Source organism: Myotis yumanensis, unplaced genomic scaffold (genome assembly GCF_028538775.1).
Source record: "Myotis yumanensis isolate MYYU_CA2020_CCGP unplaced genomic scaffold, mMyoYum1.0.hap1 SCAF_2, whole genome shotgun sequence".
Classification (NCBI taxonomy): domain Eukaryota; kingdom Metazoa; phylum Chordata; class Mammalia; order Chiroptera; family Vespertilionidae; genus Myotis; species Myotis yumanensis.
Window position 1 is genome coordinate 209,118,230 of NW_027223753.1, and position 109,718 is coordinate 209,227,947.

A 109,718-nucleotide genomic window follows, 5' to 3' on the forward strand; every position below is an offset into this window, starting at 1 on the left:
GAGCAGGATGCATGGATTCTACATTACTCCTCGCTTCTCCTAAGTCTCAACTTTCTCATCGAAGAGCAGGGCTCATGACAGAGTTTTTCCCTCCAAAACATGCATCCTATGTAATTGATCCCCACAGAATCCCCAGGAGGAGGAATTCCCATCTCCATTTCACAGATGGGGAAGTGGAGGCACTGACCCCTGGGGCTCGGCCACGGAACACTGTGCGCCTTGCTCATTTCAGCTGGAAGCCAGGGCACCCAAAAGCAGGGCTGCCATCATCATCCCACTTTCTACAGGAGGAGCCTGAGGCACGGGCGTTAGAGGGCAGACGGCCCGGGCCCCAGGCCTGTCCTCCTAGCACACGGCTACCTGCGGGTGTCTTTGTGCATCGTTCTCAGAAGGAACCTGCTCTCCACACTTACACGTGCAGCATTGAACAGGTTGAACTCTAGGCGTTAGCAGTGTCCTCCTCCCAGGTTTCATTCTGCATTATGTGACTTAAATAATTAGCGACGGTGAAATCAAACCTGGCACTGTAGATGGCATTTCTGGACATTCTGTTCAAGCCTCCTATTTTTAGCTAAGGTGCCTTTTTTCTTGGCTTTCTGGCAGCCTGGGTTCTTGCTCTCCCCTTTCAAATGGAGGCTATCCTCCCAGCAGCCTGTCCATTCCCAAACCTCCATCCCTCACGAGTGTCCCTATTCAGTGGGGTGGGAGGCAGGGAGCAGGAGTGACCACCTGCTAGAAACCTCATCTGTCCTCCACCCACCTTATCAGACCCTCAAGCCCAGGAGCCACTCCCTGCCCTGGTCGGGGAAGCCGGCTGTGGCCTGGCTTAGCCTTTGGGAGCAGGGCCAGCGCCTCTAATGCCAGCCTCTGGCACATCTAAGATTGGGGTAACAGGAACAGAAGAGGAAGGAGGGGTGAGGGAAAGGCCAACTTAAGGGCTGGCTGCCCAAAATGCCAACCTCCAAGGGCACCAAACCTCACTGGAGTAGGCGGGAAGGATGGAGTCAGCTAACCCAGATTTCCATGCGTCTCTTCCTACCTAAGCAGCACCATGTAAATTGTCCTGTCACAGTGGCCTGCGTGCTGCACACAGACCCGGCAGCCATGCTGGGTGCCCAGGCCACAGGCCCTCAGTTCTGATTTCACTGCAGTGGGGCGGCCCAGGCACTGTAAGGTGCCCACTCCAGGACCTTCAGGGCCCCACTTTCCTGCCTCAGGCCCAGAGCAGGCTGAGCAGAAAGTACTGGGCACTGGCACCACCAGGTCCTTCCGCACCGAGTGGGTGGATAAGTGTGCCAACATCCCCTTGCTCAGAGCGCATCACAGAGGCTTCTGAGAGGGGTTAAGCCCCCAGAGGTAACCAGCAATGACAGGCACTGTCGTAGCTCCGTGCCCCTCCCTCCTCACCCTCCCCACCTCACTCCCCCCTCTGGGTCCACCGGCAAACAGACCACCTGCACCTGAGTCCTTGCTCAGAGACCGCTGTGGTCCCGCTGCCCATGCACGCTGCCCAGCCCCCACCCAAGAGGGGCACCCATGGTTGCCCAACAGCCTAGAACAGATGCATCCATGGCCTGGTGTCTGAAAATCAATGATTCATTTATTATTTCGATGTTCAATGTTTAATACGCTGCCTCGGGACTTGGCTGGCTCAGGACACACGTAATAAATACTTCCTTTTGAGCGTTCAGAGTACTTAATGGTTATTAATAGAAAGCCCTTTCAGGGAAGGTGGGAGCCATGTGTGAGGGCCGCGGCTCTGAGGGGGCTGGGGCTGCCCTGGCCAAGCTGCCCGCAGGCTTCAGCCCAGCTCTGGTGGGACCCAAAGGCTCCCTCAAAGGGTCAGCCAGCCTAAGGGGTCCTGGCAGGACGGGCCAGGCGCTCAGACCAAAGGCGACCGACAGCTGTAGAGCTGGGCTGGCATGGTTCTGGTGGGACTAACGCAACCCTCAGCCCAGGGAGCCTCACCCTCCTGGTACCCGGGAACTTCCTGAAACCCGTGCTATTGGGGTTCCGTGGAGGCTCCCTCCATAGGCATGGTGGAGCATCACCTCCATCTCCACCCAGCTCCTTCCCCTTGTCTGAGGAATGGGGAGGGGCTGAGAGTTCCAAGCTTATATCTAGTCACAGTTTGGTCTTTCTGGTGACCAGTCCTCCTCCAGGAGCCACCCAGGAGCCACCCACAGTCACCTCATCAGAACAAAAGAGGCTCCTCGTGCTCTTACGGCTTAGAAATTTCCCAGGGTTTCTGGAGCTCTGTGTCCTGGAGAAACAGACTAGGGGGGGCTGGGGAGGTACGTTCTGGACACGGAACCTCACACACCCTAAGGCAGGGCACCCTCCCAACCCAGAGTCACGTGTGGCCCGAGAGGTGGACACATCTCCTTCCACACCAAACCTGCCCCTGCTCAAGGGGGCGCTGCCGCTGGGCCGCCGCCACTATTTCATGGTTGGAAGCAGCAGGAGAGGGTGTGAGCAGGGAATGGTCAGTAATGCATACCTGCTCCGCCGTCTTCCTGAGATGCAGCTCCTGAGTCATGTCCGGGCGGCTGGGTCCCTGGAGGCAGCGGCCCCCTCCCCACTGTGTGTAAGTGTGGAGGGTCATCCAACGGCCCTGGGCTGGCCCCGGGGGTCAGGCTTCTTGCAAAGTCCTGGGCAGGGACCTGACCGCATAGAGACATTGTCAGATCTTTACCAGGAAGCGAGCCGGTGGAACAGGCTGTGGGGATGTTCTGGAGGCGCACTGGTCAGGAATAGTGCCTGAGGACCTGGGAGAAGCTGCATGCAGGTGTGTGGCACTGGCACAGACAGTGGGGCAAAGGGGCACCCAGCTCTGCATCTGCTGGGACAGACAGCACCGAGTCCTTTGAAGTCTGGCTCCTGGGCCTCTGGCCCTCCGTGGTGGGGGCTTAAAGTATACAGTGGTTTTGCAAACAGGCTGGACACATCTAGCGAGAGCCAGCTGTCCTCTCCAGCATTCCAGCTCCTGTTTCAGGTCTCTAAGGACACCCCCAGACTCCTGCACACACCTCCTGGTTCAGAGTGCTCTGGGGTCCCCGGAATCCCCACCTGTGACTCCCAAGGCTCACCTCACACTCTGGGCCTGCAAAGATGGGGACAGACCTGGGACAGCACTGGGTCCCCCTTCTCCTGGACGGAGCCATCATCTCTGGCCAGGCTTACACACCGTTCTGCCAGACACACCCTTCCAGAAGGCAGTTTGAGGGCCTCACCGGACTCCGCATTCTCATTTTAGGGGGTCAGGCTCCACTCCACCCCGCTGGGGTACCCTCCGGCTATAGGCAGGGCTCTCCCTGGGAGGGGGGACTGAAAATACCACCCAAAGCCCCCACAGGTCACACTTTTTGCCCACTGTCCACACCACCTGTCCCCTGGAATAAAGTGCCTATGGGTGTAATGTTCGCCCCGCTCCCTGATGGAGCTAGAGCCCAGATCAAGTGACATCACTAACTCCTCTGAGATGTCACAGGACAAGCTGATTTATTTAGCATTTGGGGAGCACTTTCTTTAAGAGGAGCTTTTCTTTCCACAAATCCCACCGCCTACGGGTCACCTGGACCCCGGTGTTCTCAGGCTTTATACCGGGAGGGACGGAAATTATTCCAGAGCATAGTCTTGTGATTTCACCCCTTTTCCTAATAGGCTGGTGCTTAAATGACCACTAAGCTTTGCCCCTACTCTTTGGGGTGTGCCTGTACATATGTGTGCACACCCATGTGTGTTTGTGCGCACGTGTTGGTGCACGTGTATATGTGTATATATATGCACAGGGTGCATGTGTATGTATAAGTGTGTGTGTGCACTGTGTGCCTACATGGGTTTGTGTGCATGGGTATGCACATGTATGCATATGCCTTTGTGAAGGTATGTGTGTGTTCAGGTATGTATATGCACGGGCACATGTGTGTGCATTCTGGCACACACTTCTCATCACGTCAAGTGGCCAGGGGCTGACTCCTACACACCAAGTCCACCCGGCAGTCAAAGCAGAGGTGGGATCTGGGCCAGAGAAGCAGGTGGGCTTGGCCCATCGCCTGGGTGTCCCAGATATCTGTGGGGGTTCAGGGGTGATGTCCACAGCCAGTCATTTCTACCCATGGACACTTGTGTTCACACAGGATCAGGCACACAGCGAGGCAGAACTGACCAAGCCCCCACCCCCATACTTAATACCAAGTGGCAGCAGGGCCCTTTGGTTTCATCTCCTGCATCGCACCTCCACAAATTCCACTCCTATGCATGCTGTTCATGTGCACGTGTGGGCACACAGGTGCATGTGCATGTGTATACATGCCTGCATGTGCACAGATGTGCCTTGCTGCTATACATAGGCTCTGAATTCAGGATGTATTTTAAAATAAATCATGGCTAGATCTGATGGCCCGTTGGCTCCCGGCCTCTCCAGTTCTCAAGGGGCTGGGCTGAGAGTGAATGTGGCCCAGCCCAGCTTCCACCACCACCGGGACCCACACGTCGTCACGGCGGTTCCCGTGACGCCACGGCTCTTTTAGCTCAATTTATTTTCCTCAGACAAATGTGACCCTGGACTAGCTCTTGGTTCTAACAAGAGTTCTTTATAAAGGAGAAAAAGGGGCCCTTGGTTTTCTCCATAGAATAAATTTTTATAGAAAATAGCTTTGGGTGTATACAGGCCCACTTCAGAAACTCTTTCATCCTTGACGGCTCTGAAGATCCATTTTTAGGCAGAGTCACGTCGGAGACTTCATGCACCAACTAGCTTCCTCCCCGGCCTTGGCCAGATGATGGTGCTCTTTCTCCAATTTTCCCCCAAAGGCAACTGACACGCAAAGGAGAGGCTTGCAAAGTGCACTGAGCAGGAAGTGGAGGATGGAGGACAGGTGAGCAGCCTGTGCAGGCAGCAACTCCACAGGCCGGGTCCTTTACTTCCCCGGGGGGGGGTCTATGCAGACTAGAAACAAAGGAACAGAAGGAGGCAGACAGTCACTTTCTCTTAGATTGTGGATATTTATCCCTCTCTTTCACAGCAGCAACTTTAATAAACAAGTATGACGCCTGCAGCATCTAATCTAGAAAATACCACAACGCAGGCAGGCTCACGCACGCCCATTACAAAGTGATCTTCACGGAGCATGGCAAACACAGTCAGTTTTTGGGACACAGGCTTTTAAAGTCTAAGTTAGCTGCTCTCCCTCCCCCAGCTCCTATAGACCAAAAATACCTCTATCCTCAACTACATAAACGTTGTGAGTAGCAAACTTGTAAAAATGAAGAGTACAAAAAGGAACGTCCATAGAACATATTTGCACCCTGTATACAATGTGTCACCCTTTAAACTGGCCGATGGTCAGCTATGGCCGATTGTCAACAAGAGAAAAAGACCCCAACATCTGTCACGTGCACTTGAGTCGGTGGTTTGTGAGGTTCTCCAGAGAGGTTTTCATCTCCAGGGAGTGCTTGCCGACGGTCTCCGTGTTAACGGTTAGTTTGTGGTACATTACTTGCGGATGGTCTTTATGATTAAGAAGCCAGTTGAATTTCCTGGCATTTAGAAAACAAGTAACATTTGATTGTCACAACATACAGCTCCGAGACAATAAATACAAGCAGATCCGATGCGTTACTTCATTGTTATCAAGTAACTCCAGTTTAATTTAATACAATTTAGTGCATTTCAGTATCTCATTCACAGTTTTGACTTCTGTCCAAGTGCTTATGCAACAAAAAGGTTAAGAAAGGAAAGTTTACGAGAAAAGGAAATTCCAGGTGAACTTGCCATTACAAAGCTTAAAAATTTAAAGCGATCCAATTGTCTCTGAAAAAGAATGCCTGGCTGCCACTGAGGCCGACTGGTGTCAGCATCTCTGGGAATTTCCCGGACTCCCTGAAAGTGGTCTTGTCCTTTAATTCCCCGAGTGGTGTGTGAGAAGGCCACCGTTTTCACTGAATCAGCTAGCGGGCAAATGCTTGTGCTGCCACGTAACTCACGTGTGTCCACCCCTCGATCACACAGAACACAATGTGACATCTACCCAAGAGCTGTCCCTGTGTTTTTGTGTCCTGGCCCTGATAGGCAAGAATGTGAGACCCGAATGTCTGCATGCACCTGGCCTGGCCCAGTGCAAGTGGGTGGTATGGCCAGGAGTGGGGAGGGGGAAGGGAGGCGCACCCAGCACCTAGGCCTGGGCGTTCGGAGAGGCTGGCCCTTGCTTTGGGAGCTAACTCACTATACAAAGGGGCAGGCACGTGGGCCAGGGACGTGCTGCCTCCAGAGAGAAGGCAGGCGGGCACGGCAGGCCCACTGTTTCAACCCTCAGCCTCGGTAGACGGCAGGAGGGCTGGAAGCCACGTCACACCATTGGACGCTGAGTGTTGCATGCTGGGGGAAGCATGCACTACTGGTGAGAAGTTTGCAGCAGGAGCTCACGCTCAGGGTTGAACAATTCAGCTGAATATCAGCCGGGCTGAAGAGATTCTATTTGGCTTATCCTATAGGTGTCTCGGGCAGAGACAAAGCGACATGCAGAGTGACTCCTCCTCCACCCAAACCTGACACAACCGTAGTCACGTGGGTGTGGGAGGGCCTCCCGACAGCCCTGCACTGCACGTGACTGCAGCCACCGCTTCCCTTCAGACCAAATCACGCTCCATAATTTAGTGTAAGGAGGTCCTCCTGCCTCCGCACACCAGGCGGGACCGGGACGGACAAGGAGAGTCAGACTTGATCAGTGACCGCACCTGCACTGTTTCTGTACAAAAAAGTGCAGTGTCCGCTGTTGCTTCGTGATGGCTTAGTGGTTTCTACATTCAGAGCTCATCACACGGATCCTGTGCTTCTTGAGGACGGGGCCCCTCCAATGGGCTGTCACCAAGCAGGGGACGGCCGGTCCCTCTGCTTTCTCTGGCGGAAATGCTTGTCAATGGGTAGCTATGTCAAACCCTCCACCAGGTTTGGAGAAAAGGGGGGGCATACAGAAAACGAGCATTCAAAATCGATGCCCTGCTCTCCCTCTGACCAGCCGCGCTGCTCCCCACTGTCACTGCTCACGGTGCTGTCACAAGGACCCCAGAGATGGAAGCCAGAGAGCCCCCCGGCAGCTGCTACAAAGTCACCATGGAAATATCACAGTCACCCAGAGGGGCCCAAAGAACTGCGACCTCCCCCAGCTAGACACATGGGGAAGGCCCACAGGCCAAACTCCATGGACTGGGCAGGGGCAGGAGACGGGGGGGAAGATGACACTGGACTTGGAGACTTGCACCTGAGAGTGGGGCCTTAGCCTGAGCTGAGAAACATGCAGCCAGCGACCCCCCAGAAGGAGCAGGGGGCTGGTTCCCAGGCACAGAACAAGTGGCAGAGCCAACCCCAGAGAGAGTCAGCAAACACCTCACCCAGCAGGGAGAGGCAGCAAACACCTCCGGGCCTTGACTGGCCCAGGACCCGCCCTTTACGCCTAGAGAACACAACCGCGACTGCAACCAGCCTGGCCTGTCCCACGCTCAGCCTGAATGTGATGGTAGCATCAGCAACAGATGGAACTCAGTAGTGGGTGTAAAGGCAAAGAATAAAGAAAAGCACAATTCCGCAATTTATTAATTTAAGGTAAAAATTTAAAAGAGCTCCCCTCCCCCTTTCCTTACGAAGTGAATGAAAAGCAAAATCCACTCTCTCTCTCTCTCTCTCTCTCTCAAAAAAAAAAAGTCTGCACATTCCTGGTGTAGTTTTTATTGCTCCCAAAGGGCTCAGTGTTCAATGCAAGAGCTGATCCATGTTAAATCGGAAGGAATCACTGAGACTGGAAAACCACACCCCGGTCTCAGGCTCCATTCACAGGAGTCTGCATGGCTCATTCATTGACTAGATGTAGAATTCGCAGCACATGATGAATTGATTTCAGGGGGAGGGGACTTATCTGGGAAACCAGGACTATTAACTAAGTGGTAGAAGATCTAAATCTGCATCTTTCCTCTGGTTTCCTTTATGCCGATTTAGGCATTCGTGACTCAGCAAATGACACAGGTGAACACGCATGAGGACAGATGAGCAGCATGGTATGAAGACTCGACGGTGGCCACTCACCCTGAGGGAGTGGGGGTGGGGGGGTGGGGAGAGGTGTGCTTCAGGACAGAGGCAAGGAGGCTTAGTTCTGAACAAAAGCATTTTGAACTGTTTTGTTTTAACCCTTCAGCCCCACAAGGAGTTGCATCCACACGCCCTGGGACACGAGCAGCACAGAACTGGGGCGCAGTCCTCGGCACCTGCTATCACGGCCACCAACCTAAACCTCAGGAGCATCGCTGTTACGAGCCTTCGCGCCAGCCTGACAAATCTTTCCCAAACACACTTAGGGCCAGTACATTATTGTTTTTTCAACTTAGTTTCTAATTTCTTTTATGTCTCTTTCCTCCATTTTTCTAGAAAATCCAACCTGCCTCTATTCGGAATGCTGGTTACAGTGTGTCAGAGATAATACCCATTAGTTTTCTTTCCCTTGCTAAAAAAAAGAGGCGGGAAATGTGACTTTAAAAAAAACCAACTTGAAGGTTTAAGAAGAAAGTCCAGTGCAGCCGTGTGCGGTGGGATAGCGGAGCGGAGCCACGGGAGGTGGGAGGAGCCCTGGTTCCCACTCTGTCTGCCCGGCAGCCTCCAGCCGGCCAGGCTCCATCTGCGGGACCAATCTCCCTCCAGGCCAAGCCTGCAAAGGATGCTGAGAGGACATGAGTCAAGCACAGGCTGCCGGGACCTGGGGAGACACTCCACCGGGCACCCGTGGGCGTGGGCACCACCAGGCCAGGAGGCCACCCACCTGGTCAGAAGCAGGCCTCACCGGACACGTGTGCCTGATCAGGGCAGGGAGGGTGGCAGGATGGGGGAAGGCTTGCCACAGCTCATTTTCATCAGGGAGTTGAGAGCCACCAACAGATCAACTGTGAAAACAGCATCTCTAGAGGCCAACAGCCCTGTGTTAACAGTCTCCAACCATCTCAGAAGACAGGCTGGGTGGTGACACTGCTTCTTAAGCAGCATTACAGGTTCTGGGGCTGCGGGGAGAGGCACTGGCCCAGTGAGGCCCCTCCCAGCACCCAATGGAGGGACTGCAGTCAGGGCCACAGGGAGGAGGGGCTGAGGAGCTACATTCACCGCACCCTCGAGCACTCACACCCAGGCTTAGGGAGGACACGGCACAGCCTCTGCCTGCTGCCAGCTGCCAGCCCTGCACGGGCTCCATCCATCCGACACCCAGGGTGTGCTTCTCACCCACAGCATTCTCTCCACAGTGCCCCGCCCCCACCCGCTCCCCACCCTACTGTCCGGAAGCCAAGATGCTGGTTGCCTTGGGGACCAGAGATGCAGTGACATCTGCACCCAGGAGGCCTGGGGAAGAGTCCTGAAGAGAGTTTGCTGGGGGTGCAGGGGAGCGGCGAGGGGCCAGGGTGAGTTCCCGAAATCACAGGTAAAAACAAAAAAGGGACCCAAGTTTAAGAAGAGAAAGCATCAGAGGCTCTCTCTGGCCAGCAGAGTCCTTGAGCGATGGCGCTGGGTGAATCCCGGACCCCAGGGGCCACCGCCCAGAGCAGACGCCGCCCTCCGCGCCCCGGTCTCCCACAGCGACAGGCGGCCCTGCGGTGCGCTGCGAAGTCTCCATCCGGCAGGCTTTCTGATTTCTTTACTCTTGGCTCAAGTTTATTGGTTAATATTAGTCACCAGTTAATAAGAAAATAGTTTCTAAGTGTCTTTTTTTCCTCTGTGTGTGTGGTTCTGTTTTTAATTGAGTTAATCGGACACCACCATCAAATTAAGTGTGTTCAATCACAGCCATTAATTATTCCTTTTTCTTAAATTCTTGGTTCCCGTAGCTGGAGCCTTTTTCTATTTCAGTTACTCCTATTAGTCGGCGGACTCCAAAGGAAGCTTTAAAACAGGAGAAAGGTGGGTTAGATGGATCAACTGGGAAAATCATTATTGGGAGGCCCGTGGGGTGGCAGGCAGGCACTCCCATCCTCCCTCTGCCCCGCCCATGCCCAGTTCCCACGGAGCAGATGACTCCCGCAGCGGAGTGGCTGGAGCCCGCGCTGAGGCCCCAGGCCTTGCTTGGATCCCATCTCCTTGATGCCTCCCAGGCACTGCGATGGCCTGCAGGCCTGGGCGCCTCCACGGGGGGCTTGACAGGCCTGGGCCTGAGCGGTGGGAGCCTTCACATTCCTTACCTGCCCCGACAAAGCCCAGGAACATGAGGATCAGGAGGGGAGAGCCGCTTGCAAAGACGCCCAAGACAAAGCGGAACAGAGGAGACAGGAGAACCGTGGCCCAGAAGAGGAAATTCAGGAGCGTCCACGGCCGGCGGGCAGGTCTGAAGGGCTCCCCCGGAAACACGCCCTTCTGGTTATACGTCTCCTGCAGAGCATCCTGCCAGAGTCCACAGGAAAAGCGGTGTCATCACATGCTGTGCTCTTACCCCAGAGAACGTGGTGACTGAAACATGGCTCCACCTGTAATGTGCCCCTGGGACTAGAGACCAATCGTGTGCTGTGGGCGGGAGACGAAGGGGCATGACCTTCACACAGAACTTGGCTGCCTGCACCAAAATCTTGTAAAAACACAAACCTGGAGCGGCTCAGTGGCTGAGCATCGATTTATGAAACCAGGAGGTCATGGTTTGATTCCCAGGCAGGGCGCATGCCCAGGTTGCAGCTCAGTACCCAGTAAGGGGCATGCAGGAGGCAGCCAATCAGTGAGTCTTTCTCATCATTGATGTTTCTCTCTCTCTCCCTCACCCTTCCTCTCTGAAATCAATAAAATTTTATTAAAAAACAAAACCAAACCACAAACCCTGTGACCTGACACATTTCCTAGGAAAAGAATGAGCCTGTGCCTGGCCCAGGACAGACACTGTGACCCCAGGACTGGCAGTGTGAGCCGGGACCCTCATCATCTGCTGTCTCAGGGGCCTGGGGGGCAGTGGGCAGAGCACAAGTCCTAGCATCACCCCTGCCCGCTCTCACCCCTGGAAAGTTACTTCACCTCTCCTACTCCACTTCCTATAGGCTAATGACAGGAGCGAGCAGCCCGTGAAGACACGGGAGGTGACACTCGGCGGGATCGTCAGCAGCGGCACGGTGGGGAACGTGTTGTGAACACTGAGCAGGGCTGGCCGGCATAGGGGCAACAATGGAGCAGACTTCTCCGCAGCCACCACTCAGACGTGTTAACAAGGGGTGCACTGTGACATTTAAAGTACCAGGTTATTCCATTTAAACGAAAAGGATGCAGGACTGGCTATGTGGGTAGGACCACGCTTAGAAGGATGCACCCCACGTGATCGTGGAGGAGTGCAATTGTCGTCTGTTTTTATTTTTTCCATTTTATTTCCCACATTCCATTTTCTACAGTTATTAAGAAAAAAAAGAAAAGAAAAATATTTTCTACAGTTACGTTGTGTGTTATATAAAAATGGGGAGAGGAGCTTAACAAACACCTCATCTCACGGCCTCGTCTAACCTGTGGACAGGGGACAGTCACCCCACTGCTCGAGGCCGAGAGTGGCCCGGAGCACCCATGACCTTCATGCCCCACATACACCTCGGGGTGACCGGAAGGCCCAGCCCTTCACAGCCCTCAGCACGTTTCTGCCATTTTCAAGCTCATTTGGCCGCCCCCACTCTGCTACCCAACCCTAAGCGGACGGGACCTGCCTCCCTTTCTCGCCCAGCGCTGCCCGGGGTCCCACAGAGGGTTTACAGTAGGTGGTGTTAACGATGAACCAAGGCCGAGGCCACACTGCAAAACAGGAAGGCAGGACCTGTCCACACCTCCCTTTCTGAATTAGGACCACGTTTTATATTGCGATCCAGTGTCCACGTACGCAACCCGTCTCAGGGGGAAACAAAGCTCACCCAGGCCACAGGGAGCATCTGTTCATGTTTCCACTCTAGTCTGTTTCACGTGCACCTGCCCGACTCGGGACAGCAAAGTGGGAACAAACTAATGTTCACAGATAGGGACAGGGTATCAGCAGATGGCGGAACACCATGCAGCATCTAAAAGGGGTGAATTTGACCCATTTATGTCACTGTCAACAGATAGAAAAAAACATTGATGGCTAAAAAAAAAAAAAGAGAAAAATACAGAAGAACACCACAGTATATAAAAGTATATTATTAGGAATTAGATACATTGCATTTGTGTATTCATTTGCTCAGGTCACTTCTCATTTCCTGCTGAACAAATACTGTTGCTTGCACCTGTCACTTTGTTTACACAGAGTTTCAACATTTTAAAACCTGATGGAGATTCAGAGACACACTCTCCTTCGCCGCCTGATGCATCCAAGGTCCACCTGCCTATCTGCCTGTGTTTCTGTTTCTTTTTCTTCTGGAAAGAGTTACATTGTTCTTCAAAATTATGTTTCATCTAAGTTTTCAAATGTGTGAGCATAAAGCTGGTCACAGTGCTCTCATAGTATTTTCACTCTCTGCTCTTTGGCTGGGTCATCTTTTTTATTCCTATTACTGTCATCACTCTTTTAATTGGTCAGTCTTGCCCAAGGCCTTCTGTTTTATAATAGTTTTAAAGGAAAAGCTTTTGGTGCCGTTGATTCACTCTTTTGTAGCTTTGCTTCCTGTTTAAATAATTTATGCTATCTTTATTTGTTCTCCTCTGGGTTTACTGTTTTTTGTATACATGTGTGTGCATGTATACTGTGTGTGTATGGTTATTAAGAGGATAAAACGTGTAGTACTTTAAAAGATTCTGATACGCAGTAAGAGATATGTCTCCTGCTAACCTCATGGTCATTCCTTTGTGGGCAGTATGTCTTTTCTCTCTCTCTCTCTCTCCCCCTTTTTTTTATACTGTACAGCCCCCTTCAGTGCTCACAGCCCCAGGGTAAGGAGGCTGGGCAATGGTTTGAGGCTGCAACTTCCTCTGGCATGGGTCCACTATTGTCTTTTCTCTCTGGTGATTCTAAGATCTCTTTTTGTCTTTAGTGTTTTGGAATTTCATTGCCAAGCAGGGATGAATTTCTTTTTATTTTTATCGTATCCCAGACTGTACTTCTTGAACATGATGAAATCTATGTCCAACAATTCTAGGAGTTTTATGGTTATTAGCTGTGATAACTGCTCTTCACCATCCCCTCTACTTTCTCTCTCTGGACCTTCTGATAGTTGCCTACTGGACCTCTCAGTCTATTCTCCATATCTTTTAGCCTTTTCATAAGTTACACTTCCTCTGGGCTGCATTCTGAGTAATTTCTTCTAAATCCTTCTTACTCATTTTCTCTTGAGCTGTATCTCATCTGATATTTAATCTGTTAAGGTTTTACTACCAATGACGAGATTGCTCATGCCTGTAAATTCTACTTGGTTTTTCCCAAATCTGACTCATTTTTCCCATAGGTCTTGCTCTTTTCTTTTCAGTTCCTTCTTTTGTGCTTAATCATTTCAAAAATACTGATTTTAGTCTCTGATAGTTCCATTAGCTGAGGTTTTTGGAGGGTTTTGTTTTTCTGTCTGTCTTGCCCATGATGGATTTTGGCTCTGAGCTCATCTCCAGCAGAATTTTACCTGAGAAAATCGTGGACAGCTTAGGATTGGAGTCATGTTCTTCCAGTTTTGCACATGCTTCTCTAGGAGCTCCAGAGAGATTTGCCTGGAACCACTTTTTTATGTTGATATTTTCTCTTTGTTCTTGAACTATGTTGTTAGTGTAAACTCAAACCCCAAACCTGGTTGCAGGCAGGCTTATGATTGTGACTTACCAGGGGGACTTTTTGAGACCAAGAAAGGAAAACTCAGTCATTTCCCTGTGCTGGGAGGTAAATGTTTTTGTTTAACTTTTCTGAGGGTAAAGCTCTCAGAGGGCTCCAGCTTTGGGTTCCCAGTTCCAACTTCTGCCTTGAATCAGGTCACACCCTTACCTTCTGTTTCCAGGTAGGCAAACTTTAGGTTAAGGAGACCAGCAAACTCCACCAGGAGAATGTGGCTGTGTCAGCCCCAGGCTCACTACAGGTCTTCAGTTCCATCTTTTTTTGTTATTAATCCTCACCTGAGGATATTTTTCCACTGGTTTTTAGAGTGGAAGGGAACGGGAAAGACACAGAGAGAGAGACATATCAATTGGTTGCCTCCCGCAGGTGCCCCAACCAGGGCTGGGGATTGAGCCTGCAACTGAGGTATGTGCCCTTGGCCATAATCAGACCCGGGACCCTTCAGTCCAAGGCCATATGCTCTAACCACTGAACCAAACTGGTTAGGGCATCCATCTCCTTTTTTTTTATTATTCCTAGAGATTTCCCTTATTTTCTTGCAAGCTCATCAATGATTTAACAAAATATTTGTTATATACTGAAAGGATTTTCTGATTATCTAAGCCTCCCTCACTGCTGAAAACAAAAATCTAGTGTCCTGTATGTTTGTATATATAAAATAAAACAGAATTAAGAGTCAGGGATGAGGCATGCCATGGGGAAATGGAGGTGGGGCTGGGTATGATCATAAGAATCTTGTCATGTCATCTATAGTGTGTTTCTTCTTGCAAACCATATACATACACATATATACATCTGTTATATATCTATAATTTCTTTTACATGAAAAATGAAACAAACGTGATCAATTATCCGCCATAGTTACATAAGCACTGTTATCCTTATATTTTCCTCTAGTTCTCTAATTTCTCATCAATTAAGAAAAATGAAAGAAAAGAGTGAGAAAGAAGCATCTGGGAACTCCTGACCCACAGGGAGTCGGCCTGCAGCTGCCCCCTGAGCCCGGCAGTTCGCCTTTACCTTCTCCTGGTACAGCTTATGGAGCCACTGGGCTGCTTCCTTCTCATCCTGCGGGATCTCTTCCAGAGGGAACCTCCTGTTCATGAAGAAGATCGAGAGCAAGTTGAATTCCTAGGGGACAGCAAACTGAAAGTGGGGGACACCTGTGCACTGGGGTGACCTGCTGGCCTGCTTTTGCTCATCAACCTCACTCTCACTTTCCAAAAACACACAAACATCCAAGTAACTTCTCCAGAGGTGGCCTGGGCTCTGCGGGCCTGCAGGGCGCCACGGAGGGGGCCAAGCCGCATCTACGTCCATGGGCTAGTGGGAGGATGTCACAAGGGGTCCCCAGGAGCCATGCAATGAGCAGGTCGTGCCTCCAGCTCCTCTGCGAAGGGTGACCCTTTATTAACTTCAGCAGGAGTTTTGGTCTCTTATCAGTTCACGCTTTGGAAATAATTATGACTTGGAGTCTTTCATTAGGCAAAGAAGATTGTGTCTTTCACAGATGAAATCTACTTGCTTCAAATATGAAAAACAACAGAGGTTTAGAACTTTCATCTCAATGAACAAACAGCTGACTTCAGTTAGGACACTAACTTATTTATAAACCTAATCACCAGCTAGATCGCCAGCCCGTGAGAGGAGGTGTCCGCCTGGGAAGCTTAGCAGGACCAGAACCACTTGCTTTTTTTTGTTAATCCTCACTGGGGGATATTTTCCATTGGTTTTTAGGGAGAGTGGAAGAGAGAGGGAAAACAGAGAGAAACATCAATGTGAGAGAAACATCATTGATTAGTTGCCTCCTGCACACACCTCAACCAGGGGCCCTGACCAGCCTGCAACCGAGGTACATGCCCTTGACCGGAATTGAACTCGACAGCCTTCAGTCCGCAGGCTGACGTTCTATCCACTGAGCCAAACCGGCTGGGGCGAAGAACCACTTTCACAGCAACTGTTGTACAGTGGGGCCTTGACTTACGAGTGTCCCGACTAATGAGTTTTTCGAGATACGAGCCGTCTCTCGGCCGATTTTTTGCTTTGAGTTGCGAGCTAAAATTCGGGTTACGAGACAGCTTCAGATACCCCACCGCTAGTTGGCGCAGCGAATGTCACAGTGAACGCCACAACATCAGCCCAGCATCACGTGCCTCACTCGTTCACTTTAAGATTTGACATAGGAGTAATTTGAGTTACGAGCTCCGTCACAGAATGAATTAAAACTCGTAAGTCAAGGCCCCACTGTACTTCAAGATCACCAGCACACACCTGAGCTAGAATAACTAACTGGGGACGCAGGTGAGACGCAGTTCATCACAGGGGCCCGGCTGCCCACTCCAGAGGGGCCCACAGTGAAAGGACAGCCAGGCGAAGTGTCCATGGCCAGACATGCATGTCCCGTTTTAAGGTATCTCAAACTTTTTGCTCTAAAAATTGAGAACTTTGATGTATGTGGGTTATGCCTGCAACCCAGGTATGTGCCCTTGACTAGGAATCAAACCTGCACCCTTTGCCGTACAGGCCAATGCTCTGACAACTGACCACCGGCCACTACTGGGTGGTATTGTTTTTAAAAGCTGTGCTGGCTCAAGCTCTCCAGACTGCAATGGCGAGGCCTGTCTGAGCCTTCGGCAATCACAGTGGCCAGGATGGTGACTGAGTCGCTGGTGGTCGGATGGCAGGCAAGGACGCTAACACAGAGCCCGTCTGCGTGGTCTCTACACCAGGGAAGGGCCTGCCTCCGGGGCATGTCTGAATGACACGGGGGACTGGCCGTTCAACCAGGGAGACCCAGACAGGAGACAGCCTGAGCTGGAATCGAAATCACAACACCATTTTATGAACAGAGTAATCCCCAGGCTGTTCTAAGTTTAAAAGATACTTTGGGGATCAATTATCTTCTCTTCATGAGCCAGAGACACGTGGAGAGTCAAAGCGTGACCATGAGACACGCAGCCGCCATCCGGGGACCACTCTCCTGGTCAGGGACCTCGATCTTGTGCGACAGGAATGAAGGTCGCTCCCCGTGCGAGGCCCTGCCTGCCTCTCAGAACAAAGCCCGGCTCAGCGTGGACACCTGGGCAGCTCACTCTGTCGCGTCTCACTGGCTCCAGGAGCCGCTCGGGTGAAACCCAAGATGGACCCTCCTCCTCTGGACTCTGACAGACTCAGATCCCTTAAATTGTGGGGCTGAAACCGCCGGTGTCAACAAAGGTCACAGAAATACAGCATCAAGCGCGAGGTGAGGGGGGCCATGTGTTGGGGCTGGGAAGGCACGGGAGGGGGCACCGGGCAGGATGGGGTGCCCGCTGGGCACGGAGCTCACCTCAAACACATATCCGCCTCGTACTTCTTCCCGTAGAGGATCCCCAGCAAAGACGGGTTCTTGTTTCCCCGGAAATTCAGAGTGACATCATAGATGGCTGCGACTGTGGGGGTGGGGTGCAGGGTGAGCCAGGCCGCCGCTCACTCCTCACCCTCGCAGAGCCCAGCGGGCTTTCACGCGGGCCGTTTTTTCTTTGCCGACTCTCAGCTTTTAGTTGGGCATTTAATGATCACATCTCCTGTGCTCACTGACTGTACTCACTGACGTGTGTGCATCTAAATCCACCCTCTGCCCGCTTCTAACTGTTCTCTGCCCCTTTCTTTTATCTTGTCTCTTCTGGGGTTAGATTTTTTTTTTCCTTTATAAGGTTTTCAGTTATGAACTTTTTGATTATTTTAGTTATTTTTCCATTAACTAGCATTTTATCACCTCAGAAATGACACCAGGATTTTACAATATGTTAACTCCGCTTTCATGGTCCTCCCTTTTCTGTCCTGTAGTTGACATGTAATTCACTCACGGAGTGTTGACTGCTTTTGTCTCTCACTTTGCGTGGAGCCCGGAGGACCAGGGTCCCCGGCTCTGGGGGCGCGGGCTCTTACCTGTCCCGCGCAGGCACTGGACCGCGGTGGTGAAGCCCTTGGTGCGAGGCAGCAGGTGGTGCTTGAGTGGGGGCAGCCCCTTGGAGGCGGCCACCTCCATGCTGACGCGGTGTTTCTTCTCTGTGAAGCGCGTGCCCTCACAGTACAGGAGAAACTAGGGCAGAAACACAGGGACGGGGCTCAGACGACGCCACGCACGGGGAACCGGACTGGCAGCAAACACTTGCTGTCCGATTTGTAGAAATGACAGTACTCCTCCAGGGACAAGCACTTTGAAATGTTCTTTCATTTTAGGGCCACGACCTGCCCTAAAATACTCCCCACACGCCAATTCCCTCACCGGCAGCTAACAGCACTGCGCTTATTCTCAAAGCATGCAACAGAAAGAAGGGAGCGTGCAGGTCCCCGGGCAGCCTTCTGGTGGGAGCGGAACACACATGAGGTAGAAACGCTCGGTAACGAGGCAGCTCTCAGAGGCCAGAAGAAGGCGAGACAGAGAAATGGATCTGAGCCGCCTGACACCACTGACTCCAGGCGGGTGTCATCAAACGCATCTCAGGGGCTTGGAAACCCCCTGATCCCCAGGCCCTGGCTGCTGCTACAGGTCGTGTCCCATGTCCTGTGTCCTGTGTCCCGTGCCCTGTGACTCTTCTACGCCCTGAAGGATGAACTCACCCAGACCTGCAGGTCACTAGGGGTCGCTCTGGAACCACCTCCAAAGAAGACCCTCCCTGCAGTGGCGGCTCCTCAGCCTGGGCACCGGCTGGGCACCCACTCCTCCCCGGGGACCCCACTCTGCTGTGCAGGGAGGTGCCCCCCTCCCTCCCGGCTCTGGCTTCCAATGGGGGCAGTGGGAGCAGGTGGCCCCCAGGCCCTGCTGTGAATCGGCCTGGCCTTTCCACTCGTGATGCAGGTCATAGTCATACATGGAAGGTGGCACCAGCCAGTGCAGCCTCCCGTGCCAGGCCCCCGTGGGTGCACGGACTCACCCACATGTACTCAGGGTAGTCGGCCAGGCACCTCAGCCCTGCGATGACGGTGTCCCGGTCCTCCTCCCATTTCCTCTTGCAGAACACGATCTCCAGGAAGTACCACGTCCAGCCGATGAGGGGCACGCACAGCAGCTCCCTCTTGGCCAGGACCTTGGAGCTCTGCAGGGAGGAGGGGCAGGTAGTGCGCTCTCGGCTGGAGGCGCCCCGGGTGCCCCAGGCCTGGTGTGGTGGTCGTGCCTACCCTGCCCACAGGGGCACCTGACCCTGAGTGTGGGCCACTGGGACCAGCCTGACCCGAGAGCGAAGGTGTGCCTCCTACAGAGGAGGAAACCAAGGCGCAGGCCTGACAGAGGGAGGGGCCCAGGACGCAGCCACGGGAACTGGCGGCAAGGCCAGGCCTTCCTGGGGAGGGCAGGGACGCCACCCACGGCGCTCACTGTGGTGGGACCCCGTGGCCTGGCTCAGGGTGTTCACACTGCATCAGGCACCGGCTCACTGAGGCTCTGGGGACTCATGGGGTAGTAAGTAAGGCTCAGGAGAGGAAAGGCGGGACAGCCGACCTCAGGAGAGCCTGGGCAGCCTGCCATCGAGGCACCTTAGGCCAGCCATGCGCCCGACCTCCAGCTCAGGGGACCGGGAGCTAAAACAGGTGGAGAGGAAGCCCAGGCCCCAGAGAGCCAGGCCAGCACCTCCCTGGGCCCCCCACATCACTCACCCCCAGGACCCCGAACCGCTCACACATGGTCCACCCGCACAGGAAGTCGATCTCGAAGTTGTGGTTGAGGATGATGATGGCGTGCTCCTTCCCTAAGCGGTCTATGGTGGCCTGGTCGGAGAAGAGCGTGCACTGCGTGCAGGACCACCACTCCAGCAGCATGACCAGCTCTGTGGGCACACGGGGAGGGCAGGGCGTTGGCACGTGCAGCCGCACCCGGCCGGCCTCCCTCGGGGCAGCAGCACAGGCCAGGCCCAGCTGTGCCGCGGGCGGGGCTTTCCCAGTATTTCATCAGACCGGGCTTTTGAGCTAGAAATGGGTTTGGGTGGTTTACATTTAATAAAATAAGTTTTCCTAACTTATAATTACCTTCTCCAAGCAAACACTGGGGAGAAGACAAATGAAACTTCCAGAAAGCAGCAGAAAAATAATTAGGAAAACTCGCATCATAGATGGTTACCTGATGTCCAGTTAAGATTTCCACCTGTGCTGGGGGTTTATGGAATATCGCACACTTCATCCACAGAATGGGGGGAGGGTGGGCGTGGCACAGCCAGCCGGGCCCTGTGGTCGGCAGCGTGGCTGAGGGGGCGGCCAGGTGTCCTGAGCAGGGCGACCTCATGGTGAGGCTCCAGGCACAGGGCTGAGGTGGGGTCACACAGCACAGCCCCGTTCCTTTTGTGCTGAACCAGCCCCTCCGTTTTCCGAGGGCACCAACCCTTGGGGTGGAGGCCAGGGAATGCTTCCAAGACAGCCCAGTGCTAGAGCCTGGGCTCTGAGTCTCATTTACAGAAAGGAGGTAAGAGTGGCTTCCTCACGGGCCACTGGGAGAACAGCACGTGACATTGACTCCATTTAACAGCTTTTAGTCTGTCCATCTGACAGCCCAAGGTTGATTGATTCCGTATGTATAAACACACGGACACAAGTGCACAGGTAGCAGACATGCACGTCTACACACAGGTACTTGATTCGAGAGGTGACACAGACAAGTGGGATGACAGGCCCCCTGAGAGAGGGGTGCTTCCCACCCTGGGAGGGTGCCCGGGGATCAGTGAGACGGACTGGCCGTGTCCTGGCAGCTGCTAGGGCTGCTACTGGTGGATGAGTTTCTGACTGTTTCCAAGTCCCAAAGCACTGGGCTAACCCTCCCCAAGCTGCCACCGCTGTGGGTCCAGGCCGGGTGTCGCCACGCCACTTGCTCGCCCTAATGATGAGTGTGGGTTGAGCATCTCTGCACACACTCCCTGTGAGGAGTAACCCACCGCCCTCCTGAGCACCCCCATCACAGCAGCACGCTCAGCGGTGCACGGTGGTACTCACGGCTCCAGAGCGAGTAGGCGAGGCGGCAGTTCAGCCGGCGGTACAGCTGCTTGTTCAGGGGCCAGAGGACGAGGGTGCAGAGCTGGATGAAGTTGATGACCAGCCCGCTCACCACAAAGACGAACCCGATGAGGAGGTGCAGGACGAACTGGGTCTTCAGGTAGGCGAGCAGGCCCATGGTCACTCCTCAGTAGCGAGAGCAAGGTCCTTCACTGAGAATGGCCGTCCTGGAGGGACAGGGACAGCAGTCAGGATGCGTGCCAGGGCCCAGAGGCCAGAGCTGCAGGCGGAAGGGAAGCCCACCGTCCCTACCTCAGAGCCCAGATCTGCAGCCTGAGGGTGAGGGGCTCACTAATGGCAAACTCAGGAGCTTCTGCAGGTCGGCAAACAGGGACCTGGCACACTTCATTTAGCCATGTGTCACACATACACCACACCTCACACACATATACACATCACATACCACACCACACCACACCACACACACACATGAACCACACACACACACCCAGGCATATAAGAAAGGAAGAAGACTAGAAGAAATGCACCCAAATATTAATAGTGATGATCTCTAGGTAAAGGCATTATGGGTAATTTCAACTTTTTTTTTTTAGCATCTTATTTAAAAAATTTAAATTGCACATGAAATAAAACACATTAACTGCCTTTTAATTCCCAGGCTGTTGTGCACTTTTTTAAGCTAAGAGGCTTTTGTTTTGGTTTCTAACACAAAAGCGGCAACTCCTCCAAGAACTTAACTGGTTTTTCTCCCCTTCTCTTCAATGTGCACCTCTTAGTTCCTAAGGTGAAGCCAGAGCTCACATTTTGGGGTTGTACCTGCTCTGGGCGCTGCCCGACAACTCCCCTTGTGAGGAGAGAAACAGGGAAGCTGTGATTCAGCCCCTGGCGAGTCCCAAGCTGGCACGTGATGGTGCTGTGTGCACCCTGCTGAGCGCCCCGCAGACCTGCCCCTGCCGCACTTGGTGAGCTGAGCGCACCAGGGACCAGCCGCCCCACCCCCTGGTATCCCTGTGCCTGGAGAACAACTGACTGCCAGAAACGGTGCCATGGGGTTTCCCAGGCCGAGTCATAGAAGGATCCTTGCCTGGCTGGCTCAGGGGAAGCAGCTGCCAGGGGAGGGCACTGGAGCAGGGGGTGCTGGATGTGGAGGGAGCCAAGACCTGTGCCAGGAGAGAGGCCACATGGACACTGACCCTCCAGGCCCAGGCAAGCCTTCAGATGCCTGCAGCCTGTGAGCACCCGCCCCGCCCAGCCAGGCTGCCTGCAGCAGTGACCCTGAGCAACCGAGGGCAAGGAAGGCCTCGTGTTGTCTTACACCACTGTGCCGGGGACACTTGTTACGCAGCATCAGAAAACAATTCATTACTCTAACAATTACAGTAACTAATGCACTCGGCCAACACCCACTTCCACCAACAGCAGACGAGACTCCACAGATCAGATGACTATAACGTCATAATTTCAATATTGCAGGTTCTTGGGCTCTCACCTCCCTGTTACATCTGAGGAAATTGAGGACCAGAGGGGCCCGAGAGGCATTAGGGCCTGCGGCTCAGGACGGGTGAGGCCACAGCAAGCCCTTGGCCACAAGTTGCTCCTGATTTCTGGTTCTGATGCGTGAAGACAGGGTTCCCTTGAGAAAAGGCCTGGACCCCAGCTCTTCTCCTCCCCATCACCGTGATTCTAGAGGACCACTTGGGAAGCCCCGCCCCGCGGGGAAGCCCCTGCTGCTGCTTTACCTGAGAGAAGAGCCAGGCCAGGCCAGGCCCTGGGAGGCGGGACAGCCGGCCCACCCCGTCCACATGGCCTTCTCATTAATGCTCAGACGCTGTCCTCTGAGAGGGCGAGGAAACCTGAGCCGTTTCTAAGTCCCGTCAGCAGATAACAGGTTTAGATTGTTCCAGGAGCCTGGCACCTGCACAACCTGGGCCCCAGCTGAGGTGGCTGCCTCCTGGGTTCTGTGGCCCCTGTACAAGCCGCTAGGACCCCACCTTCTCAGCTGCATGATCACCCTCCCCAAAGGGACATACAGGGTGGTGTCACCACCCCCTACACGCCCCCACCCCCTGGGGACAGGCTGCTGGTCACTCAGAGAGGGGGAGTGAGCCAGGTGGCTCAGCAAGGCCGAGCTAAAAATAGTTCCACAGCAGGTAAGCCTCACAAGGCCCCGAGGCACGGCTCCAGGAAGCCAGCGAGAGTTCCAGTCCGCAGGAAGGACTGGGCACCAGACCCAGACCTCCCAGCTGCAGCGCCCCTGAGCACCCAGTGCTCCTTCTCAAGGCCGGTAGTGAAGGGGAGAGCTGGGAGCCAGGAGCCCTGGCCATTCTCAGACCTGACCCTGGCACCTCATTATGGGTGAACTGTGTCCCCCAAAAAGAAACATCGGTGCCCTACCTCCAGCACCTCAGAATGTGGCGGTAGGTGGAAATATGGTCTTTACAAAGATAACCAAGTTAAATGAGGCCAGTGGTGTGGGCCCTAATCCCATTGGACAGATCTACACTAATAAAAGAGAAACATGGTAATTGGCGTACGACCGCTACCCTTCCCATTGGCTAATCAGCGTATCCTTATGCAAATTAACTGTCAGCCAAGATGGCGGCCGGCAGCCAGGCAGCTGGAAGCGAACATGAGGCTTGCTTGCTGCGGGGACTGCAGACTCCAACTCTCAGCCGACAGTTTGAAACTTTGTAACAAATATAGCCAGCCGGGATCTCAGAGCTGAAGTTATACATTGTTTCGATTATAGAACGGCAAACAAACCAGCAGTGGAGGCCTCAGAGCTAGAGCCAGAGCTAAAGCTGGCCCAGAATAAAAAAAAAGAAAAAAAGGAGCGGTTGGGAGATTCGGTCAATCACCAGCCTGAAGGCAGCCCTCAGCCCCTCACCCAGACTGGCCAGGCACCCCAGTGGGGACCCCCACCCTGATCCAGGACACCCTTCAGGGCACACCAGCTGGCCCCCAGGCCTCTATCCTATATAGTAAAAGGGTAATATGCCTCCCAGCACCGGGATCAGCGGAGCCGGGAGGCCTCCTGGCACCGGATCAGCGTGACAGGGGGCAGTGCCCAAACCCCCTGATTGCCCTGTGGCTCTGTGTGTGACAGGGGGCGGTGCCCCAACCCCCTGATCTGCCCTGCTCTGTGTGTGACAGGGGGCAGTGCCCTAACTCCCCTATCGGCCCTACTCTGTGCGTGACAGGGGGAGCTCCCCAACCTCCTAATGGGCCCTGCTCTGTGCATGACAGGGGCAGAGCCCCAACCCCCTGATTGGCCCTGCTCTGTGCGTGACAGTGGGTGGCACCGCAACCTCCCCATCAACCCTGCCTTGAGTGTGACAGGGGGCGGTGCCCCAACTCCCAATCGGCCCTACCCTGAGCGTGACCAGGGACTGCACCTAGGGATTGGGCCTGCCCTCTGCCACCTGGGAGCAGGCCTAAGCCAGCAGGTCGTTATCTCCTGAGGGGTCCCAGACTGTGAGAGGGCACAGGCCGGGCTGAGGGACACCCCCTTCCCCCCCGAGTGCACAAATTTTTGTGCACCAGGCCTCTAGTGTCTTTATAAGAGGAGATGAGGACAGACGCACAGAGGGACGATCATGTGAGGACACGGGGAGAGGACAGCGTCTGTAAGCCGAGGAGGGAGGCCTCGGGAAGAACCAGACCTGTGATGACCATGATCTCAGCCTCCAGACTCCGGCCTCCAGACTGTGAGCAATAGTTTCTGTTGCTTCTGTCCCCGGCCTGTGGTACTGTCACAGCGGCCCCAGCAAAGGAATACACTTCTTATAAGTATTTAGGCCTTTTCCTAGAAGTGCACAGGCCCCTCCCATGTCCTGCTGTAAACTTGGCCCTGCTGCTCAGGTGGCCCAGAGCCTGGCATGAACCCTGACCAGGCCTCGCCCTGCTCAAGGGCGAGCCCATCCCCTTGCCCAGGAGTCCATCACCAGACACCCACGGGACCCTCTCCCCAGCCCTGGCCCCTTTGTCCCTCTCAACCTCAAGAACTAGCTAGTCAGGCAGTCTGACCTTCAGATAGCCTCCTGAGGATCTTTGTGGAAAGCACGTCTTTTCCACAGAAATGGAGATGGAAGTCACGTGCCCACCACCTCCGCACTAGCCAGAGTGTGGCCGGCGTCCGTGGCTTCGCTCTCTGCAGAGAAGGTAATGGCTTTCTCCGCATGTGGAGGACGGCTCTTTCATTTACACATGAGGTCAATGTCAGTCCTTGAGCATCTGGGTGCCGTTCATGCCTCTGCCGTCGGCGCGTCAATCATACAGCGGGAGAGCAGAGAGGACCTGATGCTGCACCATCCCCTACAACATCCAGGCTGCCCCACAGCCACGCGGCTCCCGTGCTGGAGCAGGAGCTGGCCCGTGCCGGGGCCGCCTCGTCAGGTGACCTGAGGCCCTGGTTCCTGAACTCCAGGGAGACAACCTCTTGGGGACCAATTCCCCTTCCGAGCCATGCGCACAGCACCTCACCTTGTCCTGTCTGTGTGGTCCTTCCAACAGTCAGTCTAACCTTGAGGAGGCGGTGGTTGGTGAAGGGAGAGGACGCTGAAATATTAGTCTCCATCACTCTCGCTTTAAACACAGCTTGGACGAGCATGACTGGGTGGTCTCCTGGCCCACAGCCAATGGGAAGCACCAGGTTACACAATGGGGCAGGGGGGTGCTGGAGGCAGACATCCTGCTGACAGCAGCACAAAGGGGCATAGACAAGCTGGTGACTCCATCAGCACCACCTCCGAGGGTGTCAGTGTTGGGGAGCAGGTTTGCAGACCCAGCGGCACCTCAATGACATCATGAATGAGAACATAATACAACAATTGTGGTCCACCCTGACCTCACTAAAATGCTGAGAAAGGGCTGTACCACACTCACCGTGTTATTTAAGAAGGCTGGAAGCAGGGAAGGTATTATTTACAACTCTGACTAAAGTTTTAGAATAGATGAATCCTATTTTTGAGGTTTAAAGGGTCTAGCTTTAGTTCTTGGGTAAACTCATCACGGAGACCATCTTATCTTTCAAAAAGGCTGAAAAAGATGACATATTTCTTTGCTAATAATAATCTGTTGCCAGTCCAGCCTATCAACATTTGGAATCACCAAGAAGTCTAAACATCAGGAAGAAGTAACAACATCATTATGTGCAGAGAGCAGGTTTGGATCCTTAGATCCAAGAGAACCCACTTCAACCAAAATGCTACTTTAAACAATAGGTAACGACAGTAATACTGAAAGGAATAAAATACAATATGCAGAACCCTGGCCAGATAGCTCAGTTGGTTAGCGCATCATCCTGATACACCAAGGTTGTGGGTTCAATCCCCAGTCAGGGCACAGACAAGAATCAACCAATAAATACATGCATAAATAAGTAGAACAACAAATCGATGTCTCTCTCTCTCTCCTCCCCCTTCCTCTCTCTCTAAAATCAATAAATCAATACCAACACGTAGAAATCAACATCCTCATAATGTTCAATAACTACTTCTAACTGAAGTAACTAGAAGGGACGACGACAATAGAGCTTATTTCTTTTTGACTTGACAGTTCCAGGTCACTGGACCTAGATGGTCATTTGGGACAACGGAGCAGCCTAGGAAGCCACGCACTGAAGATGGGAGCTTCAGGCAGCCGGAAGCTCTGCCACACGGGGTCACGTGGGGCCCAGGCTGCCGGGACTCCTCCGTCTTCAGTGCACGGCTTCCTGGGGGCTCTGTTGTCCCTCTCCAGGAGGCAGAAAGGGGGAACACTGGAAGTGGGGACTAGGGATTTCCTCTCATGCAAGTGAAACGCAAGCTCAGAGTTTGAGCACTTGGTGGCCAGGAGGATGAGGACATGTGGCCCTGTCATGTGTGCAGGCAGCCACAGAGCCACACAAACACTCACACAGAGAAGGCACGGTGGAGGAGACAGTGTGTACATCTGCAATAAAAAATTTCAAACTACCTACTCCCAAACTTCAGAAGAATTAAACAAAGCCTATGCGATGAAACCTTACAACATCTTGCAAGATACAAAAGCAGAACTAAGCAAATCAAAACATACTGGGCAACAGGTGGCAACAACTAACTGCCCGCCCGGCTCTCCTAGTGCCTTTGGCAGCCTGGGTCACTGCAGCCCCCGGGCCCTGGCTGGCTTCAGTGCTCATGGATGGGATGTGGTGGGAGTAACGTCCTGGACTCCAGAGCTTGGCCCTTCAGAGGCCTCGCAGCTTCCCCGGCCGCCCTGGGCCACGGAGGGAGGAGGCTGGGGCTAGTCTGCCGCAATGGGACCACATGGAGCAGAAATGGACCCACAGCCCCAGGCTGGCTGCCAGCGCATTACAACCACATGAAGGACTGCAAGTGAGACCAGCAAAAGAACCAGCCTGCTGAGCCCAGGGCGGTGAGCCAATAAAACAATGGTTGCTTTAAGTTGCTACATATTGAGGTGGTTTGTTAGACAGTAATATGTAAATGACACACAAACCATACTTTCTAAGTTAGTTTGTAAATGTAATTGAACCATCATTTAAAAACCAATAGTCTCCCACCCTCTACCCCCAGAACTAGACATATAGGTCCTACAGTTCATATGGAAAAACAAACAGGAAAGACCAGCCAAGGAAACCCTGAAAAAGAACCAAGGAATAGCCCTATAAAAGGCCACCACATACCACGAAGCCTCAAAAATCAAGAGTGTGGTCCTGGCCTATGCACGGACATGTGAACCAGTGAGTGGAGAGGCCGTGAGGAGTCCCTGGGCACCTGCACAGGTATGGCCCTCCGTGTGGTGGGAGGCTGTGCGTGGGCTGCACAGTGCTACAGGCTAAGGAACAACACACACACCCCCATATATGTATTCACATTTATTTATTTCAACTTGGGCAAATTGGTATTTCTATTGTATTTAGAGACTATTACAATAAATAGAATACAAAATTAACTTAAAAGCATTACTGGACTAAGTGAACCTTTTAGCATTAGACATTTGCTCCACCAGTGAGTAATGAAGGTACAACTAAATGACACACCAGCCTGGCCGGTGTGGCCCAGTGGTTGAGCTTTGACCCATGAACCAAGAGGTTTGATTCCCAGTCAGGGCACCTGCCTATGCTGTGGGCTCAATCCCCAGTAGGGGACGTGCAAGAGGCAGCCAATCAATGTCTCTCACATCGATGTTTCTCTCTCTCCCTCTCTCTAAAATCCGTGCTTAAATCTTTTTAAGCACTCGCCGGTTTGGTTTAATGGATAGAGTGCTGGCATGCAGACTGGGTCCCAGGTTCGATTCCAGTCAAGGACATATGCCTGGATTACAGGATCAATCCCCAGTAGGGGGCATGCAGGAGGCAGCTAATCAATGATTCTCTCTCATCATTGATGTTTCTATCTCTCTCCCTCTCCCTTCCTCTCTGAAATCAACAAAAATATATTTTTTAAAAATACTTTTTAAAAAAACTGCAGAACCCTGGTAGGAGGGTGTAAGCCTGCTCCAATCTGTGGACAGCGGGGATGTGGGGACCCTGGGGACACAGAAGCCACGGTGCCACCAGGTGAGGAGGCAGCTGGTGAAGCACCTCCAGGGACCCCTCACACCCTACCTACCCCAACTCTCCGAGTTCCAGAATCTTTTGCCTTTTCAAGGCTGTTCTGATGGGTGTACTGGCTTGAGTAGCGGCGCTGTTTGTGGTGGGAAGGGGAGGAGGCAGGGGGAGAGATGTGAAAAGCTCCGGGACCTGATGACTGCACAATAGACCTGTGACAGGTCTCTGGCCTGCAGGACACTGCGGGCGCTGCTCACCCCGAGGGCCTGGTGGGGCCACAGCACAGGAGTGCTCTCCTACAGGCAGGTGTGGGGACCGAGTTCCAGAACACACACCATGCACACACACATGCACACACACATGCACTCACACGCGCACGCACACACACAACAGTGACAGCTAAGTTGACTTAGACCTAATTTTGTGACAATGAACCGCCTGCTATAATAACAACGTTTTACTCGCCAAGAAATGGATGGAGGTTTGCTCTGTGATTATCAACCAGCTGGTGGCTGACATACTTTTCTGCATGTACAATGTATTTCACAAATTCACAAATTACATGGGAGTCCTGGCTTCCTCTTGGGAATGCAGAGAGCCTGTCGCTCCCGCCCTTACAAGAATAGAGCCAAGCAAACTACAAGTTCATGACTTTCCTTAGCCCCATTGGAGACCTGAGGTCACAGGCAGCCAGCTAACAAGAAATTGGGGGCAAGATGGGGGCCTGCAGAGAGCGGGACTGGGCCCTCTGTTTCCTGGGCAGATCCGGGATGCTGCTAAGAAGATTTCGGCTGGAACAGCAGAGACCAGGTGAGTCTGCATGGCTGGGAGAGGGAGTGTGAAGTAGCAGAGCTGGGGGGGGGGGGGGGGGGGGGGGGCGTCCCTCACCCTCCTGCCGGCTTTTCCTCTGTGACCCCCCCCCCCCCCACACACACAGTGAGAATCCTGGGAAAGCTCCCCCTGCACAAACTCTAGAACTTGTCAGTGAACAGGGTGGATTTAATCATGAGAAACAAGCCTTAATGTATGGCCAAGGTGTTGACAAAGATTAAAAAGTGTCACATTTGTCATTAAAGAGGCATTATGAGTCACACACTTAATAAATAGACTTTTTTAAAGTTAGGGATTCAAAACAAAACAAAACAAAACAAAACAAAACAAACAAACAAACAAAAAAAAAAGCTAGGGATTCAAAATGGAACAAACAAACTGGGTTTCAAATACCACCCTTGGTCTCTGCTCACGGCCGTGGGAGAGCCCCCACACGTCCCTCCGGTCCCACCGCAGCCCTGACCCAGGTGCGGTTGGAAAAGGTCCATCTGACCCCGAGTCATGGAAGGAGGGTCACCGGTTACTCAGCACCTGTCTCTTATCTGAGCTTCCTTCTGAATGTAAACTCAGAACATCTCAGATACACACGTTTTAACGTAAAGGATAGTCTCCAAAAGCATTACTCAGATCCAGGAAATGTAATATCCAATAGAGAGTGGAATAAAGATCGCCATCAGTGAACGCAGTGTACCCACCAAGTTTGCCAGCAATTAGCAAATATGTGCGATGCCATCTGCCCAGCAACTGGCACATGGCATGACCCTGGGACCCAGGAGCAAGGTCCTGTCCGCTTCCTCACTTGCTACTGGTCGATACCCTCCTCTGACTAGAACGTGGAAAGGTGCTGGACATGGGCAGTTCAAGATCATGGCGTACACCTCACCCGACCCACCCCCAGGGCCGGTCCTGCTCTGTCCTGTGGGCTGCTCTGTCCCCACTGTGTCATTGGGGTTATGATTTCAAGGACACACAACAACCTATCACGTATACTCTGAACTGTGGTCATGAGGATGAGACAGAGGCAATGAGGAGCCCCGTCCTCCTGGGGCACTGGGGAGGGGTCTGGACAGTGAGGACACGCTGGCCTGCGGGGAAGCAGCCGCCGAGGCCAGACGTGATCTCTGCTCCCCCGCCGGCTGGGTCCCAGGATGGCAGCTAGGGTACGATCGAGTCCGGGGAGATGGGGCCGCCCCACCTCTGCTTCAGGAGGGCGCTGCTCAGTTCATCCCTAACAAGGCTGCTCTGGTCCAGGGCACAGGCGCCCGTGCCCAGCTGACTGCGTGGCGACCTCGGGACATTGGAAGAGAAGAAATCAGAGGTGCCCTGGCCCCTGAGAGAACCTTCTTCCTGTGACCCCTCCGGGGAACCTGCTTAGGGAGACAGCTCCTTCCCACAGGCATCTGTGCCCACGACTTCCTTCCCAAAAGTCAGAGAAAACCTACAGTAGCCAGACTGGCCGCGGCCCTGCCCCTCCCCCACACCATGACCCTGCAGGACAGCCAAAGGGACAGCCTAGAGCACAATCCCTTACCTCTGTCCCTCCCAGAACTCAGCCAGCAGGACGCAGGGACAGCCCAGGCCCACTCAGCATGGATCTCCAGAGCGTAAAACCGTCTGTGGGCCGCAGGGCTGCGAGGGGCCTCCTGTGCCTGCATTTCTGAGCAGGGCTCTGGGCATCTGTCACAGGAGCCAAAGGGGCACAGCGTGCTGCCAAGTAGGTAAAATGTTAGGGCCTAGGGCATCGCTGTGTTGCAAGCTTACTTTCAGACTTGGCGCTGAGGTCAACAGAAGAATGGGGTGAGAGTGGAAGGCCGACAGAGCTTGGGGAGGCAGGAAACATCAAGGTTTAGCTCCGCGGGGTCCCTGCTTTGAGCAGGGAGCCAGGCCCTCCAGGCCCCGGCCCAGCTGTTAACGCCGGCCGCGCGTTCACAGGGGACAAGAAAGCGGTCACACAGCGTGATCGCAGCACAGAAACCGTCGCCTGCTGCCCTCCATGCTTGGCCCTAAACAGAACTGCTTTCTGGCCTCGCCTTTACTAATGGTGGTGAATGAGCTGCTGCTGCTCGCCAACACCAGCACCCCCTAACCAGCAGGACCACGGCTCGGCCCGTTTCACTCTCCACACGCTCCTCTGCGAGCCACCCTGACCCATGATGGCGGGGGCTCCCAGAGAAGGATGTAAAGTCCAGGCTCGGGGGGGCTGGGCTGGCTCAGGGACAGGAGGCTGCTCCAGAACAGGAGGGCCGAGCCCTGCAGGCATGGCCCCAGGACGGGGGAGGTCCCTAGCCATCAGCTGGGCATCCACCCTCCTGGCCTGGACTTCCTCCTCATTCTGAGCCATTGACAGCAGTTCCCCAGGATTGATTCTATTTCCTGTCTCCTCCCTGGAAAGTGAGCACAGGGAACGCTTGGTCTAGACCCCAGTACTTGGAGAGAGTCGCACTGGAACCCACAGCCACCCCAGGGAAGGAGGGGGGTGTCCCCAGGAAGAACTGCGAAGTGTGACCCAGCCCTTCAGAGACAACTTTCACAGCCTCCCTGTCCTGTCAGCCTCCCTGCCCTGTCACCCAGGACGGTGCCTGGCACCTTGAGAAATTGGGGTGAATGAACAGTGAACAATTCAGTCCATCAATATCCATTAAACACCAGCAAACTCACAAGGTGAGACCCCCGTGGCCTCCACAGTGACCATGCACGTCAGCTGGCTTGGCCGAGGGCACGCAGCACCTGGCACCCCCTCACCACAGCGTTCCTTCCTGTTTCCGTGAAGGAACTGACCGAGGGCACCTGGAGGCACGTGTCCAGGTCGCTTCGTAACAGCCCTGGTGCTGCCCAGCACAGACGCTGCTCGCCGAGGGCCAAGCAACAGCCTGAGCCTCTGCACCTCTGTCCCCAAAACCACCCACCACAGGGCCCTCCAGGTCAAACAGGGCTACAGAGACTGCAGAGCCCGTGGGTCTGGAAGTGTCTGGAGTGGCACCTGGCATCTGCCTTTGTAACCCAAGACATCTCATGAGTCCTCAAATTCCGTAACTCCCTTCCCTAAGATCTAGATCCACAACAAAAAGGCGAATTCACTTTTGCCACCAGCTGAGAAAGAGCAAGTGAAATGACAGCCCTTGGAGATGACGCATGGCCATTGGGCACAACGCGCTCCAGCCAACCCCAAAGGCCACGCCCTTCAGCCTCGAGTTCAGTGGTAAGGAACCGATCCTACGGGGACCAGGAGACAAGTGGGAAGGTGAATGCCGGACAGGCGGCTAGTGGTGGATGATACCAAACACCGGAGACACAGGGGCAACCTCGGTGAACCGGCGCACCACCTCCAGGTGCATTTGTCCCTCAGGACCTGGCTGCATGGAGGTCTCGGTGACGTGAACATCGCTTACATGGCTGGCGGACAGAGGTACACGCCGTGACAAACACACACCTGAGAGAGACTGAACCTAACCGCCCTGGGGAAATCTCTGGTAATGAAATAATGTGGACTTTTAAAAAAATGCTCTTCTGATTTTCACTTAAGTTTTTGGCATGGAACAATGATAACTTTTATAATCATAAAAATGTTACTAAAATCAAAACAGTATCCTTGAAGTGAACAGCTCTGAGGAGTCATGTACAGCAGTGAAGATGAGAAGGCCCTAGCACCAACACCCGGGCGTTCACCGTGCCTGAGCCCAGGCTGAGGGCTGCCCACAGGCCCACGGCTGACAGCGGGGCCTATCCAAGCCAGCGACCCTGGCATGTGCCTCATGCAGGACGGCAGCTGATGCCAACTGCTGTCACTCTATAGGTTTCTCTTCTGATAAAATGGCTCTTTCTACTAGGCAAGCATTCTGCCACCAAGCCACGGGACAAGTTCATGGAACTGGGACTCCTCTTGGGAAAGCGTTCAAGGCCTGCCTGCAGGGGTGGCGGGGGTGGCGGGAGGAGGCAGGAGCGGGACATTTAAAGGCACCGGAACACTACCAAGAGGTGGGTTATCTGTTGCACTAAGTTTAGGGATTTCTAAGATTAAATGAAACTAAGAATGCAGAACTCGCTGGCACCAGAAGTGTCTTTAATTAAATGGTCAACAGAGGCACCTCCAGGGCCCATCGATGCTTGGGAGACCGGCACACAAGCTCTACATCAAAGGCACAAGGCAGCTTGTCTCTAAAAAATGCCACCGACTTAGGAATAGTTTTGCAACATTAAAAATTTTAATCGCTTTTAATTTTTAATTCCTTCTAATTGGCATAGAAACCCCGAGTTCTCCCTCTTACATCTGGCACTGCTGTTGGAAAGTTGTAACCAAGGAGGACTGCTTGCGGCCACCTCGCACGAAGAGCCCTGCACTCCGCCCCGTGGGAAACGCACCCGAAATGACTTGTCTCTCTAGCTGGGCCTTCCTCCTTCCACATAACCGCCTCCTCCCTTTGCCTGGTTTTTCTAAACTGTGGGGTATACGCCAATAACCAGCCTACTGACTGGGCCAAGATAACAAAAATGCGTTCCCACTCGGTGTCCTCTGCACCTCGCCACCTCTTGGCAGTGGACGGGGCAGCCACGGGGGTGTGACCGGGCTCTGGGGTCATGCCAGGCAGCATGTGGTGGGCAGGTTACGCTAACCTTGCTGTTACTCCACGATGTAAAGAATAGCACTTTGATGTGATAGCGCGGGTGCATTTCATAACGCGTCCTGTGACAGTGCCACATCTGGAAGTGGTGGCTGGCGATGTTGCTGAGTAAAAAGGAAAGTGACCTGCAAGCGATGCTGGATGTGTAGCTGGTATTTGAACCCACATTTTCTTACACGTCTTACACCAGATCTGAAGCAAGGCCCACTGGGAACAGCAGGGCTCGTCCCTGGCCAGCGTGCCCTGAGGTGGCGGCTGCAGAGACCTGCAGGTGGTGGTCAGAGGCTCCGTGTGGCCCCTTGCCGCTGGGTCAGGCTTCCCCTTGGAGCGCCTCTCTCCACCCCAGCCCCCTGCTGTGGCCGGTTCATTCGAGGCACAAGGAGGACCTGCCGAGAGTCCTTGCCGCAGAGACGCAGACAGGACCAGCTGCGGGGTGCGGTGCTGTCAGCAGTGGCAGAGGCACCGCTGCGACATCGGGAACCCCTGGGAAGCTGCCTCCCGAGGACTCTCATTGACCCCATTGGTGGGAACTCCCCGTGGAGTCCTCGAGCCTTTCCGTGTAGTGCTTTCGAGCTGACAAAGTGTTGGCAGCCCCTTCAACAGAGGAACTCTTCCTGGCGCCTCCAACGCAGAACTGAGCTGAGCGGGTTGCTGGTCACAGCCGGGGAGGAGAAGAGGGTGGCAGGGTGAGCCCACCCTGTGGTTCGCCACAGCAGCTCTGGTCTCATCCCGTCAACGGGGAGTGTGGCAGCTGAAAAGGCATCTCATGAGTCAGTCCTAACTGGGGAGGGGACAGCTTGGCAACCTCAGGGAACCAAGACCTGGCATTTTCTCCCAGTTCCCAGCACGGGAGTGAGGATGGAGACTCAGCGTCGGGGGGGGGGGGGGGGGGGGGGGGCGGGGGGAGATGTGCCTGAGTCCTCCGCCAGATCACAACGAGCTTCTAGTATGTTCTTCCAACCGGGTCTCTTCCCGTTTGTGGAACAAGGACTATTTAGTGGCAGGACTAGCGCTGCAAGAGGAAACATCCACAGACAGACGAGAAAGCCAGCATGCTCCTCCCACCCCCGACCCACGCGAGATGGGCGGCCCGCTGCGCGGTGATGCAGACCCGCCCCTTTTGGAGTCCAGCTGACTGACCAGTGCCACCAGGCCCCTGAGAGGCAAATAAATGACTAGAGTGTTCAGGAAGAAGGGGGCTCTGAGGCAGGAAAGGGCTGCCGAAGCCTGGGGTACACCTGGGGACCACAGAGGCCGGGAGCCAGCGGGGAGCCCAGCCCTGGCTGAGGCCTTGCCGCCTGCAGCACCCCTGCATCGCCAGACACAAAAGAAGCATTAATCGGACCTACGGAAGAGAAAGCCTCCAGCTCAGAGGGTAGAACTCCCACCCAACCAAGGGCGGAGGAGGAACAAGAATACGCCAGGCAGAACCTCCGGGAAGCCTGCCTCTTTGCAGACACTGCCAGTTCTCCAGCACTAGCCAATCAAGTGACCCCAGACCTGGGCTGGGGTTTCCCCATGGCCACCCCAACAACAGCCCATCAGGAGGGAGCCGGCCCTGTGTGCCATTGGTACCTGCCCGTGTGCAAAGGTTGTCACCTGCAGAGATACGGTCAACATCCCATTTTACAGACAGAACTGGAGCCCAGCGCACACATGCCCCGTTGGCTGTCACAGCCTTGTGAGGGGATAGAGGAGCTGAGCCTCCGGACCCCCAGGCCAGGTGGCCCACGGCACCCCACAGACTCCCCACACATGTTCACAGCAAGCGCTGGGTGCACTCTGGCCACCACTGCTGCAAAGGGTCACTGGTGACTCCCCATAAACCACCTTATCACCTATGGGCACAACAGGGTAACATTCCTTTGATGGAAGCTACCATTTTCTGTTCAACTGAAGACCCTGTGTCGGTCAGCTGCCCCCGCTCTGGGCTGAGAGGCGGGGAGCGATAGCGAGGGCTCGGGGCAGGGGCTTCCCTCCCAGTCACCCAGCACCCAGCACCCACTGTGCGTCAGGGCGCCAAGCCCCTGACCCTCCCTCGGGAATGTTCTAACAAAAGAGCATTCATGGAAGGGCAGGACAATCCCCAGCACGTACTGTGCTCGGGCAGTAACCGCTTCCGTCCCCGCCCGCCATGCAGTCCCCACGGCGGGTGGAGTGAGTTTGTGGACCTACAGGGACAGCAGGGGCGGACCACAGCACTGGGAGCCCCTCCCCCCGGACAGCCCAGACCCCGGCACCAGCCATGCTCACCAGTACAAGTAATAGGTCAAAGCCACGGCCACCAGGGCGGCACAAACCCCCGAGAAGAGGCAAGTCGAGTAGCTGGCCAGCATCTTCACAGCCTGTCCCCTGTCTTCTGAGAGCTGGTGAGGAGACTGGCGGTGGCAGCGAGTGTCACCTTGGGCCAGAGGGTAAGGAGAGGGATTATGACCAGGCCCACACTTGCCACACGGGACGGGCCTGGGCCACGAAGAGCATCTGCTCGGCAGAACAAGGGGGACATGCACTTCTGGGGTGCTGCCTCCCAACCCAGAGGCAACCTGCGAGTCTCGAAGGCCAGCTCGAATGAAAACAGGGCCCTGAAGCAGCACAGAGGGCGCGGCCTCCCCTCGGCCCACTTCGGGGCTGCCAGGCTCCCGCTAATCCAGTAAGCGGCTTTCAGCAGGAGCCGCTGTAAACAGGTGCATCGTGGCCTCAGACAGGGCCAGGTCAGCGGGCCCCGCCCAGCAGCTGACCCGGGACCTCAGACCCAGACGCCGACAGAAACCCCAAGAGCACAACAACTCAGCACACGGGGGGCGAGCTAGTGAGGTGGGCCCCAGCTCTGCTCGGGCTGGAAAAACCCCTGGAAGGCCTCCCAGTGCTGGACAGACATCCTCTCTTTGGGGCAATGCCCAGCCATCGGTGCCCCCCGCCCAGAGCAGGCTGCTGCGCTCCCACCAGAGGCCCAGTTCCAACTCCAGACCCTGGGGAATGCCTTTCCGGGCACTGCCCCGGGGAAGAGTCACTCCTCTTATTCCCGGGAAACAGCGGCAAGTCCACCAGACGTGCGAAGGTCTGTTGTCTCCCACGTGACCCCGCCTGGACTCTGAATGTGCACGGAGCTGAGATGAGAGAGAGATGCAGGCGGAAGTGTCACCCTTGCAAGCTGCTCGCTGTGCAAAGGCCCCGACAGACACGCAGAAGCAGGAAGAGAGATGTTATTGGGAGAGCACCTCGAGGGGCCTCTGGCCAACGCACCTCCCTTCAGGGCCGGGGTGGGGAACGCCCAGCCCGAAGACAGTGTAAGGCCCACGAAATCCTGTGGCCTGGCCCTGCCAAGGCACTAGGGGTGAGTTAATTACATGTTTGACCAAATACTGCAGGCTGATTTTTAAGTGGGTACCTCTGTATGGCCCTGGAATGATGTTATAAATACCCCCATGGCCCATGGCAGAGAAAAGGTTCCCCTCCCCTGCTTCAGGGTCATCACACTGCACTGGGTGGCCAGAAAGTTACTGCTTTGTGCATCTTCCCTGCACATGACACGAAGGGCCCACTTTCAGACCAGGAAGGCCCCGCTGCCCTGCCTGCCTGGCCGAGGCCCCCTACAGCACCTGTGCTCCTGCGTCCTGCCAGGGGGCGGGCCCCACAGCTGGCAAAGCCTGCCCTTGCCCCTGCACCTGCCCTGCCCTGCCCCTTCTCCTTCCCCTCCCCTGCCCCTGCCCTGCCCCTGCCCCTTCCCCTGCCCTGCCCCTGCCCCTTCCCCTCCCCTGCCCCTGGAGCCTCCAGACTGATTGCAAGGCCCTTTAGAGGCATCCCTCTGTGACTTACACTCAGGCCTGTGGCCTGAGAAGCCATCGGAGGGAAGGCAGGTCGCCACTCCTCCGCTTAGCTCCGCTTAGCCCGCCGGGAAGGGGCTTTGCCCTGAGCAGTGTCTGGCTGCCTAAGGCTTCCCAACTCCGTAATCCCCAAAGCAGCCAGAGGAACTGCTGACCCGGGAGGACCTGCCCCTGAAGGGCGGTGTGTGCTCCCCCTGGGATGTGAGGACAGTCCTCATCTGAGGCCTGAGGAACAGGCCCTCTCCCTGCCAGGTACCCGGACCTCGGCCTTTCTAATAAATAGTGAAAAGAAACCCCTCTCTCAGAGAGCTGCATGGTGGTCCACGTCTGCCCAGCCACCACCCCTCGTCTGCGATGCAGCTAAAGGCCCGGGCCCTCCTGCATCTGAGCCTCGAGGACGCTGGCCCCTGCGGCCGTGAAGCCCATCACTGAGCACGGGTCTCGCTCCACAAAGGGCAGCAGGTGCCCTTGACTTGAGTGGCAGCTCCTGGACCCGACCTTTGCCCTGAGGTCAGCGCTCGTTCAGAAAGGTATTTGTGAGGACTCTCTGGGACCCGGGGTGGCCCTGCCCTCCGGAAAGGCTTTCTGCTTGCCAGTACCCCAGTAATTCAGGATGCCAGCCCCCTCCTCCACGGTGCCGCTGAGAGACTCTTCTAGAATAGAAACCGGGTCATGGCCCACCCCCAGCTGCCACTGCCAGAGCCCAGCAGCCACCTTCCCAACTGCAGGCTTTCGAGATACTTGCCACATCCTGTCCTCGTCCCCGGCCTCCTGCCAAGTTTGCAGGGCAGGAGCCAGGCTGGCGCCTCGGCGGGCGAGACAGTGGACAGGCCGCGGGTTTCCCGCACACCCTGGACTGCACAGACCCCTCTGAGTGCTCAGCCTCCAGACGGCTCCCCCGGGGCCCTCCGGGCCTGTGGTCAGCACCCAGCCTCGAAGGGGGTTCTCTGGCGAAAGGTGCCCTGGCTCTCGCTCTCTCTTTGCCCTTTGGACCTCAGTGTGTCACAGGAGTCTCCTCTCCCAGCCACATCGCAGGAGGCCTCTGTGACCACCCTGGAGAGAGGGTGCACAGCACAGCCCTGGGCACAGACTGCACCCCAATCCTACCACTAACCCCCCCCCCCCCCGCCCGCTTCAAGCTAAGCCTCAGTTTACTGTAAAGTGGGAATAATCACTCTATCCTCGTCAATGGGTGGTGGTGATGTTTAGGGGGTTGGTACAGGGAAAGCACCTGGCATAGTAAATGTCAAAATGGTTAGCGCTCGTGATGACGTCATCATGGCTCCTGAACCAGGCCCGCAGAGGGGACCGGCCCGCAGAGGTGGGGAGAACTGCCAGGTACTTCTCTCCAGGCTGGAGCAGAACAGAAACTAAACCTCAGGCCTGGTTTGGGTTCTATGAACAGTAAGGCATGTTTTTTGTTGTTGTTTTTTAAAATATTTTTTTATTGATTTCAGAGAGGAAGGAAGAGGGAGAGAGAGATAGAAACATCAATGATGAGAATCATTGATTGGCTGCCTCCTGCACGCCCCCTACTGGGGATCAAGCCCACAACCCAGGTACGTACCCTTGACTGGAATTGAACCTGGGACCCTTCAGTCTGCTGGCCAGCGCTGTATCCACTGAGCCAAACCAGCTAGGGCAGGAATGTTGAGATAGTTCTCACTTTTTACTATGCCCTTGCCATTATTTGTGTGAAAACACAGCAAACCTAGAATGCTTAGAATCTTGGCTTTATTGATTTTGAAATAAAGGTTGGCATAGGAATTTGGCCAAAATCCTCCTCCAATAGTTTTCTGTGGACAGAAAACTCCCCGTGGGGTCCTGAGTGCACCTGTCCGCTGGCTGTGCTCAGGACCCGTGGCCATGGCCCTCCTGGTCCTCGAGACCACGTGTGCAAGCGAGGTCACTCCTGCCTCCTCATCCTGAGACCACGTGTGCAAGCGAGGTCACTCCTGCCTCCTCATCCTGAGACCACGTGTGCGAGTGAGGTCACTCCTTCCCCTGGATTACTATTCGCCTTCATTCTGAGTCTCTTATTGAAGGTTAAAGAGAATAAAGCTAATTTGAAGGTATTACACAAGAACATGTCTAGATACTTCCCTGGACCTAAAAATGACTGATTTATGCTAAATATGAAAGAGAACAGCAGGAGTGTGCTGACAGAACCTCCTGGTGTCCTCATAGCAGCAACATTAAAGGCAGGTTCTAAAAACTTAATTTTTCTTTAGACTCAGCAAGTTTCTCATGGAATGCCCACATTCTCTTTCGTACACAACCGAGAGCACTGCAGGTGTAATAACCGTTCCTGCTCAAGGAGGCAAGTACTGCGACCATCAGACATGAGGACAGATGAACGCACGTATGCAGCTGCGGTTTATGTAGTTTCTCAAAGCAGCTCTTTATTAACCCGCTGACGGCCCTCATCCAGGGGAGAACCCCACTTGTCAGCCATTGGGGTCTGGGGGGCGGCAGGTGCTGCTTCCCCATATCTGCCTAGTGCCACAGGCCCTGCCCCGGAACAAGGAGCTGCCAGCATGTCAGGGAATGGCTCTGGAGCCACAAGGGTCGGGCAGGAGGGGGTGCTGAGCTGGGGAAGGAAAGCTTGCCCTCTGGGCCACCCATGGGGCCCGCAGGGGCCACCTGGTCACAGGCTCTATGGTGGCACCTGCAGGAGCTGTGTGTCTCTCCAGCTTCCAGAACAAACATACGATCTCATCTACCTGCCTCCAGGGGAGGGGCAGGTACAGACACAGGACAACCCGGTCCATGCCTGTTGCCGCTCTGAGCGCCTGGGTCCTGCTCCTTCTGGGGCTACCTCCCTTCCCTGACCTGTTCTTTTCACTCACCTTCAGGCCAGGTGTGACCGGTCAGAGCTCTCGCCGTTCCCCCGCCTTACCCTAGCCCTCCAGAAACTGTGACCCCCCTTTCTGCCAACCTCACCTCCAGGTCCCAGCCCTCCAGCGTGGACCCCATCTGGAAACAACCCAGAACCAGGTGCGGACGGCCTCTGAGTTAACGGCGAGGGCTTGTGACGCTGAGGTCTGAAGGGCAGCATCAACAGGGAAAGGAAGGCAGGCCCACGGGCCACGCTGGGACGCCCTGGTGACAGGTGGGGAGTCCACACCCAGGCAAGCCAGTGAGCGACCAGGGAGACCACGCAAGGTCGTGCTGAGAGACAGGCACTAAACACGAATTATTCATTTAATGATCACAACTGCTCTCTTGGTACCACGACCAACTGCATGGCTCACAAATAACTGGCCCACCCAGGATGAGAACCAGGTTTGGCCGACGCTGGCCTCGGAGTATTTCACTGGCCCCGGTGCAGCTGGTTCAACCCAGACTCCCCACCCCCGGAATGACTCGTGGCTTATTCAGTCTCCAGCAGTCCCCAGGGGCCAGGGTGTCTCCAAGCCTCAGACTCTTGTTAACTCACAGTTAATCACCCTCTTTCCCACAGTGTCCCCAAAGGCACTGTGTCAATTCCTGGCATCCGGCCTCAAGAAATCGGGTCCTGCCTGAACCACAGAACGGCAGCGGCAAGACGCTGAGTTTCCAGCAGGAGACACGCTGAGCAAGTAACTTTGCTGCTTTTTGCCCTGCCTTTCTGCTCAGCCCCACTGCGTTTATTAGGTTAATGAGATGCTGCCCGCCCACTGGGAACACACCATCGCGCCAGCCTGTTTATCCTGATTGAGCTCAGCATTAGACCGGAGAGAACCCTCAGGATGTCAGCCACATGTTGCAGGATCATCAATAAGAAGTTGCCAAATGCACTCACTTAACCACTCCCCACCCCCCCACCCCCCGCCCCTGAAGCCTCACTGGGCTCCTGGCTGTTGACAGGGCCCCACCTCACCCCTCATTCTTATGCCCAGTGCGTCCTTCCCACTGACCGGAGCTCCTGGTGCTTCCCAGCGGCTCTGGAAAGGTTACGAATGCCTGGAGCTTTCTCCTCTGGTCCCAGGAAGAAGCAGGCGAGACAGTCTGCAGCCGAGTGTGGCCTCGACAAGCAGTCTCCAGGCCCGCTCCCGTCACACTGCGCTGGGGGCACAGCCGAGGGCGTGTCCGTTCGGCAGGGCCTCTCCTGACACACGATGGTGGCACCTGCAGGAGGCCACTTCCCGCACCTGAGGCTGCTGGTTTGGGTTCCACGCCTCACCCAACCCGCCCTTCCACAGCGTGAAGTGCACAAACAAATAAGTAAATAACAAAGCAAAGCTCCCTGCTGTGACTCCCTCCGGGCAAACGAGACTCCAGGAGCGAGGGGGGTGCTCGCAGGGACCAGCTGATACCATGTCCTTCCAATCCACACGGGGACGCGCACTAGAACGTGGGTTACTATGCAAACCAAACACAAGTAAACAACCGAGGTGTGAGCCCAGGAAGGCCAGCGGCCAACTCTCCAGTGCTCCGAAGTGCAGTCAGGACGCTATGCCAGACGCTGTCTGCGTGGCTTACAGCTACTCGGTGGCATTTACACAGCCGAGGGGATGAACAGGCACAGGTGTGACCGCAGCAGGTGTCCTGGGGTGGCGCTGCCATGTGGGGGCGGGGCCTCACCTGTTCAGGGTGGACTGAGAGATACCTGCTCGACTCTCAGACAGAAAGGTCAGCCTGCAAAGCGTCCTCAGGACACGTGGCTGGGTTCTCGAGCCCTCGGCAAGTCCAGAGATGTGAACACATGGGTTTTTTCACGACTGCACGTCAGGACAGGTGGCAGCCTTCAGAAGGCAGTCACAGCCCAGGGGTAGGGAAAGCAGGTGCACACGGCCCTGAAGCACCTGTGAGAACCACCTGGTGGGCCCTGGTACACCAAAAAGGTGCGGATTCGATCCGGGTCAGGGCACATACCTAGGTTGCAGGTTCCATCCCCGTCGGGATGTGTGCGGGGCCCCTAGCTCGTCCGCCGCGTGTGCTGCCTGACACTGTTTCCATTTGCTCCCATTTGCATCTTCAGAACAGTGTGTTCGTGAGGCCACGCTTCCTTCCACCGAATAGGCACTACGACAGGGATACACTAGAAGCCAGCGAGGAGCAACCACCAGCTCTGGGTGCTGGGCCGGGCCTACACCTGCACCCCAGCCTCCCTTCCCCGCCTGCAGAGGGCTTGTTCTCCCTCGTCGGCCGCGTGGCTGTTCAGTGCTCCTGCTGCATTTCGAGTGCAGGCAGTGCCCGGTGGCTCAGCTGCCCAGTGCATAGGGAGCACCTCGAACTGCGAACACACAACCAGCCCCTGACATGGGCCCGCCAGTCCCAGCTCCCTGGAGAGGAAGACCAGGGTCTAGAATTTCAGGCAGGACGTCCTAACAATGCTGCACAGGGTGACACGTCGGTAGACACGTCTGTAGCATGTCCCAGCATGCACGCTGGTCACTGTCCCTGAGCATCAATGGCCGGCCCTATGTGTCAGCTCATCCACTCTCACCACCCCTCAGAGGAGGGGGCACACTTATGAGCTTCATGTTACAGATGTGAAACAGGCACAGAGAGGTGAAGCACTAGCCCAGAGTCACAGAGCAAGCCAGTGGCGGGATCAGGACTCAGGCTTCCATGAACAGGAACTAGGTCCTAAACAGCCGCAGAGCAAAATCCAATCAAATGCCCTGCAAACAGCCACTCATCTCTCCGCTCAGAGGCAGAGAAGGTCCGAGCCTCGCAGCTGGAGAGGGGCCTGCTGGGTTGTGAAGGGAGGAGGAGCGACCTGGGGAGGAGGGAGGAAGGATAAGAGCAGCAGCTTTCGTTCGCTGCCTTCTAACCAGGTCTGAATGGATGGGGCGGTGAGTGAGGAACTCCAAAGACCCCCTGTTCACCGGGGAGACGGAGACGCTGCGGCCACCCACTGGTGTAGATTGGCTGCCCGTTCTGTGACGGGATGAAACATTTCTAGCAAAAACACCCCAACTCTTGAACTCTGTGTTTTTAAAAAGACTTTGTAAAGCCCTGGCCAGTGTAGCTCAGTTGGTTAGAGCATCGTCTCATTCCCAGTTAGGGCACATACCCACCCAGGTTGTGGGTTCGATCCCCAGTTGGGGTACATGCAGGAGGCAACCAATTGACGTTTCTCCCTCTCTAAGATCAATTTTTTAAAAAAGAACGATTTTGTAAATAATGAGATTTTGTGCATTAGCAGAAAGTAATAGATTCTTGTTGCAAAACTTTCAAACCATGCAGAAGTACACGGTCAAAAGAGGAACCTTCACCACCACCCCCACAGACTGCCTGGGGTCTGTTCCTGATGCAGGTGGCAATGTTGTGTGACTATAACTTGATTTCCTCCCACAATGCTTGCTCTCTGCTATGGACGAATATTTGTGCCCGCTCCCAAATTCATATGTTGAAACCAAATGCCCCATGTGGAGGTATTGGAGGAGGGGCCTCTGGGAGGTGACTTAGGTCATGAGGGTGGAGCCCCCATGAACGGATTAGTGTCCTTATAAGAGAAACCCCAGAGAGCGCCGTCACCCTCCCACCCGTGAGGACCCAGCAAGAAGGCACTGTCTATGAGCCAGGACGCAGGCCTCTCCAGGCACCTGTGCCTTGATCTGGGACTTCCAGCCTCAGGAACTATGAGAAATCAATGTCTGTTTCTTTAAAGTCGCCGATGTATGGCATTGTGTTATAACAGTCTGCACAGACTCGGGCCTCCGCCAGGAAAGCCTGCTGGGTCGGTGCAAGCCTCATCTTTCTGGGAGAGGGAGGAGTGAATAGGAGCACATGACCGGGTTCAAATCCTGGCCTCCCCAACACCAGGCTGTGTGACCTGCAGAAAGGATTGAGCCTCTCTGAGCCTCCACGTCCTCCTCTGTAGGGTGGGGGTACTTCCTACACCACCAGGTTACGAGAGTTAAATGAGTGAGTTGTGAAATGCACTAGACCAGGGACTAGTTATCATCAGCATCACTGCCTTCTGTCATTCTTGTTAAACTGGCTGCGGAGCATTTCAATGTAGGAACGTATTAAAAGGCAGGTACCCATTCTCCTGCCCAGGACATGCAGACCATCGAGGGCCCAGCCTGTGAGGTGACAATGTGACCGCGCCATCGCCTCGGGGCTCCTGGGCGAGGACCGAGGGGCCTGCGGTGGCCCCGCTCTTTGGGCACTTGCCTGTGTCCGGCTGGAATCCACTTCTGCTCTAGCCTCAGTAGCCTCTCGCTCAGGTGGAGTTTGCTCCCCCGTCCCCACATTGGGAGTCCTGCGGGGTGACTGCGTAACCGTGGAGAAGCCTCGGGGCTCCCCCCACGCCATCCTGCCTGCCGGCCTGCTCTGTGGGATGCAGTCACCACCCTTCTCCCGGGACATGAGCACGTGCATAGTGCCATGGGAGTTACTGCCCAGGCTGGCGAGTTCCTTCTCCACAGGAGAAGCTCCTGCCGGTTCCCACAGGTGGACCGTCTCCTGGTCACCTGGTCCTTTTAAGCCTCAAGGATTTGGATGGTGTGTGAGGTCCTGAGGGATCAGCCTGTGATGCCTGGGCCGCCCACACCTGGCCTTTGTTGCTGGGCATGGCACGGGGGGTGGCCAGTATTATGATCCTGACCTGTACCTTGCTAATGACACTTGGACCTTTTCCTGAGAGGAGGCAAGCTATTTTTTTTAACCTTACAGAAAAAGGCAGAGACAGAAAAAGTAAAGAGAAACATAAACTACAGCCAATAACCAAAACCACACCTTTGCAGGCTCCACAGTGGCATTACCTGGAGGGCCGAGGCCAGCTGCCACCCTGCGCTCCCAGGTCCTGTCCAGCTCCTTGCCCTTCCTCCGGCTCCTCTCCTCTCTGCACAGCCACCTCCACCCCAGGGCGGGCTCCCCACCTGCTCAGCCCGGCTCCTCCAATCTTAAAGAACTGAAAGCTGAGCCAGTCGTCAGACCAGACCGGCTGCTGGGGTTGGGCACAGCCCAGATCTTTCCTGCCTCCCCCACGGCTCCCAGCGGGCGCGCCAGCATGAGCTGCGCCTGGCTTTGAAGGGACAAGGGTGTAAGACCAGGGCTCTGAAGTGTGGCCTGAAGAACAAGGTCTCTCCACCTCCCCTCTGTGTGCAGCAACGTCTCTAAAAAGAGACGGTCGCTACCATGCAGATTTACAAAATGTAATTCACCGAAAGGCCTCAACCACAGGAGACGTTTCAGATGCTGGCTTCCAACCTGGCTCTCTGCTGTGTCAGCCTGAACACCTGGGATTAGCCTGCGCCTGGTTTTCCTGATAGAAATTTCTTTAGATTTCAAAATAAAAAGTTTCAAAAGGAAATATAAGTTAAATTTTTTTCCTCAAATTTCCTCCTAAGCAATAAAGCATACCTAGCAAGAAAAAATACAGAAGAGAAGCCAAGCCTCCCCCTGAATCATGGGTATGACATCCAGCCTCTGCTGCTGCTTTAGTTACAGGTTAGTGCAGACCCAAGTTGTGCCCACAGACCCCGAAAGGTGTGTTTGGCCAGTCGTCGTTTTCATGGCGCCTGCCAACAAGGCTATGCTGAGTCGCTGGCAGGCAATCAGATGCCCCAACAACCAAAGGGCATCCCCCAGGCTGCCGACCACCATGAGCGACTCAGTCCCATGCTCAGAGCCCCCGGTTATGAAAGCCTCATAGATTTTATCTTGGAAAATGGGAATGCATTATTTCTATGATCTTCAAAAAAGAGTGCGATCAGCCCTAACAGGTTTGGCTCAGTGGATAGAGCGTCGGTCTGGGGACTGAAGGGTTCCAGGTTCGATTCCGGTCAAGGGCATGTACCTTGGTTTCGGGCACATCCCCAGTAGGGGGGGTGCAGGAGGCAGCTGATAGATGTTTCTCTCTCATCAATGTTTCTAACTCTCTCTCTCTCTCCCTTCCTCTCTATAAAAAATCAATAAAATATATATTTTTTTAAAAAGTGCGATCAGAAAAGCCCCTCAGGCCTCCAGTGGTGGACACCAGCCCCGAGCTTCCTGGTCTGACCAGCTGCGCTAGTTTCTGGCCCCTCCCCTGTGGAGGCGGGCAGAGACAGTGCTGTGAGAGCTGAGAGGGGACTGACTGACCCCAGGGCCCAGGGGTCCTGCCGTTTGCCAGGCACCCGTCTCCCTGCGAGTGGTGAGTGCCTCTCGGGCCCTTCTCACTCCTGCAGCCCTGGCTCAGGACTCAAGATGCAGACAAAATGCTGCCGCACAGGGGAGGTGCCCATCACCAGGGGGCATGGCCATGTGCACCTCCCATTTGGGGGGAAGAGGAGAAAGTGCAGCCCAAGCTAGTGGTGCAGCTGGGAGCAGAATGCAGACCTATTCTTGGCATGAAATCCCTCTGCTTTCACCTCAGCTTCCAGGATATAAAATGCCGTGGGGAGCAGCACATGAACGAGGTGGGAGAGGGCAATGAGAAGGGCCAGCCAGTGTGCTCTCCTGTGTGGAGAAGGCTACTTTAGGAAGAAGACACTGGGCCATTCTCAAGGCACAGCAAGTCCCAGCTGCAGCCGCTGGGCCTTCTGGGGGCAGGCCACCTGGGCACTGCACCCACGGCACCCCTCACAGTCTTGCCTGCAGGGGTCAGGCAGCCCTGGAGTCTGCCGAGCCCGGCAACATCCACAGCCTAGTCCTTACACATGCCATGTGCCTGGATCAACAAAAAATGTCCCCACAAATCCTGTCAACCTGCACAAACCAGCTGTGAACAGGGGGGCTTGAGAGACGCACATCAGCGACACTGGCAGCCTCACCCTCCCAACACTCAACCACGGCCACCTCCTCCTGTGCCACCCGTGGGCTCTTGGGAGGAACACCCCGTGGAGCTGACTCCACCTTCCCAGGGCACCTGGCGGCCAGGAACCCTCGCTCCGGGACCTGCCCACCCATCTGTGCTCAGAAGGTGTCTTCACCAACGAGTGTGCACCCACCGTAAGCGGCCCACATCCAGCTACCTCGGGCTGGAATCTAGCCCTCCAGCTCCTGCTCAGGCCCCTTGACCATGGTGTCTGCTGGTCTGCGGATGAGTCGTGACCGCCTGGGTTGAACTTGCTTTTCTGACCACTGGGAGGTCGCACCTGCCCCTCCAGCCATCTCTGGGTAGCTGCTGCTCACCCGCTGCCCACTGAGCACTGGGTGGTCTGTCAGCCCCTCCTTGCCAGGCCCCCGGGCCCCCATCCTGTGACCCTCCTGCCGGAGGACCCCAGGGCAACCCCACGCTGCAGGGCAGGTACAGTCACTGTGCCTGGCGGGAACGCCCTCTAACCCTGGGGCTTAGATCAGGAATCCACGTGGATGCACATGTAAGACGTGTTCTTCTACAGATCAGTGAATAGCTGACATTTTTACCTCCCCTGGTTCCAAACCAGACAGGACATGGGCTGGTTTAGTAGCCCGACTCACAGCCACTTTTGCCCCGAAGTGACCTGTCTCATCCCTGGCCCTCTGAGCACCTTAAACAACATGTTTTCCAGCACCTTCCCAAAGGGCAGCACAAATTGAGTCTCACCTGGAGAGATCCCATTCTGACACAGACTTCGTGTGGTCTTCGTGTGGGACTTTGAGAGCGACCCTAACCCTGACTGAGAGCTCTGTGTAGTTTTCCTGAATCCTCTCTCCCGTCGTGGGCAGCTGGCTCCACCTGGCCAGCTGAGGCCTGCAGTTCAGACCCAGGACAAGACCGCGCCTGGGAAGACGCATGCTGACCACAGCAGAGGTGGCCCCAGGCCCCCACCCCCGCGCCCAGCTCTGCTGCCCGAGACCAGTGGACACAGGTTCTAAGATCCCTCCCTGCACCAGCTTCTCCGGTGCCCTGGCAGGACAGTGCCCATCGGTGCGCTCTCGTGGGAGCTCACCTTGACAGACAAGGGCAGACACACCGTTTATGGTTTTCTGTACCCATTCCCACCACAGGCCCTGGCAGTAACAGTAACCAAACATCTATCTGTGAAACGAACAGATGGATGGGTGTCTAGTCAAATGGCGAGTCTTTGCCCCTGATCCCAATCCTCGCCGTCCTCAAACCGGGCAGGATGCAGCAATACCGCCAGCTCCACCACAGGTGAGCATCCCCTCTCTCACCAGCAGGTCCGTCAGGTGGGAGCCGGGTATACAACTTAATTCACCAGGAAACCTTTCCACCTCCTGCCACTTGTGCTGAGGTGGGGCCTGTGCCAAGCCCTCTGGACCCCTGGCCTGGCCACCTGCACGTCCACTCCGGCATCACATGGGGCTGCTGGGCAGGGCCTGGGTCTCACCCTGCACAACACTCCCCGCACCTAATCGACAGGAACTAAACCACTAGCAAGACCACAGAGAACTCCTCGCTCTCAAATGCCTGGGTGCTGATTTCGTAGCATAAAACCCGTCACACATAAGAAGCTGCTGGTTCAAGTTCATTGTCGCGCAGGTGTGGTCCCTGTGCATGGCCTGTTCTCAGAGCCGCATGCCCGAGCCTACCTCAGGCACCGATCCTGCCACACGCCCTGAACGTGTGCTCACCTGTGGAACTGCCTCCTCCTGCCCCTTGCGTGTTAACCTGATGATAATCCCAAAAGAAACCGCTACTCAACCCAACACAGCCCCAATGCCATCAGGTCCACATGCAGCCAACAGTGAGAAGGAGTCAAGGCCATGTTCTGCGTCACCTGTCATCTGGGCTTTTCAGTCCATCAGTTCCCATGTGTGTTTAACTCTCGGCGCCCCTCGGCTTGGCCCTCTGCTCTCAAGGGCTCACCAGCCACTCTGGGCAGTGGCATTGACACGGGACGGTTGGCTCTGTCATTCCAGTTAGTCACATGACATCAGCGGCAGACAAAAGCTTTGGCTCACCCTGGCTGGGAGATACTATGGACTCAGAAATCATCTGTCGAAATCCTGACAGAAAGCAATGTTGAGGTGGAGGCCCTAGAAATGACTGTAAGGCAGACGCCAACAAGATGTCTTATTCACTCAGTCCTGCCTTTGCTTTGTGGGTGAAAAGGGGGTTCTATGTGAAGTATGCTCACCAGGTGATCTGATCATAAATTCCTAGGTGGGCAGCTCATGGGGGGCAGCCCTGCCCAGGCCCATAACTTCTTTAGTGGAAGGTTTTAAGCCAGCCCTGTCCATTGTTCTCCAGCATCTAGGTTAACACCAAAAGCAATACCCCTGGAAGGGAGTGTTAACCCTCAGGGAGTACAAGCTTGCCCTAGCCGACTTCGCTCAATGATTAACGCGTCAGCCTGTGGGCTAAAGGGTTGCAGGCTCGATCCCTGGCCCTGGTTGTGGTGCATGTGAGAAGCAACCAATTGATGTGTCTCTCTTATGTCGATGTTTCTCTCCCTGTCTCTCCCCCTCCCTTTCACTCTCTCTAAAGAAATCAATGGAAAAGAAACCCTCAGGTGAGGATTAACAACGAGAGAGAGAGAGAGAGAGAGAGAACAATCTTGTTAACTGTACTGTAACCCAATCCCTGCCCCGCTTTCCCCCACCTTCATGTAATCTCTCTTGATTTCAAATGTATGTAAGAAGCTGCAAATCGCAGAGCTTTTGAGATCTTGTTCCCTGGCATATGTCATCAGTTTGGCTCAAATAAACTCTTACAAAAAGTTCTCTACAGGTTTGGATGTTTGTTACATTGACAGTTTAGCTCAGGCTGGAGGACAGACGCCAGCCACCGGGCCCTCCCACATGTTAGAGGGACAGATGCTGTTCCGGGCAAGCAAGGTGGAGGGTCCGGCATAAATAACTCACCCACCCACTCTTCTGTGGCCAGAGCTTAGGGAGAGTCGGACCCACAGAGAGTGCAGATTCAGACGGAGACAGTGGGGTCTGAGATGGTCGGCCCTCAACTCCTACTCTCTCCCACCCTCCACTCGGTGCCTCGCTCCATCGGGGGAGGTCGGGGGTTCTGCTGAAGAGCAGCCCTGCCCTTACCTGTGAGCGTCCCGGCCAGACCTGCAGGGCAGCTCCCTTGCTGGAGGTGGCCCAGCTCTTATTCTGCCATCAGCCCCTCCCCGTCGGGGAGGCAGGATCTGTAAGGGGCAGGAGGGGGGAGGGGGGAGGCAGGAGCTCACCAGTTTTCCTTTTCTTTTTTTCGAATTAAAGAGTCACATCTATTGCAAATCTGGGACTATGAGGGGGCATCTCCCAAATCTCATAGTGATAAGATAGCCACAACACCAGATTTATAGGTAAAGATCACAAAGGTATTGATTACATTCCAAGGTTTGGAATGAGGAACCTGGTTTGCAAAAAAGCAGTTTACAGACGCAGAAGCAGTTTTACTTAAGCATGTTATCTAAATTATAGTTTTGGGTCTCTGGATCACTGGGTCAACAGGAACACGTTAACTGGAGCCCTCTGACCTTGGGATAACTGTGCTGTCCTTCCCAGGTAAAGGAAAATGTGCTTTCTAAGACCGGTATGACCACAACCACATGGGATAATTTATATAATTCAGAAAATCAAAATAACTTTTCTATTGTTAAACAAAGCAAATAAGTACAGAAACCAAATAGCAGGGTTAAAGTTAAACCATAGTTTCTACCTGAGATGATTGCTACCATACTTCATTCCCCACTGGTTTTATGCACATGAGTCAAATCTTGGACTCATCCTTATTAGTTACGGGATTGTACTGCCCCCTAACTACAAGTAGTTTGACCGAATTAATTTTTTCTAAACTGCCAGCTTGGCACATTCAGTTTTCTACCAGTTTTCCTTTTCACCCCGAGTTAAAATCTCTGCTCACCAGGACGGTGAGAGCAGCCAGGAGCGTGGGTGGCCTGGGGCAACCGCTGCGGGGTCCAGGGGAGAGTGCCCAGCTGCCCACGTCCAGCGGGTGGGCCCCGCTCCAGGCAGGGGAGCACTTAGGGAGAGGTCCTGCTCAAGGCGGTGGCTGTTGACTTTTTTTATTTTCACAGAGACTGAAAGCCAGGACCCGACCAGCCCCCACACCAAAAACCAGAAATGCAGGGCAACGGTTGCAAAACAGCCAATGTGTGCCAAGTGCAGCGAAGAGGGAAACACGGAGAAATGGAGAAGATGCCTTCTTTTTATCACATCCAGGTCAAAGGTCAAGGATACACCTGATTTCTAGAATACTGACTACCCTGAGAAGTGATAGGAAGGAGATGGCTACTACAGGGGTTCAGAATGAGCACCCCAAGATATGCTTCTGTGGTTTGTAGATTGTTTTGAGCCAAAGACAACCAAGATCCTATGGGCTCAAGAGAAACTTCTGTCCCTACCTCGACCAGCCTAGAAGAATTGAATTAGGGGCCTTGTACTTAATAAGAGATGATCAGAGATCACCTTTTTTGGCCTCTCTATAGGGCAGCACAAACTAATTACTGAACATCTGCTCTTCTCGTCATCCTGCAATGGCCCGCTGCGGCCCCCAGGAACCTTACCTCACCCCTAACTCAGAATGTCTTACATCCCTCACTGTCCCTGTCTGCCTTGGAACCTCTCATGCATGTGGGGTTCCATGTGGACATATGTATTCAATTTGGCCATTTTCCAGGGCTAATCTGTCTCATGTGGATTTGATTATTAGACCAGCCAGCAGGATGAGGGGAGAGGAAAGTGTTCCCCCCACACACTGCCAGTGCAAAACTCACTGTCCCCCACTTCATACCAACAGGATGGACACACTGTCAGGCAGACGCAGGCTCAGCGAAGGGTAAGGTCCCAGCACCCTGCAGCTGGGACAGCCACGCCGGCCAGGGAGATGGCGGTAAAAGCCTCTGGGTGGAGCTCTTCCAAAGGAAACAGCCCAGCTGGGCCCTTCTCCCCCTCCAGCCTGGAATGCAGGTAAAATGGCAAGGCTGGAGCAGCCTTTCTGAAGCCACAAGTCATAACCAAGAGGACAGAGCTGCGGGCTGACAGGGACATCAGAGGGAGCCTGGGTGCCTGTGTGGAGCTGTTGGCGGCCCTGGGCTGTCTCGGTGTTGGCGGGAGAGGGGGAGACTGGCCTGCACTGATTTGCTGCCCACGTGGGCTGAACCTACTCCTAACACATGTAGAACTCTCCGGCAAAGGACTATTTAATAGTAGATCCTGGAGTCAATGAGAACTACCTGAGCTGTTCCTGACTTCCGCTGCACCCCCGTTCCACCCCAGTGTCTCCCACTGAGCTTCCGACCACAGAGAGCGAGGAGGCTGCACCCAGCAGGCCCCAGTCCCAGTGATCCCCACCCGCCTTCTGCAATGGATCCTGCTCTCCTGGCCTCTCCTCTTACACCAGTTGTTTTTCCCGGGAGCACACCCTCCTGTAAGCATCGGGAAGAGAAGCAGAGGCCCAAGGGGAACAGACGTTCTCACCATCCAGGGCCTGGCCTCGCCGTGCGCAGAGCACCCCGGGGCCCAAGTCATGCTGACCACAGACAGGCTCCTCCGTACACACCCGAGCGCTGGGCTCTGCCCCCAGCACCCTGCCCACTGGCCACATGAGATCCCCCCTCACCCAAGGTTTGTGGGCAGCGGGGTTCAGCTGACCACTGTCCTCACCTGATTCATGGCTGACACTTGTCCTCTCACTTGATTGAGGGCAGCCTCCCTGCAGGAGCACTCTGTCCCGGGAGGAGCCCTTTCCTATGTCCCTCTCATAGCACTTGCCTATGTTTTTAATTTTTTTTAAATTTCTTTATTGGTTAAGGTATTACAAATGTGTCCTCATTGCCCATGTTTTTAATTTTAAAGAGGCAAACAGAGCAATGTCTCAAACGCCCAGCACCCGTCACTGAGATGGAACATTTGCCATAACTGCTTCAGATCTGTGTCTTTAAAGAAACAAAACCCTGTGTGCGTGGTGTGTGGTGTGAATATGGTGTGCGTGTGAAGTGTGCGCCTGTGCTGTGGGTATAAATAGCGTCTTGGACACATGACTGGGTGTGGGAACCCTGCTCTAGCTGCCTCCTGGACCTGCCCCGGAGCTGGGACATTTCCTCAGCCCCCCGGGCCCCTGAAGCCGGGGCCACCCTTCACATCCATCTATCCCTAGAGCAGGAGCTTCCTGCCCAGCTTCCAGCCTTTGGTCGAGGGTCACATGACCGGGGCCCTGCAGGCTCGGAGCCTCTCGCCATGTGCCTTCCGCTGTGAGGCCGTCCTGCCATCCTGGTGGGAAGTAGGACGAGGCACACGTTCCTCACCTCTTCCTAGTCAGACCTGGCTCTGCCTCCCCTGTTCCTGCAGGCATGGGGGCAGGTCCGCAAACCCCGAGGAGGTGCAGCCCCTCCGCCCAGCATCCTGAGGGCGGTGCGGCCAGCCAGGGGCCTTGGCCAAAGGCCAGGCAGAGAGACATCTCGAAAGTCCGGCTACACTGAGGCTAAGAGCCCACAGCTGGCCAGCGCCTGGGCGCTGTCAAGCCATTTGTCCCCGAGGTGACTGTCATGTTGCATAAGGTCTAAGACAGACACAAACTCCAAAGGACAACTCTGCGTGAAGAGCCTCGCTCGGGATCAATCGGGAACGAGTGTGCGCCTCCCAGTGCTGCCTCTGTCAGCCACACACATGTGTGCACACATGCAGGCACATACACAGACGCACATGTACACACATATCCCAGACTCCCATACGCACACTCAACCTGCCAGCAAGCCTGTCTGCTCTCCGCCACTGTGTCACCAGCCCCATCACCTCTCCCACTTCCACTCTTGTCCCATGGGGAAGCCAGAGTTCTCTCCACCCAGTGGGGATCATGCCAAGGCCGGCCCACGCCCCAGTGACCCCATGTGCCTTCCACTGAACAGAACCAAGGACAGAAGCCACCCCCTCATGTCTGCTAAGCCAGGTGCCGTGGCCTCCTGGGCCTGCCCTCTGCACTCCCCAGCCCTCCCCAGCCTCACTGCGCCTGCCTGCCACGCTGGCTGGTGCTGGGTGTTTGCTCCCTGCCATACCCTGTGAGGGTCGTCTGCTCCCCATCAGCACCCCCACTGCCCATCACGCAGCACAGCCCCACGCAGATCCCTCAGCACAGTTCATCTGGCATCTCCAGTGTATTTGTTCATTACTGTCACCTTGCCTCCCCGGCTGACCACTAAAATGTAGCCCTCAGGGCTCTATATATCCATGAAGAACAAATGACTTCACACACGCTTCCTGTTAGTCTGTGTGAGATCTAACGGTGGTCACCTCTGCCCCCAACACCAAGTAGGGCGCTGGCACGGCGGGGGCGGGGGGGGGGGGCGCTCGACTAAGTGAGTAATTATTGAACAAGGTCTACGCTACCTGACCTCCTGGGGGCCCCGCAGAGGGGCCTGGGAAGCCCACGTAATAGCAACCCAGGTCCTCTCCTCACCAAAAAACCACAACTGGACCCCAAGGCTCCCAACCCAAGGACCCAACCTCGCAGCAACCATGGAAACATGTTCACTTCTGTCTTTAGTCACAGCTATTTGGGTTCCAAAGCATTGAATGCCATGGTTCTTCATAAGCAACTTGACGTCTGAAGAACGTGTTGCTAGTTATGATGCTTTCCCGGCGGCACGTACGACCTAAGTACCCACACCAGAGAACACACAGCCAAGCCCATACATAAGCGTCTCCCCCCTATACACCCTCATGGTCCGACAATACCCCCCTCCCCCTCCCCACAGGTTCCTGCTCCCCACCTAGACCATGGGATTAAGAATTTTAACTTCCAACAGGAAATCTTCGTTAGACAGCATTTACTCCAAATGAAGAAGCCTAGATCCTACAATAACCTATCCAGTACTTAAGCCTTCACAAAAACAGCATCAAAATACAGAGAAATTGGTAAAAAGACGTCCTGACACTGTACCTGCCGCTGGTCTCATGGGGTATCCTCTATGGCTCGTCCACACTGAGGCCGGGAGGGCACGCCCACCTCGCCAGCCCCGACCAGGTCCCCAGACTCCAGAGCTCAGGGTCTCCTCAAGAAATGAGCCCTCACCTGGCCGGTTTGGCTCGGTGGATAGAGCGTCGGCCCACAGACTGAAGGATCCCGGGTTTGAATCCCGTCAAGGGCACACTGCCCAGGTTTCAGGCTTGATCCCCAGTGGGGGGGTGGCAGGAGGCAGCTGATCAAAGATTTTCTCTCATCATCAATGTTTCTATCTCTTTCTCCCTCTCCCTTTCTCTCTGAAATCAATAAAAATATATTAAAGAAAAGAAACGAGCCCTCGCCCTGGACATTCAACTCAGAGAGTCGGCAGCGTGGAGCTAATTACTCATTAACGAAGGAAAGCCATCAACCCCTAGTTTTATTACTAACTGAAAACTTGTCAAAGGCACCGATCACTGACTGCTGCAAAGCCCTCCCTGACTTTGATAAAGTCCAATGTCTATCAAGTTCTTAGTGTCACCTGAGCTGGGACAAAACCAGCAGCTCATTGCCCTCTCAGCCCGAGTCTTACCCTCAGGCAGGGAGGCGCGCAACACACACACACACACACACACACACACACACACGGACGTGAGTCCACAGCACACCTGCCAGCCAGTCCAGGAAGTTGCCTCAGGAAGGGTCCCCACGCTCAAGGGTGTGGGCGGGTGATGATGGTTATCAGCGTGGACTTGACAAGCGCCAGGGGCCTGCCACATCAGAGCAGTGTGCCACTGGGAACGGAGTGGCTGTGTAAGGAGGCGTGGTCATGCGCTCTGGGAGGGCAGAGGCGGAAAGTGCTGAGCAGCCATGCGGAGCGGCACAGCCCGGTCCCCACGTGTCCTGTGGTTTGCTCCACAGTCACTTCCTCAGGGTCCAGGGTCCCCATGAGGGCCACGGCGGGGACTCCATCAGAGCACAGAGGTGCAAACACCCGCACGGGGCTGTGTGTGCCCAGGAAATGTGGGTGTGAAAAACTGTGGAACCAAAGTCCTGGTTCTCAGGCCTTGGGAAGGAAGTAGAGACAGCGGTGAGCTTCAGCTAAGGCAACCATGCACCCCAATGTATAAAGGCACCACCCCAAGGGTGGAAACAGACGGACGGATTTAACAGGTTAAATTCAAGAGAAGACGGGAACACAAAGGAAAGGGGTAGTAAATGGTGATGATGAAGTAGAAAGTCCAAATATATTCATAACCACAGTGAGTATAAGCAGAGTGAAAACCCAGCATCTGCTGGGCTGACAGGGACGAGGCTAAAGCAGTGTGTCTCAGAAAGGAGGAGACTAAATCAAAGGCTGGGCAGCCAAACAGGATTGTGAACCTGGCCCGGAGGCAAGAGGCCCTGGGGAGAGGAACAGCTGGGACACAGCAACAAGCGGCTCCATTTGCTAACAGTCCACACCTCTGCCCACACGGAGCGAGGGACACACCTGAGGCACCAAGAAGGCCCAGGGATGAGCTGTGATGTGTGCACCTGGAGAAAGAAGCCTAAGCAGAGAGGGGCAGGCGGGGAGGGAGGTGGGACAGGAGCCATGTCGCTTCAGAGGCAGTAGTGGGAACTGACAGCAGAGTAACTGACAGGTGAGCAAGAAAGGCTCAGGTGTGTGGAGGTGCCAGAACAGGTGCTGGGGAGGCAGTGCCTTGGGTGCTTTACTGTCACGCTTAGTGCAGAAACAATAGACATTATCAAATAGAGGAAAGGAAGGAACTAGTAACCGTTAAGACGAACCACACACCTCCCAGCTCTCAGGTCAACCACACCAAAACACAACACAACCACCCAACCACCGGGAAGGCGAAGAGCAGAGGCCACGTGCACTGTGAGTGTGTCTGTGAATGGGAACACGTTTTATCTGTAACCCCCAACACACAAACACCAGCAGCACAAATCAACACAGGGGCCATGTCAATCACTTCAAACCGGCGGAGATCACCAACCAGCAAAGGGAGCTACTTCACAGAGAAATACCTTGACCAAAGCAAGCCAGCAAGGTCGAAAAGAATGACTAGATGTACATCTGGGAAATGTAAGTAAAAAGAGGTCCAAATGCTTGATATCAGAGAATAAAATATCCAGCCAAGTGACATTAAATGACAAAGCAGGAATATTTATAATGCTAGAACTAAAATTCTTAAAGATCTGATGGCTTAATACCTATGTACCAAATAACACAGCAGCCAGCGTGTCATGAAGCAGAAACAAATCCCCGCAGCTGACCATGACAGACGCTCCACGTCTCCATCAAGAAGAACAAGGGGTCGGGAAGGAAGAAGGGCTGTCCAGAGACGCAGAGCAAGGTCGGTGCCGAGGCCTGAGGCACAGCCGATCTGCACTTGCTAAGAGGGAACACCCTTCACCCCGTCGCTCACAGAAACATCCACAAACAGTGTCCAGATATATGAAGCAACAACGAAGTTTTCAACACATTCCAAACAGTAACTATAATACAAACAATATGCTCTAGAAATTCATAACAGAATCAGAAAACCGAAAAGGCCTTCCTCCCTGAAATGTAAACATTCTCCTCTCAGATGTTCCTCTCCAGGGCAGTAGAAAATGACTAGAAAACATAATGAAAGTGACAGCAGGGCTCTGAGGAAAATGAACTGCATTAAATACTTTAAATTTTTAGAGATGAAAGCATGGAAATAAGAGAATGCATGGAAACAAAAAGTTGGAAGAAAATGACAAAGTAGCTGAAGGAATTAATAAAGGTAAAAGTAAAATATAGTGAGTTGGAAAAAAGCATTCTAATTAATTATAAATTTTTAAAAGAAGGTTTCTTTTTAAAAATCAATAAAACAGACCAGTCACCTATAGCAATAAAAAAACTAATCAAAAAAGAGAGAATAAAATGAATAAATTAAGAAAAGAGGGAATAAGCATCAAAAGAAAATATTACTTTAAATCGTGGAAGTGACTGCACATCTCTATGCAAATAAATTTGAAAACCTTGATCAAGTGTATACTTTTCTAGAGAAAAGAAATTTACAAAAAAAGGGACGTAGGAAGGATGAAGAGCCTGGGCAGACCTACTTTTGTAGCATTGAAAGAGCTATCTGTCATATGTGATGAAAGAGACCAAACCCAGATGACTTCACAAGAGGATCCCACCAATCCTGCACCAACAGGTCATCTTAACACTATTTAACCTTCTCCAAGTCCTAGACTAAGAAGGCAAACTCCCAAGTGCCTTGTACAAAGCAAGTGTGACATTACGTTCGCAATGCGGCGGAGACTCGGCTAATTCATGTTCTCAGTGGGATGGGAGGGCCACCAGGGGGTCTGGGAGTCCCCCGCCCCAAGGCTGTGCTGAGTGAGACAGGAGTTTCTTTGGGAACCTCAGCCACTGCTGACATGGATCCCTGCACCGTCCCCCATTAGGTCAGACATGAAAGAGGTTGATTACGTTGCAAAAATATAAACCAATGCCACTCTCCTCACTACATTGTTTTTCAGTTTTGAAAAAATATAGTTTTCTTTATTAAAAATGTGACTGATGTTGATGTGCAGTGGGTTACTGCCTTTCTCTATGGTGGCAGCTTGGCTTATTCAGCTGTGCCGGAGTCCAGGCGCCGGGCTTGCCGTGGGCTCCTGGTGTACGAAGCCCGCACGTTCTGCCACTTCTTTCTGAGCCGCGACACCAGGAAGGTGACAGCTAAGTGGATGCTGCACACAAGCTTCACCCTGTCATCTTCACGTGGCCAACAGCCACTGCCAGACACGCATCCTCTTCATCTGCATGTCACCTCATCGTTTTGGCCACCACGTTCTCCTCGTGGGTCAGCTAGGACAGGAACTGGTCCAGGCCTGGGTCCGGGACTCATGGGATCTTCTTGACCAGAGACTGAGGGCAAAAGACAGCACACTTCTTGGCCAGCTTCGTATTCTTTTTGAGTTTTTTCTTCAGCGCCTCATGTCCCTGTGGGGGGTGTACTAGTAAACGGCCTTGGCCTCAGCACAGGGCTGCTGGTCCCCCAGATCACATGTGGAGAAAGTGGGGCAGGAGTGGACTTCTGCCTGGCCGTGCCCAAGGAGCGTCTGTCCTTCTGAGGGTCACAGTTCTTCAAGCCCATCTGCAGCCTGACTGTCTGCAAAGACCTCCTGCGCTGGCGCTGCTTCCTGTGCGGGACCTCCCGCACTGCCTCATGCAGGGTATCCCGGGAGACTCTGCTGCTCAGGGTCCCTCGCACGGCCAAAACCAGAAAGAGCTACTGCTGCTATTTTAAATAAATTATTAATGACTTTTAAATGTTCTTGGTGTTAGTTTCTAAAATAGTATATACATCAACACCGGGGTTTCTCCACATGGCACTACTGACATTTGGACCAGATACTTTGTGGTGGGGCTGCCCTGCTGCGCACTGTCGGATATTAGCAGCGTTCCTGGCTTCTACCCTAGAGGCAAACAGAAACACCACCACCACCAGTTTACCAACCAAAAACATGTCCTGGCACTGCCAAGTGTAAAGGGATCAAAGGTTTTTGTTTTTTTTAAATATTTTATTGATTTTTTACAGAGAGGAAGGGAGAGGGATAGAGTTAGAAACATCGATGGGAGAGAAACATCGATCAGCTGCCTCCTGCACATCTCCCACTGGGGTCGTGCCCGCAACCCAGGTACATGCCCTTGACCGGAATCGAACCTGGGACCCTTCAGTCCGCAGGCCGACGCTCCATCCACTGAGCCAAACCGGTTCTGGCGAGATCAAAGGTTTGAGAACCACTGCTCTTCACTTATGAATATAAATGTAAAAATTCCTTTAAAAATTAGCAAACAGCCGAAACCGGTTTGGCTCAGTGGATGGAGCGTCGGCCTGCGGACTGAAAGGTCCCGGGTTCGATTCTGGTCAAGGGCATGTACCTGGGTTGCGGGCACGACCCCAGTGGGAGATGTGCAGGAGGCAGCTGATCGATGTTTCTCTCCCATCGATGTTTCTAACTATCTATCTCTCTCCCTTCCTCTCTGTAAAAAAATCAATTAAATATATTTAAAAATAAAAAATAAAAAAAATTAGCAAACAGAACCTAATAGCATATTAAAAAAAATAACACATGAAGACCAAGAAGGGTTTGTTCCATGAATGCAACCATGATTTTATGGTAGGAAATCTATTAATAAAATTCATTCTATTTCTTTAAGAAAAATGCTGGTCAGGTAATTTAGCAAAATCCAACCTCACTTCCTGATAAAAACACCCCATAAAGTGGAGGCAATTTAAAAGATTATAGACACTCATTATATGCTTTCCCTGAAGGCGACACACCCACTACGGACTCCCCTGTAAGGTAATAACCTCTTCACCCCAAAGTCAGCATTTCCTGAATGAGAAACAATCAAGGCATTCCAGGAAACAGCAGGAGCCACACAAAATGCCCATTACTGAACTCATTGCAGGCAAGAATATAGATGGAATACTCACAATAAATATATATTAGCAGACTGATTCTAGCCATACAGTTTCAAAAAAAAAATCATGACAGCTCTAGCTGGTTTGGCTCAGTGGATAGAGTGTCAGCCTGTGGACTGAAGGGTCCTGGGTTCGATTCAGGTCAAGAGCACATGCCTGGGTTGCAGGCTCGATCCCCAGTAGGGGGCATGCAGGAGGTAGTAGCCGATCAATGATTTTGTCATCATTGATGTTTCTCTCTCTCTCTCCCTCTCCCTTCCTCTCTGAAATCAATGAAAATATATTTTTACAAAAATACTCCAAAATTTAAAAAAATAAAATAAAATCATGACCAAATTTTGTTTATATCAGGACACAGAAACAGTTTACTATAGAAAATCAATTAATCTAAGTGGCAATAAGAGAAAAAGGAAGAAAACAAGCCCATTTCACTGGATTCAGGAAAGGCAGACGGGAAGTGCAATGCCACTCATACTTAAGGAATGACCATCGAGACTCCATCCCAACATCGAGAACTTACTGCGGCCACAGTGAAAGACAAGTAAAGAATAAGAGAAATAGAGACTGCACAGCTTTTGTCATTGGTACATGAGATGATCGTCTACACAGGAGATCCAAGGAGTTCTTGAGGCAATTTTGGAAAATGGAGAGCTACAGGAGATGGTGGCCAGAACACGGACACCGCTCCGCCCGCGGCAGCGCCTTCGCCTTCCGCCAGGGCTGCCAGCTGCCTGCACGCCTCCCTAACTGACGCCCACTTTGGAAGACAGTGAAGAGAGCAAAGTGGCACTAAAACTGAGAAGGGGCCATTCCCTCCTGTGCCAGGCCTGCGTGGTGCCCTCCCTTCAACGTCTGGGGCTGCACCATCCCTCCCGGCTCAGCCCTGTGTTTCTATGGACTCACCTCTTCACTTCAATTCACGTGGAAGCGAGTAGAACAGCTCAGGCAATGCCAGGCGCCGAGTCAAGAAGGCGGCCAAGACAACTCAGGTTGCACGTGACGCGGCCACTAGATAGATACATGTGATGTGGCCCCCGGATGCCCTTCCCCACAGTCCTCTGTTCCAGCCAGAACCCCCGATACAGAGCCAAACCGACAGCACACCAGGTCCTGGTGCGCCCAGGCACGGCCACTCCAGAGGAACGCTTCAATTTTTAGTTCTAGTCCCCAAGAGATAAGGAGCTGCCAGGCAGGCGGTGTCTGTGAGACAAGACGGCGCCCGCCACGGTGGCCTCTGCCTGGTGTTAGACGCCTGGAGGCAGGCAGCCCTGCCCAGGAGCACTGGTGACCTGGACAGCGAAGGCATGTGAACCTGTGTGCACACAGCCCTTTACACGTTCCAGCAGGAGAATGCAGGGTGGGAAGTACCAGAAAACAGACGCCCCTTCCTGGGAAAGGAACCTGGTCCAGGAAGCTGATTTCCATCTCCAATCTCCCCAAACTCCATCCTTCTGGGAGAAGTCCGGCTGCTGATCAGTGAGTGACCCTGGGCCCCTCTAGCCCAGGAACAACCCGTGGCGGGGGACACACGCCTGCTGTGCACAGTGCAATGCGCCTCCCGGGTCGCAAGGCTCCGGGCATCACCCACAGCCCCTGCAGCTCTGCACGCCCTGGGCCCCAGGACCCCTGGCAGTTGTGAGGGAGAGAATCCCCTCAGCCCCAAGCATCCTCCAGTCACTGCAGGTGATAATCGACAGGAAAAGAAAGTAGTGCATTGAGAGCTCCACCCTAGGATACAACATAACTGTGATTTTCTTCTGTACACAATAGCAGCTCGCAACAACTTAACAAGTGAAACCCTACGCTGAGTATTAAATCAATGATGAGCAAAGAAAGCACATACACTTTTGATTCAGAATGTCAGAGTCTACAGCCACACCACGCCCACGATATGGCCAGGCTTGTGTCATATTTATGGTAACAGTTACTGAACAGGCACTCATAAGAAAAGACTTAATTCTAAAGTGACACTAAACAAAGTAATTTTAACTTGAAAGGAAGGCAGTACTGCAGTGCTCAGTTCATATATTTAAGCAACATTATTTTAAACAAGCCAAGACTACAAACACAAAAAGTATGAGATTGGCATGGGGTTGTATCAACTTACTCATATCCCAAAAACTGTTTTTACCAAATAGTAGCTATCAGCACACGGTTCGTTGTAATCATTACACAGGAGCTTAAACATCCTGCCTGAGAACTGGGAACTATTAATTAAATGTGCAAACTTCTAGACATGGTGGCTGGGACCCACTCTTCGCAGACAACACTGTAAAAGACAGGTGACTTCAGGCCCAGAGAAGAAATGGCAGGAGGCCATCTGGTGGAGGCGTGATTAACAGGAAGGAACCTGTCGCTCACTGACCTAACACTAGTAGATCTCAAGACTGCGTGTGGGTGCAGGAGGGCAGAGGTCAGCTTGGAGCCTAATAGAAGGGTCCCGGACTGCCTGGAGCCAGGACACAGAGGACAGAAGAGGGGGTGCGGGTAACTGGAGGCCACTCTGTGGGATGGGCCTGAGGACTCTGATGACTGGGTACCCCTATGCCCACCCTGATTCAGTGCTCTCCGCCAGAGCTGCCGATTATCACTGGGCTCCCAGGGGAGTGCCCCATGGAGAACTGGGCCTCCTCCTGGCAAACATGCCCACAGGCCTCGGGGTCACGTCACCCCTGGACATCTAAATGGACAGCCATGTCTGTCTCAAACAGTCTCTCAATCTTCAGGGTCTGCTAACAAAAGCCAGGCCCAGCTCTGCAGGGTGATGCCCACTGCTGCTCCCCCGTGGACACACTGGGACCCAGTGGCATCTTTAGTCTGGCCCCCCAGGAAAGAACAGAAGGGGAGACCCCATACCTGAACTTTCTCATTTCGCTTTTGGATAAATGGGAACGGATTAACAAATACCTAAGAAAACTTCAAAGCACATACCCCTTTAAGAAATCAATCAACATGCACTAAGCCCCAACCGTGCTCCACAAGGTCCCTTCAATGTCACTGAAGCTAACTCAATGAGCTCGGCTCTCCAGGCAGATGGACTTCTGGGTCTGCCAGCAAGAGCTGTGCCCAGATCACGAGGGCGGGACCCACTCCAGGGCCGTTCCGGGGAACAGACACACACACGCGCGCGCTCGCGCGCACACACACACACAAGCTCGGGTGCCTCCTCTCCTAACTTACCGAGGCTCGGGGTCAGCACAGCCAGGGAAGCAATCGTCCTGAGAGGTTCTCACCTTGAGGGCCTAAAAGCGAAAGGCACAAACACACGTCCTTACGCAGGAAAAACCCACAGTGACCAAACCCCTGCACATCAGGGGAGCTGACCACGGGGAATGAACTTTATTTCCCCGTGAACTGAATACTCCACCACCTTCAGCAAATACCGAGGCCATGGCCCATTCGGGGCCTTTCCGAGCCGTGACTTCCCACTGCCTGATCGGGAGGCCCCACAGATGGCTCACAAATGAACACACCCCAGGAAGGACCACAAAGCAACTTCCACCTCCCCGCAGGCTCTCAGGAGCAGCTGAAGATGGGCTCCTCCCGCCATGCGCCACGCGGATCCAAACAGCCCCCAGGCCTCTGCCCTCTGGATGCCAGGATCTGTCCTTCCCGGCACAGCAGTGCTGCCCGACCTCGTTCGCACTCTTGCTCCCTCCCAAACCCGACAAAACCCTGCACACCGGGCTCCCCTCCAGAACAGCCAGCCTCCTCTCCCTCCAGCAAGACCTTAGGCTGTGACCAACGAAGCGAAACCCCAGGGCCACTGGCCAATCTTAATCCTTGTTTTTGTTTGCTTTAAGTTGTGGTAAAATATACATAAAATTCACATTTTAACCACTTTTTAATATATGTTTTTATTGATTTCAGAGAAAGAGAGGGAGAGGAAGAAACATCAATGATGAGACAGAATCATTGATCGGCTGCCTCCTGCAAGCCCCCAACTGGGGATCCGGTCTGCAACCTGAGCATGTGCCCTGACTAGGAATTGAACCCTGACCTCCTGGTTCATAGGTCAACGCTCAACCACTGAGCCATCCCAGCCAGGCCATTTTAACCATGTTTAAGTGCACAGCTCAGTGGCATTAAGCACATTCACACTGTTGTACAACCATCCACGTCATCCATCTCCAGAACTTTTCACCTTCCCCAGCTGCAACCCTCTCCTCATTAAACACTAACTCCCCCCGTCCCCAGGCCCTGGCACCCAGCATTTGACTGCTCTAAGCATCTCATATACGTGGAATCATAGCCTTCGACCTTTTGTGACTGGCTTATTTCACTCAGTATGATGTCCTCCAGGTTCATCCATGTCATAAGCATGTTTGTTTTTAAGGTTGAATAATATTCCATTTAAGTATACACCACATTTTTCTTCTATCAATCGTGTCCTTTTAGCTTCCACATTTAGGCTTATGACCCATTTCGAGTTGATTTTTTACCATGGGAGGAAGTAGGACAAAGGTTCATTGTTTCTGCATATGGTGTCCAATAATCCTGGCATCACTTGTTGAAAACGCTACCACTTCCTCATTGAATTACGCTGGTACTTTTGTTGGAAACTGATTGACTCTAAATGTGCGGGTTTGTTTCTGGAATCATTCCATCCCACCGATCTCCATGCATACCTTTTCCACAATTAGTGAAGCAAGAGAGTCTTAAAACCAGGTCAGCTTTTGTTTGTCTCTTCAAAATTATTCTGGCTATTCTAGGTCTTTGAATTTCCATTAACTTTTAAAATGAGCTTGTAAATTTCTAAAAAAAAACAAAATAAACAAACAAACAAAAACCTTGCCAGGATTATGATTTTGATTGCACTGCATCTCCATGTCAGTTTTGGTAGAGCTGACATATTAGTGTCATTGGGTGTCCTAGTTCATTGACATAGTATATCTCCCCATTTATATAGGTCTTCTTTAATTTCTCTGGGTACATTTTTTGGTTACATTTATCCCTACGAATTTCATATTTTCCCTGCTGTTGTATGGTGTTTTATTACAAATTTTAATTGTCCAGTGCTAGTATACTGTCCAGTGTTATACTGACCTGTATCTTGTAAACTCACTGAACTCACCTATTAGTTCTAGTAGCTTATTGTAGATTCCGTAGGGTTTGCCACACCTGTGAATAAAGATTTCCCTTCTCTTTCCCATCATGTATGTCTTTTATTCCCTTTTCTTCTCTTACTTTTCTAGTTTAAGGTTGGTTAAAAGCGGTGAGAAGGTGGGGGACATGCCAAGGTCACAGGGCCCTCCCTCAGAGGCCACTCGGAACCTCGACAGCCCTGTCCAGTGGGAGCTTGACGCGAGCCACAAAGGGAAGTGCTCCTCCAACCGTACGTTTTCTAGCGCCACACGAAAAAGTGAAAAGAAACAGGCAAACATGATTTAATAGTACATTTTATTTGACCCAATATATCCAACATCCAGTCCGTGTAAAAGCCTCTTAGAGAGGTGTCTTACACTCCCTCTCATGCTCTTGAGAATCGTGTGCATGTCACACTGACAGCACCTCCGAACCCTGGGCAGCCGCCACACCTCTGGCTCCGCACAGTGTGGACAGAACACGCCTCTGAGGTCCTTGTCCTCCCATCTCCCTTTTCCACTTACAAGTTAAGAATTTTAGTTTCATGAACTCTTTGACTTCAAGTGATTTTACAGTGGTTAATTCTTCCACTGGATGGTAGGCATGGGGATTCAATATTCTGTTTTCATATTTATTAATTAAAAAAATAAGCTAACCCATTCCTGGAAGTATAATATAATCACAAGTTATAAAATAAAAATGACAAAATTATCAAATACCCCCAATTTTCTATTTCTTCTGTAAACTTTGAAAGGAGAAGAAGAAACTGAACCCTTTCTGGAAATAAGTACTAATGACCAAGCATAAACAACTCGTAATTATCATCACTTTCTTTTAAACTTTCTCTTTTTTTCTAGAAAAAAGTTCTTATTTATAAGAAGCCCCTCTCTTATTTATATTCTCTGTCTCTCTATCAGACCGTCTCTCACCCCCAGCGCCCCTAGCCCCACTCCCAACAACAGGAAGGACCACCTCTGTCATCAAACCACCACCTGGTACAAATCTTTCTTGTTCTGTACAGTTGATGTGCTACATGTCACACAATTCAAGTTACACGCCATGTCAAATAAAGCGCATCTGGAATGCTCCGGCCGCTGCTGCTGACTTCATGCTGCGCTCGGGGATGGGCCAGGAGCCTCTCCCCACTTAGGTGCTTATGTCATTATCTGGCAGATGTATGTGAGTGGGAAAAGACCAATTGGTAAAATCATTGTTAAGTAAACCTGTCCTACCCTAAATGTGATGGCAAATGTTAAACCTTATTTTCAAAACCTCCCTTTCCCCACACACAAATGGCAGTAAACACAATCGCTGGGAAGAGGGGCAATACCCCAGCTGAGCCCATTACCCCCTCAACCTGAAGTCGCCCTACAAAGTCCCTCATGCAGCTTTCTTCCAGGGGTTCCCAACGCAGCCTTCACTCCCAGAGGAGCCTAAGGACACAAGACCAGAAGGACAGGTGGCCTCACCTGCCAATCAGCCACCCCAGTGCCACAAAGTGGCCACAACAGCTAGCAGCCCCTGCTGCTCTCAGACTAGTGGCTTTCAGGGAAGGAGAGATGCTACTCTCAGATTTGCTGAGCCATGAAATGATTCAGCAACAAGGAAAACCCAAAGCTGGCACAGAAACACGGTGCTGAATGGTGAGACAGGCAGACACCCAGTTTGGGCGCGGGTGGGTGGCACAGCTAATGGCAATGCACCCGCCTCTACCATGCTCAGAACCTGCAATGCCGCCAGGCCTCTTCCAGACAGAGTAACAGGGATGGACAGAGCCCACGGTCTCCTTCGTCGGCACCCACGGGAGGCAGGAGAGCCAACACCGGCAGGAGAGGCACGCGGGAGGGACCCTTGCCAGGTGTCCAAAGGCTCGCGGCCAGTTCCGGGACGAATCCGTGCAAAGCTCAGTCCTTGTTTCTGTTCTTGCTCCCTTCTCCCTGTGGCGCTTGCCAATCACAGCCCCTTCTTCCTAAGTGCCGGCGTCCCGGGGGCAGGCCGGCCGGGACTCACACACCACCACGTGGGACGGCACTTCTCCACCAGGCATGAGGTGTGTGGTGTGTGCACACCTCTTCACAAAGCGCTTTCGCACATGGCCTTTCCCATCCTCACAGGCTCCCGGGGAAGAGGAGCAGAGGCCATGCAGAGCCGCTATCACCCATGCTCTCTGCCTGGAGCCTACGGTGCGCCCTACACCGCCACAGAGGACAGACCAGTCACCTGCCACCCACTCTCACTGCGTGACCTCAGCAGAATTGCCTAGGGTGCTGTCGCAGTTTACAGTGGGATCCCAGCATGTGGGATTTCAAAATGAGAAAATAATGGAAAATGAAAAAAGTTAGGCGCCGGGAAGGGTGTCATTCTTTCCAATACGATGGGGTGAGTGGACACAGCGTGAGCCTTTCAGAGGGTAAGGATGGCATCATCCCATACACCGAAAGGTTGTGGGTTCAATTCCCAGTCAGGTACACAGAGGAGGCAACTGATCAATGTTTCTCTCACATTGATGTTCCTCTCTCTCCCTTCTCTCTCGAAAATCAATAAACATATCCTCAGGCGAGGATAAAAAATTAATTAACCTAAAATCCCCACACATTTAGAAAATAAAAAATGTCTTTTAGATCACTCATGAGTCACAGAAGAATAACACCAGAAATTGTTAAATGCTGAGACCTGAACAATAAAAATGCTACATACCAAAATATACAGGCTACCATAAAGCAGTTACAGCCTTAAATGCTTACAATAGGAAAAAAGTCTGAAAGTTAAGAAATGAAGCTTAGAAAAAAATAAAGAATCATAATAAAGAAAAAAGAAGTAAAAAATACAGGATAAAAAATATTAAACAAAATAAAAGCTTTCAATTCAATAACCTAGCAAAAGAACACCAGAATAAACGGAAGGAGCGTGGAAAGCACTAATGACAATGAAAGCAGAAATTAATGACACAGAACAGAGACCATGGAGATGGCCCACAAACTAAAAGCTGGCTCTGCAGTCAGTAACAAAACAGATAAACCTCTGCTGAGATGACTCGAGAAAAAAGAAAGGCGGGAGCAATTTTAGGAATGCAAAGGGAACTTAATGTCAGACATAGCAGAGATTTTAAAATTAAGAAAATATAATGGCCTCTGTACCAAGGAAATGGCCAGTTTCATGAAATGGATAGTACGGTAGGCAGCCCTGAGATGACCCCCCGGGTTCACACCCTCGTGCAATCCCCTCCTCTTGAGGGTGGGTTAGACCTGGTGACGGGCTTCTAACAAGAAGAGTACAGCATCCCAGGTCAGTGTGGCTCAGTGGCTGGGCACTGACCTATGAACCAGGAGGTCACAGTTCAATTCCCAGTTAGGGCACATGTCCAGGATTACAGACACAATCCCCAGTGTGGGGTGTGTAGGAGGCAACCAATCAATGATTCTCTCATCACTGATGTTTCTATCTCCTTCTCCCTTCCTCTCTGAAAATAAAAACATTTTTTTTTTTTTAAAAAAAAGAGTACAGCACAAGTAATGGAAGGTCACTTCTGAGATGAGCTTTTGAAAGACTGCAACTCTCTCTCTCCCCCTCCCTCACCTCCCTCCCTCTTCCTTCCTCTCTATCTTTTCATGTTTGCGTGCTCTTATGAGCAAATTGCCACGTTGGGGAGGCCCTCAGAATCCTGAGGACAACCCCCATGAGTGACCTTGAGAAGGGACCCTTCCCCATAGAGCCTTCAGGTAAGACCACAGCCTGGGTGACACTTTGATGGCAGCCCATGAAAGCTAAGCTGTGCCCAGATTCTTGGACCGCAGAAACTATGAGATGATAGTGCTGTTTTTAAAGCCAATAAACATTGGTGTCATTTGTCACACAGCACAGGTAACTAATGCAGATCCCTCCCTAGAAAAATAACTTACCAAATCATATTCAAACAGGATTGGAAAATCTGAACAGATCTGCAGCTACTAAACACACCCAAGTAACCAACTCCTGGATCAAGACAGAAAGCATTCCCAGTGCCCCTAGGAGGCCCTGCATGTTCCCTTCCCGTCCCCAGTGGTCCCTCAGTGGCCACACCCCGACTCCAGGCAGCACGGCCTGGTCTTGCCTGCTTTTGTGCTTCCTACCCGTGGATCAGACAGCACGCACCTCTGTGCCTCACGCCCTTTGCTCCCACCGCTGTAAGAGCCACACATATCTGCCTGTGGTTGCAGCTACTTCATCTCTTTCCCATCGTGTGCATTTTATTTGAAGCAATATTCCGTTGTACATACACACCACATTTTTGTTCTCCAGGGTCTGCCCACTAAGTGGCTGTGGCCATCCTGTCCTGCCCGGGGTCCTGACACGCACACTGGGTCACATGCAACGGCCTTGCCTGCAGATCTGGCCACGAGGTCTCTGAAGCGCTGCGCCGTACATTTTAGCCACCCCGGTGGCCAGGCCGGCACCTCCCAGTGGCCGTATTTTTGCATGTCCCTGATGACCAATGGAGGTAAGTCTTTAATCTCTTATTGGCCTCTAATCCCGGGAGGCGCAATGGGACGATTCAGAACCAAACAGCCTGTGTCTGTACCAGCACGACAAGGGGAAACAATAGCATCCTTGACTTGAAATCGGGAACAAGACAAGAACACCCTGTCACGCTGCCATCCAACACCGGCCTTCAGATTGTTGCCTGGCCTGCGTGGCTCAGTGGTTGAGTGAGGCCCTCAGAATCCTGACGACAACCACCCATGAGTGACCTTGAGAAGGGACCCTTCCCCATAGAGCCTTCAGGTAAGACCACAGCCTGGGTGACACTTTGATGGCAGCCCATGAAAGCTAAGCTGTGCCCAGATTCTTGGACCACAGAAACTATGAGATGATAGTGCTGTTTTTAAAGCCAATAAACATTGGTGTCACACCCTGTCACGCTGCCATCCAACACCGCCCTGAAGGCCCAGGCAGTAAAATGGGAAGGAAAGACAGTAAAGGCACAAGGATGAGACAAAGCCACCACCATTCCCCAATAATGGGGATGTCTGTGCAGAAAATCCCCAAGTCCACAAATCTAGAAATAGAGACCGGCAAGGTGACTGGCTATAAAATTGATACCCAAAATCAACTGCCTTTCTGAACAACATCCACAAGAAGTTAGAAACCAATTTAATTAAAAATAAATTTTGAAAACACCACTTACAAAAGCAACAAAAATTATAAGTGTCTGGGAATAAATTTAACTGCAGAGTCTAAGACAGTATGTGGAATATTACAGAATCTAACTGCAAGTCATTTAAAAAGATCTTCATTAATGGAGACACATACCATGTTTACATCAGGAAGACTTAATATTATAAAGATGAAAAATCCCCCCAAGTGGATCTACAGAATTAATACAATTTCAATCAAAATCCTGACAAAGTTTTCATGAAACTTGACAAGCTGATTTTTTAAAAAATATATATTTTTATTGATTTCAGAGAGGAAAGGAGAGGGAAAGAGAGATAGAAATATCAATGATGAGAGAGAATCATTGATCGGCTGCCTCCTGCATGCCCCTCACTGGGGATGGAGCCCACAATTCAGGCATGTGCCCTGACTGGGAACCGAACCATGACCTCCTGGTTCATAGGTCAACACTCAACCACTGAGCCACGTAGGCCAGGCAACAAGCTGATTTGAACATTTACACAGGAAAGCAAAGAACAAGAACAGCCAGGTGCCTCACAGACCCAGGGGGAGGACGTCCAGACAGCAGGACGGGTAGAGAGCCGAGCGGCACGACGAAGCCCATGCAGACACACCGACCAGTGGGACAGACAACCAGACGGAGGGGACCTGGACATGGCAGGCCAGCAGGGAAAAGGGACTCACTGAGGACCAGGGTCGGGCCACTGGCTCTCCGCGTGGGGAGAGGAGAGAACCGAGCCCTACTTCCACCACCCAACTCCAGGGCATAAGGACTTCAGTGTGGAGAGCAAACTTTAAAACTTCTACAAGAAGATGCAGGAGACCCCAGGGTGGGAAGGACTTCTTATCAACACTCAAAAGGCATTACCCATGAAAGGAAAGATGGGTAAAGTCCACATTAAATTAGGAATTTCTATTCATCAAAATAAAGTAAAAAGACAAGACTCAACTGGTATTGGGGTCCAGCCCCAGCAGGTCCAGGGGTTCCCAAAGGTGCGGACAGAGTCAGCAAAGAAGGAAGGACACGGAGACAGCGTTCAGTTGATCAGCATAGCCAGGTTCTCCCTTTATTGTCCTGTTACATCTGTATTTATACCATTTGATCCTATAAGCATGCCTCTATAATCACATCATGGTATGTTTTGGGTAACCTTCTACAGTTCCTTGTTTTATTTCCATAGTTTCTTATCTGACCTTTGCCAAAAATCCTGTCTCTATCTAGTTCTGTTGATTTTAATCTTGTCTAGGTTAATCTCTGTGTTCCATTATAAGGGCTATTCCAAGGTCACTGCTCTACTGATAAGCTACAAGGAAGTGACTGAAGGAGATTATCCTACCCAGTAAAGGTTATGTCCTCCCAGCCCCGCTGCTTGCCTTCCCTGGGACTGCCCTGTGTCAGTGTATCTCCAGGGGTATAGGTTTTGGTGCTTTCCCTGGTGGGCAGACCCCTGGGGATGTGGGCCCAACAAGTCCCAAATTTATTGCCAACAGTCTTAGTCCAAGTTCTTCATAAGTAGTACATGGTATTTCTGTAATACTAGGGGGGTTTACTGATTTATTCCCTTCCTTAGTCCTGTTAATCCCTAACTCCAGGGAAAAATCTTCACCTGGGGAAACAACCTTTCTTGGGGAGGTGGTCCTGTTTAAAACACATAGCGCTAAGAGGGGGAGCAAACATATGCCATATACGCCAGGTCCCTTGAAACACAACCTGTGCAGATGTTTCTTCCCTGCAGCGACTGTGTCAAGCAGCAAGGGTGGAGCGGCTTCCAGCAAACTGGGAAAAGGCATGTGATACACCCACTACGACACAGGATTGGTATCACTAATATGAGGAAACATGGCATATAAAACTATATGGTTTTCATCTGCAGATAAAGGTTTAGGTTTCTGTTATTCACTTCCTGCTTCTCTTGCATGCATTTGGGAAGTGCTCATTGTGTCTTCATTTAATTAGCTCAGTTACTTTATTTAAAAAATTAAACATATATTTGAGGCCAGAGGTTGCAAAAATAGGGTCTACTGACTGAATTAAAGCAGGAACATTTTCTATTTGCCTGCATGGTCTGTTAAAAATAACTGCATATAAAAATCCAGCTTCCTGGCTTGTCCCGGCAGACCAAAGATCAGTGACTCTGGTCCTGCTGGCTGGGCGTCAGTGCTGGGTCAGGTGAGGGGGCCCCAGAAGAGGCGCTCGGGCATCACTCACGTTCACACGGCCATCATCATCGCCCCGTCGCTGGCTTACCTTCCTCCCTGTCCCCTGTTGGAATCTGTGTCTACAACTTTCACATGTAGCTTTGTTCACCAAAAAAAAAGAAGTGTTTATACCCAATAACTCTAAAGTGTGAAGGAAAGTAGTGAGAGGCACAAAGCAGGTGGGGCTCTGGGAAGACAGGTGCTCGCCTGGAGCTGGAGCCGACCTGCAGGCCACCCGGGGCGTTTGCGAGCGAATATCTAGAACTTCAGCAGGTGCCTCGGTTGAGAAAACCGAGAATACACGCTGACGTGTGTGCTGATCTCTGTCATCCGTCTGGAAGCACCTGCTGGGACCCTCAACCTTGGAGGCGTTGCATCAAAGGGGCCTGAGTGACAGCCTAAGGCAGTGATGGCGAACCTATGACACGTGTGTCAGAGGTGACACGCGAACTCATTTTTTTTGGTTGATTTTTCTTTGTTAAATGGCATTTAAATAGATAAAATAAATATCAAAAATATAAGTCTTTGTTTTACTATGGTTGCAAATATCAAAAAATTTCTATATGTGACACGGCACCAGAGTTAAGTTAGAGTTTTTCAAAATGCTGACACGCTGAGCTCAAAAGGTTCGCCATCACTGGCCTAAGGAGACCTGCCGAAACCAGGGGCTTTTCTGAAACCTCCTGGCACTGCTCACCTTGACGCTCACCTCCCGAGTAACCCAAATGGAGGCCGTCTTCACTTAACCATTTGACTGCTGTCTTATTTGGCAAAAATTGCTGATACTGAACCGTATTTTGCAAGGTCTATCAATTGAGTGACTTCTCTCTGAACTAAGAATTACGTGTATCTTCCTAATAAAAGTTACATCCCTGCACTCAGTCAATCAATTACTCCAATTAGACCAGGACAGTCATCTAGGTTAGAAATCAATCTATGGGGAGTTTCACGCAACCATCAGCACGTTCTTATGCAACGGGTCAATGGGCAGCTCTACAGTTCAGCCCTACCTAGCGTCTAGTGAAACGCTGAGCACAGCGAAGCTGCATAAACTGAATTTCTGTTCTTTCCGATGCAGCATCATATCTGCCTTGTGTCTGTTTCTATCATCCCAGAGAGGGATTTCTGACTCCCATCAAGTGAGAAGTTTGTGAATGAGTACTTCTGGGAAGCCGTTCAATCAGTCTCTGTTTCTAAAATGGAGGTTTTCATTTACTGAGTTCTCTGAGCATCACGGCGATGTGGATTTAATCAGACCTTTGTCTGAAATCTAGATTCACCTGGCCAAGCCTGCCCACCTCAGTTTCTCCATCTGTGTAATGGGGCAACACTACTGTCCTTACAGGGTTGTTTTGAGAATCCAACAACAAGAGAAGCACATAAAATGCCGGACAGGTGCAAGAATTGTAGCTGTTGCTATGAAAACAATACGCAGAGCCTAAATTACGCAGGAGGGGACACATTTAATGTCGGCTTATACTCACAAAGTTTTCAGGTCAGCAAACGACGTGATGAAGAGAGAAGCTGCCACTCCTGGCGCTCCGGAACCCTGCCCCTTGCCTGGTGTGCAACCTTTAGGGAGCAGGTCCCCGTGAGCCACGGCTCTGGGCGAGGTCTTTCCTGGCAGCGGCTTTTACTACCGCCCGTGGCAGAATCCATCACTCTGCTCTTTATGACTGAGTTCACTCCCCACTGCTTTCCGAGGGGGATCCCAAGGCTCCACGTGAACGACACGTGGCCTCCCAAGTCGCCCTGGGACGGGCCTCTCGCCGCTCCCAACAGAGCACCCAGCTTCAGCTTTTAGTCCTACGCCATGCAAAGCACGTGGCCAGGAAGAATTCTGCCTGTCACATGTTCAAGGACACGTGCTCCTTTTGGTGTGGTGACACCAACATCTAACCCTTGTGGCTCCTGGGGAGAAGACAGGGCCCAGTGTGACCACAGCGCCAGGGCCAGTCAGAGAGCACAGCCCCAGTTCCCCTACCCGCTCCCACCTCCACAGACGCACACAGACGGCCCCACCGTGACTGTCCCAGTCTCTCTCACACCCTGCTTGGTAAAGATAATCAAACAGCACTAAATAAGTAACTAGACACAAAAGACTGTCAGAGGATGAGCCACTGATGTGCTTGCCCACGACGCAGCATTTTAAACTCAGTAATTTAGGATTCGTTTTAAAATGATCAGTGAGTGGTTTCAGGAACAAACGATGAAGTCACAGTCCTTTCCCTTTAACACTTGAAACGACTCATTTAAAACTTCAAGCATTGTTTGACCAAAGAATGGTTTACCAAAGTAAAACCCATACAATTCCTGAGCAACTGTTTTTACAAAATTCAGTCAACCTGGGGTAATTTTCTCAATGAGAAGACTAAGTAATAAAAATCTCCGTTGTACAAATCGTTCAAAAGGAAACAGACAAATGTAACCCACCCGCCCAAGGCTTTGCTCTCTCAACATCAATCAGCCACAACCTGTAACCGTAAAATGTTAGAGTTTTTGACAAGGCGAGAGGGGGGAGGCAAGGATGGGAGTGGAAGCCATCGCTCTTGCCACAGGTGCATCCTGACGGTGACAAGGGGGCGAGCAGCTAACAGTGAGGGGCCAGCCCCCTCTCAAGTCAGACAGAGTCAATGGAATGTGTGTGTTTCAGGGTCAAATGTGACTGGACAAATCAACCAGACCCTCCCAGGCCAAACCCAGTCAATTTGGCTCTCCTCAAACACAACATCTGTTTTTCATTTTCCCTGTGTGTGCAAGGGTTTCAACATTCCCTCCCACCCTGATTTAACCAGAGATAAAAGTTTACAGACTTTCAGCGGACGGATGGGTCTGAAAAGATGAGAGTCTGCGGAGCTTAATTTAAATTCTAGCCGTGCTGATCTGTGATCTGACCTTCAGCAGGTAACTGAACCCCACTGTTTTTCCACGACCACTCTTTACAAGGTCCAAGTCTGATCGGGGACAACACATGTCAAGGGTAACCCGGCGTATCCGGACCCACTGTAGCCAACAGGGGGAGTGGAGTGAAACGGTCACTTGGATAGATGGGTGCTCTTTTTCTAACTTCCAACATAAAGCAACTCCCAGTTTGCCTCCGCAGCCCTGACACACCAACGGGTGTACAGACACAGGGCGCGTCTCTGCAAGCCAGTGGGCCAGCCCAGGGACAGGGGCCTCCCCCGCGGGGCGCAGCTTCCAGAATCAGGACTCCACAGTTCAAGGACCCCGGCTGCGTCTTCCTTCACACTGACATTAGGCCTGCTCTCACCAACTCTTCAGGCTGCTGCTCAGACACAGGCTTTCTGGCAGAGATGCCCAGGTGGGGCCCCCTGCCCTGCAGGTGGGGTGAAGAGAGGCTCCCCAAGCGCAGAAAGTTTGGTTCAACACATTAAGGCGCCTTACAGTGTCCAAGGCCAAGGAGAGGCCCCTGTGCCTGCAAATGTCAATCACATGTAGCTTCTTGATGAAACACTGAATCAACACAATCTCTGAGAGTCGCCAAGAAATGGATACAGAAGTCAATTGTAACAGACTAACTATGAAACTTTAAGGGGGGGGGGGGGGGCACAATAGGGGGCGGGGACAGAAAGGAAGTGATCACATTAGAGAACCCAGACCTCTCAGGAAGCGCTGAAAGGGAGAAAAGTGCGGTTAGCGATCCCTAAGTGAGGATCATCAGCCCACAGGGCTGTGACTTAACTCGCAGGGAACCTCTGGGCTGGGTGCGGCAGCGGGCCCATCAGCACCAGCGCGGCCCATCAGCACCAGCGTTGCCCATCAGCATCAGCGCGGCCCATCAGCACCAGCGTTGCCCATCAGCACCAGCGCGGCCCATCAGCACCAGCTCGGCAGGCGCGGGTCTGGGATGGTTCTCACGTTTAACACTGGTGGCCAGGCTCCCTCCAGGCCGCCTCCAGGCCCGCAGCCCTCATGTTCCTTCTGGGAGATCGTATTTCCCAAGAAAAGGAGCCCAACCGCTCAAGTATTCTCTTAGGCAAGGCTGACATTATGCTTTAAAAGGAAAGGGCTGGGAAGCCATTTATAAAAGCATTTCTCCTGTTTCACTGAACTTCTCTCAAAGTTAAAGGGGGAAACCAGCGCAATTCTTCAAGGCGGCGTCACTGCCAGGAGCCCTGCTGCCCTGGGGGCCGGGGCCCAAAGGCTCGGTGTCCGTGGGCCCCCGGGGAGGTGGCTCCTCCCGGGCTCCGGGCTGGGACCCATCACCTGACCGGGACATGGAAATTCACCGTCCGCCTCGGTCCAGACGCCAAAGTCAGGGCTGGGGACGGGGCGCCCCGCCCTGCGTCCACCTGCAGCCCCCGCTCCGCGGCGCAGTGAGACCGGCTGCCGCGTGCAGGGCAGGGCAGGGGAGGGGAGGGGGGCGCCGGCCCGGGCACAGCGCCCCACACGCCGGGGAGGGGGCGCAGGGGATCCCCACAAAGTCCGGGGTGGGGGTGGGGTGGGGGTGGCGTGGGGGTGGCGCCCCCTCCGAGCAGCCAGGCCCTCCCGGGGCCCCCTCCCGGGACCGGAGCCCCGGCTGCAGGGCGGCAGGCAGAGGGACGGGGCCGGCCCTCGGTGGACCAGGCCCGGGCGGGGTGGGGGCCCGGCCGCGGACGCCCCTTCCCGCAGGCCGCAGCCGGGAGCCGCCACTGCGGCGGGGCCGGGCCGGGCCGGGCCGGGCGGCGGGAGGGGAGGGGGACCCGGGCGGCGCTGGGGGACCTGGCGGGGGGGGCGCCCGCTCACCTGCTCGTCCGCGCGGGGCCCCGGCGTCTCCTCCGCCTCCGGGCCGCTCCGGCTGCGCTCGGCCCCGGGCGCCCGGCCCTGCGTCGGGCCTCAGCGAGTGCGGCGCCCGCCGCCCCCGGCCCCCATCCCCCCGCGCCCGCCGCCGCCGCCGCCCCGCCACTTCCTGTGCGCGCCGCTCCCACAGTTCCGCCGGCGCGGGCGGGGGACACGCGGGGGGCGGGACACGCCGTGGGGGGACGCGGGACACGCCGTGGGGGGACGCGGGGAGAACACGTGTGGGGCGGGGGGCGGGGGACACGCCGTGGGGGGGACGCGGGGAGAACACGTGTGGGGCGAGGGGCGGGACACGCCGTGGGGGGACAGGGGGACACGCAGGGTAACAGGGGGACGGGGGACACGCGGGGGAGGACATGCGTGGGGGACACGGGACGTAGGGAAGGGGGCGTGGAGTGTTGGGGAGCACTTGGGGGGTAAGGGAGACCTGGGGTGACACGGGGCACAGATGGGGGGGCGGCAGGGGCGGGACTTGGCTGGGCCTATAGGACACGCGGGCAGGAGGGCGGGGTCAAGAGGGCACATGGGGGTGGGACTAGCGAGGTCCCCCCATGGAGGGGCTGGATTAGGGGTGAAGGGGGCAGGTCCCCTATGGAGTGGCCGGATTAGGGGTGAACGGGGCCAGGCCCCCGTGGGGAACTGGGTTAGAGCCAGGGCACAGCGTGGTGGGAGGGGTCCGGGCAGACGGGTCGGAGACAGTGCCACGGTCCCTGGGTCCCGCCTGGACTCCCCCACCTCCCCGGGGAACCCCATGAGGGCCCTGGGGGTGTTTCCAGGCGTGAGCTCCCCGCCTGAATCCGGGCTGTGGTCTGAGGTTCACCGCGGGAGTGGGGTCACCGTGGGGAGCCTCCTGGGAGCCTTGACTCCACTGGGGGATCGTATTTCAGGCCCACGTGCAGGGCTGTCAGGCTGATCGTTGGCTCTGGCTTGCAACGTTGTATTGGTGTCTGACCCTAGAGGAAGTTTCCCACTGGGGTGGGGGCAGCAACCCCCCGTGGACTGGCCTCATGAGCCCCGCCCCTCGCCGGTGGTCACTGACCCCTGTCTGCTCTGGCCTGGCTGGACCCGCAGCCAAGGCCCCTGCATCTCCAGCATCTCCTGCATCTCCGGCATCTCCTGCATCTCCGGCATCTCCTGCATATCCGGCATCTCCTGCATATCCGGCATCTCCTGCATCTCCAGCTCTCCTGCCCTATGGCTGAGCCTACAGAGGGCATGGCAGGCAGGACTGTACTGAGGCCGCCTTGTTAATTGATGGCCATGATAGAGGATCACCTCCACTCTGCTGTCTCTGCTGGATACCTGGGTGTGACCTGACGCCTGTGCAGGTCCTCAGGTCCGCCTGTCCCTCCGGAGCTTGAACCAGTTTCACTGAAAGCTATTTAAAATACCAGGTGCTGCCCTGGCTGATTTTGCTCAGTGGATAGAGCGTCGGCCTGCGGACTGAAGGGTCCCGGGTTCGATTCCAGGCAAGGGCACATACCTCGGTTGCAGGCTCCTCTCTGGCCCAGGCCCTGGTCAGGGCACGTGCAGGAGGCAACCAATCGATGTGTTTCTCTCACATCGATGTCTCTCTCTGTCTTTCCTTCTCTCTGTCACTCTCACTGAAAATCAATGGAAAAATATCCTCCAGTGAGGAGTAAAAAAAATAATAATAAAATAAAATAAAATAAAATACCAGGTGCTGTTAGTGCTGGCTGTGCCTGGTTTTAAACCTCCTCAAACTATTTCAGAAAATACCTAGATTGGAATAAACATACCTGCACCTGCTCTATTTACGATTCCCTTATTCTTGGGGGCGGGGGGAAAGTTATGGTTTGCAATGTTGTAGAAATTAAATGTAAAATCTTCGACCCTGCACAGCCACTTCCAGACATTCATCCCACAGATAAACCCCACCAGCACCAACATTCTGACTTACACATAGAATCACAGAAACCCTGACCATAACCAACAGAGACCTGGTTAAATGCACTCCAGAATATCCATTTAATACTATTTTAAATTTAAAACACCATTTTAAATTTAAAACAGTTTCTGTTCAGTGGTTAGAACATTTACCTGCAGACCTAAGAGTTTCAGGTTCCATTCCCGGTCAAGGACATGTACCTGGGTTGCAGGTTCGATCCCCGGCCCCAGTCAGGACAGGTGTGGGAGGCAACCAATTGTTGTGTCTCTCACATTGATGTTTCTCTCTCTCCCCGCACCCCCCCTTTTCTCTAAAAATCAATGGAAAAAATATTCTCCCGTGAGGATTAACAACAACAAAATTACTTTGAGCTTTTATATCAGCAAAATAAATACTGCATTGTTCTCAACAGCGTAAAGTGTCATCAGTTTGAGCTAATCTACATTCAGTTAGAATCTATGATCACTCATACCTGAGCTGAGCAGGAAAAGTTCCTATGAACAGAGTAAACAGTTAAATGGAACTTGGAAGTCCGCCAACCAGCCCTTGGCTGCTGGCTGGGCCCTGTGGTGTGCAGGCTGATGGGAAATGTGGTCATTGTTCAGGCTCGTTGAGAGCCTATTGTATGAGAGCATTTCACCTACTTAGGAAAACAAGGCTTCCATTTTACATTTGTGGAAACTGAGGCGCAGCAACGTTACGCATCTTTCCCACCAGAATCCAGGCAGCCGCAGAGCCTCCTGACTCGGCCACAGGGCTGGGGCCTCTCCTGACCCCATTAGTGGTTGATGCTTCCTTGTTAGGAGAGAACCTCGGACCCCAGTGCCTACGTTAAAATAGGGAAAGGATAATTCTCGCCTAGAGTGTCATGTGGCACAGATTTATAGAGAGGGGGCATCTCTGCCGTGAATGAGAAGGAAAACGACATTTAAGTGCCCACCGTGAGTGTGACTGGGCATTGGGGGCAGAGGGGGGAGCCCTGGTTCATGACTTCTAATTCTTAGAACAAACTTGCTGGGATCCTCTTTTACTAATAAGTAAACCAGACCTCCAGAGGCGATCCCAAGGTCAAATGGCAGGCAGGTGCCCACCTCTGAGCACACGGTGGGTTTTCTAGACCTGAGGCTCTCATTGGAGAACTTGCCTGTCGTGGCACATTTACTAATAGGTGCATGGCCAATGGCATGGGCTCTGGGCGGGTCCTGGGAGAGGACTACTGGCTGGTGGACAACCCAGGGCTGCTGGACACAGACAACAGCCCAGTGCCACTGCCCAGGGAACTTAGAGCCAGCTGGCCTGTGACCTTGGACAAGGTCATTACCCCTTTGGGTCTTGGTTTCCCCACCGGGGACTTCCCTGATCTCCAAGAATAGGCCAAGAAAGTCACAGCTCTGGGGCGACTTCAGGCATTTTTAACAATCTAAGGTGAACCTTACATTTATCCAAGATGTAAACATATCCCATAGCTAAAGAAAATAACTGTGCTGGGGATTTATAAGTCCAGCACGTTGCCACTAATCTCAAGTAGATAGATGTTATGTGCTTTTGACTAACACATAATAGGAAAACAGTGATAAATGCAATTTTCAGGAGACAAATTATTTTAAATGTGGGCTTCTTCAAGGGCAAAAAGAAGAAAAGGGGTTTTTGCAGCAGAGACTGGAGGCCCCAGGACACACTGAGAGCCTGCCCTCAAGGTGGTTGTTGAGAAATCTCTTTCAGCCACATCAGCTGAAACTGCAAAAATGCCACACAGAAGGGGCACTAGAGAGAAGCCTGGCCTGGTCAGCCTGTAGGTCAGAGTCCCAAGGGCAGGAGAAGCCAGTGCCCTCTGAGCACAGACGGCGGGCAGGAATCCAGGGCCTGGGAAGCAGGGTAAAGCCTGGTCTGAACCTGGGCCCCCTTGCATGGCTGTGAGGGCCCCCTCTGCAGATAGTAACCGCTGTGTGCAGTTGTCATGTTGTAGGGACTGAGGACCTGCCCCCTGGGCACAGAGCCTGCCTCAGCGAGAGCTGCTGAGCTGTTAGCAGCAGCCTGGACCATCAGAGCAGCCTTTTAAGTGAGTCCCACGGAAGAACTGAGGATGCCCAAGAGCAGGGCAGCGGGGCCAGAGGACAGGCTGATGGCAGAGACAGGGAGGCAAGAACAGGGCTGTGGGTTGCAGCCTGAGGCCTCCCTCTCCAGGCAGCCCCAGCCAATAGGAGCAGGTGGGGTACTGGAACCAGACGCCCTTAACAGGCAACCTTTGCTCTGAGCCGGCCAACTGCGTGGAGGTCTGAGGCTTCACCTACCCAGTACTGCCCCCTTTATCTTTCACAGGTGTTACAGCGACCCCCCCCCTCCCCGCCAACAAGTCCCTTGTACCTTAACCCTGCTCAGTATGTACTCCCTGGAGGCCCCCACCAGACACAGGTGCCTGTAAAAGAGACCTTACCCTGCCCCCACCCACTTAGAAATGCTGCTTGATCCGGCCCTCCCAGGACTGCACGTCAACTGTGCAGATGACCCTCTGACCTGAAGGCCGTGGGTCTCTGCATCACTGCAGTGCTCCAGGCCCCTGGTAAAGGTGGGACAGGGTCTGTGGGAGGGAAACTCGCAGTAAGTGTGGCCTCAGTGTAACCTCTTGGATAGTCTCCCTCCCACCCCACCTCACACACGCACACACCCACGCACACGCAAGCAAGCATCATTTTTTTCTTCTCACAAATTCTTTTTCAAATATTCTCTGGGATTTTTTTTTTTAAAATCATGCTGTTTCTAAAAATTCACCTGTTCAGACTTGGTATTGCTAATGCATGTGGGGAAAGGCTAGCCCATCCCTCAGGCCCACTGCACCATTCGATTCCCGAGAAATGGGAAAAGGAGTTACTCGGGACTGTTTCTACTGGGATCAGGAAATGCTTCCAGAAAAAAAAAAAAAAAAAAAACCCCAGTGGGTTAGTGCGAAGGGGAGGAGTAGCTCGGGAGCTTTGGGGAGGCTATTAAATGCTCCAGGCATCGAGATGTGGGCACAGGCACAGATCCTGCTTTGATTTGACTGGGGATAAAATATATAAAGTCCAAATACTCAGAATAACAGCACAAGAGTTGTTTCTGGGAAAAAGAAGAGGTGTGGATAAGTGCCCTTAGCCGCACAATGCTTGCTCTGGCCGTGGTGACAAAACTGGCCTGCCCATCACCCGGGCGTTGAACACAGCTCCGTGTCACTTCCTGGAATCGCTGAGGAGAGGGGAACACCCGGGTCTTTCCTTTCAGTTTCAGTTCTCACCTGGCCAGTTTCCAGATGTCATTGTTCACATCGTTACACTAAAAACACCCAGAAATCCTGATCCTGCCATGGCCGGTGTGCCTCAGTTGTTTGAGCATTGTCCCGTGCACCAAAAAGGTTGCTGGTTCAATTCCTGGTCAGAGCACATGCCCGGGGGCACATGCTGATGGTGGATGTTTCTCTCTCTCTCTCTCTCTCTCTCTCTCTCTCTCTCTCCACACACACACACACAAATCAACAAAAATATATTTTTTTTAAAAACAAAACCTGATCCTTTAGCACCAGGATGGGCTGAAGACTGTGAACCTTGTAGTTGCCAAATAAATCCATCCTTCTTCTGCTTTTTCCTCGGGGCTAGTTAGGGCTTGGGTTTTGCCTCGGGACACAGAGTGGTGGGGGTTAGGGGCATGATCATCCCAGGAGGACCCAGGGAGGCAACCAATCAATCAATATGTCTCTCTCACATAGATGTTACGCTCTCTCACTCTCTCCCTCTCTCATACACACACACCCTCCCTTCCACTCTCTCTAAAAATCAGTGGAAAAAAATATCCTTGGGTGAGGGTTAACAAAACAAAAACAACAACAAAAAGTGGTCAAGGCCCTAGCTGGTTTGGCTCAGTGGATAGAGTGTCGGCCTGCCGACCAAAAGGTCCCAGGTTCCATTCCAGACAAGGGCACATACCCGGATTGCAGGCTCGATCCCCAGTAGGGGGCATCCAGGAGGCAGCTGATCAATGATTCTCTCTCATTATTGATGTTTCTATCTCTCTCTCCCTCTCCCTTCCTCTCTGAAATCAATAAAAATATATATATATTTTTTAAAGTGGTCAAAATGATACATTTATGTTATATATGATTAAAACAAATGAATGGGTTTTTAAAAAATGAGTGGCTTTATAAAAGGTCTTGCCTATGGGGCTCGTTGCCTTGATGTGCTTGGCAAGACTGGGATCCCACCATATGAACGGCCAGCTGGTGGATGCGAAGAGTAACACCAGTCACCCATCACCCCGGCCCACCGCCAGCCGCGCGAGTGAGGCCGGTGACGCCAGCTGACTTCAGGTGCTGGCAAACCCAGCCAAAACCAGCAGAAGAACCACTCGGCTGAGCCCACGCCAACTGCCAGCCCCCAGCATAAGAGCTAAATAAATGGTGACTTGAAGCCACGAGGCTCCTGGCGGCTGGTCACACAGCTACAGATAACTGACACCCAGCTAAGGACCCTCTCTGCCACACACCCAGACAGGCCTCAGCACGCCCTCCTTCCAAAATCCATGGGGAGGTTACAACGAACACCTTACGCTTCTGTGAACAGAGAAGCATCTTCGATATTTTATAGCTGTGATGAGCTGTTTCAAACTGCTACAAGCTTTTGTGCTACCTTCGTGTTAATCTGAAAAGAAACGGAGCCAGTGGTGTTCCTTTGTCCTAATTCCAGTGAGAGGCTGCCTGAGTCATGGCGCAGAGAATTGTGATCTTGTGGAAACAGCGCAGGGAGCTTCCCACTGTGCTGTTTCCAGGACCAGCTGAACGAAAGTACCACCATTCTGTTACCGTTTCGCATTAGGAATGATAAAATCGGGGCAGGGTTTCTATTCGCTGTAGAATACTGTGGCCCTAGACTCTGTTCCAGCCCACAGTGCCCCCCCCCCCCCCATTAGCTGTAGACAGAGTCCTGCCTCCCGAGCTGATATTTAGTTTGAGACGCTCGATGACCATGGCTGTCCGTGTACCACCCAGCCAGGAGCTGGGACAAGGAGGTCAACTCAAGATGGCTGCCAGGGCACGTGTCCACTAATCCACACACAAAGTGTCGGACACGAGGATGGCTTGAGTAGCCCAGCTGGGAGCAGATCCCCGTTAATCACAGTCCTTGGTTCTGCTTCAGATAAATTACAGGGCACCTCCCTCTGGCATCTCCCTCCCCTGCCCCTCTGTCCCCTCCTGCTGCCAGCACCCCAACCACAGTTTCTGTCATGGCCACTTGGGTCCCCTTGCCCCTTCCACTGTGGCTGGAGTCTCCGTCCCGAGGTGCAGCTGGCCAGATCCCTCACGCCAGAAGCCTTCGGTGACCCCGTGCCTGGGGCAGGTGAACCCCTCGCCCTGCACCCACCCAGGGACGGGGCTGATCCGCTTCACGCACACTCTTTGGTACGCAGCTGCAGCTTACTGCAAATTACAGAGGGAATAACATTGCGGAGGGGATGTTTAAAATACTCAAGGACCGTTTTCAAGCAATTTAGAAGCGATCTCCTCACAGAAATGGAAATGCTGACTATAAATAATCATGATCTATGTACTAAGATAATCAGCACCATTACACTGGTCTGAGCTGTGTTGGTGTCTGAAACAAGAAGGCCGCAGACAGCAGCCCAGGGGTGAGCTGGCCCCGGTCCCCGCTGACCCGCAGGTTTCGCTAACTCACTCGGGTCCTCTGGGCTCCTCCTGGCACCAGTTTGAGGTCAGAGCTGCTCAGATGCCCTGGGCCATGTTGGTCCCACCTAAGGCCCTTGGGGGTTGAGTTGCATATTCCACCTGGGGCTTTTTCAGGAAGGAAGAGGCCAGCATCCACAGGTTCCAGACCCCCCCATCGAGGGTGTCCCCTGGGCTGGGGCACGGTTCCTGGTGGAGGCGCCTGGTCTCTTGGGAGGCCTCCGAGGGGCCTGCCCCACCTCTTTGGCCCCAGCCGTCCTCGCGGTAACGGGCCCAGCAGCACCTTCACCTCAAGGCCGAGGACAATTCCTGAAGGACATAGTGGCCCAGCCAGGCCCAGCTTTGTGCTCCAGGGGCCAGGCCTGCCTGAGAAGTTCTGGGGCACAGGGGCAGTGGTCTGGCTTAGACAGGGCACCAAGGACACCAAAGGAAAGGTGGTGGCCACCCATGTAGACAGAGGTGAGGTCTCAGGCAGGAGAGAGCTTGGTCCCCTCCCACTGGAGCTGGGAAGTGGGAGCTCTGGGCTGCATGGAGATGCAAGGACAGCGCGGAGCTGAGTCCACGGGGCCAGGCGCCCCCCTCCCCCCCCCCCCCCCCCCCCCGAGGCCCGAGAGTCACCCCGCAGAAGGCCTCCCGGGAGCCTGTTTGCCAAATCACGAAGGAAGGCATCCACGGCGGGTTCTTTTAGAAACGTCCTTGTCTACGCCACCGGCTTCCTATTTTCTTAGCTGCTTCAAGTTGACTCTGTTGTTTTTATTTTTGTTTTAAGTATGTTTTCCTTGATTTCAGAGAGAGGAAGGAAGAGGGAGAGAGAGAGGGAAACAAGCAATAATGAGAGAGAATCATTGATTGGCTGCCTCCTGCACACCCCGCACTGGGGATCGGGCCCCAAACCTGGGCATGTGCCCTGACCGGAATCCAACTGCAACCTCCTGGTTCATAGGTGGACGCTCAACCATTGAGCCACACCGGCCGGCCGGGCAGTTTACTGCTCTGGTTCTCGTGGCCTCGAGGTAAAGGGACAGGGTTACAGATCTGCTTATTGGGTGCTTCTCCGTTTCAGGGATGTCTGGGGCTGGGGGCGAGGTCAGGATATGCAGGGAAGTCACTTCCTGAGATAAGTCACCTTATCTGAGGTCTGAGGGTCCTGGGGCGGCCGTGACAAGGCACCACTGGGCGGCTGAGAGCACGCGAGCCGACCTCACAGTTCTGGAGGCCGACGCCTGGGAGCAGCTTCCTGAGTGGGGTCCAGGAGTGCAGGGCCCTGCTCCTGGGGGGCTCCTTCCTGCCTCTTCGCTTCTGGTGTCTCCCGATGTCCCTGGCTGTGCCTCACCCCATCTCCGCCTCCGTCGCCACGTGGCTGCTCCCTGGTCTGTGCCAGCCCTGGGCCTCCACATGAGGACACAGTCACCGGATCAGGGCCCGCCCTGCCCCAGCGTGACCTCATCCTCCCCAGTTACGTCTGCAGCAGCCTCATTTCCAAACCAGGCCACAGGTCGGAGGCCCGGACTTCACATCTCTTTGGGGACACAATTCAAAGCCTGACACGTCGAGGGGTGGCCTGATCTGGGCCCCACCCCAGGCCTGGCTGGGTTACCCTGGCACAACCTCTGCTCGTAGGCGTCCGCAAACCCGAGGGACCCAGACTCCCAGGGCTGCGGGCCCGAGAGGCAGGGTTACTCACGGCTCCTCTGTTCTAGATTCCCGGCCAAGTGGCTGAAGCAATGCCCAGGAGGGGAGGGGCTGGCAGGGGCCCAGCTTACCAGACCCACCCACAGCTCGCCCAGCAGACACCAAGTGAGCACCCACACGGGCCAGCAGCCTCTCAGGGCAGGTCCTTTTTTTGGAGCTTCCCTGAAAATCGAGGACTCCACATCTGGCCCCCTCCTCTCCCTCCCAGCTGACCTCCCTGCTCTCAGCACCAGGCACTGGCACCAGCCCCACTGGGTGAGAGGCCTCCCTGCGCCCCTCCCCGGCCCTGTGACTCGTGTCCGGCATTCTCAGAGCCATCCACGCCCTTCGAGGCTCTGACCCAGCCTCCTCCCCCCGCCCCCCTTCCTGCCTGAGTGTCAGCTCTCTGAGCGCTGCCTGAGTACTCCTGCCCTCACCCCCAGCGTGGGTTCAAGTCCTCAGGCACAGGTGGTTGAGCAGAGACTGCCAGAAAGCCTCGCCCCGCAACATGGGACTCCGGGCCCCTGGGGGACACAGCATGAGGCTGGATGCACCGTCCTTCCTCAGGAACTGAGAGGCCCTTTGAGCGCCACCCTGAATTTAACTGTGTCACCTTGTTCCTGCAGCCTGTCATAACAAGCGTTTCTTTCAGGCACGCGGAGAGCTACTGGATTGAGGCAGAGTTCTGGTCCTCGGGGAGCAAAACCCCACAGGAGCGCACGCAGGGCAACGGGCAAAATAGGAACGCCAGCTGGACCAATCGCCCCCCAGAGACCATCACGTATGTCAACCGGTGGGTGGTCCCGGACTCTGGGTTAAGCCCGCTGGTATCGCTTCAAACATCATTTGTTATTTGACATTTCAAAAGATTTCCAAGGCATGGAGTTCGTATAAAAAGCAAGTATTCAAAGGACATGTGCCTGGTAATATTGATGGGGGGAAAAGCTCAACCTGCATGACACGTATGTACTCCGGCTACATGCATCTCTACGTCAGCACATACGGGAGATGTGGACAGATGCCCCGAGCGCTTCCAGGCTGGAGGGAGGAGACCGGGGCTGGGGCAGCCTGCTCTGTCACCGCGGGGTCTTCTTGCTCGAGTCCCACTGTATCACAAAGGGTCCAAAGGAACCTCAGATAGAAGCACACCGGCGAGGTTCTGACGGGGGGTGGGGGGTGGGGGGGGGGGCGGGTTTCTGTTCCTGTGGAGGGGGGAGCTACCCCGCCCACCCCCAGCATGTGATGAACTGGCCAACCCCCAAGCTCCCTGCTCTGTCACTGTTCATTAAGTTTTTATAAGGAGAATAAGTTTCTGTACCACTTGGGTAATTAAAAATTATTTTTAAAAGCTGCAGCCTCTTTATTTTATTTTAATATATTTTTATTGATTTCAGAGAGGAAGGGAGATAGAAACATCAATGATGAGAGAGAATCATCTATTGGCTGCCTCCTGCATGCCCCACACTGCAGACCGAGCCCCCAACCCAGGCATGTGCCCTGAATGGGAATTGAACCGTGACCTCCTGATTCATAGGTTGAGCTTAACCACTGAGCCACACTAGCCGGGCCAGCCAACGTGTTCTGGCAGCTAAGGCAGAAGCACCAGCAGCTGCACAGATTTGGGTTTCCATCAACATAAGGGCAATGCATTTATCTAAAGGGAAAAACAGGTCTCTCCTGGAATGAAATCAGCAAGAATTTATCCTGTGGGTCCTTGGAGGAGACAGAAGTGACCCTGGGTCTCAGTCCCGTTTGTAAGATGAGGGGCTGCCCCACACCGAGGACCCCTCCCCACAGTGACTGGGACCATTTTCACCCCCAGGTCCTGCTTGCGCCCTGTGACGGCAGGAGGCTTGGGAACCCCAAGGCCGGAAGGAACAGAGGTGCCTGAGACCCCAGGCCTCTCCCGTGTGAGGCAGGACCAGTCACTAGATGCACCTACAGGGAGCTGGGGCTGCGAGCGCGGGCATGAGCACACCCTCTCACACAGACTCTAAGAGTAGGTCTTATTTCTTAAATATTACTGTCCTGCTCCCATTTTACAGACGAGGAAACTGAGGCTCAGAAGTTGACATAACTTGTCTAAAATCTCAAGGACTGACAAAACCAGGACCATTTGAGCCAAGCCATGTGGCCAGGAATACACCTTCCATAACACACACACTCATCTCTTTCTCCTCCTCCCTTAGGGCTCGGTTACCATGGAGCCGTTGGGGGTTATTCCTCTGGGGGGCCTCTGCCTCTAGGGCACCCCGCAGACTGCAGATTCGGGAAGGCAGGACCTGTCTTGGCCTTGGTCACGGTGTCTACACCAGGGCCAGCTCATGAGAGATTCCCAAGCAACGCCCCTGGATTCAAATCCACAGCAGCGACCTACACCCCGCCCTACACCCTGCGGGGAGAGGAGATCTCCCACACCAGATGGAAGACAGACCAGGGCCTGCTCCAGGGTCTCGACTGCAACGAGGAAGAGCCTGAGCCGCAAATCCATACCCACAGGGAGGGAGAGGGTGGCCGCTGGGGCAGCGCTGACATCTCAGTAGAGGGACCAAGAGGGGCTCTTCCCCACTGGGGTGGGGGTACAGCCACATCTGTCAGCCTTGGGGTCCTGGTGAGAGAGTGGAACAGCCTGCCCCCTTTCTCACCTCACCAATGACAGGCCCCACTGCCCACTGCCAGGAGTGGAGGGGAGATGCAGCAAAAGACACTTTAAAGTTCACAGTTCAGCCAGCCTGCATGGCTCAGTGGTTGAGCATCAACCTATGAACAGGAGGTCATGGTTCAATTCCTGGTCAGGGCACATGCCTGGGTTGCAGGCTTGATCCCCAGTGTGGGGGGCATGTAGGAGGCAACCAATCAATGATTCTCTCTCACCGTTGATGTTTCTATCTCTCCCTCTCCCTTCCTCTCTGAAATCAATAAAATATATTTAAAAAAATAAAATAGTACAAAAGTCAGTGCATTAAGAGGCTCCAGTGTGTGGGACCATCACCACTATCTGGTTCCAGAAACCTTTCATTAAGCAGCCACCCCCTCCTGACCCCCAACCCCTGGCGACCACCCATCTGCTTCCCCTCGTGCAGATCTGCCTGTTCTGGGCATTTCCTAGGAGCGGAACCATGCAGTGTTTGTCCTTTTGAGTCGATATCTTCCCCACAGCACCATGTTTTCAGGGTTTAACAAAGAAAAACGCAGGACACCTAGTTCAGTTGGAATTTCAGATAAACCACAAGCAAATGTTTAGTACAAGTATATCTCAGATATTGCGTGGGACAAACTTATACTGAGAAGTTGCATGGTTTGTCTGAAGTTCCCATTGCTCAGGGAACCCGCTTTTCATCCTTCGACCCTCCCCGTCAGGTCTGTTACCTGCAGACCCCACGATGCCCTGACGCCTCTTGTAAGCACCCGAGCTTCCCTCACCCTGTGGTCAGAGTGCGTCACAAGCAGCACCTGGTCAGGAAACGCCACCTGAAGCCTCCAGCCCAACCTTTTTCCTCCCCACGCCCAACCCCCAGCCCCGAGGCCCCAAGCCCTGAGGGTTCCAGAGCACAGAGGGCAGAGCAGGGGAGCCGCAATCCCGGCTGTGTCCACACGGGGTAGCTATCTGGAGGCAATCACACACACAGGGGAAGGGAGGGGCCTGCACACAATGAGCGCCTGCTGCATGCACTCAGTGAGTCACCTTCAAAACAACCCCAAAAGATAAGCATTATTATTTTAAAGTACCATCTTCACTGTAGCGATGAGAACCTCTGGATAGACTGAATGAAAGAGCTGAAGACCCCTTACTACCTAAGCCAGGTGACACTCCAACCCTGTTTCCCCATCCCTAGGGAGGGATGGTGACAGCCGCCTGGCCCTCTGCAGGTGCCAGGACTCAGAATGTGCGTCCTCCTGACGCCGGGCACGGGCGTGACCTGCTGCTGTTGTTCCTACTTCCACGCTCCAATCGCCCATTTAAACAATAATCTCCAGGACACAACTAAACACACTTACAACGCAAGGGCAAAAGACACGGAACGGGAAAGAACCTGTCTCTGATCACTCAGAAAGCTCGCTGCCTTCAGGGGCGGCTGCAGACAGTCCTCCTTGAACTTGGGACACACCGGACGGATGTGTGGTGGAGAGGGTGACGCTGGCTAACCCAGGTTTCCTCATCACCGGAGGCAGCCCAGTGGCTGGTGCGGACCCCGAGGACGGAGACGCTGGCTGGGAGGTGCGCCAATCTCAGCTCTGAAAGCCAACACCTATAGAAACAGATATTCTGAGTCCCTCTGGAAAGCGGCTTCTAAAGAGGAGTTTGGCCGGGCGGCTACAGACAAGGAGGGAGAGGAAAGACGCTGAGAGCCTGGCACTCAGGAGAGGGTGGGGACGGGGACTGGCCCTTCCTGCCACATCCTCAGGGCCAGTGCTCATCGGAGCAGGGGTCCCCGTGAGGATTGGGCTGTTCCGACGGGTGGACCCCTCCGTCGGATGCTCCTTGCTCAGCCCCCGCAGGCCAGGATGCTCTGTGTCTCGTGATGGACTGGGAAAGGGACCCGAGAGAGACAGAACCTGACGGGGAAGGACCACGTTTCTGAAGGTCTGCCCTCTGCTCAGGGGTCTCCTCGGCCCTCTCAGCAGATCCCAGCGTGTCGTCCAAGACGAAGCAGAGGCCAAGGTCACCGGGGACAGACAGAGTCAGAAGGGCTCAGAGAGCAGTGGATCCCCTAGGCCAGTGGTTCTCAACCTTCCTAATGCCTCGACCCTTTAATACAGTTCCTCATGTTGTGGGGACCCCAATTTCATTGTTACAAATTAAACATAATTAAAGCATCGTGATTAATCACAAAAACAATATGTAATTATATATGTGTTTTCCAATGGTCTTAGGCGACCCCTGTGAAAGGGTCATTGGACCCCAAAGGGGTCGCGACCCACAGGTTGAGAACCGCTGCCCTAGGCCCTTGTGGGTGGGAGACCCAGCCTGGAATCCTTGGGGAACACCCCCTCTCCCCTCACAACCTGGAAGAGGAGAGCCGATCGTGCCTCTGATGACCTGAGGGACCTGGGACACATCCACACCTTCTCTGGGTCACTTTCCCTGTTTGCTTAAAAGGGAGCAGAAATCGGAACTTTGGAGGATCCTAGAAGACCACAAAGACCCCGTGTGAGAGCTAGGCCCTGGGGCTTCTGTTTGGGTCCTAATTGCTTAACCTCCTTATAATTAGGGAGCAATTCTTTTCCTTTGTGTTTGCACCCAGATAAAATTACACAGTGCCACTGATCAGACGCCTCCTGCACACCCCCCACTGGGGACCAAGCCCGCAACCCGGGCATGTGCCTGCTGTCCAGATAGCAGAAGAGTTTATGCCACCCCAACTGCCTAAAACCAGAATAGCCAGATCGGGGTCCCGGCAGGTACTCCTTCAGGAGCCTGAAAGTGGGGAGCTTTCTCAGGCCCACCCGTTCTCAGGCCCACGCACAATACCACCTGTGGGCAGCCTCCTCCCACCTGGTCTGAAGCCGGCAGGCCCCGGAGCATCTCGGGCTGACTGGGCCACGAGTTAGGCATGGGCTTCGGCACCCACGGGATGTCTTCACTTCCCTTCCGAGAGCCCAGGTGAGGTTCTAGAAGCCTGTCCGCTCGCAGTGGAAATCAACACTCTGCCAACGATGGCATGCCCCTGTTCTGACTGGTGCTCTCATCCCCGGAGCCCATCTCGATGCCCACCATGGGGACTGGGGGTTTCTGATGGCCAGAAGCCTGGGGCCACAGCAACTCAGCACGGGTGGAACTGGGGGCCCCATTCACTGGGACCCCTGCCATCACCAGGAGCCCCTGCCGGGGAAATGGGGACACTCCCATGTTGTCTGCTGGGGGTGCCAGGTTCCCCTAACTCCTGCCCGACCCTGTCCAGCTGGGTGTTCCCTGAGCCTCCCTTCTCATCTTGCCCGCCCCCCCCCGCCAACCTCCCCCTCAGCCTCCCCCCCAGCAGCCGCATGCCCTGCAGATGGATCTACATTCCTGGTCTGTACTCCTTCCATGCCCACAGCCAGCACATAGCTGGCTACAAGCTCAGACAACAGTGGACAAATAAATGCGTGATTAAAGCAAAAACGAACAAGTCTATTAAAAAACAGTTGTGACTCTTGAGAACAGTCATGGCTTTTTAAATCAATAATCATGGGTTAATTTAATAATAGAAACTAAAAAACGAAGACCCTCCATGCTTTCCATTGACAGTATTTGAATTTAATGAAATGAAATTTCTGGACTAATTTCAGGGCTGATGGATCCCCACTTTATTCCGGCCTCCTCCTTAACAGCTCTGACAACTTGGGCTAAACAGTAATTCTGCCAAAGCGTGTGTTTGGTCAGAGGGTTTCGGTGAGGCCTCTCTCCTTCACCCTCATACCGTGGCCACAGAGATGTGACCCCAGTGGGAAGCGAGGCCCCAGGCAGGGGGTGCGGGGGGAGGGGGGGAGTGCAGGGGGGCGGGCGGGGGGGAGGCCCCTGAGTCGCTGCTGCAGGTCGCCACCCACCTGGCCCATGTGGCAGGCTCAGACCCACCCTCCAGCAAACACTGCACTGCTCTGTGGGCAACAGGGGCTGCAGCCAGGATTGGGGGGACAGATCAGCCCAGCCCCCACTCTCATGGAGCTTGCATTCTTATGGGGAGGCAAACAAAGCCATAGTTATAATCTGTGGTTAGTGCCATAAACAAAACAAATAGGAGCTAAAAAAACAAACAAACAAAACAGAGCAGGGGAGCCTCCTTCCGAGGGTTCGCCATCACCTGTCCAACATCCATTCCCCCTCCTCCCTGGAGCACAATCTTAGTGTTGGCGCTGCAGCCACAAGCCCCAGCGGCCCTCGCAGTGGGGTTTGCCAACTCCAAGGCAGGGGAGGGGGGGAAGGGGGGAGGGGAGAGATATAAATGACGGCCTGAGACTCTAGTGCCCGGCTGACCAGCAGGCCCTGAGCGACGGATGAACAGATTGCTCTCGCGCACGTTTCTGTGAAAGAGAGGCTAAGGCACGACCTGGCTATCGCCGCCAAGTAGCCCCATTCACCTGTCTCCGTTGGCTTTTATTGTCACAACAGCTTGAACTAAAATTAACTTCTAGATACAATCAGCAGGGTAAGTATCCTTGAGAAATATATGCTTCTACAAGGTCGGGTCTAAAGACTAAACAGAGAGATTCTAGCAAAACACCCCAGGAGATCGGACTTGTTTGGAAAAGTCAAGGTGGGGCTGCCGCCTTCAGCAAGATTCCCCCAGACGCCCGCGACCTTTCGGAGAATCCTCCTTACAGACCTTCCAACCAAGTCCCGTGCTTCCCCACACTCTAGAAAGTTCCTTCACGAGGAACTCGGCTGAGAGTGCACTCCCCCCCTCCATTCTCCTTCCTCCCGCCTGGGATATGGTTATGATGGCTGGAGCTCCAGGGGCCATTTTGTGACGTGAAGTGACCTTCCCAAACAGAGTTGGGGAAGCTCAAGTTTAAACAGCAGGTAAGTCCTAAAGCCAAGCACTGGACTTTTAATGCTAAAACCTGTGTTCCTCACCCTCTCAAACTCTTCCCTCTCACACACACACAGCGAAGACGGCAAACAAGGGAAGCCTTCTCGTGTCAGGGGGGTTCCTGAGGGACGGAGGCCCCTCTGGATGCAGGGAAGGTTCCTGCCCAGGTGCGCTTGGCTCCAGATAGAGAGAGCAGGTACACCAGATGACAGCAATGCCTGTTCTACTGACGGCTCTAAAATCCCATCCTCACTTCTTCTCTGTGGCTGCGAGCAGATAAAATTACACAGTGCCAGCAACTTATAAATAGAAGAAAAATAAGTGAGGAGGAAGGAGCAGATGAAGCTGTAAGCCACCAGGAGACACCAGAGGGTGGAATTTGCTTCGCTGGCTTTTGCTTTGTTTTGTTTTCCGTTTGCCAACCGGGTGGCTGGAATTCTCTGTGTCCGGCATCTGCGGTGTGGTCCCCGGTGAGTCTCGGGCTCCATCCCTCTCTCATGCCAGCTAAACCCGAGGCGAAAACGCAGAGCCTCACGCTCTGGAATCTCACCTGCACTGTGACGTCTGCTGGGGACGCTGAGTCCAGACAGTGAGACACAAATCAGGAGACATCTGGTCGCCTGGATGGTCTGCATCTGGCAGACGCCACATTCCTGTAGAGGAGGCAGGCGGGGCCCACAGAGAGAGGCCCCGGGAAGCTCCTCCCTGAGCGAGAGGGCAGTGGAACACCAGATCCCGCCGACGGCAGCCAAGGGGTGTGCCCTCCCCCCACGTGGCCTCTGTCATCAGCGCTTCATGTGCTCATGCTCCTCAGCAAGCACAGTCGACAGGAAACACTGGCAAAATGAAGAAAAGATTAAAAATAAGAGCCGCCCAACCCATGGGGCTCAGTGGTTGAGCATTGACCTATGAACCAGGAAGTCATGGTTCCATCCCCAGTCAGGGCACATGCCCGGGTTGTGGGCTCAATCCCCGAGGAGGGGGTGTGCAAGAGGCAGCCAATCAATGACTCTCATCATTGATGTTTCTCTCTCTCTCTCCCTCTCCCTTCCTCTCTGAAATCAAAAAACCGTGGCACATCTACACAATCGAATACTACGCTGCTGTAAAAAGGAAGGAACTCCTACCATTTGCAACAGCATGGATGGATGCCGGAAGCTAATTCCAGCAGGTCCGCAGGGCTGAATCAGCTGGGAATGGCTGAGGGCATTTCCCCAAACCTGAAAAGGATGCATAAATTATTGCTTGCTGCCAGTCAGCTGAGGGCATTTCAATCTACATGTTATTGCCTCCTGCTGGCCGAACACCTGAACAGCTGAAGGCAGTTCCCCCAATCTGACAATGGATTCTGTATACTAAACCCTAGCCTTTGATATGCATATCTACCTTGCTTAAGGACAAGTTGTGTTAATAAAAAGCAAGGGGTCCCGAGAGACAAGGGAACTTGATTTCTCTAGCTAAATCTTCTCTGGCTCCCCAAAATACCTCCCAAAATTATGTTTCATCTCTGGACTCTTGATTAATTTACACACAGTGTCTTCTCCAGATTCCTGAACCCCTTCTAGATGCTGGATTAAGACCTCCGGCATTAGATGGACCTGGAGAGCATTATGCTAAGTGAAATAAGCCAGTCAGAGAAAGATAAATACCCCATGATCTCACTCATTTGTGGAATATAATGAACAACACAAACTGATGAACAAAAACAGATCCAGAGACAGAGAAGCATTGATCAGACCGTCAAACCTCAGAGGGAAGGTAGGGGAGGGTGGGGGGGAAGAGGGAGAGATCAACCAAAGGACTTGTATGCATGCACACAAGCCCAACCAATAGACACAGACACTAGAGGGTTGAGGGCACAATTGGGGGGCAGGGAGGGACAATGGGGAGATAAGGACACAAATGAAATACCTTAATCAATAAAGAATAAATAAATAAATGGGGAAAAATTTAAAAATTAAAAAAGCAATAAAAAAATAAAATAAAATAAAAGAGCCAGTGTAGTGTCTCTGGAGCTGCCAGACTTCTCGAATGTGCAAGAAGCACAGCTGCGATCGCTTTGGATGGCGTTGTTCTACAGCCCTGGAGATAGAGGGGACAGCAGATGACATGCTGGGAGCCCGGAAAGGCGAGGCAGTGTCACCCCCGTGGGCTCATCTTCCTGTGAGCACCCCAATCTCTGGCCAGGAGACATCTGGCGGGAGCAAGTCTCCAGCAGTCAGGCCCATGTCCCGGTCTGCATGTTCCTGGGCAGGTGGGAAAGCCAGTGGGGCCGACATCACCGGCACAGGGCATCTGTCCTGGCCTGGCTGCCGCTGTCTTTGTTAAACTTTTTATCTTGAGATAATAGTCAATTCCCACGCAGTTGTAAGAAATAACACAGAGATGGGTTGGGGGTAGGGCGGGCTAGACGAGGTCAATGGGGGAAAATGGGGACATATGTAATACTTTCAACGATAAAGACTTTTTAAAAAGAAATAACACAGAAAGATGCTTGACTCAGTTACCCTAATGGCAACATCTTGCAAAACAGCAGCAGTACAGCCTGGCCGTTGTGGCTCAGTGGTTGAGCATCAACCTATGAATCAGGGAGTCATGGTTCAATTCCCAGTCAAGGTACATGCCCAGGTTGTGGGCTCCATCCCCAGTGGGAGGTACAGGGGAGGCAGCCGATTGATGATTCTCTCTCGTCATTGATGTTTCTATCTCTCTCTCCCTTCCTGAGATATATATATATATATATATATTTATTTATTTATTTATTTTTAAAGAGCCCTTGCCGGTTTGGCTCAGGGGATAGAGTGTCAGCCCACAGATTGAAGGCTCCCGGGTTCAATTCTAGTCAAGAGCATGGACCTGGGTTGCAGGCTCCATCCCTGGCTCAGGTCGGGGCGTGTGCTGGAGGAGATACACCAATCGATGTGTCTCTCTCAAGTCGATGTTTCTCTCTCTGTGTTTCTCCCTCTCCCTTCGCTCTCTCTAGAAATCAATGGGAACATGTGCTTGGGTGAGGATTAACAAACAAACCAACAGCAGAACAGTAGTACCATAAGCCCAGTGTTAACACTGACACGGATGAGACACCGGGCATCCCGTCCCCAGAGGTCCCAGCTGCCCTCCCACAGCTTCGCCCCTCCAACCCCAGCAACCACCAATCTGCCCTCAGGCTCCATAATTTGCATTTTCAGGAAGTTCCCTAAATGGAGTCACACACATAACCTGGAGGATTGGCCTTTTCAGTCCAGCCGGCTGTTGGGTCAACTCTGTCCCTTTTGGTGGCGCATGTCTGGAAAGGCCCATCTGTATTTGGGGGAGTGTCCAGGTCATCGGCGTCGCCTGGGTCGGAGCCACAGCTCTGGTCCCCACCCCCTGCCACCAGGCACAGGACCAGGCTCCAGCCCCCATTGGGGTGGGGAACTGGAGGGCCGGGCTCAGCACAAAACCTTTGTGTTTGTGGGTGCCAGGGGGCTCAGGCTGCTTTTAGGGGCACAGTGTCCAGGGTCAGGGCGGGGACAGTGCAGGCAAGAACTTTCCTGGCTCAGAGCACAGCAGCAGGGGATGCTAGTGGGCCAGGTCTCAGCAAGGTTGGGGTGCTGGCTGCTTCCGGAAACATCTGTGGCCTCCCCATGGCCCTGCACTCCCTGACATCCCTTCAAACTGAATGAGCCAGCTTCTACTGCTGTCAAGTAAGGACCCCTCCTGGTGTACCCACTCCTCCAGAGCTCAGATGGAGTGTCAGGCCCTGCCACCCTGAATGCACCCACACAAGCCCCCAGGGTGGGGGTGAGGTGCCGAGGAGAGAGCACTGAGCCAGGAGTCCACCGGCTGTGAAGAGGGCGTCCTTCCCCCCACCCCACCCCCCATCTCTCAGGTCTCCGTGGCTGTGAGCACATGGCACACCACAACCCATGCCCATCATGGCATCTCTTCTGTTCAGTGAAACCTGGGACTCAGCTGCAAGGCTGTTACTAGAACTGAGAAACGTTCCCACGGAGACAGCATCTCACTGCGGGTTCTCCTCTGGCTCCTCTCAGCTGTCTTTCTCACACTCACACACTCACGCACTCACACACTCACACATTCACATGCTCACTCACACATACTCACACAATGCTCACACACACACTCACATGCTCACACACACATACACAATGCTCACACTCACACTCACATGCTCACATGCACATACACAATGCTCACACACACACTCACATGCTCACACACACATACACAATGCTCACACTCACACTCACATGGTCACATACACATACACAATGCTCACACACACACTCACATGCTCACACACACGTACACACACAATGCTCACACACACACACTCACATGCTCACACACATACACAATGCTCACACTCACATGCTCATGAAGTATGATAGCAATCATCTCAGGTAGAAACTGTAGTTTAACTCTAACCCTGCTGTTTGGTTTCTGTACTTATTTGCTTGTTAAAATAATAGAAAAGTTATTTTGATTTTCTGAATTATATAAATCACCCCATTCGATTGAATACCCTATTGATTGTAATGTGAATATCCCATTGGTTGTGGTCATACTGGTCTTAGAAAGCACATTCTTCTGTATCTGGGAAGGACAGAACAATTATCCCAAGGTCAGAGGGCTCCAGATAACGTGTCCCTGATGACTCAGTGGTCCCAAGACCCGAGGGCTCTAGATAATGTGTTTCTGTCAATTCAGTGATCCGAGACCCAAAACTATAATTTAGATAACATGCTTAAGTGAAACTGCTTCTGCTTCTGTAAACTGCTTTTTTGCAAACCAGGTTCCTCATTCCAAACCTTGGGATATAATCAATACCTTTGTGATCGTTGCCTATAAATCTGGTGTTGGCGCTGGGGAGGGCACTATGAGATCTGGGAGAGCGAAATGCCCCCTCATAGTCCCGGATTTGCAATAAATGTGACTCTTTAATTCGACTTCTTGAGGCGTCCTTGTGTGATTCAAGGGGTACATTACAACACTCACATACTCACACAATACACACACTCACATGCTCACACACATATGCTCCCATGCTCACTCACACTCAAGTGCACACGCACATGCTCACATTTGCACACTCACACATGCACACTCAGGGTCTGAGCTCACCCTCTGGCCCTTTATGCTCCTTGGCTTTGATACTCAAAGATGAACTTGAGGCAGAAAAACAAAACAAAATAAAATAAAATAAAGTCTGTTCTCCGCCTGCTGTTTAACTGCTCAATCTCTGCTGCTTCTGCTTGTCACCGGGACAAGGCATTCATGCGGTTTTGTTTTACTTCACCTCTTAGGAAATAGAACTGATTGACCCACCACTGAAGGGGAGGGGGGGGGCATGCAGGAGGGCATGTGAAGACAGCAGGAGTCATCACCCTTCGCCAGCGGGGTGCGGGTGATTGCAGGGTCCAGCCCCACCCCCACTGCAGGGTCCTCTCTTCTTTTTTTAAAAAAAGGATATATATTTATTGATTTCAGAGAGGAAGGAAGAGGTAGAGAGAGATAGAAACATCAGTGATGAGAGAGAATCATTGATCGGCTGCCTCAGGAACACCCCCTATAGGGGATCGAGCCCACAACCTGGGCATGTGCCCTTGACTAGAATTGAACCCGGGACACTTCAGTCTGCAGGCCTATGCTCTAGCCACTGAGCCAAACCAGCCAGGGCAGGGTCCTCTCTTCTTATCCCTCCCATCTCACTAAGCCCAAGGGTGTGACTGTGTCACCATCAAACTGTGTGTATAAAGGACCAAAACTCTCATGCTAGGGCCAACGCTCTACCCACTGAGCCAAACCAGCTAGGGCTTTAACACAATATTTTACCAAATCGAAACAACAGAAAAACGACAACAAACAAAATGTCAAAATTTTAAATAAATACAAAATCTAGTCCTGAGCTTGCCTACTCGTCTCACTCACCTCTCCCTAACCCCTGCCCAGCCCGTGGGCAGCTTGACCTCTTAAGTGGGGGGAAGAAGGGATCAGGCTCCCCAGGTGGGTCAGGGCTCACCCCCTTTGCTGGGCTTCGTCCCTGAGAAGCCCCACCTTGTTGGGTGGACTGTGGTCTGCACAGAGCTTGGTCACCTGGCTCCTCAGGGCCATGGGGAGGGCAGGTGGGCTCTGGGGCCAGAGCTGCCCCCACCAACCCTCGGGCAGGGACCATCTAGAGAGCAAAGGCAGCTCCATGGACCCACCCCCACAGGGTCAGCCACTGCAGCCGCCTGGGCTGCGGGCAGGGACCATGGCCTTGTGCCCCCTTCTTCCCCAGCAGCATCAGTCACCCCGAACCCAGTTCACTCGGGTAATTGCTGTTCCCAGCACCTTTCCTCGCTCCTTGCTGCTTCCAACTCCATCTGTTCTATTTATAGGTGACTATTTAAGACACAAATTACTCCCTTAACGTGACCTTTACATTTCGAGAGAGCGCTAAAGACAGGCCTGGAACGGGGGCTAATGGGCCGCCTGCCTAGCAGGTTAAGCAGTAAAATGGCCTCTTTTCTCTTTAGCAATGAGTGTACTTTTATGTTGCAAGAGGCTTCTCCAAAAACATAACTTCCTTGAAGTAAACCGCAAATTGCGTTTCCCTGCGGGTGGGCGGGCGTGTGGCTCTGTCCTAGTCACCGTCAGCCAAGCAGGCAAGGTCGCTCTCCACGCACAGGGTTACAGTGTCCCGGCCTTTCCCACTTGCCCCAGAGTCTCCCATGCCCTGTCCACTCCCCGATGTCCTCCTGACGCCTGGGGGGGTGGGGGGGGCCTTTGCCCAGCGCAGGCAGAGTGGAAAACGGATAAAAAATCAGATGGCTAGCGCTTACCCACAGCTGCTGTCCTGGCTCGCTTCCAAATACTCGACACACATTAATTTATTGAATCTTCAACCTCTGCAGCAGGTACTATGGCCCATCCCTGTGTGACAGAGGGGGAGGCTGAGGCACGGCTGTCTGGCTCCCTCCCACAGCCTGGCGCCCTACAGACAGCACGGGGCCAGCAGCCCTCAGCTCGGACCTGGAGGGAAATGTGCTGAGGCCTGAACTCGGGCTCTTCCTCCAGCCAATTACGTGAAGTAACGGGGTGTCTGGGTCACTGAATAGGTAAGTACATAGCTGTGTGGTTTTCCTCTCAAGGTCAAGGCCGAGGACTCGTGATGCGGAGGTCAGGTGGCAGGAGGCAGCTTCAGGCCTAGGAGTTGGAGACTGGAGTCTTTAGAGTCGGGGTGGAGCCGGGGGTCCGAAGATGCCCAGCTGGGGCCTCTGAGAGGCGGGGAGGCTGACCCGTGAGCAGGACCAGCAGGAAGCAGCCAGTGAGGAGCCTGGGCATCCTGCCCAGCCCCCAGCCCAGTGGGCACAGCTCTGAGGGACACAGGGTTACCCAGGCAGGGGAGGGGTGGGCAGAAACGCTGACCTCTGTGCCCAGAGCATGGTGAGTCCCTCAGCACCCAGGTCCCCTGGCTACCCAAGCGGGATATCACGCAGTGTGAGGGCGTCAGGGAAGGGGTTGGGGTGAAAGGTGGCCACTGAGGCTGTGGCCATGGTGCTTCTTAGTGTTAATACATGTCTCCACGTTGCCAGGAGTTTGACCCCAAGAAAAGGTGAAGACTTGGGTTCCTGCTTGGTCAGGGCAGGTGGCCCCGTCCAGGTGAGCTTCTCAGAGGGGGTGATGGAGGCCATGGGAGGCCCGGAGCTGCTGCTCTGTAGGTGGAAAGGGGACTTGACCATTGGTGACTCACCTGTGGCTGGTGCTTTCAGAAGTCTTCAGGGCTGAGAGCCAGTGAATTCTGTCCTGTTTAGGCCAGTTTAGGCTGCTCACTGAAGCATTCAGATTCACACTGGCCCCATTTTTAAAAAAAAATATGTTTTATTGATTTTTTACAGAGAAAAATGGAGAGGGACAGAGAGTCAGAAACATCGATGAGAGAGATCGATCAGCTGCTTCCTGCACACCCCGCACTGGGGATGTGCCTGCAACCAAGGTACATGCCCTTGACTGGAATCGAACCCGGGACCCTTGAGTCCGCAGGTCGACACTCTATCCACTGACTGGTTTGGCACACTGGCCCCATTTTTGAAATTCAAGCACATCTTGGATTTGTATCAGGGTAGAACTTATAATAACTACTAGAGGTCCGGTGCATGGATTCATGCACTGGTGGGGTCTCTCGGCCTGGCCTGCACCCTCTCGTAATCTGGGACCCTCGGGGGATGTTGGACTGCCAGTTTCGGCCCGATCCCCACAGGCCAGACTGAGGGACCCCACTGGTGCACGAATCCATGCACCGGGCCTCTAATATACATATAAGATCTTTGGTTAATCTCTGCCCGCCCTCCCCTCTCCCCACTTCCCTCTGAGATTCATCGGTCTGTTCCATGTTTCCATGCCTGTGCGCTGAGCATCTGCCCCCTGGTAGTCAGTGTGCATCATAGTTACTGGTCGAACGGTCGCTTAGGCTTTTATATATACAGATTTTCATGAAAACAAACCAACAATTGTCCAACAAGAGGCTGTAGAGGTCTGGCTGCAAGGCAGAGGGTATGGCTGCTCCACCTCTCCCAGGCTGCCCGCCCACCCCGGGAAAAAGGACACAAAGTCATGACACCAGAAGCCTACCCCTGTCACCACTGAGAACCACAGCCTGCTCCTTGGCCCCCAGGAAGGGAGAACTGGGGAGTGGAATCGCAGGGTTGGGAATGGGGTAGGGTCAGGAGGGGGGTTGGTAGTTTCAGGTAAATCTGAATGAAACAGCATTTTGATTGGCACGAAGTGAAGGGCTATGAGAAAGTTGTTGGCTTGGAAATCAGGAAGCTGAGAGAAGGGGAAGGGAAGGTGCCTGGCCCTGGCTAGTGGGTGGGAAACCTGCTCCCATGGGTGCCCTGGGATGGAGCTGTGAGGCGTGCAGGCCGCAGGGGACAGGGGGACATTCTGTGCCCAGAGTGCGAGGGCTGCCAAGATGGGCACTGAGCAGACAGTCCACACCCCCTTCCCACCTGGGGAGGAAACACCCAGAACAAGGCTCGGGCAGCTCAAGTGCCTCAAAGCAAACGGAGTGCGAGGCCCTGGGGTGACAGGGTGGAGCAGGGAGGACTGAGGGTGCTGGGCTGTGTGTGGCCTGGCCCTCCGGCCTGGAGGCAGGATCCACCCCAGGAAGCTCAGGTCAAGGGCAGTGATGGAAGCGCTAACACAGGAGCCCACCTTGCACCCTCCTGGGAAAGGACAGGGCTGGCCATGCGCAACAATGGTCACACACTGTCCTCCTGGTGACGTGAGCCCACGCAGGAGACAGGGCTGCAGGGCCACGACCAAGCCAGGTGCCAAACTGGCCCCAGCACCATTTGTCCTCCACTCCATGAGCTCCAGTGCTCCCTGCTGGCCCAGCCAGGGCTGGATGCCCAGCTGCTTTGTCAGCCCATGCCCCGGCCCCGGGCTCTGGGGATGGCAGGCAGGCCAGGCGGGCAGGGCAGACCTGGGGGTACTGCAGGCTGAGGGTGAGCAGCGAAGCTTGAGATGGTGGCTTTGGGGCTATGGGTAAAGTGGGGTGACCTCGAATATCCCTCCCCATCCTGCCTCACTGCCCTGGCTCATGGCCAAGGAAATCAGCAAGGCAGATCAGCGTGGGCATCCAAGGAGTTTGGGGCCACTTTCTGGCTTAGTTGACCCCAATGCCGCCCCCCCAACATTCCAGTGTTTTCTCCTCCTTTAACTCTCTGGCACACCTCTTAGAGCCGGGAACTGTCCAGGGGCAGAAGAGGGAAGGGGCCCCCGGATCTTCGCTCTGGGTCAAGCTCTGAGGTGTAAGACTCAGGAGAGAGAAGGACCGTGGGGGCCAGACTCTCTGGGGGACCCAGGATGCCTACCCTGCTGCAGCCCACGTGATCCCCACCCCCAGGGGGGTGAGCCAGACCTAATCCGATGAGCTGCAGGCGAGCTGGAGCTCAGAGGCGAGACAGCAGGAGTAGAGGATTTCTCCTGCTGGCCTGGGCACGAGGCAGGGAACTGTGGGTGGCAGCCAGCAAGGACACAGGAACTTGGAGCCTACAGCTGCAAGGAACTGAACTCTGCCAATAACTGGTGAGCTGAGAAGGGGACCCTGAGCCTCACATGGCAGCCCAGCTGACACCTGGACTTTGGCCTGAGACCCTGAGCAGGGCCTGTTGTTCGGTCACTGGTTACGCAGCAGACATCTAATACGGGACTGAATAATCACTTAGGAAGGAAAGGAGAGGAGAGGGAAGGAAACAGGAAGAAGGGTTGACTGCAGGGAGGGTGTGAGCTGGGCTGCCAGGGGCATGGGGCACGGAAGGCCCAGCGAACAACCGACTGTCATAACTCAAAATCCTCAGCCAGGCTCCTGGGGGAGACAGGAGGGTGTGCTGAAGGGGACCCATGTCACTCCCTATGTGCCAGGCCCTGGTGGGGACAGGGGCTTGTCTGCGTGAGACCCTAGCACTACAACCCCTGGGGGTCCCCTGAACTGCACAGAGGAGCCCCAGGTGGGGGCAGTGGCTGAGGGCCCCAGGCAGCTGGGGCCGGGCCGGCCTGGCCTGAGTCCAGGGGTGGAGTCTTCCTGGGTCCCACCTTCCTAGCAGCGGGAAATGAGGGACCTGGAGGGTGGAACACAGCTGCCTGGAGCTTGTCCAAACTCCCCTGGTGTCCCTGGAGGGAGGGCCTGGACAGCTGGGGAGGGGCCTTGAGACCTGAGACCCCTCAGGAAGGAAGCCCCCAGTGAGCCTCACCCGTGAGCCAGCCAGGCTGGTGGTGAGAAGCCAAGTCCTCTGAGCCAGCCCTGTGACATGGGCTGCCCAACAGCTGAGCCTGGCTTCAAGGACCCCAGGCCTGTGCCAGGCTGGATGAGTGACCAAGCAGCCTATGCCCACCACACACTCAGAGCCCTGGTCACCCGCGTGGGGCATAGGGATGGACAGCCCTGGGAGGGCCATGGCTGCAGGGTTCAGACCCTGGGAGGTTCCTTTGGAGGAGGCTTTGCTTGAGGAAAAGAATAAGGCAGAGGTGTGGTGACGTGTGGAGTTGGCCACTGGCAGGGGGTGGGATGGCATTCTGACCCGGAAGAGAGGGAATGGAGATGCCACGGGCGCCCCCCAGAGGCCAATGGTGGGACTGCACCTGCTCCCTGGGGCCAGGCCCAGATGGGAGTGGAAGAGGGAGGTGACAAGGGGAGGGATGGCGAGAGGCAACAATATCCCCAGGATCAGGGCCAGAGAGGGCTGGCGGCCCCCTGGACCTCCACCCTGCTCCCATCCACAGCAAGAGGGGAGGGCTCCCCACAAATAAGGCAACTCCACAGAGGATGCCATTGTGGGGGTAACCCTGAGATGGCACCCACGGGGGAATGACACTGTTGGGGGGGATGGGGAATGACACTGTTGCGGGGGATGGGAAATGACTGTTGAGGGGGATGGGGAATGACACTGTTGGGAGGATGGGGAATGACACTGTTGGGGGGGGGGGGGGATGGGCTACTTTGAAGATAGAGTTACCACGGTTCTCATTCAGTTACCTCTTCTCTAAGGTGAAGAAGAGGAGGCGGTGGCGGGGGCGAGTGTGGACGGTGATAAGCAGGTAGGCAGAGATGATCGATAAATGACAGGTAAGAAGAGAGGATAGGTGAGTAGGTGGGCAGCTAGAGAGGTGGACAAACCGGTAGACAGGCAGCGATGTCACTGTGTGTTCATTTGCAAACACGCCCACACGCGGTTCTGTGGGAACAGACAATCTGCAACACAACCTGAGTGGACATGCCTGGCTAGTCACCAGCCAGCTCAAGGCAAAGAAACAGCTCAGGAGCCGGTGCCAAATGAAACCCTAGCGCCAGAGGCCGGATCTCAGAGGGAACCCTCCGAACTCCCCGGACGCTGCTGCGGGAGGGGACGTGGCACCTCCGGATACGGCTCCTTCCAGCCAAGCCAGTGTGGGAAATACATCGCCCGGTTTACAGGCCAAGTGGCCATTACAATCTGGTCGCCAAGCCTGACCCAGCAGGTCAGCTGACCGGCCTGTTCTTTTCGAAGTATGAAAGTCCACTGGGCAAGGTTCCCATCGGAGATTTAACTGGTCCTTCCGGACTGCGGGCTGGGACCTGGAGGACTCAGATGGCACTGGGCCCCCTGCCTGGGTCCTTGCACTCGGGCTGAAGCTGGCCACCTGACATGGATTCCCACGAGGGCACCTTCTCCTCCAGCTGGAGCAGGGCACTGAATGGGGAGAAGTGTCTCTCTTTTATCTGCCCCTCCCCTGCTGCCTCCATAGTCCAGGCCTCAACTTGGACCACCTGGAGGCTGGGTCTTGAATCTTGCTGCCATTTAACTTCCAGCCAAGGATGAGGGGACAGCCTCCTGCTGCCTGGTCCTAAGTAATTAAGAGGCTATTTTTGTAAGGCAGTTTGTGAAAAAGTTGGCACTCCCCAAAACATTGGTCTGAGTACCCCAACTGGGTCTGCTGGCAGGACTGTCCCCAGTTCCACCCTCCAACCAACTACTGGAGGGTTGGGTCCAAAACCACCTGGTTCACTCCCTTCCCAGCACACAGGACCTTCCCCACCTCCCCACCCCTCTCTAATGAGACTCCCCTCCCATGTAGCCAGGGTCCAGCTGCTCCCTGTGGAATCCAAGTGGTCAGCCTGGCTCCAGACTGGAGTCTAGATGGGCCTGAGCTTCTTACCCTAATAAAAGCAAGGAATGCTCAGGGCTTACAGAAACAGAGCCAGCCTGAAGTCTCCCATGGCCAAACTGGTACAACCCGAGTAGTCAGGTAGTGACAGTAATGGATTGTAACCCACTGAATAAACAAGAAACCACAGCCATGATGTAGGTCAATGACTAAATTGAAAAGCTGATGAGAAACTACCCCAAACCACCACTCTACCACTTCCCCAAGACCCTCTGCAGGACGCAGCCCAGGCAGGACCCGGGGCCCTCATCACTTTGTGGTGCTCCTGGCCAAGAGGAGTCCTCGCGTGCAGACAAGGGTACCTTCAGAGGCCCACAGCAGGGGGTGCTGCATCATGGCCTGAGATGGAACGGCTCTCTGGTCTCAAATGTCAAAGACAGAGGAACTGGTCCAGATGGCGGGGACTAATGACAGGAGACCCACTCCTAGGAGAGAAAGGACTGGCCGAAAAGGGCCCCTGAACAGGCCTGTGGGTGAAGCGTCAAGGAGGGGCCTGTGCTATTCTGACTTGATGGCTGTTCTGTGGTTAACAATATGTCATTGTGGTAGGAAACACCCTAAAGTCTTTGGGGTGATGCACAGCAAGGCAGCACATACTCTCAAACTGTTGGGGGAGGGGTGGGAAGCTCTCTGTACTTGCAACTTTCCTGTGAGTTTGAGATAGTTTCAAAAAGAAAAGCAACTCAACCCTCATCACAGCCCCATTACTCCTATTTTACTGGTAAGTGAAGATTCAGAGTGGTTGCAGGCCCAAGGTCACACACTTGGTTGAGCCAAGTCTCCTGAGAAGAGTCACCTCATGGGGTCCTAAGAGGGACCAGGTTGGGGCAGAGATGGGAGGAGCCAGGGGTGGGCCTCCTCAGTGTGCATCCCTACACAGGGGTGACCCCTGCGGGTGAGCAGAGGGCTCTGCTGGACCACCAGGGCTCTGGCCAGCTGTGTCCTGTGGCGGCCACACCACAGGCTTACAGGTTAAGGGGCACCAGCAAGTGCTCACCTGAGGCTGCGCCCATGAGCAGGTCACACCTGGCGAGGGATCCCCAACCCCAGGGTGGGAACATAAACTGGTGTGGCCATGTGACAGTCTGGCATTTCTTCACACTAAGCATGGTCACCTCCTACCTCCTGGCCCAGCAACTCCACTCCTAGAAACACAGCGAGACACGCAGCAAGACCACACAGAAACCTGTGTGCGAGCGCTCGCAGCGGCGTTATTCCCAGTAACCAGGGGCAGGAAAAGGATGAGGGGCAATCCCTGTGGACAAATGAATAAACAAACGCGTGGCCCATCTCCACATGGAATGTCATCCAGCCACTGGGGAAATGAGATCTGACACATGCCACGTGGACAAACGCTGAAAACGTGCTGAGTGAAGGAAGCCAGACACAGAACACTACACTGTACGACCCCAATTATTTCAAAGTCCAATCAGGGAATCTGCAGACAGAAAGCTCAGTGGTCGCCAGGGACTGGGAGGGTGACAGCTACAGATGTCCTTTGGGGTGAAAATGTCCTAAAATTGACTGTGGTGATTCTGAATACACTGAAAATCACTGACCTGTCCACTGTGTGTGGGGGAACTGCATGGTATGTAAGTGATTTCTCAAGAAGGCATTTTTAAAAGAACAGGAAATAAAATCAATGCCAACTTCTGAACACAAGCTTCCCTGGGGGACAGTGGTTGGTGGTCACATTCAACTTCCTCTCAGGGTTTCACCACTTTGCCCAATGAGAACGTTTCCTGACGGGGACAAGTGCCCATTGTCCATCAGCAGCCGCTGGCACTCTAACAGGGATACCATTATGTCAGGAGCACAGTGTTGTAAATTCTCGGGGGGGACAGTAACAAACCATGGTGATGATGCAGCAAGGTAGGACCTGCAATCAGATATACCCCCAGAAATCTCTATAGTATGGCTGGTTCCCTTACTTTTTTCTCTTTTTAAATGTTTTTATTGATTTTTAGAGAGAGAGGGAGAGGGAGAAGGGAGGTAGAAACATCAATGATAGAGAAACAGAACAGCTGCCTCCTGCATGCCCCCTACTAGGGATCAAGCCTGCAACCTGGGCATGTGCCCTGCCCGGAAATCCTCTTGGTGCCAGGGTGGACACTCAACCCTGAGCAACTCCAGCTGCACTGTTCCTTTACTTTGACCAAAGGAATTTCAACAGAAACAACAAAATTGTGAGTCTCTTTGGGGAAAGGGAACTGTGAACTGATGACTGCCTCTTCCTGTCCCCTAAACCTGTTCCCCTAG

The 109,718-nt window shown here is 53.7% G+C and overlaps 1 protein-coding gene and 1 pseudogene across 3 annotated transcripts; both read right to left on the bottom strand.

Annotated features, from left to right (window-relative positions):
• Positions 1-5,601: 5,601 nt before the first annotated feature.
• Positions 5,602-78,024, bottom strand: AGPAT3 (1-acylglycerol-3-phosphate O-acyltransferase 3). 3 transcript variants are annotated; one of them, XM_070407100.1, is made up of 9 exons: positions 77,921-78,024; positions 20,730-20,956; positions 19,407-19,576; positions 18,689-18,850; positions 17,700-17,853; positions 17,098-17,200; positions 14,790-14,865; positions 10,210-10,408; positions 5,602-9,913 (listed from the first exon to the last, which is right to left on the bottom strand). In XM_070407100.1, exons 2-9 carry the CDS (start codon positions 20,905-20,907, stop codon positions 9,825-9,827), a joined length of 1,131 nt encoding a protein of 376 aa, XP_070263201.1. In that variant the 5' UTR covers positions 20,908-20,956; positions 77,921-78,024; the 3' UTR covers positions 5,602-9,824. The 3 variants fall into 3 exon arrangements, with proteins under 3 accessions (XP_070263201.1, XP_070263202.1, XP_070263200.1); XM_070407101.1 differs by lacking the exon at positions 77,921-78,024 and adding an exon at positions 63,917-63,977; XM_070407099.1 differs by lacking the exon at positions 77,921-78,024 and adding an exon at positions 30,644-30,750.
• LOC139002708 (large ribosomal subunit protein uL1 pseudogene) lies at positions 58,874-79,150 on the bottom strand (annotated as a pseudogene).
• Between the last annotated feature and the right edge of the window lie 30,568 nt (positions 79,151-109,718).

Excerpts from the sequence above, each read along its gene's own strand:
- AGPAT3 (XM_070407100.1), bottom strand. The coding sequence starts at position 20,907 with ATGGGCCTGCTCGCCTACCTGAAGACCCAGTTCGTCCTGCACCTCCTC. Across the intron at positions 19,577-20,729 it reads CGCCTACTCGCTCTGGAGCC|AGCTGGTCATGCTGCTGGAG; the intron begins GTGAGTACCACC and ends GTGTGCCCACAG. Across the intron at positions 10,409-14,789 it reads ATAAGCTGTACCAGGAGAAG|GATGCTCTGCAGGAGACGTA; the intron begins GTAAAGGCGAAC and ends GGACTCTGGCAG.